Source organism: Carcharhinus amblyrhynchos, chromosome 5 (assembly GCF_965287045.1).
Source record: "Carcharhinus amblyrhynchos chromosome 5, sCarAmb.v2.hapA, whole genome shotgun sequence".
Taxonomy (NCBI): domain Eukaryota; kingdom Metazoa; phylum Chordata; class Chondrichthyes; order Carcharhiniformes; family Carcharhinidae; genus Carcharhinus; species Carcharhinus amblyrhynchos.
Genome location: NC_137328.1, coordinates 72,012,618 through 72,122,144, shown reverse-complemented (window position 1 = coordinate 72,122,144; position 109,527 = coordinate 72,012,618). Strand labels below are relative to the sequence as shown.

At 41.8% G+C, this 109,527-nt stretch overlaps 1 protein-coding gene across 2 annotated transcripts; it reads left to right on the top strand.

Moving 5' to 3' along the window:
- Positions 1–972: 972 nt before the first annotated feature.
- Positions 973–101,174, top strand: commd10 (COMM domain containing 10). Of its 2 annotated transcripts, XM_080188981.1 has the most exons (8): positions 973–1,067; positions 5,655–5,745; positions 13,918–14,028; positions 18,976–19,131; positions 20,510–20,620; positions 69,505–69,610; positions 95,090–95,149; positions 98,430–101,174. In XM_080188981.1, exons 1-7 carry the CDS (start codon positions 1,039–1,041, stop codon positions 95,116–95,118), a joined length of 633 nt encoding a protein of 210 aa, XP_080045107.1. In that variant the 5' UTR covers positions 973–1,038; the 3' UTR covers positions 95,119–95,149; positions 98,430–101,174. The 2 variants fall into 2 exon arrangements, with proteins under 2 accessions (XP_080045107.1, XP_080045108.1); XM_080188982.1 differs by lacking the exon at positions 69,505–69,610.
- The last annotated feature ends 8,353 nt before the right edge of the window (positions 101,175–109,527 follow it).

Genomic DNA, 109,527 nt, shown 5'->3' with positions numbered 1-109,527 from the left:
CCCTTCACTGCACTGACCACTCACTGCACTGGCCCTTCACCGCACTCACCACTCGCTGCGCTGGCCCTTCACCGCACTGACCACTCACTGCACTGGCCCTTCGCTGCACTGACCACTCACTGCACTGGCCCTTCGCTGCACTGACCACTCACTGCACTGGCCCTTCACTGCACTGACCACTCACTGCACTGGCCCTTCACTGCACTGACCACTCACTGCACTGGCCCTTCGCTGCACTGACCACTCACTGCACTGGCCCTTCACTGCACTGACCACTCACTGCACTGGCCCTTCACCGCACTCACCACTCGCTGCGCTGGCCCTTCACCGCACTGACCACTCACTGCACTGGCCCTTCGCTGCACTGACCACTCACTGCACTGGCCCTTCGCTGCACTGACCACTCACTGCACTGGCCCTTCACTGCACTGACCACTCACTGCACTGGCCCTTCGCTGCACTGACCACTCACTGCACTGGCCCTTCGCTGCACTGACCACTCACTGCACTGGCCCTTCGCTGCACTGACCACTCACTGCACTGGCCCTTCGCTGCACTCACCACTCACTGCACTGGCCCTTCACTGCACTGACCACTCACTGCACTGGCCCTTCGCCGCACTGACCACTCACTGCACTGGCCCTTCGCCGCACTGACCACTCACTGCACTGGCCCTTCACTGCACTGACCACTCACTGCACTGGCCCTTCGCCGCACTGACCACTCACTGCACTGATCCATCATTTTTGTGCTGATTTTTGCGTTTTCCTTGTTGTTGAATTTGAGCCTCTCGGGTTTCCGTCGCTGCCCGGACCGGCAGCTGATTGGTCACATGATCCTGCAGCAGCGGAACTGAAGTGGGGAAAACAGCGGCGGGACCGGGACCGGCAGCGGGAGCGGAGAGCGGGCGGCGGGAGCGGGAGCGGAGAGCGGGCGGCGGGAGCGGGAGCGGAGAGCGGGCGGCGGGAGCGGGCGGCGGGATCGCTGAAGGACGAGCCGGGCACAGGGAGAGACTGTTGGTGACAAATTCCAGATCAGATGGCGGCAATTGTCAAAGAAACCCAGAGGTAAAAACAAATACAAGTGAGAGATTCAAAAACTCTGCACTTTACCTATCAAAATCTGCTCTGATAGCCAGCAATGATCCTTTACCCTTTATTCATGTTAGCTGGTACAGTGGTTAGCGCTGCTGCCTCACGGTGCCAGGGACCCGGGTTCAATTCCAGCCTTGGGTCACTGTCTGGAATTGGCACATTCTCCCTGTGTCTGCGTGGGTTTCTTCCCATTCTCCAAAGATGCGTCAGTTAGGTTGATTGGCCCTGATAAATCACTCATTCGTGTCAGGGGGATGAGCAGGATAAATACATGGAGTTGTCATGTTGGGATGGGACCTGTGTGTGATTATTGTCAGAGTGGGGTTGATGGGCCGAATGGCATTCTTTTGCACTTTAAGGATTCTATGAATCACAGGTTATTAGTATATGGGGAACATGGAGCTTCAAACACATCAGCAATGATCTTACTAAATGGTAAAGTAGGCTCAAGGGTCCGAATGGCCTACTTCTCCTATTTGGCATTTTCCTATTAAATAGCAGCAACTTACTGTTTGTTTAGTGGGGTGAGGTGGGGTTTCAGCAGCATTTGTGCGGGGAAGACCTGGGTGATGTTATAGAGATGAAAGTTGCTGGTCTTTTGATAGAGAGGCTAAGGCACCTCAGTTTGGGGTTGGCTAGATGCCAAGATTCTGAGTGAGTTCAACCTGGAACAGGGCTAGAACTGGTAACTCGATTATAGAATTCATGGCATGGGCTGAAGAGGATATTTGTGCTGTACCCAGTGTTGTAGTTAATTTAAAACTGGATGTTAAATAAATTGACAACACACATGCAGGGGGTTGAGGGTGCAGAGCCAGTGATGTGATGGAGGAGAGTGGAATCAAAAGAAATGTTGGAAGGGCAGAATGGCTATTGACAATATATGTGTGAAAACTGATTCCACGTCTGGGGTTGATGTTGCTAGTAGCCAGTAGAGGAGGGATGGGATGAAGGAAAGATCCTTTTAATGGGGTGGGATTGGGGAAAAAAGGCTGCAAATGTAACAATGTAGATGCAGGAACAAAAATTTAGAATGTATTTATTAGTGTCACAAGTAGGCTTACATTAGCACTGCAATGAAATTAGTGAAAATTCTTCAGTCAGCATTCTCTGGCACCTGTTCGGGTACACCTGAGGGAGAATTTAGCATGGCCAATGCACCTAACCAGCATGTCTTTCGGATTGTGGGAGAAAACCAGAGCATCCAGGAGAAGCCCATGCAGACGTAGGGAGAATGTGCAAACTGCACAGTGACCCAAGCCGGGAATTGAACCTGGGTCCCTGGCGCTGTAAGGCAGCAGTGCTAACCACTGTACTCCTGTGCCACCCAGATGAGAAGGCATTGCTGGGTTCACTCAGGCTACAGTTGGGCATCTGTAAATTACACCAAATGAGGGCCATCTCATTGAGTCGGACATTGAAGGAGAGTCATTGGAGGAGATTGGTATAGCTGCTCATATCTAAGTCTGCCAAGTTATCACAAGAGGATGCCAGTGCTGATGGATGGGGATGTTTAGATGTTCGATACTATTTGATAAATAAAGAAGTAAAACGATAAATAGAAACCCATACTGACAAGTTGTTAAAGCATTGATCTGAAGATTTGCTAAATAGAAAGGTGCTTCAGTATTTTCATAAACAGTTGTTATCTGAGAATCATAAAATATTACAGAGCAGAGGATTTTTCATGTTTATGCATCCTTGAAAGAATAGTTGCACTTAGTCTCACATCCCCGCCTGTTTATAATTATATTGTAACAAATGAAATTTAAACAAAGAAAATTCAGTGGCTGAAATCTTAATCAGATGAAAGGAAACTTATCACCTTTTTGATGTCAGGAAAAAGCTTTATTACCATATGGTCCATTCTCGACCTTCTCCTGAGGCCCCCGGCATCACAGTTCTCAGCCAGTTCAGTTCACCCCACGTGATATCAAAAGTTGGTGAAGGCAATGGATACTGCAAAAGCATGACAATAGTACTGAATACTTGTGCTCCAAAACTAGCTGCCCCCTTAGCCAAGCTGTGGAAAATTGCCCATGTATATTCTACACACAAAAAGTTGAACAAATCCAACCCAATCAACTACCGCCTCATTAGTTTACTCTCAATCATGGAACGAGACATCAACAGTACCATCAAGTGCACTTACACAGCAGTAACTGTTCAATGACACTTGGTTTGGATTCCATCATTACAACCTTAATCCAAGCATTGCCAGTGAAGCTGAACTCCAGTGGTGAGGTGAGAACTGCTGTCCCTCACATCCAGGCAGCATTTGACTGAATATGGCATCAAGAAACCTGAGTAAATCTGGAGTCAATGGGAATAAGGGGAAAAATTCTGCACGGATTGAAGTCATACACGGTGCAAAGGAAGGTAGTTGTGGTTGTTGAAGGTCAATCATCTCAATGTCAGGACGTCACTGCAGGATTTCCTCAAAGTCGTGTCCCAGGCCTAACCATCATCAGTTGCTTCATCAATGACTTCTCCTTCGTCATGAAGTGAGGTAGGGATGTTCGTGGATAATTGCACAAAATTCAGCACTATTTGTAAATCCTCTGACACAGGAGCAGCACATACATCTGTAGCAAGACCTAGCCAACATTAAGGTTTGGTGTGATAAGTGGCAAGTAATATTTGTGACACAAGTACCATGCAATAACCATCTCTAACAAGAGAGAATCCAATCATCTGCCCATGACATTTGATGGCATTTTCATCACTGAATCCTCCATTGTCAATATTGGGGGAGTTACCATTCATCAGAAACTGAACTGGACTAGCCATATAAAAATTGTGATTATAAGAGTAGGTTGGAGGCTGAGAATTCTGTGGGAAATAACTCACTGCCTTAATCCCAAAGCCTTTCCACTGTCTACACTGCTCAAGGCAGGAGTTTTACAGAATACTCTCCACTTGCCCAGATGAATGCAGCTCCAACAACACTCAAGAAATTTGATGCCATCCAGAAAAAAGTAGCCCGTTTGATTGGCACCCCATCCACCATCTTCAATATTTGCTCCCACCCGAACTGGAGCACAGTGACAGCAGTGCGTACCACTTTCGAGATACACTGCAGCAACTCACCCAGACTCCTTCCAAATCTGCGACCTCTTCACCACCTAGAAAGACAAGGGCAGTAAAACATCTTCAAGTTCACCGCCAAGCCACACACTGACCTGATTTTGGAACTATGTTACCGTCCCTCATCTGTCACTGGCTCAAATTCCTGGAACTCACAAACAGCACTGTGGATGGACCTACACATTACATGGACTGCAGCAGTTCCAGAAGGTAGCTCATCATCATCTTTTCAAGAGCAATTAGTGATGGAAAGTAATCGCTGGCCCAGCCAGGGATGCCCACATCCTGTGAAAGGATTTTTAAAAAACCCTGCTGGTGAAGGATATGGGAAATGTTGGTATGCTACCTTATGTGATGAGCATCTAACCTGACATGCACTTAACCAGAAAAGCCAAACTGCCTCTCTTGACACTTGAAGTTTGTAATTATTTGTTTTAATGAAGTAATTTGAATCCCTTGCTAGTTTTGTGTGCCATGACATACATTTGAATTATTATGTCTCTCACTTGACAATGTCAAATAAAATAGGGAGTAAGATTAAATACTTGGACTCCAGTTCTCAGGCACACTTATTTTTAGTTAATGGACCTCAAATGACACTATTTAAGGAGTCCTAAAACATGCTGTCTCGGCATGATTTGGATTGATGTTCACTGCTAATTTTTTTAAGGACAAAATGCCCTCCATTTATCTCGCACCACATTTCTTGAGAATATCCCAAGTGCTTCAAAGTGACTCACTTTTTGAATTGTGATCATTATTATTTAAAGAAAGACAGCAGCCAAATTATGAACAGGAAGATCCTCAAACAGTAAATAACTAGCTGCATGCATACTGGTGTTGATTGAGGGGAAAGGTTGGGCAGACTCTGGGAGGTTTCCTGGCTCCTCATTGAAAATTGTTTTTATGTTTATTTATTAGTGTCACAATTAGGCTTACGTTAACACCAATGAAGTTACTGTGAAAATCCCTTAGTCCCCACACTCTGGCACCTGTTTGGGTACACTGAGGGAGAATTTAGCATGGCCAATGCATCTAACCAGTTTATCTTTTGGACTGTGGGAGAAAACTGGAATGACAGGAGGAAACCCACGCAGATACAGGGAGAACATGCAGACTCTACATAGATAGCAACCCAAGCCTGGAATCGAACCCAGGTCCTCAGACCTGTGAAGCAGCAGTGCTAACCACTGTGCCACCGTGCCATCCTATTGCTGCCAGCAGTAATGTCCATTTAACGAGGGACTTAAACTTATGGGTTATCAAAACACATTTTTGTAATCTCCCAGAGTCTGCCCAACCTTTCTCCCTCAATCAACATCGGTGCCCCTCAAATTATGCCGTTGAAAGTCCCTATTTCCTATTGTTGTCTGAGCTCAAGTTTTCACCTGAATTTTGTGCTCAAATCTGCTTTTTAGAATTACATAGAGACTGAGTAAAGTTATTCATTTGACTCATTTTCTCTTTGTACAGCATAAAGCAAGCTGTAACCTTAATCAATGGAATTGATTCTGGTAAATTTCCACGACTGCTGTCTCGCATCCTTCAGAAACTTCACTTGAAGGTACTTAATGGAAAATATGTAACTTTTATATATGACAATAGGGTATCTGAATGAAACAACTAAATTATATTACCATCATGATGTATATTGTTGATGTTTTGAGAAGGATTGAATCCCTTTACAATTTGCTGTGCTGTTTGGTTTGGTTTAGAGCATGAATTCATCCTGCTGGTCACAGATGTTTTTATAAAAAAAGATTTGTTTTTGGGTTTGGGACAGACTTGTGCTTTCTTTTTTTGCTCATTGGAGTTATGATTTTATGTATAAAGCCCAACATTTCCACTTGTATTGATTTTTAAACACTTGATTCAACCAGACTTATTTTCCTATGTATGTTGATCAATAAATAATGCTTCAAATCTGCAATAGAAACAAAGCAAACTTAGGGATAGGAGTAGGTCCTTTAGCCTCTCAAGCCTATTCAGCCCACCATTCAGTAGCTGATCTGCGACCTGACTGTATATACCCACCTTGGTCCCGTGATTTCTTCATACCTTTGACTAACAACCTAGCTATCTTAGTCTTAAAATTAACAATTGAGCTTGCATCAGTTGCTGTTTGTCCCTTATGCTTGACGAAGCCTTTCCTAATTTTACTCGTGAAAAATCTGACTCTTTTTTTTACAGTACGTGCTCCCCAGTCCCAGATTCTCCAAACAGCAGAAATAGATTTCTTTTATCTTCTGTAATGATTTTCCTTGATATTTTGAAAACTGACTAAACCGCCTCTTAACCTTCTAAATTTCAGGGATTGCAATCCTAGTTTGTTCAATCTCTCCTCACAGATTAATAATATAGCTTATACAAAGAACAACCCAGCACGGGAAACAGGCCCTTCGGCCCAACAAGCCCGCGCCGCCGCATCACCCTACACCTATTCTACCCTGCGTATCTACAAATAGAACCCCTGACTTAGTCAGATTCAGGGGAGAATAGTGTCAATTTGGTAAAGCCAATCAGCCTAAGAGCACATCTTTGGGGTTAGGGAATGTACAGGATTTCTGCACCACAGATGCAGGTGCAGGATGGTATGTTGTCTCCCTGGTGCCAAGGTTAAAGAGGGGTTGTGTGAATGGTCAGTCATGATCTGTATTGGTACCAGTCGCACGGGTGGAAAGATCATTTCTGCGTGTTGGACTTCAGAGAGCTTGGGGAAGACTAGCAAGGCGGACCTCAAAGTAATTTCTGATTATGCCTATTGGCACATGCTAGTGAGTACAGAAATAGGATAAAGCAGATTAATGCATGATTGGAGAGATGGTACTAGAGGGAGGGTTTTAAATTCCTAGGCACTGGGACAAATTCTGGGGCGATATTGTAAGGTTTAAGACTTTGAGGTGTAAAATGCTTCCAATTGAAAAAAAACTTTAAGGTCCAAATTTTTAAATTCTGACACTAGGGTCCTCAGTTGACCTACGAAGTATGAATAGTCAGTATTTAGGAATCAAGTGGAATTTATTAAGCAAGATTTTATATATAGAATTATAGAATACCTGCAGTCCAGAAGGAAGTCATTTGGCTCATCGAGTCTGCACTGACTCTGTGACAGAACCTCTCACCCAGGTCCTGACTTCTGCCCTATCCTCAAAATCCCATATATTTACCCCACTGATCGCCCTAACATCTTGGGACACTGAGGGGCAATTTAGCATGGCGAATCCAAATAATCTGCACATCTCTCGACTGTGGGAGGAAACCCATGCAAACACTGGGAGAACATGCAAACTCCAAACAATCACCCAAGGCTGGAATTGAACCTGGGTGCCTGGTGCTGTGAGGCAGAAGTGCTCTAGCCACTGTGCTACCCTGCACAAGAAGAAGCAAAGGCAATGCAGAAAATTTTCATCCCACAAAATCCCAGGAACTCTTGGTTTTGTCAGCACCAACAATGTCCCTCATCTTCATCTTTTGAAGTGATGTTGAACTGTGCCCAAAAGAGTTCTACACCTAAGCCATGGTATCACTGTGCCAATGAGAATAATGATTTCTCAACTTAGCTCCACTCCATCCTTTTTGGACATGGTCCAAATTTACTCCTCCTACTGGCCATAGGATGCAAATCTTCCTGGGTCACCCCATCTTTGCAACATTAAGTTTACATTTTCTCTCAAACAAATGCACATCTCCTCCCAGTTACAGAGAGGCCATAGAGTCACATTCTCTTGTCAAGATATCTGGATCCAAATCGCACAATGAAGCTATTAAAATCAACAGTTAAGACCACTTCTTATCATAATATCAGAGAATAAAGATTTCCTCTCTGGTTCGGATTAATTAAAGTAATGGATTGTTTGGTTAAACAAAAGGTGTCATCTTAAGTTCAGGCTGATTTTCAGTGTTCCTTTATTCTGATTTAAAATGGGACACCTGTTTGTATTGTGGCCGTTATGACAGCTTCAGCTCAGGACTCAAAGGAGCTCTGTGATAAAACAATAAAACATTATTCTTTCTTCACAAACAACTGCTTTCCTGTTCCCCAGCTCCCCTGACTGTTAATTGTCCAACAGGAAACCAAAACTGAACCACTTAATTTGAAACTATAATTACAGAATAAAATCCACAGATATGACAGATTCTAAAAATTAGTAGAATTATCAAAATCTTGCAGGTAGCGCCTGTACAGGCCGGGTTCATTGCATCTCTACAGAACAGGGACTCATGTCCTTGTCGGGTAGTGTGCTAATGATGTTGAGTAGGATTTAAACTGATTTGACAGCGATGGGAACAAATATGTAACATTAGAAAGGAATAACAAGGTGTATAATGATTGGAAGAGACAGCATGGAAGTAAGAGAGAGTATAATATTAGGCACGGTCAGAGTAAGAGGAAATGCAATAATGTCTAAATTATGTTTACAGTTCATATTGTAATTGCATGAACTATGTGATAAATAAGGTTGGTGAGCCGCAAGCACAGGTGGTCTTGTGGGAATATGGCATGCAATAATGAAGATCTTCCTCAAAAAAATTGCAAGGCTGAGTACTTCCCTGAATATAAGAGGTTTGGGATGACAGGGAATAAAAGAAAGGTGGAGGAGTGGCCATATTGATTAATGAGAATATCAGTGCTGGAGAGTGAGGATATTCTAGAGGGGTCAAGGATAGAATTTATTTAGAGCAAAGAAATAGTAGACTTACCATTACACTAGTGGGTTTCTTTTTTATAGATCACCAATTTGTCAGAATGATTTGGAAAAGCAAGTTTACAACTTAATTGCAGAGAGTTGCAAGATTTTTCCTTCTCCTTCAGATATCATACCCTAAGACGTTGTTGGCGATAATGGACTTCCATTGGAATAATCCATGATTATGCTGGGCCAAGTACTGCAGTGGTTTGCTGTTAACTTCTACAGTATAACTGTGAAAGGAAAGTATCCAGCATTGATGGGTTGAACATGGCTGGAGATGATTTGACTGAACTGGGCTGAAGTCAACATGATGACTAAAGGAGAATCAGCTTTTTCAGAAATTTGGGCAGCACGGAAGACATTACAGTCCAACTGAAAATTAAAGATGGAAGCCAAGTGAAATGCCTGATGGCAAGATCTGTACCATTTGCTATTAGGCCGAAGATGGAAGCTGACTTGAAGTGACTGGTGAAGACTGGAGTTCTAAAACCTGTCAGCATCAGTGAATCGGGTGCACTCCAGTCATCAAAAATATGGATCCGTAAGGATTTTATGAAGACATCTAGGTCACCGTAAATCCAATGTTGTATGCTGAACCATTGCCTCGCACTGAAGATCTGTTTGCAGGGTTGGCAGGAGGCCAAAACTGACCTGAGCCAAACTTACTGGCAGATGAATGTGAGCAAGAAGTCACACGAAATTCTGACAATTGTGGTACGCAGAAGCTTGTTCCGGTACCGAAGATCACCATTTTGTATCACATTTGCTCCTGCATTGTTTCAAAGGGCAATGGCTCAGATCCTGGGTGGACTAAGTGGAGTCCAGTGCTATCTGGATGATATTGGACTGACTGGAAGATGAAGATGCCGCCCTCTAGAGATTGGAAGACTATGCTCTGAGTCTGAAAGGACAAGTGTGAATTTTTCCAATCCTCTGTTGAGTATTTGCGACACGTGGCTAACACTACTGGCCTTTACAAATCTCCTTCTAAAGTTAAAGCCATTAACAGAGGCACCTGCTCCTCAGAATATTAACCTTCCTGGGATTGTTGAACTATTATAAAAGATTTGTCCCAAATCTGGTAACAATTCTGAAACCATTTTATAATCTCTTGTGCCAGAACAAGTGGCCAGATCAATGCAATAGCACCTTCACGCAAGCTGAAGAGGCATAATTTAAGTCTGAAGCTCTCATGCACTTTGGTCCTACTCTACTCTTAGACCAGAATTTTACTGCCCACCTGCCACAGGATCTAACTTGGCAGGGACTGGGCAATGGGAAGATCCATTGACCTCGTGTGGCATGTTATGGTTTCGGGATGAGCGAAGTCATAAAATTCCCCCATACAGTTAGCTTGTGATGCATCTCCTTGTGTGTAGGAGCTATAATCTCCCACATCATGCCATGCAGTAAAAAAAGACCCATTGCTTTTATTTCTTAAACCGTAAGCAAATCTGCCCAGATTGAACAGAAAACACTGAGGTTCATTTTTGGAATGAAGAAATTCCATCAGTTCCTGTATGGGGGAGAGTTTACGATTCTGGTGGACCATCATCCTCTCAACCACTTTTGGACCCCACACAGGAATTCCATCACTTGCAGCAAGTAGAATGCAGTGATGGATGTTGCTTTTGTCTGCACATACTTGCACCATTAAGTACTGACAGTCATGTCTACATTGTAACGCGGATTGATTTTCAAGTTTGCCACTACTAGGTAGTTCGTCAGGCTGCTTGAAGAGAAACATCTACCTTGAACAGTAGACAACGTACTGCTAGGATAGTGAGAAAATACACTCGGTACAATGCTGTGCTCCAAGAAGTGATGGATAAGATTCTACTAGGAAACTCCTAATCTGAAACTCGTCAGACTCCATTTGGAGTTTTGTGAGCAGTTTTGGGCCCCAAATCTAAGGAAGGTTGTGCTGGCATTGGAAAGGGTCCAGAGAAGATTCACAAAAATAATGCCTGTAATGCAGAGCTTGTCGTATGAGGAACGATTGAGGACTCTAGGTCTGCACACGTTGGAGTTTAGAAGGATGAGGGGGGATCTTATTGAAAATTACAGGACACTGACAGGCCTGGATTAGAGTAGACATGAAGAGGATGTTTCCACTAGTAGGGAAGACTAGAACCAGAGGGCACAACCTCAGGCTAAAGGAACGATCCTTTAAAACAGAGGTGAGGAGGAATTTCTTCAGCCAGGGAGTGGTGAATCTGTGGAACTCTTTGCTGCAGAAGGCTGCGGAGGCCAGGTCATTGAGTGTCTTTAAGACAGAGATAGATAGGTTCTTGATTAATAAGGGGGTCAGGGGTTATAGGGATGTGAAAAATATCAGCCATGATTGAATGGTGGAGCAGACTTGATGGTTCGAGTGGCCTAATTCTGCTCCTAAGACTCATGGTCTTATGTACTATTCCAGGAGATTGGAGCTGTCAGTTCAGTCAGGATGTCTTCAATGAGTGATCATTCTGCTATTGAGGAAGCAGATATTAGAGAAGCTACATGAGGGGCCATTGTGGAGTTGTGTACGTGAAAGAAGTAGTAAGAAATTATTTCTGGTGGCCTGGACTGGATGCAGAAATTGAGAAGAAAACTAAAACATGTTCTTCTGTGAAGTAGGAAACCAGCTGCCATTAGCACCGCTCCAGCCATAGGAATGGCCTGAAGAGGCTTTGGCAATGTGTGCATGTGGCTTTTGCAGGACCTTTTAAAGGGTATGTTCTTAGTAATGGTTCATGCTCACTGTAAATGGACTGAGGGCACTGTGATGACATCTACCTCTTCTGTGAAGATCATGGAGAAGCTAAGAGAAGTTATTCTGGATTTCGTGAAGATGATAAACAATAATGAGCCTCAATTTGTCTCACAGGAGTTTGACAACTTCCTACAAGAAAATGGTATTTGACATATTCCTTCTGCGCTCTGCTACTAATGGGCCAGTAGAATGCTTCATTCAAACCTTGAAACTCATTTTGAAAGCAACCATGGAACAAATGACTTAATAAATACCTACTCGTCTACCAAGACCTCATCCGCTTTACTCGTGATAAAAAGGCAGCTGCGTTCCGCATTCTTGAAACCTCCAAAAGGCTAAGGAGATTGTGCAACAACAAGAACAAGTGGAACAGCAGGAAGGCAAAGTGAAACAGAGTTTTCCACCAAGGATAATTGGTTTTGGCTTGGACTAATCCACAGGAAAGAGAAGGGTTCCTGCCACCGTCCTTGCACAGGTAGGATCTGTCTCCAACGCTGTGCAGACCAGAGATGACGTTATCTGGAGGAGACATGCGGACCAGTTATTGGCAGCAAGAAGAGATCAGTCAAATCTGGAGGCTGTTGAAAATTCAGGGTCAGATGTATGAAGTCCTGACTTGAACCTTACAATAGTGCCTGCACTACTTGACACTGGTCACCTCCCCCTTCGTTCAACACAGAGACAACCTCTAATTCCTACATCAATGCTGGTTAAACTAACCACTGATGCCGTCGGTACGGAGATGAAGATGCCAGAAGTTCACCGTTAACTGTTGCGAGAGTGACGACCTCTCCAGACCGTCTGACTTATCAAGTGACTGTTTCATTGACTGTTGTTCACGTTGGACCTGTTTCAGGATGTTCAGTTTAAAAAGGGAGGATGTGTTATGTATTTGTTCCTGTTTGGCTCATTGGAGCTCTGTTGTATTAATGTATACACCGAAAATGATGTGATAGACCTGGTGCAGGAAACAGAAGCAGCAGCCATGGAAGAGATTACAGACCACAAATAATTTCATTTTTGATCAAAAGCTGTCCTGTATATGACATTTCCAGTACACAACAACAATGTTTCCACCTCCTTCTGTTTTCCCAGGAGTGGTTTGGAAGGCGGAAACCACTTAAGCAATTAAAAAAGCAATTTTACAATTGCAATGCCTCTCTCCCAACAGCTGATCTTTTAAATACTGAACCTTCATTAGTGCTCCTCATCCACCTGCTCTCCCTAATTGGACAGCAATCCTGCAGCCAGACAATTGACTCCTGGAAAGAGCAGTTGGAGAGCCCAGTGTTTGGAGGTTCTGGTCTGTGATATGGAAAGATCTTGTTGTGTCACCAGAGTCTAAGGCAATAATGATTTCACCCATGTTCAGTTAATTTCCTAACCAGGTCAGTCACTTATCTTCCATCCCATAGGGTCCAAGTTTAGCTAACAACCTTTTTTTTTTGAGAGACCGTGTCAAATGTTTCCTGAAAGCCCATATAAATTACTCCCATAGATATTCCCTGTTCACTACTTGACTACCTCTTAAATTCCCTCAAGTTCGTCATCCTCTTTTCAAATCCATGCTGACTCCCTGATCAACTAAAAATTTTCAAGATGTTCAACTTACTAATTTCCTGAGAATGCATGTCAGATTAACTGGTATATGTTCTTCCAGTTTTCTCTGCTACTTAAATTGTGCGTGACACTTTGCTATTTACCAACCTAAAGGAATGATTCCCCAATTCAGAGAACTCTAGAAGATTATAATTAGGGCAGCTACAATGTTCTCATCTACTTCTTTTAAAACTGTGAATTGGAAGCCTGGTCCTGGAGATTTTTCACTTCATACCACTCATTTCTTTATTGCTGATATTTTGTTTATGTTAATTTTGTCCCTGTCCTCGATTCAATAGTTTCCTTGAGGTGTCTGGCATGATGATCTTTTCCTCAACTGTAAATTTTCTGATCTCGTTTTATTTTACACTTTACTTTTCATTGGTATACAAATGTTTGTTTTGCATTTCTGATTTAACAAAATATTAAAGTAAATTTAAATATACAGTCAGTGAAACTTGGTCTGGTTGCAAACTGACAATTTACACCAAAGGACCTCTAAACTGGCAGCTTGTTATTTAAAGCCTTGTCTTAGTTCATATAGAAGTAGTTAGTTTTATAAGAACGTTCTTCAAATGTAATGAGTTACTTTTCAAAACTAACTAATTACTTTTGCAGTTCACTGGTATGATACAATGTTGGTTAGAATCTCTTGCATCAGTGCGATACTAATCAATTATGCATTTAGGATGAGCATTCATTTAATGAAGAAGAGACAGAAAAGCTTCAAGTCGCACTTTCTCTGGAAAAACAAGACCTCCGCTTGGTGCTGGAAACTGTATCTTTTATCCTGGAGCAGGTAAGATCATGAGAAATTGCATTATATTAAAAGTTTGGATGTGGCTACATTCCTTCTGATTTTAATAATACATTTAAAAGCTTGACAATAGCATTCAACTGAATAGCATTGCAGTTTTTGGTTGTGGAACTACAGTAAAAATTATTTTAATGTTTGATTTGGTTGACACTGCTGCCTCACAGTGCCAGGGACCCAGATTCATTCCTGGCTTGTGTCACTGTCTGTGTGGAGTTTGCATGTCCTTCCTGTGCCTGTGTGGGTTTCCTCTGGGTGCTCTGGTTTCCTCCCACAATCTGAAAGATGTGCTGGTGTGGTGCTTTGACCTGAACAGGCACCGGAGTATGGCGACTAGGAGAATTTCACAGTAACTTCATTGCAGTGTTAATGTAAGCCTTATTTGTGACTAATAAATAAACTTTAAAAGTAACCTTTACTTTATTTTGATATTAAAAGCTAACTATTTTTGGTATACAGTGAAGTCCCATCATTCGCAATTTCCTCTTTTCGCGAATTCACTTATCCACATCTTTGTAGACGCCTCATAAGAACATAAGAACTAGGAGTAGGAGTAGGCCATCTAGCCCCTCGAGCCTGCCATGCCATTCAATAAGATCGTGGCTGACCTGAGTGGTTCAGTTGCACTTACCCGCCTGCTCCCCTTAACCCTTATTGGTCAAAAATCTATCTATCTGTGACTTAAACACATTTAATGACGTAGCCTCCATTGCTTCAATGGGCAGAGAATTCCAAAGATTCACTACCCCCGGGAGAAGAAGTTCATCTGTTCTAAATTGACTCCCCCATATTTTGAGGTTGTGCCTTCTAGTTATTGTTTCCATTCTAAGTGGAAAAAAATCTCACTGCTTCTACCCTGTCTAGCCCCTTCATTATCTTATATGTCTCTATAAGATCTCCCCTCAGCCTTCTAAACTCCAATGAGTACAGGTCCAGTCTACTCAATCTCTCTTCATAAGCTAACCCCCTCATCTCTGAAATCAACCTGGTGAACCTTCTCTGCACCCCCTCCAAAGCTAATATATCCTTTCTTAAATAAGGGGACCAAAATTGTACACAGTGCTCTAGGTGCGGCCTCACCAGTACCCTGTACAATTGCAGCAAGACCTCCCTGCTTTTATACTCCATCCCTCTCGCGATAAAGGCCAACATTCCATTTGCCTTCTTGATCACCTGCTGCACCTGCAAATTGAGTTTTTGTGATTCACGCTCACGGACCCCCAGGTCCCTCTGCACAGTAGCATGTTGCAATTTTTCACCATTTAAATAATAGTCCATTTTACTATTGTTCCTTCCAAAGTGGATAAGCTCACACTTGCCAACGTTATACTCCATCTGCCAGATCCTTGCACACTCACTTCCCTATCCAAATCTCTCTGCAGACTTTCTGTGTCCTCCGCACAATTTGTTTTCCCACTCATCTTTGTGTCATCCGCAAACTTTGTTACCCTACACTCGGTCCCCTCCTCCAGATCATTCATGTATATGGTAAACAGTTGAGGCCTCAGCACTGATCCCTGCGATACGCCTCTAGTCACCGACTGCCCACCAGAAAAGCACCCATTTATTCCAAGTCTCTGCTTTCTGTTAGATAGCCAATCCTCGATCCACGCTAACACTTTGCCCTCACCTCTGCGTACCTTTATCTTATGCAGCAACCTTTTGTGAGGCATCTTATCAAATGCCTTCTGGAAATCTAAATATACTACATCCACCTGTTCCCCTTTGTCAACCGCACTCGTTATGTCTCCATAAAAATCCAGTAAATTTGTCAAACATGACTTTCCCTTCATGAATCCATACTGCATCTGCTTGATTTGAATCATTCTTTTCCAGGTGTCCTGCTATTTCTTCCTTAATGATAGATTCCAGCATTTTCCCAACTACGGATGTTAAGCTAACCAGCCTGCAGTTACCCGCCTTTTGTCTACCTCCCTTTTTAAACAGTGGCGTTACACGCCAAAATGCATTACCTTACATTTGTCCGGATTAAAGTCCCTCTACCATCCCTCCGCCCAAGTCTATATCCTGCTGTATCCTCTGCTGGTCCTCATCGCTATCCGCAAATCCAGCAACCTTTGTGTCGTCCGCAAACTTACTAATCAATCCAGTTACATTTTCCTCCAAATCATTTATATATGTTACAAACTGTAAAGGTCCCAGCACTGATCCCTGAGGAACACCACTTGCCACAGCTCTCCTTTCAGAAACACACCCTATCACTGCTACCCTCTGTCTTCTTTGTCCGAGCCAGTTTTGTATCCATCTTGCCAGCTCACCTCTGATCCCATGCGACTTCACTTTCTGTACTAGTCTGCCATGAGGGATCTTGTCAAAGGCCTTACTGAAGTCCATGTAGACGACATCCACTGCCCTACCCTCATCAATCATCTTCGTCACATCCTCGAAAAACTCAATCAAGTTTGCGAGACATGACCTCCCCTTCACAAAACGTAGTGGAAATCAGGCCTGGGTCAATAAAATGCGTCTTCAATCAGAAACTACTCTCTCTGAGTTCTTTGTGTTTGCTGAGCTGTATTAATAAGAGAAATCTCCTGCATGAAGTCAGCATAATACGTAGCTCCCTGAAAAGCTCCTACAGAAGCCATCTTTAGAAAATGCTGAAAAAAAGAACCAAATGCCGAAATAAAGATTTTGTTTACAAAAGGAAGATGTCCATTAAGTATTTCCTGCACAAGAAGTTCCCTAAAGTAGGACAGTAACATTCCAGACTCTGAGTTTATAAAATTATCTGATGGTTTAAAATGAATGATTTCTTGAAAAGTTTACTAGCTTATCAACTACCAACAACCTTTTCTCCCATATTTTTCTTCCTGTACAACATGTGAACAAGTTAGGGTTATTACATGGCTAGAGAAATAATACAGGTGGAAAGATTTCATTTTCCTGGAGTATTTGAACCAACCTTTGGACAGGAGGTACCTGTCAAAGGTAGATGGGTTCCACATCAACAGGACTTTTAGAGAAGCGAGGTTTCTCACCTTTTAGAGCAGCGACGTTTCAGGAGAGGTTTAATAGAGGTGTTTAAAATTATGTGCAGATTTTCTTGGTTGCATAAGGATTCGTGGCAAAAGGGTTGGTAGTGAGCAGAAACGGATTTAAAAAGAACCTGAAGTGAGAGGAGAATTTTATTTTTAACACAATAGTTGTTATGAACCAGTATATGAGTCTGAAAGGTGCTGGAAGCAGATACAATAATAACTTGCAAAAGAGAAATAATTGAAAGGGAAAAATTTACAAGACTATGGGGAAAGGGCTGGGGGCAATGGAGCAATTGTTCAAAGAGCTTACCGTGGCCAATGGGCTGAATGGCCTTACATGCTGTATTTTTTCATGACTTTGTTTTTGGTTGTTTTTTGACTTTGTTAGCTTCCTCAACCTGACCACAGGGAACATGCAGATCACTCAAAATGCTTTATGAAGTTTTTTTAATAACCAACTAAAATATCTATTATCCTAAGAGTAAAGAAATGTTCATTTACAGTCATATAATAAAATTGAGCCTTTGAATTTGTCTTTTAGTGTGTTTATACAGGTTTTTACTTGAGGAACTCCATTCTTCTTAAACCCTAGGGCTTGTTAATTATATATTTGCTGAGCCTCTCGAATTCGTGCATGCTGAATTTGGCTCGTACACCTAATTTCCCAAAATGCATCAATACTATTGTCAGTTTTATTGATGCAATATTTTCCTTCTGTTTCCAGTACTTTCTTTTAACTGATAGGGCAAATCTTTATTAGTTTTGAAAACTAGAGAACAAATTTCAAAAGCGTATTGAGCCTGAGAGAAGGGAACAAAAGCCACGTGCGTGTTGTAGCTTTTTTTTTGTGTTCTATAAATTTCAGAACCATGCATTAGGGTGAGGAATGGGTGAAAGTGTCTGTTCATGCTGATACTCGATATTCAGAAACCTCACAGGAGGTTCAAAGCAAACAATTTTTACCGGTGCTTTGCCAGTAGAAAAGGCTAGCAAGTTTGTTGGCTTCACAATTCGAGTGCCACGTAAAAACAGGCACATTCTGTATTTTAAAAAAAAGTAAATGTAAATTTTATCTTTCATGTTTCTACAAATAATTTTGAAAGCTTTAGGACAGAAACTGACAAAAATACCCTATTAGAGCAAATTACAGTCTATGCCCATACACTCTGGGAATTGTCTCTAAATACTCAGACAACACAATCCACATTTAGTTCACTGCATCACAGCTCTGGGGCCATGCATCAAATTCAAATCCTTTTGGGAAATATCAGATCCTTACGTAAACATTTTAATGACAATTCAATATACTTTTTGTTTAGACATGTAGTTATGGTATTATTCAGATGAAAGAATCTTGTTAGATTTGTGGAAACCTGGTTGTTGAATTCCATTGAATTCTGTGTTCATTTCAGAGTGGAATTGGAGAGAGCGTTATAAATGTGGATACTTGAGTTGATAAAATTTGTTTTTTAAAACTAGACAGTGTGAATTTGAGTTGCTCGAACCAGAAGTATTTGCTAATATAAGATTATAATATGTAGTCCCGGATGTCTGCCCCTGAGTTAGTTAGTGGGAGTTTTAAGACCACCTGGCATGCAGGAGAAACTTGCCCAAATGATGGAAGCTTCGTTCTGTTGGGGAGAGAGGGGATGATGCATTTTTCTTATTCGTTCATGAAACATGGATATTGCTAGCAGGGCCAACGTTTATTGTCCAACCCTAGTTAATCTTGAGAAGGTGGTGGTGAGTCACCTTCTTGTGTCACAGCAGTTCATGTGGTGTAAGTACACCACCAGTGCTGTGAGGGAGGGAGGGAATTCCAAGACTTTGTCTTTGGCCCAGCGACAGTGAAGGAATGACAATATAGTTCCAAGTCCGAAAGATGTTTGGCTTGTTATGAATTTTCACTTTACTTTTGTCTTCTTATCAGGCAGCCTATTACAACATGAAACCTGCTGCTCTTCAACAACAACTAGAAAATATTCATCTGAGTCAAGAAAAAGCTGAGGCCTTTGCCCAAGCCTGGACAAATATGGGTCAAGATATTGTTGAAAAATTGAGGCAAAGTACTTTTGCGCCTAAAAAGGTAATACTGTTTGAGACAATCAAAAATAAATACTGGGCTTTTTTTCTAAAAGGAGGAATTTGCACTTACGCCACAAAAATATACTAAAGCATTTCACAGGCAGAAAATTACTTTGAAGTATAATTGCAGTTTATCACAATAAAGGTGGCATACGGGTATGGCGAAGAACTGAATGATGACTTTATTTATGTTTCGTAATGTTGGTGAGGGAATGGTCCACAACCTACCTGTTACTTTTCAAATGGTGCCAGGAAACCTCTAATGTCCACATGACTAACATGAAGTTGTGGGCCTCAATTTAACTTTTCCTTCTTCATGTTCTACTGGAACGTCTAGGCAATGTTTCTGTACATGCCTTGAATCCGTGACTACATGGGCGTGCTATCAGCTGAGCCATGTCATAGTTCTAGCTTGTTTAAAACTTCTAGTTGTTAGCTTTAATTGTTTGCTAGCTACAGGCAAAACACTTGTGTTTTTCTCTCGGAGTTTTAGAGTCCAATCATGAAAAGCCAAGAATTCAGGGAAGTATAATGTATAATAATTAGACTTATAATTTCTGCATTGGTGGTCTCAAGCCGTTTGAAACTATGTTAAATTATTTTTTAAAAATGATGGTACAAGTTGGATTATTAGAATAGACAAGAGCATATGTGTCCAAATAAATGTGCTGTGTTTCTTACTAACGTAAATTGTAAATACAGACTTATTAGAGTCAAGTTCATCTTCACCAATAGCACAAGATGTGCTATTGACTTAAAATAGACCTGGGTTCGATTCCTGGCTTGGATCACTCCCTGTGTGGAGTCTGCACATTCTCCCCGTGTCTGCATGGGTTTCCTCTCACACTCCAAAGATGTGCAGGTTAAGTGGATTGGCCATGCTAAATTGACCCTTAGTGTCAGGGAGGTTAGCAGTGTAAATATGTGGGGTTATAGGGAAAGGGCCTAGCTGGGACTGTGGTCGGTGCAGACTCAATGGGTCAAATGATGATCTCCTGTATTGTACGCATTCTATGATTCTAGAAGTTGAGTGCAAGCAAATGACAGCCTGCATTACATTGCACCCAATTATCTTTGCCATTGATTTCAAATAACCTATATTATCCCAATGTGTTCATTAAAAATGTGGATGACATTAGTTTGCTAATTGTTTTTCAGTATTGAGGCAAGTTCTTTGAACTAAATTTATGTACGCAGCTAGTGAATTTTCCATGGTATTGCATGTGCTGAGTCAAGACCAAGTGCTGTAATAAGTCAAGTAGCGTTACAATTTTGGGTTATGGTAGGAGAGGGAGCAGAGACAGAGACATAAATAGTCTGGAAATTTATTCTAATGTCCAACATTTTTGCTGAATTAATACCTCAAATCACATTTACAGCTTGAAAAGATTGGGTTCTGTCTTAATCTTGAAATGGGTCATTCAACGCAAGCCAAAATGAAATCTCCTCATGCTATTCTGGAGCTTGGAATCAACAGTGAAGACTGTGAGGTAAGTGAAATAGAAATGTTATAGAAAGGAAAGCAACATTGTGTTCAAATTGGTATAGTTTATATTGGACAGCTGTAACCATACACATGTAAATTTCAGTTTTGTGCATCTAGACCCAAAAAGATTTTATGATTAATGGACTTGAGCAGTGCAGGGTTTTCATTTGTGCACCTTTGCCCTCCTCTTTTGTCCTTGAAAAGGTTGACTCCTGCTCAGTTGCTTTTCTATGTGAATTGCTCACCTTCTCGTACATCACTCATGCAACCCTGTTCTTATAAGAACGTAGTCATTAACTGTTGATGAGGTATTTGTTGTTGATTAATATCTGTTGAAGTGTGCCATTGCATAATTAGCACCTTTCACATAAGGAAGGCAGAAAAATGTTTGCTTGGGGAAAATAGCAATGAAAATTAAGATGGCTTGTTTATATCTGTAATGGTATACTTGCCAGGACAATTTCTTTAAGTTAAGAGAGCAATATCTTGAGAAAGGTCTGACCTGTGGAAAAATAATAGCATTTTATGTTATGACTTGGTGTGAAGGAATGAACTGACTCTACCCAATTTAACCTCTTTGGTTGGTCACTACAAAAGTTTAAGTTTCCTTTTCATAAGCGTATGCCACTTTCAAATCAGAATGTATGAACATTCTCTGAATGAGCAGAACTTTCCTCCAAGTAAACATCTGGAAAACTAACTTTCCAGTGCCGCCTTCAAACTCTGGTTCTTAGTTATTGACTCCACTCCTCTTCCAGGCAACTGTCTGAGAATAAACAAACTGTATGCTCATGTGATGTTGGAATTTCAGCTTTGTGAAACCTATGGACAGAAATCCAAGCCAGCTGTTTGCAAAGAAGTAAAAATCCTCAGGAGAGTCAAATTTCAAAGAGGCAAAATGGAGAGGACAATTATTTGAGTCAGTCTACCATTTAAACGTTATTCTTTGGATTAAAAATGAAGAATCTCTAGATTTAAATTAAAATATTTAACCCTGAGATATGCTACTGACCACTTGTCCATGCCATCACAAAGACTGTCTACTTCCACCTCCATCACTCAACTTCACCCCTGTGCGACAATACTGTGTCTTTAAGAAATGAATTTTAATCATGTTTCTTTGCAGGATGTTTTGTCAGCACCATGTTTTCTGTAGCCGGCGTCCTTTATTGTTACTGAAACATTATAACTGATACCATGTTGATTTTAATCTGAACTGGTGCAGTGTTCTGTGATTTTAATGATCCTTTGGGATTGCTGAGCAATAAGGAGCCAATCACACAAGGTTTCTTGAGATAAAGAAAGAGCAAATTTATTAACAACCACATCCGTGGGAAAAAGCTTAAAAAGTCACAATGTCTCACATACTGGTATCAGAAATGAGGGCAGTTCGGTCCAATAAGAAAAATTCAAAAAATATACTGTAAGTTTTCTTTGCTTGTCCTTGTATATTTTTAAATATTGGGGTTAATTTGGGTTAGCTGGTGTCTCGTCCTTCTCCAGAGGTCCCCAGAATCTCAAATGTCAGTCCTTCAGCCAATTCGATTCACTCCACGTGATATCAAGAAACAGTTGGAGGCACTGGATACTGCAAAAGCAATGGATCCTGATAACATTTGGCAATAGTACTGAAGACTTGCGCTCCAGAACTTGCTGCTCCCCTAGCCAGGCTCTTCCTGTACAGTTACAATACTGGCATCTCCCCAGCAGTGTGGAAAATTGCCCATGTATGTCATGCACACAAGAAGCAGGACAAATTCAACCCAGCCGATTACCTTCCAATTAGTATACTCTCGATCATTAGTAAAGTGATGGAAGGGGTCATCAACAGTGCTATCAAGCAGCACCTGCTCAGCAAAAACCTGCTCAGTGATGTCTAATTTGGGTTTCGCCAGCTCCTGACCTCATTACAGCCTTGGATCAAACACGAACAAAAGAGCTGAATTCCAGAGATGAGGTGAGAGTGACAGCCCTTGACATCAAGGCCGTATTCAACCGAATGTGGCACCAAGGAGCTCTTGCAAAACTGGAATTAATGGGCATTGGGGGGCAGACACTCCGCTGGTTGAAGTCATACTTGGCACATAGGAAGATGGTTGTTGTTGTGGAGGGTCAGTGATTTCAGTTTTAGGACACCTGCAAGAGCCTCTCAGGGTAGTGTCCTAGGCCCAACCATCTTCAGCTGCTTCATCAATTACCTTTCCTCCATCATAAAGTCAGAAGTGGGGATGATTGTGCAATGTTCAGCACCATTTGTGACTCCTCAGATACCGAAGCAATCCACGTTCAAATGCAATAAGATCTGGACAATATGCAGGCTTGGGCTGACAAGTAGCAAGTAACATTCACACCACACACATGCCAGGCAATGACCATCACCAGAAAGAGACACACTAACCACCGCCCTTTGACATTCAATGGTGTAACCATCACTGAATCCCCTTGGGGTTACCATTGACTAGAAACTCAATTGGACTCAAACACAGTAGCTACAAGAGCAGGTGAGAGGCTAGGAATACTGTGGCAATAACTTTCCTCCTGACTCCCCAAAGCCTGTCCACTGTCTACAAGGAACAATCAAGAGTGTGATGTCATACTCCCCATTTGCCTGAATGGATGCAGCTCTAGCAACAGTAAGCTTAACACTATCCAGGACAAAGTAGCCCACTTGATTGACATCACATCCATTCCCTCCACCACTGATGCTCAGTAGCTGCAGTGTGTACTATCTCCAAGATGCACTGCAGCAATTCGCCAAAAATCCTGAGACAGCAACTTCCAAACCCATGTCCATTTCCATCTAGAAGGACAAGGGCAGCAGATACGTGGGAACACTACCACCTGCCAGTTCCCTTCCAAGCCATTCACCACATTGACTTGGAAATATATCATAGTTCCTTCACGGTTGCTGGGTCAAAATCCTGGAATTCCCTCCCTAATGACATTGTGGTCAACTCACAGAACATGGACTGCAGCAATTCAAGAAGGCAGCTCACCACTACCGTCTCAAGGGCAACTAGGGATGGGCAATAAACGTTGGCCAGCCAGTGATACCCAAATCCCACGAATGAATAAAAGAAGTAGAAGATGTTGCAATTATTACAAGACCTCAGTTCGCCAGTAGATTTCTAATAAAGTTGACTTCTGAACTGTTTAATGCACTTCTTTCAAAAGAGAGGTGGGAGAGACTGAGCAGAGCTTTTCAACCTGTTTACTCTCCTGAAAATTTTCATGACACTCCCCTTGTCACTTGCCAGTTCTATGCAGTGGTTGTAGCCTGACCTGTTATACTTCACCCAACGTGTATTTCCAAGAGGTTTTGGGTGGGCCTGGCAGCTATTGCTTTATTATTCAGCACCTTGCATTTTAATATCTCTTCCTGAGACAGTGATCAGTTTCAATGGACCTGAAGGTTTGTTTGTTATTTCACATTCACCTTCAAAGATAACCTTACATTTTTAACTACTTTGTTCAGTTGAAAGTTTGAAAACCATATTTCCAAAACTAAACGGGCATTGCCTCGACGGTTATGAAGGACGTGGAAGGCGATCAGCACTTTCACTATTGGTCATTCAAGGTTCAGATTGAAAGTGTATAACTTTGTATTATTTTTATAATCCTATGTAACCCCTATATATGGATTCCAGTCACCGCATTCTTTCCTTAATTATAGAATAATGGAAAATCTGAGCATTTACTGGCACTTTGAGGTTCAGATATCTCTTCTGCCACCTAATCCCCAAAATCTTGCAGTAATATGCCCCAAAGTGCAGTCCCTTGCCATTGAATCTCATCCACTTTTATGACCACAGTCTTGGATAGAATCATTGAATTATAAAGGCACCATGAGCCTATATCTTCTGTACTGTGTTGACTATTTGAAAAAATACCCAATTCCTCCCACCCCACTTCTCTTTGCCCATTGCCCTGCAATTTTTTTCCTTTTTTTGCCTTGATTGATGAGCGAAGAATCCCCAATGCTTTTTTTTAAAACATTCTCAATTTGTCCTACAGCATTCAAAGACTTGTGCAGATGTACCCAGGCCTCTCTGTTCCCTCAGCTCTCTTTAAAATTGTACCATTTAGTTTATATTGGCTCTGCTCAGTGTTCCCACTAAAATTAATCACCTCACACTTCCCTGCATTAAATTTCTTCTGCCATACATGTGCCCATTTCACCAGTCTATCTCGTTCTAAAGCCAAGTACAATCTTCTTCACTGTTTACCGTATCTCCAAACTTCTTGGCCTTTTGAAACTATGCCCTGAATGTCTGGGTCCTGAAACTGATGCCTGCAGGACATTACTGTGCAGAAGAAATAGGAGTTGGTGTAGGCCATTCAATTCTTTTAGCTCTACCATTCAGTAAGATCATGGCTGAATTAACACTATTTTCCCACCTTCTTTCCAGATTTCTTGATCCCTGTCCAAGTGTCCAAAAATTTAACTCTCTCCATCTTAAATGTACTCTTCAGGTCAGCCAAAAATGTCTGGAGTGGAGAATTCCAGCAATTCCCAACCCTCTGATTGAAGACACTCTTCCTCATCTCAGTCCTAAATGGCTGACCCCTTATCCTGGGACTATGTCTACCCCTCCCTATTATTGACTTTACAGTAAGAAGTCTCGCAACACCAGGTTAAAGTCCAACAGGTGATGAAGGAGCAGCACTCTGAAAGCTTGTGGCTTGTGCTACCAAATAAACCTGTTAGACTTTAACCTGGTGTTGTGAGATTTCTTACTGTGCTTACCCCAGTCTAATGCTGGCATCTCCACATCATAGACTTTACAACCAGGGAAAGCATCTTTCTAACCTGTTAATCACTCTAGGAATGTTTAACACTTAAGTAAGATCACTTCTGTCTTCTAACCTCCAGAACATTAGGTCCATTTGACTTAAACTCTCCTCAAAGGACAAACTGCTCTCCCCTCCAATGTTTAAAAAGCAACAGTTCACCACTACTCTCTGCTTTCTGTCCCTGAACATGTTTTGAGTCTAGATAGCCACTGCTCCTTTAGTCATTGGACTTCAATTTTGCTAGCAAGCCTATCATATGGGACTTTGACAGCTTTTCAGTGTCCATATGCCCAATATCAAATGCACGGCCCTTGTCAAACTTCTGCACTAAATTAGGAAAGAACTTTTATCAAGTTTGTCAGCAATTAATTATCCACGCTAGCTTGCATATTTTTGCCAAGTTCAAATTTATTTTGGCTTGGGTGATTGTTTTTAAATGTTTCTGCTCCTCCCAAACATCAGACTGACTGGTCTGTAGTTTTTGGGTTTAATAATCTCCCCTGCCTTTTACAGGGTTCGCCCAATCCTCTGGCGCCATTCCCACATCGAAAGAGATTTGGAAGATTTTACCTGTTTTAAAGCTTGTTTGATAAAGCTTGTTTTTTATTTGCTTTACTCATTATTTGCTTCAGTAGTTCAGGATCCATCCCATTTGGATCAGTGACTTATCTACTTTGAGCACTGCCAACCTTTTAATAATTTATCCATTTTTATCTACCATCTCCTCCTTACAGGGATATTGGCAATATCCTCTTCAGGGAAGACTTGGGCAAAGTACTCATTTAGTACCGCAGCTATGTCCTTATTTCCACAAGATGATGTTCTTGAACCTCTATTCAGTCCCACCCTTCGACTCATGCAATACTATTTATATGTTTATAATAGGCACTTTTATGCCATCTGTTCTCACTAAAACTGCTCCATTTGGCCCCGCCAGTCCCTAGAGCTAGATTCAACTATATTCTCATAAAATTGTGAATCTGCCCTATGATGTAAGCTGGATGAACTCCATAGCATGAGGAGCATCGATCTGTATTAATGAACTGCTTCATTGAACATCTTCCATGAATAAATCGTCAAGTCCATTAATTATGTTCTGCCCTGTAGATCTTTTAATTTTCCTGATTTAACCTTGACCTCCAGCAGGCAGCAATAAAAGCATACTAAGTGAAGTTGTACAATTTATTGCCTCAAACTTGGGTTCCACAATGACTGTCACTTTGACACTGGGTGCAGTTTTGTTATCAAGTTGGTGTCCAATCTGCATGTGCGAACTTCTGGGGTGGCTTGTGCCAAGTGCCATCTTGGTAAGGGCATTCATGCAGACAGTAGGAGTGTGCAGTGGAAGCGGATTGTGATGTCTGTAGATGGGTAATGCTGATTGGATGCCAGTGCTGCCATTTTCAACTTCGCTGGGCAAACCAGTGCCCACACTTTACCATGCATAGCTGAAAATGTGTTCAGCAGCAGGAAGGGTCCCACCACCAGTACAATTTAACGTTCTGAGTGTTTTGAGGAGTTAGTTACAACTGAAGCCTGCAGGGAATGGTACAGAATTTGGAAAGGCCAGTGGATATTGCTGCAAATTTTTTTGCTCCTGATCATGAGCGCCATTGTTACAATTCCTGTGGGATGGCAGCAAAGCACAAGCTGCCCTCAGACAGGAGGGAGAAGGTGGCCCGATCCATTTAGTGTGTTTTGGATGTCCACAGCCTAAGCCAGTGCATCATTAACTCGTTACAACGGAGGTGTTCACAGAACTCTGTCATCTCTTGCAACCAGAGCTGCAGCCTTGAGCAGGACTAAAGGTGACCATGGCCTTCAGCATGGAGAGATCCTGCCACAAAGAAACTGGAGTAGGTGACAAATCTAACACTTAGCATCATGGCTACATCAGAGGGATCAGAGATCTCTTTATGCAGGGAGAGGTGAAGTTTGTTGTGTTCCATTGAACGAAGAAAAGCAGCTGGACTGTGCACATGGTTTTGCAAGGCAGGTGCCCAAGGCTATCTGTTTAATACCCAACTCGTAATTCCACTCTGCAATCCAACCACATGTGACCAGCAAGAGCCAGAAACATCATAGAGCACACCACTAGGGTTCTGAAATCATGGTTCAGTTGTCTGAACCACACTGGAATTGTCGACCATTATTTGTCGCAGCAGGCATCTGGAGTTGTACTGTTCTTCCATATTTGTGACAACCTAGTCAACATGGGACATCGCCCTTGCCACCAGTGATATTGAATCCTATAGTGCAGAAGGAGGCCATTCAGCCCATCGAGTCTGCACTGACAATAATCCCACCCCCAGGTCCTATCCCCATAACCCCACATATCTTTCCCACTAATCTCCCTGAATTCAAGAGACAATTTAAAATGACCAATCTACCTAACCCGCACATCTTTGGACTGTGGGGGGGGAAACCGGAGCACCCAGAGGAAACCCGCATAGATATGGGGAGAGCGTGTGCAAACTCCACACAGACAGTGACCCAAGCTGGAATTGAACCGAGGTCCCTGCGCTGTGAGGCAGCAGTGCTAGCCACTCTGCTGCCCTTGGTGAACACCTCAACAGGAAGAGTTGGAGGAAGGGAAGAGGCAGCTGGCACATCCACATTCTAGCCTGACTCGCATCTCTTCACAGGACTCCAATTCTTATAAACCATTTAACTCATAAGGAATGAATGCTTTTCACTCCCTCAAGCCCACTCTGTAACATCCCCGCACTTTATTTTCCTCCTTTTACTGCATCCTCTTGGCCACAATGTTGAAATGAAAGCCACCACAATTCAAACTTTTCATCCAATTTTGTCAAACAAACCATTTAATAAGGTCAACCTTGTGCATTCTCTTAGTACCTGACTTGTAGGAAGGATGTCTTTGCCTGTCCTACTGTTCCTACGCACTGCTACCTCAGTAGCTGTAGCATGACAGATGGAAGGCTGCTGACTAAAAGTTGACAAAGCTACAGATGAGTTTGAGGATGCCCTAGCATCTCTGGTTTGAAAAGGCCCAGCTCCATCTGCAGCACCTCTGCATGGGTGTTAATAGTCTGGGCTAGCTGACTGAGAGGCTACTGATGGAGTAGAATGGTGGGAGCACAAATGCTGCCATCCTGAGAGAGGACCACAGGTTCCTGCTCTATGGAACCTCTCTGCTCCCCCAGAGCCATGACTCAGCTAATTGGGAAGATGCATGGAGTGTTATCTTTTATTACAACAGGAATTGAACATAGAAGTAAGGATATTATGTTTCAGTTATACAGAACTTTGGTGAGACTACATCTTGAATACTGTGTGCTGTTTTGGTCTCCTTATTTTAGGAAGAATGTAACTGCATAGAAGACAATTCAGAGGAGGTTTATTAGATTGAAACCTGGAATGGAGTGGGTTGTTTTATGAGGATGGGCTGGGATTCTTTCCACTGGAGTTTAGAAGAGGGATGATTTGATTGAAATTTAGGTGGCACAATGGTTAGCAGTGCTGCCTCCCAGTGCTAGGGAACTGGGTTCGATTTCCAGCCTGGGTCACTGTGCAGAATTTGCACATTCTGTCGGTGTCTGCGCGGATTTCCTCTGAGTGCTCTGGTTTCCTCCCACGTTCTGAAAGACGTGCTGGTTAGGTGCATTGGCGAAGCTAAATTCTCATTCAGTGTACCCAAATAATGGCAACTAGGGGATTTTCACAGTAATTTTATTGCAGTGTTGATACAAACCTAATTGTGACGTTCATGAATAAACTTTAAACACTTTATATAAAATACAGAATGGTCTTGACAAGGTGGACATAAAAATGATGTTTCCTTTTGTGGGTGAGAAGGGGGCACTTTTTTAAAATTAGGGGTCATCCTTTTAGGACAAGGTGAGGAGCATTTTTTTCTGAGGGTTATGCAACTTTGGAATTCTCTGCCTCACAAGATGGCGGAAGCAGGGTCACTGAACATTTTAAGATAGAGATTGATAGATTCAGGCAAGGGAATCAAAGGTTATTCAGCAGTAGATGGGAATGTGGAATTTGAAACGCAAACAGATCAGCCATGATCTTATTGAATGGCACAGCAGGTTTGAGGGGCCAAATGACTTAATTCTGCTCCTATTTTGTTTGTTTATATGACCCAGTAATCCTCTCAATCTGTTGGAGTGCCAATTACCAGGCTACTGTAAGACTCTTAGAGCCCTTTTGAGCCCTGGCATCTGCAGCCATGATGGCAACTGTATGAATCTGTACAGCTGCAAGCTTAGATTTCATAACTTAGCTTCCATTGCAGACATTGTGTGGTCTCTGATTATGCTGAAATGAACTGGCATCAGGCACTTCTTCATGGTCAAGTGTTCTCATGGATTTAGCCATCATTTCAATGTTAGAAAAGTGGTCTCCAAGCTCTGTGCAAAACCCTGTACTTTTAGCTTTGAACCAGGCTCCTCCATGCTGTGTAGCAGTCACAGCAGGCTTTCTGACGGGTTTCCAGTACACCAAGTATTTTGGCCTGTATGCCTGTAAGCCATTTTCTGTACACTGCCCCCTCCAGTCTTCTGTAGCAGTACTCGTGTGTGATCTTTGGGAAGCTGGAACTTGCGCCACCTGTTCTGCCCTGGCTGCAGGTGCCCACTGGGTTACCCGATCAAATCCTGTATCCATATTTAAGCTGCTGGGTGAGTGTGAAGTTGAATGACAAGTGTTGCTTCATCATCGATGACCTGCACATCTTAGCCTTCTGACTCCTTCAGTAGTGTCTGGTCAGGTGACAATACTTGATAAATGCAAGGAGAAAAGCAGACCACCTTCCCAAGAGCGATTAGGGATGCAGGCTAGTGATGCTCATATCCCACAAATGAATTTTTAAAAAAAATCAAGGGTACAGTTGTGGTGAGGAGAATTGGGGGAGGTGGAAAGTAGGATGTACACGCTGACATCACCTGCAACATGCATACCAGACAAGATTGTGGGATGAGGAGGCTGGATCAATTTCCATTTGAACCCTTGCATTAGGCCTGAGAAATCATTACAATTGCAATAGTCAAAATAGATGGTAGGGTTGAGCTGGCACAAGGGTACATGTCTTGTTTGTTTTATGGTCGGTACGACTTGAGAAATACCGTGGACTGTAGGTAAGTCATTAACGAAGACATGGCAGCCCGAAGGACTGCTTTGTGATCCCAAGAGAAAATATTTGGAAAGAAGACATATTTCATATGAACAGGTCTGCAGTCTTTGAGTTAATCATAATAGACAACCAAGGTGGATGGGGGAAGTAATTCATATCTAATGTATGTTATGTGTCACCTGTCACAGTCCTCTACTTCAAACTTAAATTACTCCTTACAGCCACACAATGAATGATCATAAATAGAACTTTACTTATTTTTAAGAGTGAGACACCTCAAAACTTCAATGAACTGATTCTAATTGGAATGTTGAAGTTCTTGTCAGTTATATTTTCATCAGTGCTGTTGCTTTTCTGACCCTTGGAAATATGAGAACAAAGTGGGGGATAGATCACATGCAAGTGGAACTGTTTTTAATTAGATCAGATATCCCATTGATTAAGCACTGAGATTAATCAGTGATTTGAACCAATCAGTAAAAATATCTGCACTAAGTTTCAGTCAGGAATTCCTGCCTCAGACATACAATTGGTTTGAATTGTGATTCTTGTAATGTGATGATCAGCGAATGCCCCATTTGGATTGTTTAAAATTTGCTGAATATATGTAGCTAGGTTGTGGTCGCACAACAGCCTTTAGAACAAAGAAAGTTACAGCACAGGAACAAGCCCTTCGGCTCTCCATGCCTGCACCAACCATACTGCCCGACTGAATTAAATCTCCCTACCCTTCTGGGGACCATATCCCTCTATTCCATCCTATTCATGTATTTGTCAAGATGCCCCTTACAAGTCACTATCTTATCTGCTTCCACTATCTCCCCTGGCAGCGAATTCCGGGCATCCACCACCCTCTGTGTAAAAAAAAAACTTGCCTCGTACATCTCCCTTAAACCTCGCCTCTCGCACCTTAAACTTATGTCCCCTAGTAATTGACTCATCCACCCTGGGAAAAAACTTCTGACTATCCACTCTGTCCATGCCCTCATAATCTTGTAGACTTCTATCAGGACACCCCTCAACCTCCATCGTTCCAGTGAGAACAAACTTCTCCAGAAAGTTTCTCCAACCTCTCATAGCTAATGCACTCCATAACAGGCAACATCCTGGTAAATCTTTTCTATACCCTCTCCAAAGCCTTCACGTCCTTCTAATGATGGAATGCCCTCTTTGGTATTAACTGATACAATGCAGAACCTACATCAACCGACAAATGCCTCTATTTGACCATTGTTTGTCAAAGACTTTAAGTACTTTGCGAAATGAAATGTATCATTTATAATCCTTGTCCATGATTGTTCTAGCAAATGTTGTCCAAGTAAGAAACTGAGCTGCAGTTCAGGCTCCTAAAATGCAAGAACATTCAATAACTGCACCATGTTTTAGGAAAAAAAAAGTTGGCATTGTAAGGTGGAGTCAGATGACTGGTAAATCACTAGTGTTGCACAACGCCAGTAGAAAGTGGCATTGACTCTCTTTTACATCCTTAAATGTTGAAATTTCCTTGGTAATGGAAGTGATATCATTGAAAAATTAACAGTGATAGACAGAGATCAATATTAATCCCTTCCAAGAGTAATAAATGTCAACTAGTATTTGATTTTCCTTAGACATAGATTCTTAACCCTGAGAGGTCTCAGCAACAGTTAGCAAAGTAAGATTGATGCAACTGTTATGCCAGTTGGTGCAAGTACCCTCAGGACTGTAGTAAGTTCAGAGTTAGAAAAACCGAGCATGAACATTCCTCCTGCAGCAAACAATAACCCATGACCGTATCTTCTAAATGACCCTGGTGATCCTGTGCTTCATTTTAGAGGATGGGTTAGCTATCTCCATCTGCATGGTGTAGTCTAGCCAACAACATTGTAGCCGTGTCCTTCAGAGGTATCTACCCACTTAGGACACGGAGAGAGTCAGCAAAATGGTCACATTTGGCATCCTCCCCTCAGGCAGCAAGCTGAGAAATTAAAGAACATATTGCATAAAGCCCTGAAAGTATTTCCATCATCTACACTACAAGGCACAAGGCAGAAGTGTGATAGAATACTTTCTACTTTTCTGGAAGAGGCAACAACAACGCTCAAGCTCAACAACGTGTAAGACAAAGCAGCCCAGTTGTGCACAGTGGCAGTAATATGTACAATATATAAGAATATAAAACATAGGAGCAGCAGTACACCATGCAGCCATTGGAGCGTGCTGTGCCATTCAGTACAATCATGGCCGATCTTCCACTTCAACTCCACTTTCTTGCATGCTCCCCTTTATTACCCGAGCGACAAAAAACCTGTCAATCTCTGTCTTAAATGTAATCAGCGATGGAACATTCACAGCCCTCTGCAAAAGAGAATTCCAAAGATTCACAACCCTCTGAATAAAAACATTTCTCCTCATCTCAGATCTAAATGATAAATATAAGGTATGCACCAAGGCTCTTTCAACAGCCCAAATCTGTGACCTCTACCACCAAGGAAAACCAAAAGCAACAGGTGCATGGGACTACTAAGTTTTGTCTGAGACCATATCACATGCCTGGCTCAGCAGAAGTTTTATATGATGCTTAGGGCCCACCTACTGGACTGGTCTCATAGACCAGAATTTCACTTTGTTTCAAGTGACATTCATAGCCAGAAGCTCTTGAGGTGTTTTCTATACATCTAGGGTACCTCAAGCGTCAATATCTTTCACTGGGTATTTTCCTGACATCTAATTCAGTGGAAGGCAATCTGCAGTAACTTAGGATGCATTACTAAAGTTTGCAGGATTCCAGATAGAATCTGCTTTCTTCTTTTAACAGATGTGTACTCTGTATGTGACACTGTTTCATTGGAGTGATCAGATTCAATTGCCTCCAGTGCAGTAACGTGTCACATTGAAAGCATTAGATAGGCAAGCTACTAACATTGGTTTGATTAGGAAAAACAAAGCATTGGTTAGGAAAGGACCTTTTAGTAGAGCTCAGAGCCTCAAGCTAAAGGAAAAATGTAAATGACCCCATCTTCAGAAAATGCCCAGGCACTTTACCCAGGAAGTTGGTTAGCTCTTATAGACCTAAGTTATTCTATCATCTGTATGGCCAGATGGAAGTAAATTGCATTTGAAAATCAAAGCTAACAATGCCTCTTTTAGTTCAAACAAAGTTTTCACAAAGTGCTTTTCAGTAAGTGCAATGCATTTCAGAATGCACTACTTACATGAATATCGGTTTTTGATGAATTGTCTGATCAGAACCCCGTACACAATATCATTCAGTTTGTCCGTATAGCATATGCTCAATAGGGGGCACAGCCTCAAGATAAAGGGGAGGTGGTTTAGAACGGAGTTGAGGAGGAACTTCTTCACTCAAAGGGTGGTGAATCACTGGAATTCTCTGCCCGTTGAAGTGGTGGAGGCTGCCTCGCTAAATATTTTTAAGAAGCTGGTTGATGGGTTCTTGATAAGAGAGGGGATTAAGGGTTATGGGGAGAGGGCGGGAAAGTGGAACTGAGCCACGACAGATCAGCCATGATCTTACTGAATGGTGGGGCAGGCTCGAAGGGCTAGATGGCCTACTCCTGCTCCTATTTCTTATGTTCTTATGGGACTTTTAAGTCCCATAGCATCCTGAATAGAAGTCAATACTCTTAGGAGTATTATTTTGGGCAACCTTTTGTACCAGAAAGTTGTTCTACCATTAGACCATTCACTTGGGAATCTGTTAGCCTCTTGTAGATTAGGTCATGGGCCTGAACTAATGATTTTTTTCAGGTTTTCTGGCAATCCACTTGTATTTTTGAATGTATCATATTTTAAGTGCTCAGGCAGTTATCCACATATAAAATATGATTTTGCTAAGTATTCAGGATCAAATCGACTGCCTGCCCCACAGAAGTTAGTAAAATGTCTGACAACACCAGGTTTTAGTCCAACCGATTTATTTGATAGTAAACTCACAAGCTGTGTTTTACTGTGTTTACCCCAGTCCAACGCAGGCACATCCACACCACAGAAGTTAACCAGAAAAAAAACAGGGTAATTTATTGCTGCAGTCAGTTTCACAGTTGACGTTGCTAACAGATGCCTACTTGATCTAGGACCCCACCCATCTGCAAATAAAGAGGTTGGTAGTCCACCTAACATTAATGGATGAACTGAGAACAGTAAGATCACCTCTGGAGTAATTCTGAAGCATGGTGCAAGACAAGCTGGTAACAATATTGTTGGATAACACTTCTGAAATGGTTTATTTAAATCAACAAGTTATGGTGACTTATTAATGAGTATGCATGTTACAGAAAGTGTTTTATTTTTCTGCTCAATTTTTGGGTAGCTGCAGGTTGATCAGTGAAATGCTAACCTCCATTTGGTTAGGCAGATTTCTTTCCTTGAAGGACATCAGTGAATAAGATGGGTTTTCACAACAATCAATGACAATTTTCAGATTTTATTCATTTGTATTTAAATTCCAGTAGATACCATGATGGAATTTGAAACCTTGTGCCCAGAGGATTAGTCTGGGTCTCTGGATTATTAGTCAACTGACATTGCTGTGCCAACACTGCCCCCTAAATACCCCAATCTTTAATTGCTCTGTGTATTTTCAAATTCATTTTATTTTACTTTTTTTTTGTTTCCTGGTTGTCTGTAAAAATCCTTCAGTGTGATTGGCTGATTAGACAATTAGTTGACATCATTCTAGCTCCAAGTCCCAACTATTGCTCCAGAGCAATAAAGATGGAATTCTCATAAGAGAGAATTTGAACATCTTGCTCAAATCTCCTCTAAATCTTCTTTTCCCTAAGAACACCAGAAACCTTTTTCTTTCAGGCTGGCAGGTTCGAGAACTTGGTATTGTCACATCTGACAAAATAGAACAAACTTGACTATTTGGTTCACAATCTCAAAATACTAAATCCTTTCTTGTTCTTAATTGCCATGTGTTTGCTTCCTTCCATTTGTTCAATGGCCTTGTGTCCTACCAATGTAGGTGCAATTGATTTATTGTGATTTGTATGTACATTTGTACATTTTCAACTTCACATTGTCTACTCTTGCTTTTCAAATGTTCTTTGTTTCTACTTGTTCTTGCCTTAAATATGTATCTGTAATACAAAGAACAAAGAACAAAGAACAACCCAGCACGGGAAACAGGCCCTTCGGCCCAACGAGCCCGCGCCGCCACATCGCCCTACACCTATTCTACCCTGCATGTCTACGAATGGGACCCTACTCAGTCAGATTCAGGGAAGAAATAGTGTCAATTTGGTGGAAACCAATTAGCCTAAGAGCACATCTTTGGGGTGTGGGAGGAAACCGGAGCGCCCGGAGGAAACCCACGCAACCACAGGGAGAATGCGCAAACTCCCACAGACACAGGCCCAAATCCATGTATCTGCACAGCTAGCAGTGCTAGTCACTGAGCTGTTGTGGAGCCCGTCTATCGGTCCAGGATCAAGCACACACACCGACATGAAGTACTAGGCCACTCCTGGACTTCCAAGAGCAGCCCACGCACAACCCGCCGTGTGCATGCCCCTCGCTTGACACGAGGTGGACCTCCACCTGTGGAATAAAGACAAAACATATTAGTTATACAGCCTGCCCTTCCGGTGTCTCCCGAGGTTTAACCCTATTTAATAGCCCCTACCATATCCCTCCATTCCCGTTTCACTCATATGCCTATCTAACTGCATCTTAAACGAGTCCAACGTGCCTGCCTCCACCACCCTACTCGGTAGCGCATTCCAGACCCCCACAACTCTCTGTGTAAAGAACCTTCCTCTTACCTCCAAATTATACCTCCCCCCCCTCACCCTTAAGTGATGACCTCTTGTGTTCGTACCCAGTCTAGGGAGCAGTCTCTCACTATTAACTCTATCTATTCCCTTCAGTATCTTATATACCTCTATCATGTCCCCTCTCAATCTCCTTCTTTCCAAGGAGAATAGCCCCAGTCTCCTCAGTCTCTCCTCGTAACCCAGTCCCCCCATGCCAGGCAACATCCTGGTAAACCTCCTCTGCACCCTTTCCAGAGACTCCACGTCCTTCCGGTAATAAGGTGACCAGAACTGGACGCAGTACTCCAAATGCGGTCTAACCAACGTTCTGTATAACTGAAGCATTAGACGGCAGCTTTTATACTCTAAGCCCCTTCCTATAAAGGCTAACATCCCATAAGCCTTCCTAACAACGTTCTCCACTTGTGACACAACCTTCATGGATTTGTGGACCTGCACTCCCAGGTCTCTCTGTACGTCTATACTCCTAATCGGCCTACCTTTTATCACATAGCTCCTCTCTGCATTATTCCTTCCAAAATGCATCACCTCGCATTTGTCAGGATTAAATGCCATCTGCCACCTATCTGCCCACTGCACCAACCTATCTATATCCTGTTGTATCACCTGACAATCCAGTTCTGTACCTGCCAACCCTGCCATCTTGGTGTCATCAGCAAACTTGCTGATCACACCACCTACTCCCTCTTCTAAGTCATTTATGTAGACTACAAAGAGGAGAGGTCCCAGTACCGAGCCCTGCGGCACACCACTGGTCACTGGCCTCCAGCCCGACAAGGTACCCTCCACAACTACCCTCTGTCTCCTATTTCCCAACCAGTTCTCAATCCACCTAACTACCTGGCCTCGTATCCCATATGACTTCAGCTCCTTCAGTATTACTAAACATCTGTGACTTTACACATTGGGATTAACTCAGCTCCTCTCGATTTGCATTTTATATTTATATCTTGAGATCTAAACATATTTTTACTTATTCATTTGTTGGCTTGACTATTATTAACCTAGCAGCATTATTTCTTTTTGTCTGGATTCATTTACTATTCTTTCAATCTAATTCTTCACAAATTTTATGACAAAATACAGTTGTAATTTCCCATGGTGGATGCGTCATTGGTTGAGCATCTGGCTGTAGTCATCATATGCGTTGCTTTCCTAGGCTGCATCTCTAGTCTTTACATACAGCAGCACATTTCTTTGACCTCTCAGCATTTATTTATCTGGTTCTTTTGGCCAGTTCTAGCTTTTTGCATGCTCAAAATCCGCAGACAAACTACATTCTTTGAATATTCCATTCATCCAAATTCAGTAGCAAATAGAGTGTTACGCTTTGAGCAATGATGAGTAGGTCACTAACTTTGCACTAGACTTGCTAAATTTAATACTTGGTCTTTTGTGAAGTGACAGTGAAGTGGCTTTACATTATGCTTCCCTATCTTGCTTAATATGAACAACACTGCTGAGCATTTAATGTCCTTCTATATCTTGAGTCTCGTTCACAAATCATTCTCGCACAAACAAACATACACACCTTTTTATCCTTTACTTGGCTGACAAGTTTATTTTGTTTTAGCTGATTGGTTTTATTTGTGACATTGAATACACTTTTGGAATGTTTTCTCCTCATGCCATATTTCGGTACCACAATCTATGATCTGTTTGTCAGCATCGGCTCCACTCGCAGTATTTCTGCACTGATTAGGAACTCTGCTGTGCCAATGACAGCTGCTTTTTGGTGGGCCTGCACTCACTGCTCAGTGAACATGTCAAAGGCAGCCTACTATTGTATTAACTGCAATTCTTTCGAGGGCTGTCTACAAGACATCCATAGCCTCCACTTTTGATCTTTTGTTTCTAATCTCTGCAAACATTGACCAGTGTTTCCTTTCTCTACTCGAAGTTTGGTTCATAATTTTCCGTTGTTTGAAATGTTGCTACAAATATCTTCAGTTTCCATTTATGTTCTATCTCACCATATGCAAACATATGCAATTTTCTCTCCACTGCCTTGTAGTTTGTTGTTTTATAACTGGTGAAGAGCACAAAAAATAGGAGCATAAGTAAGCCATTCAGCCCTTTGAGCCTGCTCTACCATTCAGTATGGTTATGGCTGATCTGCCTTACTGTCTTTTCCTGCCCATCATGATAATTCAGAATAAACTTAGCAGATGAGGATGGATTAACGAAAGCAAGCACAGATTTGTTGAGGGAAAATTGTGTTTTTGATCAAGTTCTTTGAGATAACAGAGAGGGATGGTGAGGATAATGTGGGAGATATAGAATCACAGAATCCCTACTATGCAGAAGGAAGCCATTTGGCTCATCAAGCCGGCACTGACAACAGTCCCACCCAGGATCTACCTTTGCAATCCCATGTGTTTACCCTGCTAATCCCCCAACACTAAAGGTCAATTTAACATGGCCAATCAATCTAGCTTAACCCACACATCTTTGGACTGTGGGAGGAAATCAGAGCGCCTAGAGAAAACCCACACAGAAACATGGAGAACGTACAAACTTCACACAGACAGTAACCTGAGACCAGAATTGAACCTGGGTCCCTCCCTGGTGCTGTGAGGCAGATGTGCTAACCACTGTGCTGCCCCCAGTATGAGGTACCTGGACTTCTAAAAAAAAAATTTGATAAAATGCCACATTATAGGTTTGCCAGCAAAATTATAGCTCATGAAATAATAAAAACAGTAGCAATGTGGACATGAAATTAACTTAATGACAGGGAAAGAAGTAATTTGGGTGTTTTTAAAAAGAGGATTCCCCAGTATTCAGTGTTAGCAACCAGGGATTTTTTGATATATATTAATGAACTGAGGGGGACAGTGATAAACTTTTAATAAATACGCGTTGGTGGAATGGGTGGACAAGTGTCAAATCAAATTTGATACAGTGAAGTGCTTCATTTTGGTAGGAAGAGTGAAGAGAAGCTATATAAAATAAAAGCTACAATTCTAAAGGGAATGCAGGGCCTGAGGGTTTATGTGTATAACTCATTGAAGATGACAGGGCAGGTGGAGAAAGTGGTTAATAAGTGATCTGGTAATTCCAGATCCTAATCCACAGAGGGCAGCACTTTTTTAGGAAGATACTTTGTGAGCTATTTCGGTCTCTGAACATTATTTTGGACCTCTTGCTGAATCGGTTCCCTGCTCTTTAGTTTGTATTTTCTCCTTTTGAATTTGGTCTCTGCATGCATTTTTAAAATCTTTCTGGTTAATAATTTTCCCATTTTGTAAAAGATATCTCTACGTCTGTCTGTCAGCACTAGTGTCACATTGAACAAAGTAAAAATAATAATGAATTCGTTTAATTGTGTCATTTTTTTAATGCAGAAAATAAATACTGGTGGGGTATGTGGAATTTTTACAACGTGGGGCTTCCGAAGCAAATGTTCTCCCTGCGTCTGTGTGAGTTTGCTCCAGTTTCCTCCTACAGTCCGTGTATATGTAGTTTGAGTAAGCATGCTTAATTACCCCTTAGCGTCAGGGGGATTAGCAGGGTAAATACGTGGGGTTACAGGGATGGGACCTGGTGGGATTTTGTTGGTGCAGTCTCAATGGGCTGAATGGCCTCTTGATGCACTGTAGGGATTGTATGATTCTAAAACTATTAAACACCTCTGCTTTATGCCTTCCACTTCCATCCAGTTGAATTACCATGTGATGCTTTGTAGATGCTTACCAACAACAATTAATTGACTTTGCATTATAGCTTGCACTTTATTCCATGTTAGGTCATGAACAGAAGTATGTATGTGATTATGTGACAATCCCCTCTCTGACACCCTGACACATCCCAGATCCCCTGTAAATGACACTGTGCTGGAATGGATTACTGATCAACTAGTTCCAAAGAAAAAACCATCTGTGGACGAATGTAATAAGCAGTTGGCAGTGTTTGTTTGCCAATGATAGCAAAAGTCAGGCTGTTCTTAGAATTTCTGTACAAAGAAAGGTCTGATCCCTGATGTCAGATGATCAAGTTATGAAGTAAGATTATAAAATTTTGCCTCTTTTCAAGGTCACAGAGATGTATGTTCCTGACTGGAATAGAGAAATTTAGCCTGAGGCACTATTTCAAACTTCAATTATTGGAAAAATTGAGGATTGACATCAGGACGTACTGAACACGTGGTAGTTAACAGCTGTCATGATCTTTCACACAGAGTACTTTAGGCAAAATCTTTGGGATAAATAAAACAACATAAGTGGTTATGTAACAGCAAGAGACCAGTTGACTTATTCTGTTTGGACCTGCTTTTCATTAGAGCAATCCAAAATAAATGCCACTGCTGTGCTTTACCTTCCTCTTCAAATACTTATTCCATTTTCCTATAAAATATGCAATGGTCTCTGCCTCTGTGAGGAACCATTTTATAATCACGCTGTAGAAAGACATTTCTCCAAACCTTTTTCCCAACTCCTAGTCCTTGTCTTAAATGGATTATTCCTCCTCACTGATTCCCAATTGAAGAAAATTATCTTTTCAAGGCCATTATAGATTTTGTTTTTAAAAAATCCTCTACTAAATTTCCTCCTGTTCCCAATAGGAATAGTCTTGTTTGGTCAAGTCAATGCTCATAACTAACCCTTTCCTGACATTATCCTAATTAATGTATGCTGACAGTGACTTCAATATTCCTTCTGTAATGGGACACTACAAACTGCACATGCAGTCTAAAAGTGGTCTAATGTGCATTGTATAGTTCAATGACCATTGCTACTTTAATCTTGTGATACATCTGTCAGACTTTTTATCTGTGTTTGAATGTGACCAGAATTATGTATTTTAACCTGTGTATTTTTTTGCTCTTTGCGTTTCAAAAATACTTGGATTTACATTTTTAAGTGCCATGACCCACAGAGCTACAAGTGCTGGAAAGTCGGATGAGGCTAAATATTTCTCTTCTGGCTGATACCAACAATCAGCCAAATGGCTTCCATCTGTTCAGTAAATTTTCTGTGTTTCTATTTTTCACACCTTTTAATTTGTTCCATGGAGTGTTTATTCCCATTTCTTATTTTCAGTTCCAAAATGTATTCGGTCTTATTTTTCCACATTAAGTACAGGGTGGCACGGTGCTTAGCACTGCTTCCTTACAGCTCTAGGAACTCAGGTTCAATTCCGGCCATGGGTGACTGTATGAAGTTTGCATATTCTCCCCACGTCTGCGTGGTTTTCCTCTGGGTACTCCGTTTCCTCCTCCCACAGTCCAAAGATGTGCAGGTTAGGTTGATTGGCCACGCTATATTGCTGCTTAGAATCAGGGTGATTAGCAGCATAAGTATGTGGGGTTACAGGGATATGGGCTAGGTGGGATTGTTGTTGGTGTGGGATTGATAGGCTGAATTGCCTTCTTCTGCACTGTAGGGATTCTATGATTCTAAATTATGTCTGCCCTCTGTCAACTCATTCCATTAACCTGACTTTGCTTTCCTGGTGACATTGTGACTCTCCTTGATCTTTTCAAATGCCCTTCTTGTGGCAAATTTTGTAATTCTGGTTGTGATTTGTACTAAGAACAAAAGAGAGGACCCACCAATGAGACTGAGGACACAGCACTTGCACGGTTCTGCAGTCCTAGGAACCTCTGTTTATTGAATTACTTGTTTTCTATCAGTCAGGAAATGTTCTATCTATGTTGTTATATTTCCTCTTTTACCATTCATCTGTATTTTTGTAACTAGCTTAATGTAACCTACCTTACCAAATACCTTCTGAAAAATCCATCAACTTATTGACAATCAGCAATTTCTTCAATATAAAACATTAGGTGCCTTTGAAGATGTACGTCAACTGTCCTTGTTTATAGCCAGTGCACTCTGAAATGCTCACTAATATTATCATGAGTTATGAATTATAAGAATAAGATGAGGCTCAAAAATGGATACGTAAAATATGTATATATTAAATACACAAGTAATACAAATTAAAATAGTGAGAGTGCACTTCTAAATTACACCTGGATTATCCTTCTCCTCCTCCTTGAACAACATTGCTAGATCCTCAGTACGTTTGCATATTTAAAGAGGATGAGAAATGCCCAGAGCATTTTCTACCTCTTGTCTAATATTTTTCAAGGTGATGTATTCCACTTGGGTCCTGCTAATGTTTTGGATCCAATTATCTTAGTTTAAATTATCTCTAATCATTATTTTGTATTTCTATCTGTCTACATTCTCATTTCACTATTTGTGAAAATTAATCCAAAATGTATACTTAATGGACTGGCTTTTCATTGAGTCTGAGATACTCTGTGGTGGGGTGAAAATGACATTCGGGGCCTGATGTCTGACCCTATTCCTCGGGTTTCTGAATTTTACCAGTGCTATTTAAGGGTGCAGGTTGGTTTGGGTCATGAGTGTATACCCTGCAGTCAAGACCTGGCCAATTCCATTGTAGGGATAGATCTATTCTAGTCCTCTGCAACTTTCATGAGATGGCTTTTCAAAAAGTCGTGGTTCAAAGAGTCAGAGGTGGCATGAACCATTTGAGTCAATAAGGGAACCTTTTCAAAAAAATCTCCATAAAGGTCATGTCCATGTCAAGAAATACGCCTCCCCCACCCCCCTTCACAAACTCACCCTCTGTGCCAAATTATGGCACTTTATGCCTATTCACCAACTTTACACTCTGTATAGAACAACAAAAACCCTAAGGTGATGATGGAATGTATAAAAAAAGTCATTAATTCATAGGAATTGCTTTTACTGTAGTTCAGTGAAAGTGCCAATTAAACAGACTTTTTAAAGCATCAATAACAAACTGCAAGCGCTTGAAACCTTTATCTGGTGTAAATAAACACTAACATTGACAGAAAAGGTCAGAACACCAGACCTGTCAATCAAACAGTGTTTATGCTGGTGTGCATCTGTTTCAACAGTCTAATGGATTTCTGAGCTGTCAGTCTAAACCCTATTAAGCATTCATTTTCACTTTATCGAAATATATCAGTTTTGTTCTTTATGCAACTCGTATTTGAGGATTTTGTATCTTTGATTTACCAACCTGTTAACTGTTCTGCCCAAATAATTTTGCGCAAGAGTTTTTAGCTGACTGAACTTTGCTGATTTCCATTCCAGTGCATTATCAATTACTTATTTTTTATCATCCGTTTTTATTTATGCAATAAACCTGGTGGGAACTATTTCCCAATTGTTCTACTCCTATCAGTCCATGCACTGCATTTAATCAACAAATCTATTCATGCTATAATTTCCAAGTAAGTTACAGTGGAAGGTTGTACTAGGCATATTTTATTGCCCAATATCACAATACTGTTTATTACAAAAGGTTATGTTTTAATTATACAGGGCAATGATGTGACCACATCACGACTACTCTATACAGTGTTGGTCTGTTTTTAAGGAAAGATGTAAATGCGATTGAAGCAGTTCAGAAAAGACTTACTCGACCTGAAAGGGGTAGATTGTCTCATGGGAATGGTTGGGCAGTCTAGACTTGTATCTTCTGGAGTTCAGCAGAGTAAGAGATACCTTGATGGAAACTGACAAGACCCTGTCAGGTCTTGACAGGCTGACTGTGGAAATAATTTTTCCCATTATAGGTGACACCAGAACTAGAGGGCATTGTTTGAAGAACAAGGGCTCACCCACTTAAGATAGAGATGATAAGTATCTACTTATGAAAGTACCTTAGCGTACTTAGGATACTCACAGTACTGAGTCAATTGAAGCAGAGATTGGAATCTTTCCTCAGTGCACAGAGTACTGGCCAAGACATGAAAGCCTCTGGACAGCTGTGTTTTATCTCCAGATTTTAATGTCTGGAGGCATGCAAAAGAAAATCTGGGGGCTTGAGATTGAGGCACTCTAATCTGTGATAAAAATAGCAACCCCATCCCCTCCCCTAAGGGACATTTGGGAAACACCTCTATCATCACAGCAGAGTCCCTCTCTTCCCTCGAGGAACATACTTCTCTGTGCATCCTTGGTGGCTTCCCCCGTGGCTGCTTCAATTTTAAAAAATCTTGTTTAAAAACTTGCATCGCTTCAGCGAGATATGAAGATCCAGTGGAGGGAGGCGGGGGGAGTGGGGGGGACATTTTGTCAAGAAGCCCTATAATGACATTTAAATTTATTAAAATATATTGAAATAAATTTCACCAGCAAGAATCTCGTTCCCCGACTCGAGATTTTGGGCCTGTGTCGCCATTTATGCTGACAGCTATTGCAGGCTCTAAATTGCGCCCCCCCGCTCCAGAGTCTTTGATTTTTTTTAAGACTGAGGTAGACAGATTCTTGATTAGTTCGGGATGAGGGGTTATTGGGTGTTGGTGGGAATATACATTTGAGATTGCAATCAGATCAGCACGATCGTATTAAACGGCAAAGCGGGTTCTAGGGGTGAGATTCGTATGTTTTGTGGATGGGCATGTTGTACACTCACTTATCAGTACCTTGCACTGTCCTGTAATTTCTGAAGCTTTCTGCAATATATTTGGCATCTGTTCCTTGCCGATTTTATATCTATTTACATTACTGTTATAGTCTTTTAAGTGTTTTAAGATTTTAGGACATTAAAATGAGCTTTGACAAAGGGTCATCTGGACTCGAAACATCAGAACATAATAAGAACATAAGAAATAGGAGCAGGAGTAGGCCATCCAGCCCTTTGAGCCTGCCCCGCCATTCAATAAGATCATGGCTGATCTGTCGTGGCTCAGTTCCACTTTTCCGCACTCTCCCCATAACCCTTAATCCCCCTGCCTATCAAAAACCTATCAACCCGCGTCTTAAATATATTTAGCGAGGCAGCCTCCACCACTTCAACGGGCAGAGAATTCCAAAGATTCACCACCCTTTGAGTGAATAAGTTCCTCCTCATTCCGTTCTAAACCGCCCCCCCCTTTATCTTGAGGCTGTGCCCTCTAGTCCTACTGTCCTTTCTGAGCGGGAAGAGCCTCTCCACCTCTATCCTATCCATCCCATTCATCATCTTATATGTCTCAATGAGATCTCCCCTCATTCTTCTAAACTCTAATGAGTACAAGCCTAGTTTATTCAGCCTCTCCTCATAGTTCAACCCCCTCAACTCCGGTATCAGCCTAGTAAACCTCCTCTGCACTCCCTCCAAGGCCAAAATATCCTTGCGTAAGTGCAGCGACCAAAACTGAACACAGTACTCCAGCTGTGGCCTCACCAGTGCCTTGTACAGTTGCAGCAAGACCTCCCTACTTTTATATTCAATCCCCCTCGCTATGAAGGCCAGCATCCCATTAGCCTTCCTGACCACCTGCAGGCTGGGTTTTTGCAACTCATGCACAAGGACCCCAAGATCCCTCTGCACCGTTGCATGCTGCAGTTTTTCGCCATGTAAGTAATAGTCCTTCCTACCATTATTCCTACCAAAGTGGACAGCTTCACACTTGCCAACATTAAATTCCATTTGCCAGTTCCTGGCCCATTCGCCCAGCCTATCTAGATCCTTCTGCAGACTTTCCACACCCTCCGCACAATTTGCCGTTCCACCAATCTTGGTGTCATCAGCAAATTTCGACACCATACACTCGGTTCCCTCCTCCAGATCATCTATATAAATGGTAAATAGCTGAGGCCCCAGCACCGACCCCTGGGGCACTCCACTAGTCACCAACCGCCAATCCGAATAGCACCCATTGACCCCCACACTCTGCCTCCTATTTGACAGCCAATCCCCTATCCACGCTAACACCCTACCTCCAACTCCATGCCCCCTAACCTTCTGTAATAACCTCTTGAGCGGCACCTTATCAAACGCCTTCTGAAAATCAAGAAACACCACATCCACCTGCTCTCCCCTATCCACCGCCCTAGACACATCCTCATAGAACTCCAATAAATTCGTCAGACACGACTTCCCCTTAACAAAACCGTGCTGCGTCTGCTCTATCAAACAATTCTCCTCAAGATGCCTCACTATTTTCTCCTTGATCATGGATTCTAACATTTTACCTACAACAGACGTTAAACTAACCGGCCTATAATTCCCTGCCTTTTGCCTGCCACCCTTCTTAAACAACGGCGTAACATTATCCGTTTTCCAGTCTTCCGGCACTTCCCCGGAATCCAGCAATGTTTGGAAAATAATCATCAAGGCATCCACTATCACCTCCGCCATTTCTTTCGGAACCCTCGGATGCATTCCATCCAGTCCTGGGGACTTGTCCACGATCAGTCCCTCCAGTCCGTCAAGCACTGCCTCTCTAGTAACAATAATGTCATTCAGGCCCTCCACTCCTACCATCTTTCCATCGCTAACACCTAGCAAATTATTCACATCCTCCTCCGTGAAGACCGAAACAAAAAAGTTATTCAAGGCCTCAGCCATTTCCCCATCCCCTACCACTAAGTCCCCCCTCTCATCCTCTAAGGGTCCAACATTCACCCTAGTCAGCCTCTTCCTTTTTATATATTTATAAAAACTCTTACTATCCTTTTTTATATTAAGCGCTAGCCCAAGTTTATCCTATCCTTCTTTATCAACTTCTTTGTCATTCTTTGTTGATATTTAAACCTCCCCCAATCCTCTTCTCGTCCACTACGCTTAGCTACTCTAAACGCATCTGCTTTTACCTCCTTCGTTATTCACGGCTGATTATCTCTCCTCCTACGATCCTTTTTAACCATCGGAATAAATTTCTGCTGAGCACCAAGAAAGATCAGCTCTTCTCTCTCTTTACAGATGCTGACAGATCTGAGATTTTCCAGCATTTTCTCTTTTGGTTTAAGATCTGTCTTTATTTTGTTCACAAAGGGGATCTTCATTTTGTGTCAAATGTTTGGAAGTTAGATCTTGCCCTCACTGGTGCCAAATTGGAAATGGAAGCTTTGGAACTTGCCTCCACCTGGAAACATTGATTTTGTCAAAATTACATTTTTTAAAACATAAAACTTATAATAAGCAATGTCCTTAAAATTACAAATTGCTTTGAAAATTAAGTTAAGAATTAGTGCATGAGAAGGTACTTTTACATTGCTGTTCAAATTGGTGGATGCTGTTCAGACAGAGATTTGTGAACTCCAAATGCAGAGTCAGATCACTGAACTTCACTCTACTTTTTGTTGCCTATATTTCATTAGTCTCCACTGGGCCGTTAAAGAAACGAGCTTTGTGTTTCTGACGTCTGTTTTCTGGATCATTTATATAGGATACTGTCGAAGGCATGGAACTCGCTTCTTTCATATTATAGTGTGCCCTTGGCTGTTAGAGTGCTCAGCAGCCAAAGGTGCACTATAAATATAAATGTGCCTGAAGGCAGTAACCTTATAGCCTTTCCATCCTGGGACCAGCTCTTGCTACAAATTTACCCATAAATAATATTTCCAGAGTTTCATTTAGTACATCACTTACCTTATCACCTCCTGAATTCCATGAGAAATGGCCATACCAGGAGCTGTCTGAGCATGCTTTTGTGAGTAATGACTTACCACTTGTGTATTCCTAAGATACTTTCATCCCAGTTTTAAAGTTTTACATGCCTGTGTGGCCTTCTTCCACATTTACTTCTACTTATTTACTTGGATATTTATGCTAAGCTTGTAATTCGCAAATAAATTGAAATAACATTTCATTTTACATCCCTTTGTGACTGCACTCTTTCTTCAGTGTATTTCTTTAGGTGCAATGGCAGCTGTTCAAAGGCTCGCAGTCTGATTGAGGAAACCGGATGAGTAAGTGGGGCTCTGCTGAGAGCTCTCCCCCATCGCCATTCTGCTCTTACCCACCCGTGACCTGCATCCCTTGCTGATCCTTGTCCTCCAGTGGATGCATTGCCAGCAGCCATCACCACTTCCCTGGTGGTACTGAGGAGCTGCTGATCTCTCGTCAGCAATTTCACGAGGTGGGATTTCCACCTCCAATATTCTTGCCTATGGTCACCCTTAATTGCCTGATTGGCGCTTAATACAACAGATCTTCCCCAAAGGAAGTGAATCAGGGCTCTTGCCAGCTCTCCATCGTGTAAGGCTCCTGTCATCTGTTAAATTCTGCCCTCTATCCAAAAGTTGCCAAAACTAAATTTTGTTAGTCACTTTTAACACAGACTGCTGATACCAAATAGACTGTGATAAAAATTTGATGATTGGACTAATCCACTCGTTAATTGAACGACTGATAGTTGCAGAAGAGCTCATAAATATGCTGCATCTGTTGCAGGAATTCAAATATAATTGTTTGATGGACTAATTGTAATGACTAAAACAATTTTAATTTCTATACATTGGATCCTGTTGCAGTATGTGGACTGGAATGTAATCATCTCTCAAATGGTTGTTTTTCTACTAAGTCTGTAAATAAATTAGTTGTATAAAAATCCAATGACATGATCATTTCCTGTTTGGTGTTCAGTTCAATTCATCATGTACCTTTTTTAATCTAAGCTCCTGCTTAGGGTTTCAAATCATGGCCAGGATTTAATGAATCTCTTCTTGGCACATGTGGTACAGTTCAGTCCCATTGAAAATGTCCTTCGTTAAAAACTACCTCTGAAAAATACCCTCTAAGAAAAACACCTCTTTAAAATAAAATACTGTTTCCCTTTACAGAGTCCAAACTATCGCTCTTGACGTTTTAAACAATTGTTGACAGCATTTACTGAAAGATGCAGCTTCCCTCAGACACAATTTCTCTAGCTTTATGGTATGGAGGAACTTCAAAGCTTCAGCAGGTTACTGCATAGAATTGATTTCTCTGCTGAAGTGAGACGCAGCTTCTGAAAGCTGATAAGAATACTCTGGATTTATTCATGCTGATGGGCAGTCTTGTTGTTCTGTGCTGAAACCCGATATGAGACATTTTAGTAACTTAATTTCTGGCCTCCACCCTCAAGGAAGGCTTGTAAGGAATCTACTGCACACCAAAGCTGGACATCAGACTTACAGCTGTGTGCTGCTGACAGAAGCTATCGGGGTTGAAAATGTTATTATCCGTGATCACTTTTACGCTTCGGAATTTTCTGAAGATATAGGGTGGAATCTTCTGCTCTCTTTGATGCAAAGTTGGACGTGTAATTATGTGGGATGGTGGCATACTGGAATCCACTGCCATCCCACCTTCACCAGAATTAAATTCTTGAGTGGACCGCTGGCAGTGGGTATTAAGAGTGGTGGGTAAACCTGTAGATGTACGGCACGCATGATGGGTAAAACTATGCAGCCAACTTGTCACTTCCTGGGTGGGGGTCCCTCACTCAAAGGGACTGAATGAGGGACTCGACATCAGGAAGGCCAGGGCATGCTGAGAGGCATCTGCTGCCTCCTGCCCCACTACCACCATTACTTATTCTGCAATCCTGCCACTCTGGCAGGCGTTTTTCCTGCGGAAACCACTACTTCCCCTGTGGCGCTGCTGAGCAGAAGAGCTTTCAGCCTGTGGTTGGTAGCTGTCAGTAGGTGAGATTTCTGCCCCTTCCAGGTGAAGTCCAGCCGGTCACTTTGTCACTGCGTAATTGGCTTGTGGTTTGGCATGCCTTCTAGAAAAGAGGCAGCTTGTGTGTCTCAGACTCTCCAGCCAAAGCAAGACCACCAGGCGTCAACAAAATTCCACCTGTATTTTCTGCTGTGTGAATGTTTTTCTTTTACGTTTACAAATTGTTTTTTTAATCCTTACCCTGGGTGTTGGTGTTGCTGGCTCAGCCAGCATTTTTATTGCCCACCTGTAATTGCCTTTATGAAGGTGATGGTGAACTGTTGCCTTGAACCATTGCAATCCATGTGGTGTTGGCACCCTCAGTACTGTTTGAAAGGGAAAGTAAGGAACTTAAATGTAAAAGAAAATACAGAACACTGAGACTCTGGGTGAGACAGTGGGAGATATTATTTGCGTTCCACGGGTTTTTCTTGTATCCTGGACTCTTCCATTGATGACGTTGTGTGGCTACTAATGGTTTTGTTTGAATGTTCCTGCAGTATTTGATATTTTTTAAAAAGTCATCAAAGCAATCTATCATGTGCATGTTATACCATCATAAATTATATGCTCTTGTTGACAGATTGATTAACTATCCCTTTCCTATTTATTTTTTATGGTTAAATGAGCAAGCTCAGTGACCATTATTTTTCTCAAAATCGATCAAAGGCTCTGTTAAAGAAGAAGTTGAGTTTAATACCATGATTTTCCACACAACCAAGTCATTGGAAAATCGTACAGCTGAAGTTCAAACTTTCTCAAGTGCTTTGAATTGTGTTTAGGTCAGTAGTGACATTTTCTATGGCCTGGAGATATACAGTGAACTTGAAAGGAATCAGTGTTTTGACCCTTGTTGGGGTTTATTGCTAAAGCTTACAGAATCTGTAAGTGGCTTTGAAGATCTAAAGATCATCAGTGTTTAAAACTTTCAAAGTATATTGTAATGTTTGAATGTAAACTAACATTAAATCTGGTAAGATAGGATCAGACATCTCGTACAGTGAAATGATTACCTTCCCAGATGTCAGATGTCAGTCAGGTACAGCAGCACACACACACATGCCATAATTAACTCTCAGGAAACTTCCTCTCTCCATTATAAGAAATAGGAAATAGGAGCAGGAATAGGCCATCTAGCCCTTCGAGCCTGGTGCCTTGCCTGTTCTCTTTTTGGGGAGGCAGTGGCCTAATGGTATTATCACTGGCCTATTAATCCAGAAACTCAGCTAATGTTTTGGGGACCCGGGTTCGAATCCAGCCATGGCAGATAGCAGAATTTGAATTCAATAAGAACAAATCTGGAATTAAGAATCTACTGATGACTGTGAAACCATTGTCAATTGTCAGAAAAACCCATCTGGTTCACTAATGTCCTTTAGGGAAGTAAATCTGCCATCCTTACCTGATCTGACCTACATGTGACTCCAGAGCCACAGAAATGTGGTTGGCTCTCAACTGCTGTCTGACTCTCCAGCCAATGCAAAACTTTTATGAAGGTGATGGTGAGCTGCTGCCTTGGACCATTGCAACCCATGTGCTGTTGGAACTCTCGGTGCTGTTTGAAAGGGAAAGTAACTTAAATGTTACTTGTTTGATCTTGCACAGGTTTGCTTGCTATGTTCCTGGCTTGGTGGGATGAGGCTTTTAAGGGGCTTAGATGCCATGCGGATGGGAAAATCGTCCAAGGGGCAAAAGTCACAAATGTGCCACAGATTTGTATCAAAAGGTGTTGGACGTCGTGATGAATCACATTCTCTTTCTATCCATCCCCCAAAATTTACTCTTTGGGAGTTTGGTGAGTCAAACCTCTACTCCAATTCCTTGCCCTTCTTCCTGCTGTGAATCTAGAAGAAAAGGATTAGCTACGATTTCCTTTCAAGAAACCATTTTATGTAAGTTAAATAAGACAACATGCTGACGTCCAGCAGTGTTTATTTTGTTGCATCCATTAACAATACAGACTGAAATGAACCCAATAGTAACACCTACACTACGTGGTTTGGTCCAGAATAAAGCAGTGTATTATTGTGTACCTGGCCTCATTTCACCATCTGTTTACTTCATCTGCTTTGAGAGAACTGTGGTTGTGAAGGGCACATATCCTGTCTAGATCACAAGGGGGTGCTGTTGTTACATCCCTTACTTATGCATTTTGCAAGTAAGCTCCAATTTAAAAAAAAATAAGCTTAGATCACTTATGGAGTGACTGATGTTATTGAGCTGACAGGGCAGGTTATCTGTAGCAGACTGGAATTCATAATGGAGAATCTGGGTTAAAAAGTGAAGATGAGGGATTAAGAAATAATTTGGTATATAGTTTAAGCAGCGTTAAAAGCTTAATCATCTTAACAATGCTCACCTTTTACTTGCCTTTTGACAGAAAACTATGTGCACAAAGGAACAATTTGGGCCACACTGTCACTTAATGCATTAAAACTTGCAGGCTTTGACCATTTTTAAATCAAGTTTGTTGTAAACTTGCACAATATAAATGAACAATAATTAGACTGTCATGTAAAGTTAATTCAAAAACCAAACACTTTACATAGGAAACCCCAATCACAATGCTACATAAGGGTTTAATATGTAATGCAAGTAAATGTTGAGATGTTCTAATGGATTTTACCATAAACTTCTGATGCATACTAAAACTGAGGTGGCACAGTGGTGAGCGCTGCTGCCTTGCAGTGCCAGGGACATAGGCTTGATTCTTGATTTGGATTACTGTGCAGACTCTGCATGTTCTCCCCATGTCTGTGTGGGTGTTTCAGTTTCCTTCCACAGTACAAAAGACATACTGGTTAGATGCATTGGCCATGCTAAATTCTCCGTCAGTATACCCAAACAGGTGCCGGTGTGTGGCGACTAGGGGATTTTCATTAACTTCACTACAGTGCTAATGTAAGCCGACTTGTGACTGTAATAAATAAACTTAAAATACAATGTTCTGACCTATTCAACGTTTTTAATATGTCAATAGATCTTGTTTTCTTTTGCATGTTTCATGAGCTTTCATTATATTTCCAGTGGTTGCAATTATAGAAGTCTGGAACGTGAATTAAGAAGTATGGTCTTTGGGTGGGAATAGTGTAAGGATGGGATTGGGGCAATTTAGTTAGGAATGTCAAAGAGATAATGGCGTTGGGCTGAAACTGAGCTGAAGTGAGAATGTTGCAGGATCTCTACTCTGTTATCTGGCAAATGGCACTGAGCTGGATTGTTGATTGGGTCTGGAAATGAGGCCAGTGGCAGAGGCTGAAAGGAATGGTAGCTTGGTTCTTTCTAACAACACATTTGCATTATTACTGTCAGAAGAGAAATCACAGCTGCCAGAAAGAACTCCCCTTTCCTTTTGATGAGTTTACTTGGGCGGAATCATCTTCTCATGTCCAGGATCCCGACGAGTGTGGGGCAGTTGGACTGAGTCAGAGTGGCTGGTCATGTGCAATCACCATGGTGGCTAGCCACTTAGATAGAGGTGAGGCGAGAAGTTATAAGCCCCCATCGTTTACTCCATAGGATTGAAGGTCTGGTTGCCACATATGAACAGCATTTGGTCAGGCATCCCTTCCTTTTCAACTAGCTGGTTTTGAGGCTTTTGTAACCCCTGGAATAGCTGTGCCACCCCCCCCCCCCCCAATCTCTCCTCCTCTCCATGCACCCATTAATTCCCCCATTATCAACATCCTGGGGGTTACCATTGACCAGAAACTGAACTGGAGTAGCCATTACAATACTGTGGCTGGAAGAGCAGGTCAAAGGCTATGAATCCTGCGACGAGTAACTCATTTCCTCACTCCGCAAAGCCTGTCTACCATCTACAAGGCGCAAGTCAGGAGTGTGATGGAATATTCTCCACTTGTCTGAATCACTACATCTCCAATAACTCTCAAGAAGCTCAACACTGTCCAGGACAAAGCAGCCCACTTGCTTGGCACCCCTTCCACAAATATTCATTCCCCCCACAACTGATGAACAGTGGCAGCTACAAGATGCGCTGCAGCAACTCACCAAAGCTCCTTAGGTAGCACCTTCCAAACTTGTAATGTCTACCACCTAGAAAGGACAAGGGCAGCAACATGGGGCCGTCACTACCTGGATGTTCCCCTTCAAGCAATTCACTGCTCCTTTCACCGTCTCTAGGTCAAAATCCTGAACCTCCCTCCCTACACCACATGGGCTGCAGTAATTCAAGAAGGAAGCTCACCACCACCTTCTCAAGGACAAGTTGGGATGGGAAATAAATCCTAGTCTAGCCAGCAATGCCAGAATCCCATGAATGAATGAAAAACTTGTGACCGATTGTAGACATTGACCTTCCCAATTTCAACTTCTTCCCACTATTCCCCATGAGTTTTCAGAGCGCTGTCACTTCCCTCCTGTGTTCAGCCTTACTCCTTACAAGAGGAACAGCTCCGACTCAATTCACATCAACTGGAAAGACTCCCCCCTGTGCTCCACGTCACTTGTAACCAGTCATGAACTGATGGCCCATGTTGCTCATTTGTTACATACCTAATACTAAAGGTACAATTTAATCTGGTGAAGATTGCTGTTGCTTGTTATTTGAAGCAGGGTCTACCCTCAATCCAGAACCAACTTAATAACAAACTTTCATCCTGCAGCAGGAAGCTGATATTCTGCCTGCCGCCCACCTTGTCTGCTGCTCCTGGAAACTTCACAAGATTCAGCCCTTAGGTTTTAATTTTCTATTTCCATTACAGCCTGCAAGTGATGGCAGGTGACAAGTCCAGTCATGCTCAGTGAATGGCTAATCCAGCTGTCAAATAAAATATAGAACTCTGATTTATTATCTGCTTTTACCCACCTATACCACACGTGTATACCCAAAGCTAGAGCTTCTCTGTGCATGATACTCACTGATTATAGGGTATAGTTTAACTGGCTGTGTGCAGTTTTTAGGGTGAGTTGTAATATATTTCAGGGCAACTACAGACTCCAGAATTGCTCCTTATCGGAAACGCACCCATTTGAAAATCGAAGGCCTGAAGCAGCTTAAAGGAATAGCAAATCTTTTGAGTTGATTCTTGTGCATTATCAGTTTAGTGGAACAAAGCATCTACCAGGCCAGCAATGGGTATCCCTTTTCTGCTGCAGCTGTGGATGTACTCAGGGTGGATGTTAGGTGAAAGTGGAATATTTGGTACAGTGATGGCAAGCCCCAAAGAGAGCTGCCCAGGATCAGTTGAATGAGGAACTAATCAGCGCTGCACCGTACACTGAAAATCTAGACAGACATTAAAACATCCATGATATTCTCCTAGCTTCTCTTTGGTTAGTGCCCTGGATCTTTTCATGTTCACCCAGCTTTTTACTGACAAATTCTTGGAGCTCGGATGGGGTAGATGCTTTATTGGGTTGATTTAATTATTTTGGAATTAATTTGAGAGTGGTATTTCTGAATGCCAATATTTTGTTGGTATAAGAAGCCATCTGTTGACCGATTGATATCTTGCCACTGACACCCTCTCACCTCAAAGCAAAATATGCTGCTTGTGTGTCAGAATAAAATGTTCTAAAGGTGGCCTTTGCTAGGACACAAAATGCCTGTTCCTCACTGTTTTAAAAAATCAACAGTAAAACTATGCACCTTTTTAGTTTTCCGTGATTCCTCAGGCATTCGTGAGGTCGGCACCCATAGATTGGTGAAAATGGTGTAGGTACCCATACCTTCATGAAGTAACCTTAACTCCAGGAGGTAGAATGGGGTCAAACTGATGGTTAGAAGGCAAAACTTTGTGTGATTGACACAAACAGAGGTTGTGTAAAATTTCAATAACATGAGCAAACATCCTTTGAAGCTTTCACCTGTGAGGAGGAGCACACAGAGCAGTAACTGAAGGAAAAAATAGATTCTTATTTACTGTTGGTGAAAGGCATGAGAAGCTTGGCAAAGCACACAAGTATACTCTCCTGAAGAATCAGGAATTTTAGCATGTTCTGCCCTTTGTACAGATTTATGTAATCCCATCAAGACAGAAGTCTTTAAAAGCTAAACTGTTTCCCTGAATTGTAATCAGATTATACCATGTTTTATCTTCACCACACTTCCATCTGTGAGCTTAATTTTAAAAAAATCACTTAAATCAGATCCTGGAATAAGATTTTTCTAATTTACACATGTATTCAATTCAAAAAAGTAGAGTCAACATGGTTCTATGAAAGGGAAGTTGTGCCTAACAAATTTATTAGGAGTTCTTCAACAGTGGAGTGAGCAGGGTAGATAAAGGGGAAACAATAGATATCGTGTATTGGGATTTCCAAAAGGCATTTGATTGGATGCCACATGAAAAATTACTACACATAAGAGCCCGTGATGTTTTGGGTTACTAGCATGGGTGGAAGGGTGGCTAACAGGAAACAGAATCGGGATAAATGGGTAATTTTCAGGTTGGCAAGTTGTACCTTGTGTGGTGCCACAGGGATTTGTGCTCTTGCCTCAACTATTTGCAATCTTTATTAATGATTTGAATGTAGGGACTGATAATGTAGACAGATATGCTGACAATTCAAAGATAGATGGGAAAGCAAGTTTTAAAGAGGGACATGAAGAGGCTGCAAAGGGTTATGGATAGGTTAAGTGAATGAGTAAAAATTTAGCAGATGGAATATATTATGGAGATGTTAAGAATAGAAAAGTAAAATGTTACTTACATGGGAAGAGACTACAGAATTCTGAAGTACAGAAGAACCTAAGTATCTTCGTATGTAAAACGCAAAAGTATCAGTGTGCAGGTACGGCTAGCATTTAGAAAGGGAAATGGAATGTTGACCTTTATTTCAAGGAGAATAGAATAGAAAAAGAGAGAAGTGTTTCAATAACCGTTTAGGGCATTGGTGAGACTGCACTTAGAGTATTGTTAATGGTTTGGTCTCTTTGCTTAAGGAGAAATACACTTGTGTTGGAGGCAGTTCAGAGCAGATTCACTAGGTTGATGCCTGGGATGAAGGGGGTTATCTTTTGAGGCACGATTGACCAGGTTTTGCCAGATAGATTGGAGTTCAGAAGAATGAGAGGTGATCTTATTCAAACATAGAAGATTTTAAGAGGGCTTGGCAGAACAAAAACTGAGAGAATGTTCCCCTCATGAAGGAAACTAGGACCACAGGTCACCCATTTAAGACTGAGATTAGGTGGAATTTTTTTTCTGTGAGTCTTTGATCTTTGGAATTCTGTACCTGAGGGAACTGTAGAGGCAGGTAATTGCATGTGTTCAAGGCTGAGACAGATTTGAACATTGAAGGAGACAAGGATTTTGGGGAACAGACAGGAAAGAGGCATTGGAACCAAAATTAAAGCAGCCATGATCTGTTTGAATGGCGGTGAAATAGGCTTGTGGGGCAATAATGCTGAATGCTGCTTCTATTTCTTTTGTTCATATGTTCAAATGATACAGTCTCTTTAATGAGCTAGCCTGCTGTACCCTACTTGCACTGTATTTATATCATGCCTTTCAAATAGAGTTTCAGTACTACTTCGTAATGGTTCCGGATTGTAAATGTTTCAATTGCTGAAAATCAAATTGCTATTAGAAAGGAATTCAATAGGTCTGAGGACTTGGAATCTTTAATTTGATTTATAATTGTCACATGTATAAACATGCAGTGAAAAGTATTGTTTCTTGCATGTTATACAGACAAAGTATACTGTTCATAAAGAAGGAAACGAGAGTGTAGTGTTAATGTCATAGCTAGGGTGTACAGAAAAATCAACTTAATGCAAAATAAGTCCATTCATAAGTCTGACAACAGCCAGGAAGAAGCTGTTCTTAAGTCGATTGGTACGTGATCTCAGACTTTTGTATCTTTTTCCCGACGGAAGAAGTTGGAAGAGTGAATGTCTGGGGTGCGTGAGGTCTTTAATTTGCTGGCTGCTTTGCTGAGGCAGCGAGAAGTGTAGACAAAATCAATGGATGGGAGACTGATTTGCATGATAGATTGGGCTACATTCACAACCTTTTTGTAGTTCCTTGCAGTCTTGGGCAGCACAAGAGCCATACCAAGCTGTGATGCTCTTTCTGGTTGCATCTGTAAAAGCTGGTGAGAGTCGTAGCTGACATGCCAAATTTCCTTAGTCTTCTGAGAAATTAGAGGCATTGATGGGCTTTCTTAGCATGGGGGTACCAGAACAGGTTGTTACTGATCTGGGCACCAAAAATTTGAAGTTCTCGACACTTTCTACTTCATCCCTGTTGATGTAGACAGGGGCAAGTTCTCCACTATGCTTCCTGAAGTCGATGACCATCTCATTCGTTTTGTTGACATTGATCATCATTACAGGCAATCCATTCCTTACCTGTATCCCGCAATCTTTCCCTCTGTTGATTCCAGTTCTACACAGGTACTTGAAGTACAGCTGTGAGTGTACTGTTAACCTTTCAGTATCAATTACATTATGATGTAGATGTAACACCCCATAATGTGATTGCTGATATCACCTGCTGTGTCCAGGTGATTATTATCTAACATCGCTGACTACTTCAGTAAGCAATACTGTGACAGGAAGTCTTTGTTTTCCAGTAATGCATGTTGATTCTGAGGAATATAGTTTTATTAATTAAGTACTGCCTAATCACCTAGTTGCTTTATTCAAATAGATAACTTCCTAACTGATTCGACAGATCACTCATAAAATCAGACTTTCTGCTTATTTGTTTTCACTGCTGGTGGTGGTTAATGGATGAAGTGACTGATGAAATTTCACCCCTGACGTCACAATTAGATGCAGTTAATTGCTTTAATTGCATGAATTAGTAAGTGTGAGATTTCATCATTAGTGTTCCAAAATATATCATTTAACGTCTGTGTATTTAGGTAACAACATGCCATTTTTTTCAAAAGATGTGCATTTTTTAAAAACTTACTTTAAGTTTCCTTGTGATCACTAAACTGAGTATTCTTGACAATGCAATTAAATGTACTTTTCTCATGTTTCTGGTTGAAAATTTACCAGCATCATGAAACTCCTTTTTTTCATAAGACACTATATTTGTTCTTTTTTTTTGGAAATTTATTAATTCAGGGGATGTGAGTGTTACTGGCTAGGCCAGCACTGATTGCCTATTGCTAATTACCTCCGACAAGGTGGTGGTAAGCCCCCTTCTTGAACTACTGCAGTCCATGTGGTATACGTATACCCACAGTGCTGTTAAGGAGGGAGTTCCATGATTTTGACCCAGCAACAGTGAAGGAATGGCAATAATAATCCCAAGTTAAGATAGTGAATGACTTGGAAATCAGCTTGCAGGTGGCGGTATTCCTGTGCATCTGCTGCCCTTGTCCTTCTAGGTGTTGGAGGCTGAGAGTTTAAAAGTTGCAGTCAAAGAAGGCAAGTTGAAGAAGTGCATCTTGTAGATGGTACACGTGCTGCCACTGTGCATCAGTTGTGGAGTGAATGAATGCTTAAAAATGGTGGATGGGTTGTCAATCAAGCAGACTGCTTTGTCTGGATTGCGTTGAGCTTGTTGGAACTGCATCCATCCAGGCAAGGGGACGGTAATATAGAAAAATAAAAACTTGAAGTAGGAATAGGGCATTCAGCCCTTTGAGCCTGCTCTTACTATGATAATGGCTGATCGTCAAATTCAATATCCTGATCCTCCTCCCCTCCTCCCCCCCGCCCCCATATCCCTTGATCCTTTTAGCTCAAGAGCTATATTTAGTGTCGTCTTGAAATTGCATAACATTTTGGCTTCAACTACTTTCTGTGCTAATGAATTCCAGACATTCACCACACTCTCGATGCAGAAACCACTCCTCACCTCAGTTCTGAAAGGTTTACCCCTTATCCTCAAACTATGACCCCTAGTTCTGGACTCACCCACCATTGGAAACAGTCTTTCTGAATCTACCCTGTCTAACCCTCTTAGAATTTTATAAGTTTCTATGAAATCCCCTCTCAATCTAAACTCCAATGAATATAATCCTAACTGACTTAGTCTCGTCTCATAAGACAGAGCTGCTATCCCAGGAATTCCACTGCACTCCTTCTATAGCAAGGGCACCCTCCCTCAGATAAGGTCACCAAAACTGCACACACTGCTCCAGGTGCGGCCTCACCAATGCCCTAAACAATTGTAGTCAAATCTCCCTATACTCAAATCTTCTTGCTACGAAGGCCAACATATCGTTTGCTGCTTTCACAGCTTGCAATACCTGCATCCATACTTTCAGCGACTGATGCCTGAGGACATCAGTCCTCGCTGAGTATCCACTTCTCTCCATTTACACCCATTTAAATAATAATCTGCTTTCCTATTATTGCTACCAAATGGGTAACCTCACATTTATCCACATTATACTGCATCTGTCATGCATATGCCCACACACTCAGCCTGTCCAAATCATGCTGATGCATCTTTGCACCCCCCTTACAACTCATCCTCCCACCCAACTTTATATCATCTGCAAATTTGGAGATAATAATTCAGTTCCCTCTTCCAAATCATTAATATACAATGTGAACAGTTGGGGTCCTAGCACATTTAAGAGTCACCCACATGTGCCACCAGGCTTTGTGGAGTCACATGTAGACCAAGCCAGGAAAGGATGGCAGATTTCCTTCCCTAAAGAAGATTAGCGATCCAGATAGGTTTTTACAACAATTTTGAGGCCGCCATTAAACTTGCTTTTAATTCCAGATTTGTTGCTTGAATTTGCATTCTGCCAACAGTGTGGTGGGATTAACCTGGGTCTCTGGATTACTACTCTTACCCTTCAATTTCCACATCCCCCTTTCCTCTTTCACCGTCATCTCCTGTCTCCACTCCTCTTCCATTCACCCACCATCGGGCAAGGTAAAACACTGGGGGACTGATGGCCAATTCTGAAAATTCCTCTCTCAACCCTTTGCAAGCAACTCGATCAACATTGAAGAGCCCAAACCCATTCAATATTCCTGAAAATTTACTTTTCGTCAGCTTCAGAATTTTATAAAACTGTATTGAACATCATCTTAAACAAATGCACAAAATTGCTCCTCACTGAGGATCTAGGATGCTGTTCCACAGATCACTCAGTATGCCCAACCTCCCTGCTTTCCCAATTTAATTAGAGGCCCCTTAGAAATGCTCAGCTCTACAATTTCAATCAGCCTGTCCTGATTGTATGTTACCAATGCCTTTAATAATTTTAAACACCTAAATTGTATCCCTTCAGATTCAACGCCTTTGTCTAAAGGATACAGAAAATCCATATGAAGGAACAAAACCTTATTTCCATAGCTTTCTTCACTTGTGCCATTTGTAGCCCTTTTCTAAGATTGTTTTCCTTTTTGACTGCGGGGTCAAAAAGGTATATAATCCTCCAGATTAGTTCTCAGTGGAATCTCGTAGTTCTTTCACCTTAGCCTTACTTTTCCATTAATTACTCTAGGCACTACTGCCCAGGATTCTTGTTTGCTTTGGCCACGCTAAATTCTCCATTAGTGTAACCGAACAGGTGCTGGAGTGTGGCAACTAGGGGATTTTCACAGTAACTTTATTAGTGTGTGAATGTAAGCCTACTTGTGACTAATAAATAGACTTTAGACATTTTACATTAGAATTCCAGGATTTTGACCTAGTGACTGTGAAGGAACGGCAATGTACTTCCAAATCAGGATGGTGAGTGGCTTGGAGGGGAACTTTCTCATGTACCTGCTGCCCTTGTCCTTCTAGATGGAAGTGGACATGGGTTTGGAAGGTACTGTCTAAAGTTATTTGGTAAATTGCTGCAGTGGATCTTATAGATAGTAACAGCAGTGTGTACTGAGTGTCGGCAGTGGAGGGATTGAATGTTTGTCGATGTGATGCCAATCAAGCAGGATGCTTTGTCCTGGATGGTGTCAAGTTTCTTGAGTGTTGTTGGAGCTGCACCCATCCAGGCAAGTGGGGAGTATTCCATCACACTCCTGACTTGTGCTTTGTAGCTGGCGGATAGGCTTTGGGGAGCCAGGAGGTGTGTTGCTTGCCACAGTATTTCTAGCCTCTGACCTGCTCTTGTAGCCTCTGTGTTTATGTGGCAAGTCTGGTTGAGTTTCTCGTCAGTGGTAATCCCAATGACGTTGACAGTGGGGGATTCAAAGATGGTAACACCTTTGAATGTCAAGGTGCGATGGTTGGAGTGTCTCTTATTGGTAGTGGTCATTGCCTGGCATTGTGTGGCACGAATATTACTTGCCATTTGTCTGCCAAGTATTCTTGAATAGTGGGGTGCCCCAGGGGTCGGTGCTGGGGCCTCAGCTATTTACCATTTATATAGATGATCTGGAGGAGGGAACCGAGTGCAGGGTGTCGAAATTTGCTGATGACACCAAGATTGGGGGAAAGGCAAATTGTGCGGAGGGTGTGGAGAGTCTGCAGAAGGATCTAGATAGGCTGGGCGAATGGGCCAGGAAATGGCAAATGGAATTTAATGTTGGCAAGTGTGAGGTGGTCCACTTTGGTAGGAAGAATGGTAGGAAGGACTATTACTTACGTGGCGAAAAACTGCAGCAGGCGACGGTGCAGAGGGACCTCGGGGTCCTTGTGCATGAGTCGCAAAAACCCAGCTTGCAGGTGCAGCAGGTGGTCAGGAAGGCAAATGGGATGCTGGCCTTCATAGCGAGGGGGATTGAATATAAAAGTAGGGAGGTCTTGCTGCAGCTGTATAGGGCATTGGTGAGGCCGCAGCTGGAGTACTGTGTGCAGTTTTGGGCGCCGCACCTGCGCAAGGATATTTTGGCCCTGGAGGGAGTGCAGAGGAGGTTTACTAGGCTGATACCGGAGTTGAGGGGATTGAGCTATGAGGAGAGGCTGAATAAACTAGGCTTGTACTCGTTAGAGTTTAGAAGAATGAGGGGAGATCTCATTGAGACGTATAAGATGATGAATGGGATGGATAGGATAGAGGTGGAGAGACTCTTCCCGCTCAAAAAAGACAGTAGGACTAGGGGGCACAGCCTCAAGATAAAGGGGAGGCGGTTTAGAACGGAGTTGAGGAGGAACTTCTTCACTCAAAGGGTGGTGAATCTCTGGAATTCTCTGCCCGTTGAAGTGGTGGAGGCTGCCTCGCTAAATATTTTTAAGAAGCGGGTTGATGGGTTCTTGATAAGAGAGGGGATTAAGGGTTATGGGGAGAGGGCGGGAAAGTGGAACTGAGCCACAACAGATCAGCCATGATCTTATTGAATGGCGGGGCAGGCTCGAAGGGCTAGATGGCCTACTCCTGCTCCTATTTCTTATGTTCTTATGTTCTTATGAATACTTGTCCAAAAGAAATTATATAAACTCTTTTAGGATATTTTTTTTCTCATTAAAAGCTGTAGTTTACTGCAAGTTTTATGACTCCCAGTTAGAACTATTAGTTTTGTTTCAGAGGAAAGGCAATGAAATATGGGGCATCTACCTACCGTTGCCTTCTAATACCTCCCTTGCACATTATTTTAATGGAGTTACTATGAATTGATGATGGATAAAACTGTTATTTTTCGAGTACCTGGTTTCAAAAATCCACTGAAAGTAGTGGATCCAGTCAGGAAATTAAGAACAGGCCAGTGCAGGCCCTTCAACCCTCCGAGTCTGTGCCAATCGTGATGGTCTAACCTAAAAAATACCTTCTTCACTTACTCAGTCCATATCCCTCTATTCCTCTTTATTCATGTACCCGCTCAGACGCATCTTAAAAGTTGTTGATGTGCTTGCTTCCACCACCACCTCTGACACTGCATTCCAGGCACCCATCACTTTCTGCAGCATAAACGTTTTTTTGCACATCTTGTGCTATTTTATAATTGGCAATTCTGCCCTAGGAAAAAGCCTCTGACTTTCCACCCTGTTCCTGCCTCTCATGATTTTGTAGACCTCAGTCAGGCCTCCCCTCAGCCTCTGTCAGGCATGTAGCAAGTTGTGTGTCTGTGATTTTTTTAAGCTTTTCACAGACTTTTTTTTAACACTGCACACTAAAGCCATGATGCCAGAGCATTCATTTCACTGCCGAGTTATTTCACTGTGGTTTCTAATTAAATTTTTATTGAATTAGTCAGTGGAATTTAGCTGTATATGATGTGAGGTCAAATATGAATATACAAAGAATTTATTTCAGTATTTATCTCTCAACCTTTGGCCTATTGATGATGCTCAGAGAAAAAGAAAATTCCTGCCTGTTTTGAGTTCAGAGTTAAAGAAACTATTTTGTGAATGTTTGTGCTGTTAGACTTCTGTTCCCACAGTAATACTGTAAAGTCGATCTTGTCTTTCACAGTGCTGATCAGTGAAGTCTGCATACCAGAAAGGCTAACTGTGGTGTCCAGGCAATATTAAGACTCGTTACATTAAGCCTACTTTATATTTGGGTAAAGAAAAATGTAAATTGAGTACAACCAAACAGGCCAAAGTACAATTGCTAATGATTTATAACTTGAGAGCGAAGGAGCCTCCCATATTCAGCAAAATTGTAATGTAACAAAAATCAGTTGTGCAGTGATCTTTTTGTTCATTTGAACATTTCAATATTTGTGTGAGAATTATTGTCGAATGTGGCTGTACAAGGGGCATTTCGTTTTCAGAGCTTGTCTGTATTTACTGTCTTTTAAGTAGTTAAACAATGAATTGACTTCATTAGTCTCTTAAAAGATCAGATCTTCAAATGTGGAAAATGATAACTTATTTGACCAAGTGCATTGTCCCTACCCCACATTCACATAAACGCTTCAAACACTGCCTAGTATGTTTTGCTCCACACAACCTTTTGCTCTGAGCTCTGAAGATACAGGCCTCAAGAAATGCTTTCTATTAATCTTCATTGAATTTACTACCAGTTCTTTCTAGACTTAGTCATCACTGAATGAGTGTTGTTTAGTTACGAGGAAAGTGTGATTTGAAATGTATACCCATTTTATACTGAAAACTTGTCTGAAACCCAGGTATGCATTATAGTTGAAATATTGTGGTGTTTCTTTGCTCATGTTTTCTGACCTGCATATTTTTTAAAAATTATTCCGGACCATCTACGATTGCCATGGTTAAACCATAGTTTATTTGTTAAACAACAAAGAACGTTACAGTACAGGAACAGGCCCTTCAGCCCTCCAAGCCTGCACCGACCATGCTGCCCGACTGAATTAAAACGCCCTACATTTCCTGTTCCCATCCTATTCATGTACTTGCCCAATGCTCCTTGAAACTCACTATTATATCTTCTTCCACGACCTCCCCCGGCAACAAGTTCCAAGCACCCATCACCCTCGCGACCAGAGTTGAACATTATATTCCAAGTGCGGCCTAACTAAGATTTTATAAAGCTGTAACATGACTTGCCAGTTTTTAAACTGAGTGCCCCGGCTGATGAAGGCAAGCATGCCGTCTGCCTTCTTGACTACCTCTCCACCTGCATTGCCACTTCCAGTGACCTGTATACCTGTATACAGATCCCTCTGCCTATTAATACTCTTGAGGGTTCTGCTATTTACTGTATATTTTCTATCTTTATTAGACCTTACAAAATGCATTACCGGATTAAACTCCATCTGCCATCTTTCCGCCCAAGCTGCCAACCAGCTATATCCTTTGATGGTCCTCATCGCTTTCCGCGAATTCACCCAACCTTGCGTCATCCACAAACTTACTAATCAATCCAATTACATTTTCTTCCAAATCATTTAAATATATTACGAACAGCAAAGGTCCCAGCACTGATCCCTGAGGACTGCCACTTGTCACAGCCCTCCATTCAGAAACACACCTTTCCACTGCTACCCTCTGTCTTCTGTGACCGACCCTGTACTGTATCTACCTTGCCAGCTCACCTGATCCCATGCAACTTCACCTTCTGCACCAGTCTGCCATGAGGGACCTTGTCACGGCTAGTCTGAAGTCCATGTTGACACCATCCACTGCCCTATCCTCATCAATCATCTTTGTCACTTCCTCAAAAAACTTGATCAAGTTAGTGAGACATGACCTCCTCTTCACAAAACCATTTGTCTCTCACTAATACGCCCACTTATTTCCAAGTGGGAGTAAATCCTGTCTCGAAGAATCCTCTCCAACAATTTCCCTACCACTGACGTTAAGGCTCACCGGCCTGTAACGACCTGGATTATTCTTGCTACCCTTTTTAAACAAAGGAACGACATTGGCTATTCTCTAATCCTCTGGGACCTCCCAGTGTATATGTATTTTACGTTTTTTTAATATTTACTGCCAATAGTCATTTTAATTTACAAATGCTTATGCAAATTTTTATTTAAATCTTTCTATACAAATTTTTATGTATCCTGATGTATTTTTTAACCAGTACAGAAACGTTAGTGTACTAATGCAAAATCATTCTGCACATTTAAACATTGTGCCTAACAATTTGAATTTAGCAACACAACTAAGACAGCAAAATTAAAAATTAGAGCATAACAATTTAAATGATCAAATAATTTGAATGAAGTGACTTTGGCTTGAGAAAAGTATGCCATAGTTAGAAAGTACTTACTTACCTGGCAGCGTCAATCTCCCAAGCTAGGGCTGAGTCAATGATCAGAGTAACTGGTGCAATTTTCAAAAGCCCTCTTTTGGCTAAGCTGAAGCGTCAGATCAAGCCCAAGATGGGGTGCAAAGGGCTGCAATTCCTGTAGCTTCAATCATGTTAGTCCCTTTTGTCAGGGCCATGAATTGGATCCAATTGGAATTCAGAATTGGATTGAATAAAAATTAGAAAATACAAAGCATTTCTGTTTTGTATTAAGTGCTGAGTTTTGGTGGCCTGGAGGTTGTTGTAATAATGCAACTCCTACCCCAAGAATCTAAAATGAGCTGCTTAAATGTTGTTGGAACTCTTGTCATTTTTGATCAGATTTTAAGCATTTTGTATTAGCAACATACTTTGCTCAGGACAGAAGAACAGTCTAGAAATGCAACTCTGCTTGTCTAATAATTTGCCTGCTGTGATATAGTTCATAGGCCATTGCAAACTGCAAGTCAGATAGATATTAAACCCAATAGCTTCTTTGTAATGTAACTCAGTGTAGCAATATTAAATGTGCATACTGTGCCACAAAATTAAAATTAAGCCTAGATTATTTAACCAACTTCAAGTCCAAGTCTCAGCTTACTTTAAAAAGGACATCATGTTTACTGTTGTCCAGTTGTGTATTCTCTTTTTGTTTCACCTGCACCCCAGTCTTATTATTGATGATGGTCTTTGATGTAATAGTTGTGCGTCTGAGCTTGCAGATAATGTTGGAGGCAATGCTTGTTCGTATTCTCAAACTTCCATTGAGCATTAACATAACTATTTACAATATGGACTCAGCATGAGGCTGTACATCTATCTTTTTATTCACTCAAGGAATGTGGATGTCACTGACTAGGCCAATGTTTATTGCCTATCCAGAATTGCCCTTTGAAGGGAGTGGTGAGTTGCCACCTTGAGCTGCTACAGACCATGTGGTGTAGGTACACCCACAGTGCTATTAGGAAGGGAGTTCCAGGATTTTGACCCAGCACAAGTCAGGATGGTGAGTGGCTTGGAAGGGAATTTCCAGGTGGCAATGTTTCCATGTTTCTGCTGCCCTTGTCCTTCTACCTAGGTGGTAGTGGTCATGGGTTTGGGAAGTGCTGTCAAGGGACCTTTAGTGTTCTTGCAGTGCAGTCTTGTAAATGGTACACACTGCTGCCACTGTGCATCGATGTTGGAGAGGCTGCCAATCAAGCTGACTTTGTCCTGGATAGTGCCAAGCATCTTGTGTTGTTGGAGTTGCATTCATCCAGGCAAGAGAGTATTTCATCACCCTTCTGAATTGTGCTTTGTAGGTTGTAGTCAGGTTTGGGGAATCAGGAGATGTGTTACTCAAAACAGGGTTCTTAGCCTCTGACCTGCCCTTCCAGCCAGAGTACTTAGTATAAGAACATAAGAAATTGGAGCAGGAGTAGGCCATCTAGCCCTTCGAGCCTGCCCCGCCATTCAATAAGATCATGGCTGATCTGTCGTGGCTCAGTTCCACATTCCCGCCCTCTCCCCATAACCCTTAATCCCCTCTCTTATCAAAAACCCATCAACCCGTGTCTTAAAAATATTTAGTGAGGCAGCCTCCACCACTTCAACGGGCAGAGAATTCCAGAGATTCACCACCCTTTGAGTGAAGAAGTTCCTCCTCAACTCCGTTCTAAACCGCCCCCCCCCTTTATCTTGAGGCTGTGCCCCCTAGTCCTACTATCCTTTTTGAGCGGAAAGAGTCTCTCCACCTCTATCCTATCCATCCCATTCATCATCTTATACGTCTCAATGAGATCTCCCCTCATTCTTCTAAACTCTACCGAGTACGAGCCTAGTTTATTCAGCCTCTCCTCATAGCTCAACCCTCTCAACTCCGGCATCAGCCTAGTAAACCTCCTCTGCACTCCCTCCAAGGCCAAAATATCCTTGTATGGCCAGTCAAGTTCAGTTTCTAATCAATGGTAACCCCTAGGATGTTGATAGGAGTTTCTCTAACAATTGAATAATTTCACATTTCTCCATGTTGTACTGCATCTGCCACCTTGTGCATTCACTTATCTCTATGGAGCCTCTTTGTGTCATCCTTTCAGCCTATTTTCCCAGTTTACATGGTATCTGTAGCAAACTTAGATATGTTGCTGACAGGCCCTTCATCTAAGTTACTGGGTCACTACATAGCAATCAGGAGCAGTTGTATTTCTTTCCCTAATCTGAGGTACTGAGACCATTAATGCCATTGAAATTCCTGTCCTTGCTAAGGTGATCTTGTGATTTATGTGGCTTCGTACCACTGCATATTCGTTCACAAAACCTTTGATGGATCTTGGCCTCACCTGCTATCTACAGATCAAATCTTTTAATGAGACACTGGATAGCATCTATGAGCAGAAAAACACTTTATCCCAGTCTTTTTTTCTCTTTTGTGTTTCTTTGTCTATTCATTTTCTTTGAATTGTAAATCTGCTGAGCTTTCCTAATCAAAGTTAACCATTGCAGAAAATAAAATGTTTCAGCGAATGACACTAGTGGTAAATGGCCCATTGTATTTTGTGTTAAAATGTAGAGTGATTGGCAGAATATACATGAACTTCCATAGTTTCTGAAAAATGAAACCAGTTTATTGAGCTAACCCACATGTAGGGAACAAGGGAAATGTTCCTTTGAAAGATTTTAAAGCTCAAAAGCACAAAGTAATGAAACATTTCTGAAAAGTGATGATTTTTATTAATTCACGATATTCAATGCCGTTTGTTTCTTGTACATTTTTTCTGTGTTAGCAGTGTATTCTGGAAAGCGTGCTCAGAAACTAGAATGTTGATACCAGTGTGCCATTGTAGACACAGGAACTCAAAAAGGAAATGTTTATCACTTTGTTGTGTCCTGGGAAAAAAATTGGCGTTGAATAGAATTACGAGGAAGCAGGTGCAAATTTGTATTTTAAATCCTTCATTGTCTTCGAAAAGATACAAGGTTGCCACCAGCTGTTTCCATCTGCAAATTTCTGGTGAAGGGAGTTGAAGGATGGTGCATCTTCACATCCTGCAGGTGTAATTGGTACAGTTATTTTTATAACTCATTTGTTTATCTTTCTTGCTGTCACCCAGTAGTGAAGAGTTCATTCTGGAATATATCACAGTAGGAGCAGCAATACTACACAGCTGCAGTCCTCTAAGCTTATTTTCCTGTTTCTCGGTCTTGCGCAGTAGTGACTGGCCTTTTGTTGCCTGAGGGAATGCCCAGGTCATGGCTGCACCTAATGCAAAGCACTTTTTACCTTGAGGTACTGACCTTTGATGTTACAGCTCCCATTACTCGCTTTTTCAGCTGCAGCGGTGTTTTTGCATCAAACATTCACACCTGGCAGGACAGCAAGCAGATCTGGTCACAATTACAAGATTCACAAAAATGGTTCTCTTAGTTCTGGAACAAAGTAAGTTGACCAGCACACTTAACAGTGGAAGGAAAGCATGTGCACAATCACCTGCACTATTATAATACAGAAATGTTTAAAAAAATAATTGCACGTGGATTCTTCCAATCATATAACGCCTTTACAGATTGCAAGTATGCATGCAAATTCCTTGGACCCCAGAGACCAACAAATATGCAAACATTTAACTTTAATTAACAGTAGAACACGTGCAGTTCAGACTAAACAGCTTTAGAAAAATGCTTTTATCCTCAGTAAGATAAAAGATTTGGTCCTCTGATTTTGAATTTGCCCATCCATTCAGCAGCAGCAATAACAGTCCTTTACAAATCTTCAGGCCCACAAAAGTTTCAGAGTTTTGACAAACCAGTTACAAATGTAAGCATGACTGAAACGGAACTTCTGGAGTTTCATGGGCCTTTGTCTGAAGAATGGTCCACAGGTCACATGCATTTATTTTACTCTCCAGTATGACATCTCAGCTTGTTTGCCTCCAACAACCCCCTCCTTCCAGAATATAAAATATATCTCTTGCCAAAGGAAATGAGAACTCAAGGTGTGTTCAAAAGTGATAATATAACCTGCCTTGCTACTGGATTGTTTGTTTTTCGTTGTACTCATTAGTTCAAAGGATGTTGGTATTGAGGAATTTGCATCTTATCCCTTTAGGTTCCCATCATCAACATGAGGCCCTTCCAAGTCAGCATAGTATGCTTTAAGTTTATTTATTAATGCCACAAGTAGGACATTTAATCAGGCAGGAGGAGGCCACTCCACAGACTAAGTCCATGGGAGCAAGGCCATCTTCCCATCCTGCTTTGAGGCTTTTAAGTGAATATCCCCTAGTCACCACATTCAGGTGCCTATTCCGGTACACTGAACAGGAATGGCCAATGCACCTAACCAGCACATCTTTCGGACTGTGGGAGGAAACTGGAGTACTCGGAGGAAACGCATGCAGGCATGGGAGAACATGCTGACTCCACACAGACAGTGACCCAAGCCAGGAATCGAACCTGGGTCCCTGGCATTGTGAAGCAGCAGTGCTAACCACTGTGCCACCCAGATGGTCATCAAAAGAACGTAGGAACAGCAGTTGTCCACTTGAACATTTGAGCCTATAATGTCATAGCATTTAGAGCACGGAGGCAGGCCCTTTGGCCCAGACTAATCCCATGCGAACCAAAATGCCCATCTAAGCTAACCCCATATGCCTGCATTTGACCCATATCCCTCGAACCCTTTCCTATCCATGTATCTGTCCAAATGCCTTTTAAATGTTGTCAATGCCCCTGCCTCAAGCATTCCTCAGGCAGCTCATTCCACATACCTACCACCCTCTCTGTTTGGAAAAAAAAGTTGATTCTCAGGTTCCCATTAATTCTTTCCCCTCTTAACTTAAACCTATGCCCTCTAGTTCTTGATTCCTCAACTCTAGGAAAAAGATTGAATGCATTCACCATATCCATGATTGTAGATAACAAATAGTAATGGGCCCAGCACTGACCCTTGAGGCACACCACTAGTTAGAGGCTTCTAGTCCAGCAAGCATCCTTCCACCATGACCCACTGCTTCCTACCGTCAAATCAATTGTATATCCAATTTGCCCGCTCTATCTGGATTCCTTGTGATCTGACCTCCCAGAGCAGTATTCAGTTTGATTGTGGTTGATCTGTACAGATGCACCCAATTTTATTTTGTATCACTTGATACTTTGCCCAACAAAAATCATCCATCTCAATGCTCCAATTGACTTGGTAGCCATAACCTTTTGGGAGGAATGAGTCTTCAAATTCTTTTACCACCCTTATTGTGGTAAAAGTGCTTTGTGATTTCATTCCTAAATAGTCTAGCTCCAATTTTAGGATTTTGTCCCCTTGTTCAAGAATTCCCTCACCAGAGAAATAGTCCCCCTTTATCTACCTGATCATTTTAGATGTGTGGATTTTATTCTCTGCTCAGGGAATACAAACTCTTAAGCCCTGGTGTAATGCCAGTGGTACCCCTTCCAAGGCCAGTGTGTTATTTCTCAGGTGGGATGCCCAGAACCAAACACAGTTCCTGAAAAGATTATGGAAGCAGAGTCTTTGCATGTTTTTTAAGGCAGAGGTGGTTAGATTTTTGATAAGAAAAGGGGTGATAGGTTAGCGGGAGTAGGAGAAGTGCAGATTTGAGGTTGCTGTTAGATCAACCATGATATTAAATCATGGAGCAGGCTCAAGGGGCTGAAGGCCTGCTCTTTCCCCTTGTTTATTTTTGTACTCCAGCTGGGGTCCAACTTAGTCAGAATGACCTTAATTTTCTTTGCAACAGTTGCTCATCCTGAACCATACAACTAAAACGATCAAGTAGATAAAGAGAAACTATTGTATCATTTCCTCACCTATGAATTCCAGCCGCCTTGCGATAAAGACCAATACCCCCTAGCCTTTTTCATTACTTCTTTGGCTTTGTTAGAGGGAGGTCTTGCCTTACGAATCTGGTGGAATTCTTTGAGGAGGTGACAAAAATGGTTGACGATGGGAGAGCCGTTGATGTCATCTATATGGATTTCAGTAAGGCATTTGACAAAGTCCCTCATGGTAGGCTGGTAGAAAAGGTTAAGGCGCATGGGATACGAGGTCAGGTAGCTAGGTGGATTGAGAACTTGCTGGGTAATAGGAGACAGAGGGTAGTTGTGGAGGGGACTTTGTCCGGCTGGAGGCCAGTGACCAGTGGCGTGCTGCAGGGCTCAGTACTGGGACCTCTCCTCTTTGTAGTCTACATAAATGACTTGGAAGAGAGCGTAGGTGGTGTGATCAGCAAGTTTGCTGATGACACCAAGATGGCAGGGTTTGCGGGTACCGAAGTGGATATAGATAGGTTGGTGCATTGGGCAGATAGGTGGCAGATGGAATTTAATCCTGACAAATGCGAGGTGATGCATTTTGGAAGGAATAATGTAGAGAGGAGTTATGTGATTAAAGGTAGACAAATTAGGAGTATAGAAACACAGAGGGACCTGGGAGTGCAGGTTCACAAATCCATGAAGGTTGCAACACAAGTGGAGAATGTTGTCAGGAAGGCTTATGGAATGCTAGCCTTTATAGGAAGGGGTATAGAGTTTAAAAGCTGCCGTCTAATGCTTCAGTTGTACAGAACGTTGGTTAGACCGCATTTGGAGTACTGCGTCCAGTTCTGGTCACCTTACTACCAGAAGGACGTGGAGACTCTGGAAAGGGTGCAGAGGAGGTTTACCAGGATGTTGCCTGGCATGGAGGGGCTGGGTTACGAGGAAAGGTTGGAGAAACTGGGACTGTTCTCCTTGGAAAGACGGAGATTGAGGGGTGACATGATAGAGGTATATAAGATACTGAAGGGAATAGACAGAGTCAATAGTGAGAGACTGCTCCCTAGATTGGTTACAAATACAAGAGGACATGATTTAAGGGTGAGGGGGGAGAGGTATAATTTGGATATGAGAGGAAGGTTCTTTACGCAGAGAGTTGTGGGGGTATGGAACGCGCTACCGAGTAGGGTGGTGGAGGCGGGAACGTTGGACTCGTTTAAGGTTCAGTTAGATCGGCACATGAGTGAAACGAGGATGGAGGGTTATGGTAGGGGTTATTAAATAAGGGTTAGAACCTCGGGAGACACCGGAAAGGCAGGCTTGTGATTAACGTTTTTGTCTTTTATTCCGCAGGTGGAGGTCCACCTCGTTGTCAAACGAGGGGCATGCACACGGTGGGTCGTGCGTGGGCTACTCTTGGAGGTTCCGGGAGTGGCCTAGTACTTCGTGTCGGTGTGTGTGCTTGATCCTGGACCGGTAGACGGGCGCCGCAACAGCTCGGTGACTAGCACTGCTAGCTGTGCAGATACATGGATTTGGGCCTGTGTCTGTGGGAGTTTGTGCATTCTCCCTGTGGATGCGTGGGTTTCCTCCGGGCACTCCGGTTTCCTCCCACACCCCAAAGATGTGCTCTTAGGCTGATTGGTTTTACCAAATTGACACTATTCTCCCCTGAATCTGGCTAAGTCAGGGGTTCTATTCGTAGACACGCAGGGTAGAATAGGTGTAGGGTGATGCGGCGGCGCGGGCTTGTTGGGCCGAAGGGCCTGTTTCCCGTGCTGGGTTGTTCTTTGTTCTTTGTTCTACACTTGTGCATTAGTTTTTAGTGATTTGTGTACATGGATACCTAAATCCCGTTGCTCTTCTACAGTTCCTAGTCTCTTATCATGAAGAAAATACTCCAATTCACCTTTTGGAGATCCAAGGTAGGTTATCTCTCTCATTCTCACATTGAACTCCCATCTGCCATACTTGTGCCATTCTTGATCTCTGCATGACCTGTTCGCATCAACAAAACTTGGTGTGCTTCTTAAATTAGTGTCATCCGCAAACTTGGGTATACAATTCCCTATTCGTTCAGTATTGTACAATCTTATGGTGCGGAAGAAGCCATTTGTACAATTGTGTCTGTGGTAGCTCTTTGAAAGAGCTATCCAATAGAGTTTCACACTCTTTTTTTGCCATCCAAGTTATTAATGTACATAATGTAAAGCTGAAGTCCCAGTGCATTTCCCAGGAGAACAACATTTGTCATATCCCATCAATCTTTAACCTCCCAATTAATTACTGAATAATATCACAAGGTTACCTCTAATTCCATGCTCTCAGTCTTTTTGCCAATAATCTTTTGTGTAGAATCTTATCTAATTCCTTCTAGGAGCCCACATTGTGTTCTAACATGCTAGTAACCCTTTGAAAAATTTTAACCCAGGTTAGTCCGATATGACCTACTCTTAACTAATTCATGCTGATTACCTTTGATCAGCTAATAAGCTCAAATGTTCAAGTCACTTTATCTCTGAAGACAGATTCCAGAAACTTTCCCACAAGTGATCCGTCCAGTGTTTACTGTTTTCTTCTTTGCTTCAGATAATGAGAAAATGCACTTTAACCTTGGGCTCAGATGGACATGCTTAATGTGAATGTTTCAACATTAGCCATACCCATTGGCTCACTGACTGAGACGTGCAATATTTTGCTTTAGCTCAGATCCCATCATTTCTTCTCTGGACTCCCTATTTCTTGATGTGGAGATGCTGGCGTTGGACTGGGGTAAACACAGGTTTAAGTCCAACCGATTTATAAATCCATAGACATGGATGACATCATCACACGTGAGAATGCCATCCACCAGGTACACGGTAAATACTCTTGCAACTCGGCCAATGTTGTCTTCCTGGTACGTTGCAAGAAGGGTTGTCCCAAAGCATGGTACATTGGGGAGACCATGCAGACGCTACGACAACGGATGAATGAACATCGCTCGACAATCACCAGGCAAGACTGTTCCCTTCCTGTTGGCGAACACTTCAGTGGTCACGGGCATTGAGCCTCTGACCTTCGGGTAAGCATTCTCCAAGGCAGCCTTCATGACACATGACAGCGCAGAGTCGCTGAGCAGAGACTGATAGCCAAGTTCCACACACATGAGGACGGTCTCAACAGGGATCTTGGGTTCATGTCGCATTATCTGTAACCCCCTTGACTTGCCTGGGTTTGCAAAACCTCACTTACTGTACTGTCTGGAGACAATACACATCTCTTTAACCTGTGATCAGTGCTCCTTCCACTCACATTGTCGGACACTTTAAGACTTGAATAGCAGGTTAGATGTAAAGATTCGCATTCTAATCAGTAATCTGTAAATTGTCTGTGCTTTATATGCTCTGTCTGAGGCCAGAACTCTCCATTCACCTGACAAAGAGGGTAACATAAGAACATAACATAAGAAATAGGAGCAGGAGTAGGCCATCTAGCCCTTCAAGCCTGCCCCGCCATTCAATAAGATCATGGCTGATCTGTCGTGGCTCAGTTCCACATTCCCGCCCTCTCCCCATAACCCTTAATCCCCTCTCTTATCAAAAACCCATCAACCCGCGTCTTAAAAATATTTAGCGAGGTAGCCTCCACCACTTCAACGGGCAGAGAATTCCAGAGATTCACCACCCTTTGAGTGCTGAGTTTACTATCAAATAAATCGGTTGGACTTAAACCTGGTGTTGTCAGACTTCTTACTCCCTACTTCTTACCATCTTTGCACTAAATGCTGTTGAAAACCCTACAATGTCATGAAATAGCTATGTTATAATGATAAAGAACTTCACGGTGGCACAGCGGTTAGCACTGTTGCCTCACAGCGCCAGGGACCCAGGTTTGGTTCCTGGCTTGGGCACTATTTGTGCGGAGTCTGCACGTTCCCCCCGTATCTGCATATATTTCCTCTGGTGCTCCGGTTTCCTCCCACAGTCTGAAAGACGTGCTGGTGAGGTGCATTGGCCATGCTAACTTCTCTTTCCGTGTACCCAACCAGGTGCCAGAGTGTGATGACTAGGGGATTTTCACAGTGACTTCATTGCAATGTTATTGTAAGCCTACTTGTGACTAATAAATAAATAAACTTCAATCTGTGTTTTAATATGTGACAACAGCCTCATCCATCTTGTCCACATAATGGCAAAATTCCAATCTCAGCAGTCTGTAGTAGCAGAAATGTTTCAGGCCTTTGTTCATTGCGTGAATTGGGGTACACTGGGGTCTAGATGGATTTGAAGCTGATTATGGATGTTTGTAATTGTTAATATTGCATTTTGTGCCACGTTCCCTCTTTGCAGCTACTTGTCTTAATAACTTTCATTTAGTAACACCTTTAGTATAACAAAATGTATTAGAACCAGGATAGAAAATCCAAGTGTCCAAATACTGCAATGTTCTTCCAAACTTTAAAAGAAAAATCCACTTCATGAAGATGTGGTTTTCCCAACAAATGTCCCAAAGTGCTTTATAGAAGCATTGCAAAACAAAATTTGCATTGGACCATACAAAGAGATAATAAGGCAGATGAAAAAAAGATTGGTCAAACTGTTGGTTTTTATAAGAGTGTCTTAAAAGAGGTAATAGGGGAAGAAAGATGCAGAGATATGGGAATGGAATTCCAGAGTTATGCCTAGCTAAATAAGGCATGATCACCAGTGGCAAAGGGATTCAAAATGGGCTTTTTCAAGTGACCAGAATTAGATGAGTGCAGAGATCCAAAGGGCCAAAGAAGATTACAAAGATGGGAAGGGTCAAGGCCACTGATTTCAGAACAAAGATTGGAATTTAAAAATAGAGATTGACATATGATCAAACACAATGTAATGCAGTGACCACAGGGGCGATGGGTGAGCAGAACTTGGTGCTGGTTGCAAGATGGACAGCAGAGTTTTTTTATGTTCTCCAATTCGTAAAGGGTGCAATGTAGTAGGCCATTCAGAAGTGTGTTGGAATATTCAAATCCAGTGGTAACAAAGGCATGGATGAACATTTCAGCAGCAGACAACCTACAGCCAGGTTGAAGTTGAGCAATTTTGAAAAACTGGAAATCGGTGATCTTCATGATGGTGTCAGTGTGTGATTGGAAGCTCATCCCTAGATCATGTATAAGACCAGGGTTGTGGAGTATCTGATTTAGTCTCTCAGTTACCAGGAAGAGGATGGAGTCAGTGACAAAGGAACAGATTGTGTGTCAGAGACCAGATACTGTGGATTCTGTCTTGCTAATTAAAGCCAATTTTATACTGAATATCTTGAATGGTTACAGCACTACAGGAGGTCTTATGGCCTTTGTTGTCCATGCTGGCCGTCTGTAAGAGCAACTCTCCTAATCCCACTCCCCCACCATTTCCCTATAGCCTAGCAGTTTCTTTCCACTTCAGACAATAATACAATTCTCTTTAGAAATCCTTGATTGAATCTGCCTCCACCACCCTCCCAGCAGTACATTCCAAATCCTAACTACTGTGTGGGGAGAAAATGTTTTTGTTCATGCCATCATTATTTTTGTTGCTAGTCACAAATCAGTGTCTTCTGGTTCTCAGTCCTCCCATTAGAGAGATTTCTCCCAAATCCCTCACGATTTTGAAAACTTGTGTGAAATCTCCTCTTGGTCTTCTTCTCCAAGGTTGTCTGCATAATTGAAAGTCCTCATAGAATCAAATCATAAGATGGCTACAGCACAGATGAAGACCATTCAGCCCATCATGTCTGTGCCAGTTCTCTTCAAGAGCAATTCAGATAGTCAGCCCTGGAACCGTTGTTCAACCTTGCAACTTACTTAGCTTTACAATCCATGCTTCATATATTTGAAGAAATGTGTTTCTGTTTTAATGAAATATTTAAAATGCTGGAATTGCAGTTTTTCCAGATGCTTGAATAGTTTGTTTAATATGCAAAGATCATGCGCCTTTGAAGCAATGATGTGTGCTTTCTACTTTGTTTACTTCACAATTGGCGAACAGTGTTTTTGTGAGAAACTGCGAATAGCTGTAGACTCGGGATGGCTTGATTCTGCTGTGTTTGGTGAATTAATTGAAGCTGCTTTAGTGCTTTGCCTTTCATGATATAGGCCCACCCTGTCTCTAATTACAAATGTTGAGTTAGCTTTTCTTTTTGTTAACTCGGAGAAATCATGCTGTGTGATACAATCTGGTGCGTAAAGACAGCTGAGTTCACAAAGAATTAATGGAGAAGAAAGTAAAACATGCTATGATTTTTTTTCAAATCTCAATAATTGACAATGGGGATCGCTTTCTCATGTACAAATTTGTCTCCTTTGATAGAAAAAAAGGTCATTCACTGGTTTAGTTGAAGTTACCCGAGTATCAACTGAGATCACACAAACCCAGTGAAACCATATTGAGGCTAGCAGCATCCTCAGAAAGTGAATGATTTACTTGTGGGTTAGTAACTGGCGACTAGTCTTGCAACCCTCAATAAGAGATTGCTGTGGAGTTGGGAAACTACAGGGAAGAGGAGAGAAGAATAATGGACAAAGTGACCTTGTTGTTTGGATTTCTTTTCCCTGGTTTCTCTGCTCCGCCTCCTCCAACTTTGACACACCAGCGATGTGAAGAAATGTCTGAAAGGCCGTGTTGTCTCTTTTCTCCCCCCACCTCTTCCCTCCTTCCCCATCACCCACATTCTATGTTGTAGACAAAGTTGCTGGATCATACTGGGCCACAAGAAAAGTTTTTTTATTGCAGAACGACTATGTTTCTTAATTTTCCTGCACACAGCAGATAATGGTGTTGATTGATTCATGAGCTGTCATTGCCCTGAGTGCATTAGAATCTTGATTTTCGAAGGAACAGATGGTTTTTGCATTTATTGGCACTGATTATGTAAACTTTTGAGTCTGCAATTAAATTAATCAAATCCTCCCAGTTAATGGTTGAAAGATTATACAAATGGATTAAAATTCTGCCAGGAACCTTGGGCTTTGGAGGTAGCCTGGGTGTATACCCAATGTGTGACAACGAAAGTATTGTTACAAGCACATTATGAGTGTAATAATGTGAGCTCCAGCAGGCAGCAAGGTGATAAAGAGCTTTCAGCTGTTAAAAACACAGCCTTAACACTTTTCTGGATGGCTTTACTGGCTTCAATTACGTTGAAATTTCAAAAGTTCTGCACTCATAATATAATCTATAGCCTGGAGGGCATCACATTGTTTTCCTTTATATTCCCACTTAATCATATGTTTTCCCTCTTTCTCTCAAGTTTTTTTTGTGGTTAAACTTGATGAAAAGAACAGAGCACAGCACAGACTTGTTTTGAGTTCTTTGTGTGGATCTCAATTTGATCTTTTAAAAAAGTGACATACTTTTTTTCTTCAGAAATGCTCAGACTAATTTATCATAATAAATAAACGCAAAGTGCTGGCAATACTCAGGTCTGGCAGCATCTGTGAAGAGAGAAACAGAGCTAATGGGCAAAGTCTTGTGCCCTCCTCTGTGGCAAGTTTAGCGGCGGCATTTAATCAGGCGGGAGGAGGCCCCGCCACAGATTAAGTCCATGGGAGTAAGGCCCATGGAACATCTTCCCACCCTGCTGCCAAATAAGGCTTTTAAGTAGCTGCTTAAAAGGCCTTATTCCCAACCAATGCTGGCCTTAACCTTGACAGGAACCTAGTCATATGATGTACATGATAAACCCTAGTGGGAGGGTCCAGGATGTTGGTGGGGAGAGCAGGGTAGTGACATGCAGTGTTATCTCTTGTTCAAGAATACCCAGTGCCTAATTGAGGGAACCAGCATTGGGAAGGGGGTTGGCTTGCAGAGAGCCATCGGTATTAGGTTCTACCCAATGTTAGTTCTGAAAAAGTCATATTAGACTCAATGTTAACTATGTTTCTCTGTCCACGGAAGCTGACCGACCTGCTAAGTATTTCCACACTTTGTTTTTATTTCAGATTTCCAGCATCTACGATATTTTAGTTTCAGACTGGTTTATATTTAGCTTGATCAATTGTTCTTTTCCCTCTGCATACTGAACAACTGGAGTGGAAAATGTTTTGATTAGATGCATTATTCGTCGCTCCTGAAAATATTTAATTTTCTGTGACTTTAATTAATTGCAAACCTGGAATTGTAAAATCATTTATGATTCAATGAGGACTCTTTAAATGTTAGGAAACTATACTGCAAAGTGTTGGTATTGGGTGTCAGGGTGAGAAGCAGCTTTAATTTTTTTGGCAATTCACAGTGCCATATTTCAGATGTTAAGCAGAGGCCTGAGTCGCCCTCTTGGCTGGACGTAAAAAATCTTGGAGATTCTATTCAAAGAGGAGCAAGAAGGTTCTCCCCGGTGTCCTGGTCAATTAACATCTCAACTAACATCTCTGAAAGCAGATTATCTGTTAACTTATTACTCCCTCTAGGTCTGTACTGTTGATGAATTGGCTGCTGCCTATGCCTGCAATACAACAGCAACTACACTTCAAAAACACTTCATTGACTGTGAAATACTTTGTTATATCTTGAAAGGCGCACTTCAGATATATTGTGAAAATCCATTATTTTCACTTATTTTAAATATATAGTATTGATCCAGAAATGGTGCTTGGAACTTTTTTTTAGAAACAATCTTTCACTCAATGCAAGAGCTCAGTGGGCTTTTTAAATAGTAGCTTCCTTAGCCTCTACTCATTTTAATTGCCAGGATTGCAGTTCTGTCGAGTTTGCCGAACTGACCTAGTTGCCCCTGTTCTGTCATGGATAAGTGAACAATCAAGTGAACCCCTACGTAGTCTAGTAACTTGCCCAAAACAAATTCTCTGAAATGAGCTTCATCAGATAAATGACTGTATGGAAAGTTAATTTCAAGCACCTTATAAATATTAGTGGAATTAATCAATTTTCCATACAATGTTCTGTTCAAAGGGAGAAGCTTTTCCTTCCCCACTGGTCTTCCCTCGGCAGAACGAACTGTCTGTGAGCTATTCAGTGCACAAAGCTCAGAGGCTATTGTCTTTTCATTGATCAAATAAATAAAATAAAACTTTAGTACAAAACAGATGAGATCATTTGGCAAAGTAACACCACAGTCGAAATGTTCTATGCTTTTATTAGTCTATATCTAAATTTTTTAATATAACAGAAAAGGCACGAGAGCGTTTTGGTAAAAGATTATCATGATCTGAAGTCTTTTATTCACTTCTGTGGACCTCAAACTGTTTGGCAATTTATAAAATCCAAATATGCATGGACACTCATGTTGGAATGAAGCAAACATGTTTAAACAAACAATGTTATTGATGCTGGATGGGTGTGCTGACAATCTAGCATCTAATTTTAAGAAAGTGACATTAAACCTACATTTGAATCTACTTGGCAGCATACCTGTTGTTATGTAGACCACACACTGCTGCATTTCAGAGTCTTTTGTCATGAATAAAGCTGGAGGATTGTTCATGAGGCCAACCTGCAAAACTAGCTTTCATGAACATAACCTCCTTTGGTGCGGATTAAGTAGTAAATCTTTTTCATGGCTTTTTTCATCTTTCTTTTCGTTCATTTTAATTAACTTTAATTGATGTTTTTTTTTAACCCATCACGCCATTGGTTATGTTAAATATCGTTTTCCATCTGTCCCGTGCTAGATATTTATTTCCTTGTGCTGAAATTTAGATTTTTTTGTTGCAGAAGTTGTTCCTTCGACTTGCTTTCCCTAGTACCCATTCCATTACAAATTATCACAGACAATTTATGGTTAGGATAGTAACTTCAAAGGTCAACTTGTGACCAATGTAATTTAAAACACTGCTAAATTCTCTTCCTCTTCATTACTCCTTCGTATTTTCTCCCCTTACCTCAAGCTAGTATCTGGGACCAACTTGACAACGCATCAGCATTTCAGCTATCCTTGTTGATGCTCAAGACATCATTTTTATGTCTAATTCTAAACAACTTATTTGCCTAAAGGTGCTCCTCAGGGTTGATTATTTAACAAAATTTGCCATCGAATCACGTGACAAAAAGATTGGTAGGTAGGTTCTGAGGAGAGCACCGAGGGAGGGAACTCTGTTTAGGGCCTAGACAGATTAAGGCACAGCTGCTAATAGTGGAGTGATTAAAACAGTAAGCACCAGCAGATGTTTTGACTCTGAGAAACATGATAAGTCAAGCCCAATCCTGCCCTTGCTAACTGTCAGCTTGCAATTTTATTTTAACAGTGAAGGCTAGTTTGGGAACCAAGGCTGATTTTTCTCACCCCATCTTATGCTGAGGTCACCTGGAACCTCTGGTTGAGACTAGTTAACCTGCGGTGTTGACCTCTGGCACCTAAATGTTATGATTTGGTTCCACACCAGTGAGAAACCAGGAGAGGACTCTTTGTACTTCAGTCAGACTTCATTTCATGTTCCTTGTGATGTATGTATCAAGTGCTTTTCCAAGATAAATTTGAGATTTTGTGTGCGCTTTTTAATTTTGGATCCGTAAGAAGTAGCAGATCACTTACTCCTTTAGATTTCTTCAAACTTAACTGGAGATTCCTTTCGTAATGTTTAGGAATGGTAGAATGGACATAGCACAAATTAATGAGTTAGTCCCACTCAACCACCTATTTCTCAAGGCCCTGTAATTTTTTTCTTGTCAGATAATTATCTGTTTCCCTTTCAAAATCCATGATTGAAGTTGGCTGCATTACACACTCAGGCAGTGCATTTCAGGTCTTAACCTTGTGCTATGTAAAGTTCTTCCCATTTAAGTTTTTCAATTGATTTTAAAATTATTTGTTTGGGGAATCAATTTACTGTCCAGCTTATTAGGTTTTATTAGAGACTAGTGTATAGAAATGGGTGGATAATGCAGATGAACAAGTGGCTGGAGTAGTGATGCCTGAGGGAGGATTTCAGATTCCTGGGGCATTGAGTCTGATTCTGGGGAGATGGGACCTGTACAAGTTGGATGGGTTGCACCTCAATAGTGCTGCAATCAATATCTTGGCAGGGGCGATTCATCATACTAATGGGGATAAGTTGGTAGTGAATAAGAACCTGAACATCAATTCAGAAAGGAGAGAAGCAAAGCTGGAAATGGAAGGCAGAAGTTACAACGTAAGAACATAAGAAATAGGAGCAGGAGTAGGCCATCTAGCCCTTCAAGCCTGCCCCGCCATTCAATAAGATCATGGCTGATCTGTCGTGGCTCAGTTCCACATTCCCGCCCTCTCCCCATAACCCTTAATCCCCTCTCTTCTCAAAAACCCATCAACCCACGTCTTAAAAATATTTAGCGAGGTAGCCTCCACCACTTCAACGGGCAGAGAATTCCAGAGTTTCACCACCCTTTGAGTGAAGAAGTTCCTCCTCAACTCCGTTCTAAACCGCCCCCCCCCTTTATCTTGAGGCTGTGCCCCCTAGTCCTACTATCCTTTCTGAGCGGGAAGAGTCTCTCCACCTCTATCCTATCCATCCCATTCATCATCTTATACGTCTCAATGAGATCTCCCCTCATTCTTCTAAACTCTAACGAGTACAAGCCTAATTTATTCAGCCTCTCCTCATAGCTCAACCCCCTCAACTCTGGCATCAGCCGAGTAAACCTCCTCTGCACTCCCTCCAAGGCCAAAATATCCTTGCGTAAGTACGGCGCCCAAAACTGCACACAGTACTCCAGCTGTGGCCTCACCAATGCCCTATACAGCCGCAGCAAGACCTCCCTACTTTTATATTCAATCCCCCTCGCTATGAAGGCCAGCATCCCATTCGCCTTCCTGACCACATGCTGCACCTGCAAGCTGGGTTTTTGCAACTCATGCACAAGGACCCCGAGGTCCCTCTGCACCATCGCCTGCTGCAGTTTTTCTCCACGTAAGTAATAATCCTTCCTACCATTATTCCTAACAAAGTGGACCACCTCGCACTTGCCAACATTAAATTCCATTTGCCATTTCCTGGCCCATTCGCCCAGCCTATCTAGATCCTTCTGCAGACTCTCCACACCCTCCGCACAATTTGCCGTTCCACCAATCTTGGTGTCATCAGCAAATTTCGACACCAAATATTAGGTTCCCTCCTCCAGATCATCTATATAAATGGTAAATAGCTGAGGCCCCAGCACCGACCCCTGGGGCACTCCACTAGTCACCATCCGCCAATCCGAATAGCACCCATTGACCCCCACTCTCTGCCTCCTATTTGACAACCAATCCTCTATCCACGCTAACGCCCTACCCCCAACTCCATGTCCCCTGACCTTCTGCAATAACCTCTTGTGAGGTACCTTGTCAAACGCCTTCTGAAAATCCAGAAAGACCACATCCACCGGCTCTCCTCTATCCACCGCCCTAGACACATCCTCATAGAACTCCAGTAAATTTGTCAGACACGACTTCCCTTTAAGGAAACCGTGCTGCGTCTGCTCTATCAAGCAATTCCCCTCAAGATGCCTCGCTATTTCCTCCTTGATGACGGATTCTAACATTTTACCTACCACAGACGTTAAACTAACCGGCCTATAATTCCCTGCCTTTTGCCTGGCACCCTTCTTAAACAACGGCGTAACATTAGCCGTTTTCCAATCTTCCGGCACTTGCCCGGAATCCAGCGACGCCTGGAAAATAACCACCAAGGTATCCACTATCACCTCCGCCATTTCCTTCAGAACCCTCGGATGCATTCCATCCGGTCCTGGTGACTTGTCCACAATCAGCCCCTCCAGTCTGTCGAGCACCGCCTCTCTAGTAACAGTAATGTCATTAAGACCCTCCAGTCCTACCACCTTTCCATCTCTAACACCCGGCAAATTATTCACGTCCTCCTCCGTGAAGACAGAAACAAAAAAGTTATTCAAGACCTCAGCCATATCCCCATCCCCTACCACTAAGTCCCCCTTCTCACCCTCTAAGGGACCAACGTTCACCCTAGCCAGCCTCTTCCTTTTTATATATTTATAAAAACTCTTGCTATCCTTTTTTATATTAAGCGCTAGCCCAGCTTCATAGTTTCTCCTACCCCAGAAAGCAAGACTGGAGAATGTTCGGATTCTAGTGAATATGGCAGATGAGCGGAGAACACAGATAAACACTGCAAGTGTGTTAACATAGCAATTATTGCTATTACATATGACTTATAGTAGCTCAACATTCAGGGTTTTTGGACAGGATAGAGAGGGTGTTTAAAAAGAAGGGCAGCAATATTGATTAAGGAAATGATCACAGCTGTAAGGAAGAATAATACGTGATATTGATTATCAAAGAAGGCCACTTGGGTTGAACTAACAAAAAAGGGCAATAGCACTGTGAGGAGTATACTATAGGCCACCAGACTGCTAAACAGAGAAAGCAAAATGCACGCAAATTGCTGAGAAGTGCAGAAGCAACTGAGCAATTCAATAGTGTAGAGAATTTCAGCTTCTATAATAACTGGTCTGGAGGATGCAAAATTCGAAAAATGCATCCAAAAGAATTTTTTGCCAATATGCAGCAAGCCCAATGAGAAAGGGGGACTGTTCTGGATTTATTTTTCGGCAAATAAGCTGGGCTTGTGGCAGGGGCATCACTGGGAAGAGTATTTTGATAGTAATGATTATGGTTCAGTTAGATTTGGCTAATTATGGAAATGACATAGACAAGAAATAAAAGCTCTCATGGGGAGCTAATTTTACTCGGTGATATATGATTTGACAGATGTGGACTGAAAACAGCTACATGAAGGTAAATCAGTGTCAGATTAGTAGGAGGCATTCATGTAGCAAGTACCAAAGGTTCAGAACAAATATGTTCCCGTAAAGAAAATAAGATGGAACTCCCAAATCTAGACAATGCCTCTCCCTCTCCGCTCATCCCCCATTATTTAAAAGAGAAGGATGGACCAAGTAACTACAGACCAATTGGCCTAATCTACCTGTGGTGGACAGATTATTGAGACAGAAATATCCTGAGGAACACTATAAGTCGTCATTTAGAAAGATGTGAATTAATCAAGGACAGTGAGTGTGGATTTATAAACTGAAGGATCACGTCTGGTTAATTTGAATGAATTTTTTGAGGAGATATGAAGGAGAATATGGCGTTTGAAGTAGCCTGCATAGGTTTTAGCAACACTTTTGACAAGCCCCCAGGTGGCAGCTTGGCCAGAAAAGAAAGAACCTATAGGATAAAAATAGAAAATAAGAACCTCTGGGATCCAAAATTCGCACAGTGACAAGAGCAAAGAGTAATTAATGATTGATGGGCACTTTTGTGACTGGAAGGCTGTTTCTAGTGGAGTCCTGTAGGGCTCAGTATTAGATCTCTTGCTTTTAGTGCTAGAGAGTCATTATGGCCCATGTAGAACTATCCGGTCAATCCCACTCCACTACCCTATCCCTGCAGTCCTGCAAATTTATTGCTTTAAACTTCCATTCATTTTCTTTTTGAAATCATTGATTGGCTCTACTTCCATCAAAGCACATAATTTCAAAATAATGTCCTTGCGTTAGTATTCAATACCCCTATTTAAAATCCAAGATCTCACGTGCTTTGATGGAAGTGGAGCTGATCAATGTGTCAAGTATTGATCATATCATAGAATCCCCACAGTGCAGAATGAGGCCATTTGGCCATCAAGTCTGCACTGAATGCAATCCCACCCAGGCCCTATCCTCATAACCCTACATGTTTATCTTGTTAGTCCCCTGATACAAGGTCAATTTAGCATGGCCAGTTCACCTAACCTACACATCTTTGGACTGTGGGAGGAAACCATAGCACCAAGAGGAAATCCATGCAGACACGTGGAGAATGTGCAAACTCCATACGGACAGTGACCCAAGGCCAGAACTGAACCCGGGTCCCTGGTGCAACAGTGCTAACCACTGTGCCACCGTGTCTTACAACTGTTGCAGTTGTAAAGAACGTTGGTTAGACCGCATTTGGATTACTGCGTCCAGTTCTGGTCACCTTACTACCGGAAGGACATGGAGATCCTGGAGAGAGTGCAGAGGAGGTTTACCAGGATGCTGCCTGGTATGGAAGGACTGGGTTATGAGGCAAGATTGGACAAATTGGGGCTGTTTTCCTTAGAAAGACGGAGAATGAGGGGAGATCTAATAGAGGTGTATAAGATTATGAAGGGTATAGATAGAGTAAACAGTGATAAGCTTTTTCCTAGATTGGAAACAAATATTACGAGGGTCCACGGGCTCGGGGTGAGGGGGGCGAGGTATAATTCAGATATTAGAGGGCGGTTTTTCACACAAAGGGTTGTGGGGGTATGGAATGCATTGCCAAGTAAGGTGGTGGAGGCAGGCTTGCTGGAGTTGTTTAAGGGATACTTAGGCACTTGAGCAGAATAGAGATGGAGGGATATAGGAGACTGTTTTAAATAAGGATCAAGAGCCTTGGGACGTTCCTGGGAATCAATTGATACCTATGGACCTTCCAACATATTTTCTGACTCACTTGTTTTACTTTTGAACTTCTGGGGATTCCCTTGAATGTTTGCATAAGATGTGCATGTTATTGATGTTTTTCTCTTTTACTCCACAGGTGCTTCAGTCCGCCTTGTTGTCCAACAAGGGGCATACACGCGGTGGGTTGTGCGAGGGCTGCTCTTGGGTGTTTCGGGAGTAGCCTAGTGCTCCACACTTCGCGTTTGCTTAACCTGGACCAGCTGATGGGCAACACGACAGCTCAGTGACAATCACTGTTTGCTGTGCAGATACATGGATTTGGGCCAGTATCTGTGGGAGTTTGCACATTCTCCCCGTGCTTGCATGCGTTTTCTCTGGGTGCTTTGGTTTCCTCCCACACCCCAAAGATGTGCTCTTAGGCTGATTGGTGTAACAAATTGTCCCTAAATTAGTCTCCCCTCAATCTGGTTTCCAATGTGGAGTGCCATAAGTGTAGACAAGAGTCATGGGTGGAAGAGGGAACTCAGTTAAAATGGCGGCGCGGGCTCGTTGGGCCAAAGGGCCTGTTTCCCGTGCTGTGTTGTTCTTTGTTCTTTGTTCTGCATGCACCAAATACATTCTTCTCTGCCATAATGACTCTAAATGAAATAACTACAACAAATGCTCAGCTATGCAAACAAAGTCATTTCAGTTCTTAATTAAAATTAAGGTAGTTTTGCTAGGCAGCAAGTTCCAGTCATTACCGCTCGCTGTGCAACAAAGTTTTTCTTCACGTTCCTCCCCCCGACATGTAACTCCTGTCCAAAAACTTAACTCTGTAACCCTCACAGTCCATGTATCACCTGCTAATGAGACCAATTTTTCTTTGTCCACCTGTCACAATCTTGTACACCTCTGTCACATCTCCCCTCGACCTCCTTTGCTCCATGGAAGAGCCCAATTCCTCCAAGTTAACCTAAATGGAGCAGAGCAACGAAGTGGAGGGTTTGAGGAAGTATTTCTAGAAAATGTTGAGTTGAGGCAGGTCCCAAAGAAAACCATAAGCAGAGAATGGAGCACCCAGGAGGAAAGGTAAGATCGGAGAAGGTTGTAGAAGTAGTGGGAACAAATATCAGAGGGATTTATAATGAGTAGAGGGGCTTTATATTTGTTGTATGGGGGCACAGAGCAAGGATAGGTCCGTGAAAATGGGATGGTGAGGAATCAGAACTTTTTGCTGGTTTATTTAAATTGAGATGTATAACTGTAGGGCTTATCAAAGATACATGTACAAAGTAACAATCTTAATATTTTCTTGAATATGACATTGTTTAAATTTTTACCATAAGAAACCATTGTTTAACTACAGTGTTCTATAAATTGCTTCAGGTGATAACAAATGACTAGGTTGATAGTTAAGTGCAAGAGCATTTCTAATGTAATTAATGTATTTTTCAGCTTGGTAGAACTAAATAATTAGTTTTCTTGAGCTATTTACATGGAATTTGCAGTGGGGGGAAAAGTGGTGTAATTACGCCTTTCTTGAATCTGATCTGACATTGATGCACTACACAGAAGACTGGAATTCCTTTAAATCTGTAATGAGCGTTAGCAGATCCAGGTAGGTATTCACAGTAGCAATCAAGTGAGTATTTGATCTCTTCACTGCAATAGGAGAACACATCTTCGTGAAAAAGTGGCGAGCGATTGAATGTAAGAGAATTCCTGTTGAGGTAACTTGGGCAAAATAATGATTCTGCTGTTCTGTTGCAAGTGGAAATTTAATTATCTTATTCCTTTATTATATTCAAAACCTATTGATAATAAGTCTTGGTCCTGACAATCGGAGACCAGCTATTGCAGACTCCAAGTGGGGGGGGCCCCAGGAGGTAATTACTTTCTCCAACTGTGCCCATGAGTTTCCTTGCCTCTGCCAGGCTGCAGAGGGGGCTGGGGACCCTCAGGGTCTTGGGGTGGGGGGTTAGCGGGTAGAGTTCCAGGCTGGGATGAAGGGGTTGAGCTCAGGGCTGTCCCTCAGGATGGGGCTCTGGTGACTGGACTTCTCCTGGTTGCCTAGGAAAACATGGAAATCATTCGTATGATGATGATTTCAAGCACCTTTCTGGTTAAAAAACTCTTCATTATTTTATTTATTATTGTCTGTGTTCTGTAAAACCTTTGAAATGGCCTGGTCTCATTAAAATCCGTGCCCTCTGACATCTGGGCACTAAGGTCACAGCAATACTCTATTCTACTGTAGGGAATGCCATTAGAACCATAAAATCCCTAAAGTACAGAAGGAGGCCATTCGGCCCATTGGGTCTAGCCCAACTCTTCAAAATAGCATTTTGCCCAATCCCAACTCCCACTGTATTCCTGTAACCCTGCACATTTACCGTGGCTAAGCCACCTAACCTTCACATCTTTAGACACTAAGGGCAATTGAGCATGGGCAATTTAGCATGGCCAATTTACCTAACTTGCATATCTTTGACTGTGGGAGGAAACTGGATGACCTGGAGGAAACCCACACAGAAACCAAGAGAAGATGTAAACTCCACACAGTCATCCAAGGCCAGAATCAGATCCAGGTTTATGAGGCAGCATTGCTACCACTGTACCAATGTAGGATTGATTTCTGAAGCTCCAGGTGTTACCAGACCTCTTTGAAGTGCTTTCAGTGACAGGAGCTGTCAGTTCCACTGTGGAAATCCCCTTTCTTTCTCTCATATGCACTAGCTGCTCTGAAACCTCTTAGAACTGCTTTCATAGAAGCATTCAATTTCACTAAAGAGATCACCATTTCTAGCTTGACTGGAGACTGGGACTATAGTCATTGGCATTTAGCAGAATGAGGGGGGGTTCTTATAGAAACATATAAAATTATGAAAGGAATAGATAAGGTAGAAGTAAGGAGATTATTTCCACTGGCAGATGGAACTAAAACTAGAGGGCATAACCTCAAAATAAGTTGGAGCAGATTTTGGACTGAGTTGAAGAGGAACAACTTCACCCAAAGAGTTGTGAATCTGTGGAATTCCCTACCCAGTGAAGCAGTTGAGGCTACCTCATTGAATGTTTTTGAGGCAAAGATAGATAGATTTTTGAACATTAAGGAATTAAGAGTTATGGTGAGCGGGTGGGTAAGTGGTGCTGAGTCCATGAAAAGACTAGCCATGGTCTTATTGAATCCTACTCCTAGTTCTTATGCTCTTATGGCTGAACCCCATCTGCTCTGAAACCTCTTAGAATTACTTTGATTGACAAGTTCAGAGCAAATCAAAAAGGAGATTAGCCAAAGTTTGTTTACACAAGAAATTGATGGTCCAGTAGCTGCTGAAAGCTTTTCTGATTGATAGCTCCAGGTTAGATCAAACAGTTCGTTGTTGACATAATCAGTTCATGCTCCATTATGCCTGAAATATCTCCTCTCTTCACCACACCTGTTCAGTCTGGCCCCATTTATTTAACACTGCATTTTCATCAAGTCTTTGACCTTCCCTAGAAGGTACATACGCTTTCTAATACCATTTCTTTCTATTGACTCTTTTTATTTCCTGCACAGCTTCTCACTGAATCCATAAGCTTCATATTACCGTTTATTTTTAAGTCTGCCAAGCTTCAAGATTGGATAGGCTGGGAATTCTATCTTTGAGATAAAGGAAGCTGAGGAAAGACTTAATTGAAGTACATAAAATAATGACGGGGCCTTGATTGAGTGAACATGGAAGGACCTATTTTTAAAAGTAGAGGAGTTGAGGAGAAATTATTTTAATCAGAGGCGGGGTGGGGGGGGAGGGGGTCGATGGTGGTAGAAGCATAAAGCTTCTAAAACATGCAGTGCATGGGTATCCATTAGAAATACTGTGATCTGTGGGGCTACTGCCAAGGGCTGAAAAATGCATTTCTCTCAGCTGGTAGACATCTAGGCTGAATAGCCATCTCCTCTGCAATTATTTTCTGTAAATCTACAGCCAAACTCCTCACTTCAGCAAAATGAGACCCTCAGAAGGAGCACTCACATTAGTTAAATAAGACATCAAAATAGTTTTGCCAATGACATGAGATGAGGATGTAGAATTTTGTCCATTTGAACATTGATTCTGAAAATTTTCACAAGTCTGACTTTTGTTGTGGCTACCTTGGATTTGAAATTAACCTTGGTAATGAAAATGCCACAATTAACAAACATGCCCAATCCTACTGTGAAAATTAAAGTACCAGATTCTTTCTATATGATTTTGGTTTCTCCTTATCAATATTCGCCTTCTTAAGAATTGTTTATATTTGAACGTAATTCATTGGCCCTTTGGGACATTATTGAAGACGTGATAAGGTGCTGTACAAGAATTCAAGTCTTTTCATGATAGTTTTCTCATCATTTTCAACATTTGCAGATGAGATGGTGGACAGCTGGTCAGTAGGAGCTATGCAAGGGCTGGTTTTGGGTTGTCACTTCCTCCCTGTGTGGTCAGTATTTCCCTTCCAATCATTAGAGATTAAATGAGATGGAAACTTATAAGGCTTTATATGTGGTAATCTATATATCTGCTTTATTATATATCTGCTATATCTCGGCTCATTCTATTATCATGGGCGTGTGTGAAAAATAGAACCATTGAGATGCAGTTGCCGTGGGGAAAATTAGAGGTTTAATTTAGCTATATCACATGTTTTAAATGGACATTGTGGGGAATATCTAATTAGTCTTGTGAACTAAATTTTTGGAGAGCAATTCAGTTACAGGTTTCAATTTTTTCTTTGGGTTCTTGCTGCTATAGAGACTGTCCGAGGTAAAACCAGTTATAACTTAAAAAGGCTGGTCTCATAAAAGATCCAACATGAAATGCTTCCTGCATTAATATGATAGGGTTATTCTTCCTTCAGTAATTCTGTGAGAAGGAAAAGCAGGAAATGTTGTTGAATGTCAGCTGAACAGCTTATCTCCGATTTGGGAGCTTCACACCCTGGCTCATTTGGCCCAGCGTGATTCATGTGGGGGCATTTTTTTCAGTTTTAAAGTCATTGAATCCCACCTCAGTGCCAAGGCCAGTGGGGAACATACCATTTGCCTGCAGGTGGCAGCACTTAGATTTCATTCAGGGGAATCAGGGCAGTAATATTTTCCAGAAATGTTCGCCCCTGCATTTCTTACCAGTTACATACCTCAACATCTTGATTTCTTTGTTCAGACTTTCATTTATTTGTGTATTTTTCCTTCAAATGTAATTGAATAAACATATATGCTCTCTAATTAAGTTATACGTTGATGTAATCACTCTATTTTACCTGCCATTCTTAATGTTAGTAAATCATTGTTAAATTATTGTGTATTTGAAGGACAATTGCCTAATTGACTGCCATTATGCTTGTGAAATTTTCTTGAAAATGGTCCTTACTGCTACCTTCAAAACATCTCCAAGCATTTCCAATCAATACATCATACACTGAATTGCCTGGGGGTCTTGTTAAAACTTCTTTTGAAGCTGGAGGAAACCAAACTTCACTCTGAACAAGTCAACAAAAGTGTAGAATCATGCTTGGACTTCAAACCTATTTTCCATCACTGAAAAGCAAATAAAAATATCCTTGTGGTATGATGGTAGAGTGATATGGGTGGCACAGTGGTTAGCACTGCTGCCTCACAGCGCCAGAGACCCGGGTTCACTTCCCGGCTTGGGTTACTGTCTAGCACAGTTCCCCATGTCTGCGTAAGTTTCCTCTGAGTGCTCTGGTTTCCTTCCACAGTCCAAAAAAGTACTGGTTATGTCCATTGGCCATGCTAAATTCTCCCTTCGTACCTGGACAGGCGCCGGAGTGTGACGACTAGGGGATTTTCACAGTAACTTCATTGCAGTGTTAATGTGTAAGCCGACTTGTGACACCAATAAATAAACTTAAAAATAACTTTATTTGCCTTATAAAAAAGATGCAGCTAAGATAGTCATGCAATTATGTCAATTAGGGCACTGTTCTTGAACATAATGCTCAGTTTCATCCGCATCCCTTTCACCACTGTCACTTCACCATTGAGCATTTGAGAGCTGAAAATAAGTTTATGAAGAGTAAGGTTTGTATGTGGGGGAAAAAAACTAAAATTGTGACTAATTTCAAAACTGAGTTGATTTAGTTTTCTGGCGAACTGATTTTCACAATGTTTAGGGCTCCATTACTTTATCTAATAGTGCATTTTCATGCCAAACCACTTCAAAGAATTAAAGTTAACAGTTCTGGTATTCATGACAATAACTGACTGCAAAATCTAAAGATCCCTGAGAAAATTAATAATTTTGAAGTTTTAAAATGTTTACTTATCAGGGTTGCAAATGATCGATGTGGGAAAATGCTGTATTTTGACTTGATGCTATTTGATTTTCTTTCAGTAGCCGCCATTCCTATTGGATGTGTAAAATTATCATTGATTAATTTACTTACAAATCATCTTTTTATTCATTTATTGTTTATTCTTTCTTGGGGTGTGGTAATCTCTATTGCTCATTCCTAATTGCCCTTGAGATAATGAGGTACCTTCTTGAACCGCTGCAGTTCGTGTTGTGTAGATATACCCACAGTGCTGTAAGGGAGGGAGTTCCAGGGCTTTGACCTAGCAAAAGTGAGGGAATGCTGATACAGATGATGTGTGGCTTGCAGAGGTAGGTAATGCTGTTCCCATGCATCTTTTGCTGTTGCCCTTTGAGGTGGTAGAGGTCATGGGTTTGGGAAGGTGCTGCCAAAGTAACCTTGGTGAGTTGCTGCAGTGCACCTTGTAGATGCTATACATTGCTGCCACTTGCATCAATGCTAGAGGGAGTGAATGTCGAAGGTAGTGGATGGGGATGCCTTGCCCTATAACATCAAGATTCTTCAGTGTTGATGGAGCTGCACTCATCCAGGTGAATTGCATCACATTCCTGACTTGTGTCTTGTAGATTGTGGAGAGGCTTGATGGAGTCAGTGAGTTGCTGTCTGTAGAATTCCCAGCCTATGATCTGTTCTTGCAGCCACAGTATTTATATGGCTGGTCCTGTTCAGTTTCGGGTCAATGTTGATAGTTGGAGATTCAGTGATGGCAATGCCACTGAGTACCACAGGAAGATGCTTGTTCTATTTCAAGGAATTCTTTCTTTGATCGTGCAATAACCTGAATAAAAATGCAGCAATCCCAGAATTTTAGAAATATCATAGTCTGCGTAACTTCAAAATGTAAAATCCATGTCTGGACAGGGACTGTTAACAATCCTAATAGAAATGCAAAGTGCTGCAGATTGTGGAAATCTTAGAACAGAAAACTCTGGAAATACTCAGCAGGTCTAGCAGGATCTATAGAGAGAGAAACACAGCTAATGTTTTAGTGTGATAACTATTTATCAAAACTAAATTCTGATGAAAAGGTCAAAGACGTGAAACATTGATTTCTTTCTCCACTATTTCAAACCCACAGTTCAGCCAGGCTTTCGAATTTTAGAGAAGTGTTTAAAATTAATGACTAAAACTTTCCAGCTGTAACAGTAGCTGCCATTGTGTATCCTGTAGGTAACGGGTAATATCAGATCTACTTAGAACTGCAAATTACTGGCTAAACACTTAAACGTATTAATCTTTGCTAAGTGACACTAAGAGATTTATTGCCAGCAATTGGTGTCATGTCCTAATCCCCTGCAATGCTAACAATTGATGTGTGTATTTGGGCTGCATAATTTATTGTATTTGTTACAAATCAAACTGAATACTGATTTTGATGACGAGTGAAACTCATTCACTTTACAAATAAAAAAATGTTTTTGTTTTAAATACAGAGTACAGAAAAGGTATTATTGGAATTTAACCATGGGGAACTTTTAGAGTTTTATAACAAGGTAAGTAATCCTTTACTTGTGGTAAATCAGCAAATTGACAGACCACTTCCTAGTATTGACTTTACAACAAGCATTAGTAATGGCCAGCATGTTTGTCATTTATTGTGGGGAGAATTTTTCACCTTGACTGAATATTCACCGTATTTTAGAAAGCCATCTATCTTAAAGAAAGCCTTTGCGACTCCCTGATGGATGCACTTATTTATCTTGAGAATGTTGAGGTTTTATGGTAGGACTCTGGATGTTTTGAGTCTGTTCAAAAGACTACCACCATTCAGTGTTCAGGAGGACATTCCCGACAGCGGTTCTGATCACGTGATGCTTGCTGAAAGTACACAGGTAGATATTTGGTAAGCATGAATCCAGCTAAGTTGTGACCGTCACCTTTCTTTCCCCTCCTTGAAGAGTGGCTGCTTGCTGAGTTCCTATTTAACAGGTACTTGAGGCGCTTTAACATTTCATCCTTCATATGTGAGCCCTCAACAGTGAGTAGCAGGAGGCTATCAGACCTAGAGGGTATCGCAGTTGACCTTGATCCTGTATGCACTGTACTTCCACATGTACTTGTAACAGCTTGTAACATTGATCATGACTAAGAGTCTGGGTTAATTTGTCTCCACTCTTTACCAAAGCCTAAAGCCAAGTGTAACATCACCACCAAAACTGAGATTAGGCAATGAAGTACAAAGCAGAGATTGAAATTGATACTTGCTGATGTTTATAACTTAGTTACTAACAGGATAAGCTCATTGGGTGAATGGGGAAGCCTGTGAAGTTATTTAATTTAGTTTTAAAATATTACCTTTCAAGATGTAACAGGGCCACTACAAGATCAAGTCTCCACTCGACTCCCAATTTGAGCCATTTCTCACTGGTCGGAAAAACATTCACATGCATAAATGGTTGTTCTCTAATAACTCATCATGACAGCTATGTGGTGTCATTAGGTGCTTGCATGGGAGTAAGACAAGCTAGTAATCAAGCTACAAATATAATGATTTATCTTTTGTCTCTAGAGCCAGGCAATGGACCTCTTTAAAAAAGTATCTTGGTACCTGGGAAAGAAAAAAAACTTGCAATTATCCAGCACCTCCCTCAACCACAGCGCATATCAAAGCTTTTCAACCAGTGTAATACTTTTTATAGTGTAATCAGCTTGAGTTCCACTAGATCCACTCCATTCCTGACCTTATTGCTGCCTTAGGCCAAAACAGCTCAACGCAAAAGGTAAAGTGAGGGTCAGTGCCCTTGACATGAAGGCAGCATTTGACTGAGTGTGGCATCAAGGTGTTCTAGCAAAACTGAAGTCACTGAGAATTGGATGGGAGAGGGGGTGCAAACTCCCACTGGTTGGAATCACACCTAGCACAAAGGAACGTGGTTGGAAGTCGGTCATCTCAGTCTCAGAACATTGCTGCAGGAGTTCCTCAGAGTAATGTCCTAGACCCAACCATTTTCAGCTGTTTCATCAATGACCTTCCTTCCATTGTAAGGTCAGAAGTTGGGATGTTCACTGATGATTGGAAAATGTTCATTTGCAACTCCTCAAACATGCAGCAAAGCCTGGGCAACATTTAATGACAAGTAACATTTGAGCCATGTGTCAGGCAATTACCATCTCCAACAAGAGGGAATCCAACCATCTCCATAACATTGAATAGCATTGTTATTGCTAAATCCTTCATTATAAACATTCTTGGGGGTTACCATTGACAAAAAATTGAACTGGATCTGTTATATTTTTTAAAAATTCATTTAATTGCTCATCCCTAACTAGCCCCCAATTCAGAGAGCATTTGAGAGTTAACCACATTGCTGAGAGTTAACCAGATTGCTGTAAGCCAGTAGGTAAGGAAGGCAGATTTCCTTCCCTAAAGGGCTTTAGTGAATGAAATGGGTTTTTATGACAATTGACAATGATTTCATGATCATCATTAGACTTTTAATACCAGATTTTTATAGAATTCAAATTTCACCATCTGCTATGGTGGGATTTGAGCCCAGATCTTGCTATGGATCTCTGGTTTGCTAGTCCAGTGACAACACCACTGCGCCACTACTTCCTCAATATAAATATTGTGGCTACAAGAGCAGTCAGAGGCTAGGAATTCTGTGATGAGTAACTCATTTCTTGACTCCCCAAAGCTGTTCCACTCTTTGTGAGACAAAAATCAGGAGTGCAATGGAAAGCTCTACTTATCTGGATGAATGCAACTCGAACAACACTCAAGAAGCTCAATACCATTCAGGACAAAGTAGTCTACTGGATTGACACCCCATCCACCACCTTCAATATCCACTCCCTCCACCTCTGATTCACAGTGATGGCAATGTGCACCATCAATAAGATGTGCTACAGGAACATACTAAAGTTCCTTCAATGGCACCTTCCAAACCCATAACCTCTACCCTTATGAAAGACAAGTGGCAGAATCTTACGGCTGTTCACGCCAGCGAAATTTTCTGGTCCCCCTGCTCTTCTCTGAAATAATGCAGTCTGTCACATCCACCTGAGAGGGCAGCCGGGGCCTCAATTTAAAACCTTATCCAAAATATTGAACCTGCAACATTTCCTCAGTATTGTACTGGATTGCCAGACTACATTTTTATTCTCATATCCTGGAATGAAACTTGAACCCTCAACCTTTTGACACAGTGGCAAGAGTATATTAACTGAGCCAAGGCTGGTAATGCTATGGACCTACCATTTATCTTAACCACCCTGCATACTTATAAGGTCATTCACTGTGTGTAGCGACCTTTTAGGTCTCAGCCATGGACCTCCTTTTCTTGCATTCGCTCCCCTAGTTCTTTTCCCTTGAAATGTAGAACACTTAACCTTCTTAAGAGCTGCTGTAATATTCCTTAACCACATTAAAAATTTCATAGCTATAGTTTCAAAGACCCTAACTTCCATTTACCTTTTCATCCTAAAATTTAGAGAAAATCAGTTGTTTTGAGAGTGCTTTAATATTACATGCCAGTATATTTTACCAGTCCTTTTCAAAGCAGTAAGTTATCCCTTACAACTCTTGACATCTAATGGTATTGTAAAATATAACTTTATTAAGGAGGTGATGTATGCAAGTTTAATATGTTCTGCTATGTTTTATAGGCCCCTGAACATTAGGCAAGTTGGATTTATCATACAGTCTGGAGTTGACCATGAACAAATTGATCAATAAAAATCGCCTTGCATGTCTACATTTCTTTGTGTTAAAATGACTGTTGTAGTAACGTTTAATAGCACTCACATTTGCTTCTTTTTCATCTTCTACAGCTGGAAACCATACAAACACAATTGGATGCTCTTACATGAACAAGATATGCTGATCCTCCAAGTGTACATGTCATTTGTATGTTTGATAACTGAAGAATTTTCATGCAATATGCTGCAGAAATCATGTGAACTGTTTCCATCAAGTAATGCAGCATCGTTGTCAAGTTACACTTTTGGGTGTCTTCACAAAACAGTGGTTCTTGGCTTTCACAAATAATGTTGAATTCAATAGCACTTGAACTGTTCACCAATTCTGTATAATTGATGCCCTGTATTGATTCAGGATTATTGACATCAGTTAAGGATGCCTTTATGTTCTAACCATGATGTGATTATGCTTTATTCACTGGCAGATTAGGAAAAGGTACATTTGGTTTGAAAATTAAAGTAGAATTGTAATGTAGCTTTAGAAGGGATTGAGCAGAAATAATGGTTCCTTTTTGGTAATGTCTTGTAAAGACTGGAAGATTGATGGACTTAGCCTTTAATTTCCCCTCTCATGCATTCCAGCTTATTGATCCTTTGGCATAACAGCGTACACATGTACCTGTTATTAATGAATTCCATGCCATTGATACAGCAAACACTCCTAACAAATTTCACCTCATGAAGTTAATTTTATTTTTTTGTTCATGCACTATGGCAAATGTGGCATGTTTTAAAATGTTACGTAAAGGCCGAAATATGTGCGTTTTGCATTATCATGGTTTGTATTGCCTGCTGAATTAAGATGTCAGAATTACCTTGTTAGTGGATTTGTCAGTAGTAATGAACTTTCAGGCTACATGTAGTAGGATTGAAATCCAAGTTTCTAATAGAACCACTTGCATAAACTGAAATAAATACAGAATTGTTGATTTGCAGTGTGAATATATTAACATGTACAATGACGAGATAGCAATTTGATATAGATTGTATCAGGATGGAGAAAGTTATTATCTCCCCTGCTGCCCCCACGTTTATGGTCATGGAATTACAAGGCACAATGATTTATAGATGACCTTTGTTTTTGTGATGTGAATGATTCTTCATTCCATTGTATCTGTTGGTAAAGAGCTGCATCTGCCCCATTTATATTGTGATCTTGGGTCTTCAGTGGTTTTTTCCCTCATCTCCTGTCTTTAATTGATTCTCTAAGCATCATAAGATTAAATATCACAGGGTGCTGGAGTTGAAATAATTTTAAAATATTGTTTTTTTTTGTTCATCCTAATGAGAAATGTCAGTGGGATGAATTTCCTTCTGGTTCCAGCACTCCAGAAGTGGTGTAAAAGCTATGTTGTCATCAGTGGGGTTTTTAAACTTTTCTGTGTAGCAAGTCCTGTAAATGTTAATGTGCTCTCAGGATGCGTATAGTCCAGCTTCCTAAAGATATGGAGTAGAATTTCCCCTGTGGGTCTTTGATCCCTACCCTGGGATTCAAATAGGGGTCAGAGGACAGCACAATGTGAAAAACTGTCAATCACTGTGTGCAACCAATCGATAGTAGGGCCAGGGGCCGCTTGTCATCCAACTAAGGATGGCAGGTGGGTTCTTGAATCTGGAAGTCCAATTAGAGGCCTTGCAGATTGAAGGTTGCAGCAGGATGCCATGACAGGTAACTGAGGGAATAGGCACTTAAATGGTGGTACCCTCTCTCTGACCTTTTTAAAATTTGAATTAAGAATGGTCTTTGCAGCCACGCCACCACTGTGGGGGCATGCCTCTACAGGGCAGCTTGCAACTTCTGCTGCGCTCAGCCAAGCATGCATAACTTTTCCTTAAGGTGGGCTTGCTGAACCTACTTAGAAATTTGCCAATTCCTGGTATCAGCCTCTAACATGAAAATCCAGTTCATTTCACTAGTAAATCAACACTAATGGAAAGAATCAGAATCTGTTTATAGGTAGAAGCCTACAATCTCTCAAAGACACCCTGGAGACCAGGAGTCCCGATATAACTCTAACTTTAGAGGATACATCTCACTGAACTGTTTCCATATCCCACACTAACTATCCTCAGAAATCCTCACAATGGGATCACCAGATTTTGGACAAATCCTTGTACTCCAAATTCACACCCAAGTTTGCTGGATTTTATTTCACATAGGATCTTGCAGTTGGTAGGGGGAAGAAACTGCATTTGTTTCAGGAGATAAAAAGTCCTCTCCAAACCACTCTGTCGCCACCAAATAAACTACATTTAGACAGAAGCAAAATACTGCAGTTTCTGGAAATCTGAAGTAAAGCTGGAAACATGCAGCAGCTCTGGCAACACTTGTGGAAGAGGGAAACAGAGTTAATGTTTCATGTCAGTGGCCTTCCAGCAGTCTTGCATCTATGCTTTGGCCAGTGTTACCACTCATACTTGCCTTACTTTGTTTGCTTGCATAGCTGGCAGACCCTGGTTGAGCTTACTTCACCACATACATAAAGATAGCGATATGTATTTGTTTTTGAAAGGGCCCTGTCTGTGTGAAAAAATGATGGAAAACTCAACATTTTTTGGAAAAAAAACCATGAGGCCACCAATGAGCTGTGATTGTACCAGGTATTTTAAATGAGAAGAGGTTTGCTAAACGCTGATTGAAGATATGAAAGCGCTGTTAGACTAATTGAGTGTTTGAATGCTCACAGCAGGGCATGTCAATCTTAGGGAGTGTGGAGTAAAAAGTCCCACAACTTCTGACACCCTGAAAATCAGTTTCTTCCTGGGAGCCCTCAATCACGGAATCAGTGCTTGTTAACTAAACTGCTGCAATACTCATCTAATATCAAATCCTACACTAGTGACCATGTTTGCATTCAGTGTCTGCATACATTCAGTGCTATAAACATAGATGAACAATATTTGTTTCACAATGACTCGTGCTTTCATTTTTCCTTTTTAATTTTCTCTTATCCCCTATCTCTCTCAAGTGCATTTGTACATTCCCAGCATTTCATAACATGATTGTTGATAACTATCGTACTGTCACAGTGATGTTTGTTTGTGAATGTCAGCAAGCTATTTATCTGCACTGGCATCACAGCAACACCCGATTCTATCATTACCACATGCTCTCCAGAAGAGCCTCCCGAATGATGATCAAGAGCAGGGTCGTGGCCAGTTTTTTCCAGGGGTGTGAGCACTAAGTGTACCTGTCACCATTGTAGCTAATCCAGGATCCTCCATGACTCAGATGTTTTCAATGAGAAATTCGGGCAGTTAATTTTAACTAAAACATCCAACCCTGTCTTCCACTAGGAAGGTCAAACTATTAGAGTTGAATGTAGCACTGTATCTATCAGTGACTCAGAAATAAAGGAGTGTGAAAAGGAGAACACAAGAATAATAAGGGATAATTACTGAATTGACTTACTGGGAGAAGAAAGGAGAAACAATAAACACAATATTATTCATTGCATTAGTCCTGCTTGTGCTTATCAGTAGGTATTGATTCTTTTTCACTGCCTAATGAAGATGGAAAGCATTGTGACTTATAACAGAAGGTAAGATTGGTGTCTTGCATTTATAAATCACCACTGTTAATATTGCTTCCTAATGGGTTTGGAGCTGTGCATAACTGTTGGAAAGGGATTAAGTTGATGAGGGTATTTTTGAAGTGCTGCAGTAAACAACTGCTTGGGTTATCAGAAGGATACCATAGTTTGGGCTCCTTCATTAGCTTGGCAGATGTTTAGTCTGCATAAAGTATCAACCTGATGGCTGGGGTTCACATCCTATCACCTGAAGAGCTCCTTGCTGACTATGACTGCCCTGCAGCCAGTTTACACTCCAATGACCATTGATTGGCTGCAAGCAGGATTTCCACCCTTGACTTGGGAAGAAGTCCAGTCTTAGAGTTCTGCCAGCCAATCTGAGTATCTGTTATCTCTCCATTTGCTGCAATGACAGCTCTGCAGCGGACAGGAGAAAAACTACACCAACCTGACTCAGCCTAAATACTAGAACCAGAGGATAAATTACATATAAGGGGCCCCAGAGATAGGAGGGTAGGGAAGACCGGGGTGGGGGGAGGTTTACTGAGGGGCAATCAGGCTCATGGGGGAGAGGCTGGGGGGAGAGGCTGAGGGAAGAGGGAGTTCCTGAAGTCACAGGGCCTTGAGGGATCAGGCATCTCCTGTGCAAAGGAGGCTTTTGTGGAAGCACCCCCACCTTCCTGCCCAAGATCTGACTTGATTCTTACCAGCATTCCCCCATGGACACAGTGTTCCCACCAGCCTCAAAATGGACACTGGGAGGGAAATGGCCCTAAATTGGCCATTTAATGGCCTCAATTGGTGCAGTGGCAGGTCTTGTCCATCCTGGTGTAAATTTGCTGTGGTCGAAGCAGGCTAGTACGTGGAGGGAATGCTATCCCTGCAATTTCATGCCTTCCACCTAAAAATCCACCAGTTGAGCATAAATCTTTCCACACAGCGGGAAAGAGGGTGGTAAGTGTCTGGAATGAGCTGCCAGAGGTAATAGTAGAGACAGGTAAAATTTTGTCTCTAAAAAGCATTTTGACAGTTACATGGGTAAGATTGGTATAGAGGGGTATGGGCAATTGGGAGATACGATGGTTAGCACTGCTGCCTCACAGCGCCAGGGACCCGATTTTGATTCCTGTCTTGTGTCGCTGTCTGTAAAGAGTCTGCATGTTCTCCCTATGTCTGCAGAGGTTTCCTCTGGGTGCTCCGGTTTCCTCCCACAGTCTGAAAGACATGCTGGTTTGGTGCATTGACCTGAACAGGCGGCGGACTGTGGTGACCAGGAGAATTTCACAGTAACTTCATTGCAGTGTTAATATAAACCTTACTTGTGACTAATATTGAATAAAGTTTAACATTAAAAAGTCAGGCCTTTTTTTTGTTTAGTAGCCTAATAACTTGCAGACTTCTGCAAGTTATTAGGCTGGAGTAAACACAGACTTCTGTACTACATATCTAAGCTGTTGAAGTTAATTGCAAGTAGTAAACTTAGTTGTGAATGTGTGTGCCTTCATCCACAGCATTATCAACGTTGCAATTTGTACAGCAACATGAAAACAAACAAGTATTGTATGGGGGGCAGACAGCAGTTGAATGATTCTCATTAATGGAAATCATAGGTGAATTTTTAAAAAATGAAAAAGTAATGTTTATCACATTCCGGACTATTTAGATATTCAGTAGCTTGCTGTTCCATTAAGGAAAGCAACTTTGATTCATCATTACTTAGAGAAGGAAGGTGAATTGGTAACATGGCCTGTTGTTTTTAGGTGAACCATGCCTTTTATTCTGTACATCTTCAGGCATTTGGTGAGGTACTTCCTTGTTAGGTCAGAGGGAAAACCAGGGGCCTTATGTACGTCACTTAATGCTTGAATATTGTCAGAGTATTATCAACAGAAACTGGCGATTAGGTCAGTTAGCTCTCCTTTTGATTAGTTACAACTCAGCTTGTCTCTTCTTTTAGATAAGCAACACTCCAAGACTCCTTCAACAGCACCTTCTAAACCCATGACAGCTGATGCATGAGTACACCACCACCTGAATGTTTACCCCACCACCCCCCCACCCCCCAAACCACCGAGTCACACATCATCCTGTCTGACAACTATATCATGATGTGGAGATGCTGACGTTGGACTGGGGTAAACACAGTAAGCAGTGTCACAACATCAGGTTAAAGTTCAACAGATTTATTTGGTAGCGCAAGCCTCTCTCCACTCACATTGTCTGTACCTTTAAGACTTGGTTACCTATAAAGACTTGCATTCCAACCATTATTTTGTAAATTGAGTTTGTGTGTTTATATGCCCTGTTTGTGAACAGAACTCCCACTAACCTGATGAAGGGGCAGCACTCCGAAAGTTAGTGGCTTGTGCTACCAAATAAATCTGTTGAACTTTAACCTGATATTGTGACACTGCTTACTGTGTTTACCCCAGTCCAACGCCAGCATCTCCACATCATGATATAGTTGTCAGACAGGATGATGTGTGACTTGGGGGTTGGGGGGGGTAAACATTTGGGTGGTGGTGTACTCATACATCAGCTGTCATGGGTTTAGAAGGTGCTGTTGAAGCAGTCTGTGGCTCATCACCACCATGGAGTCATAGAGATTTGCAGCATGGAAACAGGCCCTTTGGCCCAACTTGTCCATACTGACCAGTTTTAATCACAAATTTAGTCCCAATTACCTACATTTAGCCCATATCACTCTATACCAATCTTAATCATGTAACTCTAAATGCTTTTTAAAGATAAAATTGTACCATCTCTACTACTGCCTCTAGCAGCTCGTTCCAGATACCACCCTCTGTGTGAAAAAATTGCCCCTTTTTGGACTCTTTTGTATTTCTCCCCTCCCATCTTAAACCTATGCCCTCTAGTTTTAGACTCTCCTACCTTCGGGAAAAGATGTTATCTACCTTATCTATGCTCCTCATTATTTTATAGACCTCTATCAGCTCACCCTAAGCCTCCTACACTCCAGAGAAAAATGTCCCAGTCTGTCCAACCTCTCCTTATAACTCAAACCATCAAGTCCTCGTAAATCTTTTCTGCACTCTTTCCAGTTTAATAATATCCTTTCTATAATAGAGTGACTAGAACTGAACACAGTATTCCAAGCGTGGCCTTACCAATGTCTTGTATAACTTCAACAAAACTTCTCAACTTCAGTATTCAGTGTTCTGACCAATGAAATCAAGCATACTGAATGCCTTCTTCACCACCCTGTCTGCTTGTGACTCCCCTTACAAGAGCAGTAAATCTATACTCCTGGATGTCTTTATTTTAAACTCTTTCCCTACGCCCTACCATTAACCGAGTAAGTCCTGCCCTGGTTTGATCTACCAAAATGCATCACCTCACATTTATCTAAACTCCATTCATCAGCCCACTGGCCCAATTGATCAAGATCACATTGCAATCCTAGATAATCTGTCCACTATGCCATCAACCTTGGTGTCATCTGCAAACTTCCTAACCTTGTCTCCTAAATTCTCATCCAAACCATTAATATAAATGACAAATAACAATGGACCCAACACTGATCCCTGAGGCATACTGCTGGTCACAGGCCTCCAGTTTGAACAACTACCCTCTGTCTTTTGTCGCCAAGCCAATTTTGAATCCAGTTGGCTGCCTCACCCTCAATCCTGTGAGATTTAACCTTATGCAACAACCTACCATGTGGTACCTTGTCAAAGGCCTTGCTAAAGTCAATGTAGACAACTTTGATTGTACTGCCCTCATCTACCTTCTTGGTTACTCCTCCAAAAAACCAATCAAATTCATGAGACTCAATTTTCCGCTCAAAAAACCATTCTAATTGTCCCTAATCAGTCCTTGCCCCTCTAAATGGCTGTAGATTCTGTCTCTCAGAATGCCTTCTAATAACTTACCCATTGCAGATGATAGGCTCACCGGACTGCAGTTCCCAGGCTTTTTCCTGCAGCCCTTCTTAAACAAAGGCACAACATTTGCCACCCTCCAATTTCATCTGTGGGGACTGTCAATGATTAAAATATCTACTAGGGAACCTGGAATTTCCTCCCTAGCCTCCCACAACATCCTAGGATACACTTCATCAGATCCTGGGGATTTATCTACCTTGATGCATTTTTAGGCTTTCAGCACCACCTTCTCTGTAATATGTACACTTCTCAAGACATCACTATTTATTTCCCCAAGTTCCCTAACATCCATGCTTTTCTCAACACTAAATAATGATGAGAAACATTAATTTAGGATCTCACACATCTCTTGTGGATCTGCACATAGATGACCTTGTTGATCCTTAAGAGGCTCTACTCTATCCCTAATTATTCTTTTGCTTTTTATGTGTTTGTAGAAGCTCTTTGGATTCTCCCTTGCCTTATCTGCCAAAGCCATCTCAAGGCCACTTTTTGTCCTTCTGATTTCTCTCTCAACTCTACTCCAACACACTCTATACTCTTCAAGGGTAATCCTAGCCTATGCATGTGATATGCCGCCACCACCTTCTTAACCACTACCTCAATATCCTGAGTCATCCAGGGTTCCCTACTTCTACCAGCCTTGCCTTTTACTCTAAGGGACGTGCTTACCCTGAACCCTGGTTAACATACTTTTGAAAGCCTTCCACTTACCCGATGTCCCTTTGCTTGCCAACAGATTCTCCCAATCAACTGTTGAAAGTTCCTGTCTAATACCATCAAAATTGGCCTTGCCCAATTTAAAATTTTATCTTTTGGACCAGACCTATCATTCTTCATAGCTATCTTAAACTAATGGAATTATGGTCACTGGTCCCTAAGTACTCCCTCACTAACACTTCTGTCACCTGCCCTTCCTTATTTCCCAAGAGAAGGTCAAGTTTTGCCCCCTGTCTAGTCGGACCATCCATATGCTGAATGAGAAATTCCTTCCGAATGCATTCAACAAATTTCTCTCTATCTAACCCTCTAATACTACGGCTGTCTCAGTCAATGTAGAGAAAGTTGAAGTCCCCTACTATTACTGTCCTATTTTTCTTGGAGCTATCTGTAATCTCCTTTCACATTTTCTCCTCAATTTCCTGCTGCCTATTTGGGGGCCTATAGTATAATCCTATCAAAGTGATCTTCCCCTTCTTACTTTTCAGTTCTACCCGTACAGACTCAGTGGGCGAACCCTCAGAAATATCCTGCCTCTCAGTACTGCCGTGATATTTTCCCTTCATCAAAAACACAATTCCCCTTTCTCTCTTGCCTCCTGTTCTATCTTTCCTGTAACATCTGTACCCTGGAATGTTGAACTGCCAGTCCTGTCCCTCATCTAGCCATGTTTCAGTAATAGCTATAATATTGCAGTCCCATGTACCCAACCATGCTCTGAGTTCATCTGCCTTGCCTGTCAGGCCTCTTGCATTGAAATAATGTAGACTTGCTCTCTGCCTTGCTTTTGCCTGACCTGTCTAGTACTAGGATTACTGACACTGCCTTTACTACTTAACATGCTCTTTTTAACTTACATTCTTCCTCAACTTTATCTTCTGTCTCCCAACTGCTTTGGGTCCCACCCCGCTGCCAAACTAGTTTAAACTCTCACGGGTGGGTCTAGCAAATCTTCCCGACAAGATTTTAGTCCCCCTGCAGTTCAGATGTAACCCATCCCTTTTGAACAGGTCACCCCTACCCCAGAAGAGATCCCAATGATCCACAAATCTAAATCCCTGCCCATTCATTAATACTCAAAGCAGGCACTCATCTGCCTAATCTTCCTATTCCTGCTCTCACTGGCACGTGGCACTGACAGAAGTCCTGCACTTCAGCCTCTGCCTAACACTCTATATTCACACTTCAGGACTTCATCCCCTTTCCTATTTATGTCATTGGTACCAATGTGTACCATGACCTCTGACTGCTCACCCTCCCCTTAAGAATGTCCTGCAACCATTCAGGGATGTCTTTGACCCTGGCATCAGGGAGGCAACACACCATCCTGGAGTCTCGTTCGTAGCCACAGAAATGCTCTCTAACTGGTGAGTCCCCTATTGCTACTGCTTGCTTGCTCTTTGCTCAACCCTGCTCTACAGCAGAACCACATGTGGTGCCATAGGCCCGGCTGCTGCTGGTACTTTCCCCTAAGAGGCCATCCCTCTCAACTGTATCCAAAACAGTATGCCAGTTAGAAAGGGGAGTAGCCATATGAGACGCCTGCACTATCTGTTGCCTCTCTTGTTAGTCTACCTGACTGAACTTGTGGTGTGATAACCTCCCTGTAACTAGTGTCTATCACATTCCCTGCCTCCCTGTATGTTCCACAGTGTATCTAGCTGCCACTCCAGCCAAACAATGCAATCTGTGGGAAGCTGCAGCTGGATACACTTCTTGTAGACAAAGTTGTCAGGGAGACTGGATTGGTCCCTGATTTCCCACATCTGGCAAGAGGAGCATACCACTCCCCTAACTACATATTGCCCTTTCACATTTAAAAGGATAACAGAATCTCAACTCTCCTTTGCTTATGGTCCTCACAGAGACTTTTATATAAAAAATAAACTTCTCAAAGACAAGGATGGATAATAAATGCTGCCTAAGGCAACAATTCCCACATCTTATGAAAGTTTTATTTTGTTGAAAAGCCAGTTTACTAATAATCCCAAGAGTAGATAGAAAGTAACACATGTAAATACACTCACCAACAGAACATATTACAATACTTGCCTTCATCTCCTCAAAGGAGGTATTGATAGAAAAGCAGTTGGTCCTACAAGAAATTAATCCATTATTCATTCTAACTTCCTTTCCCTGCCTTGCACAATCTCTTTTGATAAGTTCCAATCATCTGTCCTTTGGCTTCCTCATTATCTACTTGCTGCTCCTCTGACTGCACCCATGTACACTGATAATACCAAGTTAAACTCTCCTCCACTTTTCTCACCCCCCCCCCCCCCCCCCCCCCCCCCCCGCCTCACTGTCTTCATGTTAAGAACATAAGAACATAAGAAATAGGAGCAGGAGTAGGCCATCTGGCCCTTCGAGTCTGCCCCGCCATTCAATAAGATCATGGCTGATCTGTCGTGGCTCAGTTCCACTTTCCCGCCCTCTCCCCATAACCCTTAATCCCCTCTCTTATCAAAAACCCATCAACCCGCTTCTTAAAAATATTTAGCGAGGCAGCCTCCACCACTTCAACGGGCAGAGAATTCCAGAGATTCACCACCCTTTGAGTGAAGAAGTTCCTCCTCAACTCCGTTCTGAACCGCCCCCCCTTTATCTTGAGGCTGTGCCCCCTAGTCCTACTGTCTTTTTTGAGCGGGAAGAGTCTTTCCACCTCTATCCTATCCATCCCATTCATCATCTTATACGTCTCAATGAGATCTCCCCTCATTCTTCTAAACTCTAACGAGTACAAGCCTAGTTTATTCAGCCTCTCCTCATAGCTCAACCCCCTCAACTCCGGTATCAGCCTAGTAAACCTCCTCTGCACTCCCTCCAAGGCCAAAATATCCTTGCGCAGGTGCGGCGCCCAAAACTGCACACAGTACTCCAGCTGCGGCCTCACCAATGCCCTATACAGCTGCAGCAAGACCTCCCTACTTTTATATTCAATCCCCCTCGCTATGAAGGCCAGCATCCCATTCGCCTTCCTGACCACCTGCTGCACCTGCAGGCTGGGTTTTT

Coding starts and splice junctions, on each gene's coding strand:
- commd10 (XM_080188981.1), top strand. CDS start 1,039: ATGGCGGCAATTGTCAAAGAAACCCAGAG. Junction 1,068..5,654: donor ATTGTCAAAGAAACCCAGAG/GTAAAAACAAAT, acceptor CTCTTTGTACAG/CATAAAGCAAGCTGTAACCT. Junction 5,746..13,917: donor TTCAGAAACTTCACTTGAAG/GTACTTAATGGA, acceptor TTATGCATTTAG/GATGAGCATTCATTTAATGA.